General features: G+C 44.9%; 4 protein-coding genes across 4 annotated transcripts in view; 3 read left to right on the top strand and 1 right to left on the bottom strand.

Moving 5' to 3' along the window:
* LOC139386598 (integrin alpha-6-like) overlaps positions 1–5,581 on the top strand; it is a 32,701-nt gene extending 27,120 nt beyond the window's left edge. Inside the window, exons 20-24 of the mRNA XM_071132282.1 lie at positions 166–264; positions 355–465; positions 701–799; positions 889–1,014; positions 2,440–5,581. Coding sequence (XP_070988383.1) covers positions 166–264; positions 355–465; positions 701–799; positions 889–1,014; positions 2,440–2,514 — 510 coding nt within the window. The 3' untranslated portion in view covers positions 2,515–5,581. The remainder of the gene's footprint in view (positions 1–165; positions 265–354; positions 466–700; positions 800–888; positions 1,015–2,439) is intronic.
* Positions 5,582–6,093: 512 nt separating this feature from the next.
* LOC139386597 (neurabin-1-like) lies at positions 6,094–19,900 on the bottom strand. The gene is made up of 18 exons (XM_071132281.1): positions 17,867–19,900; positions 16,996–17,128; positions 16,682–16,802; positions 16,490–16,594; positions 16,294–16,390; positions 11,330–11,452; positions 11,119–11,172; positions 10,614–10,714; positions 8,999–9,127; positions 8,790–8,886; positions 8,635–8,707; positions 8,419–8,555; positions 8,099–8,346; positions 7,919–7,993; positions 7,601–7,787; positions 7,227–7,334; positions 6,760–6,948; positions 6,094–6,494 (listed from the first exon to the last, which is right to left on the bottom strand). Exons 1-18 carry the CDS (start codon positions 19,895–19,897, stop codon positions 6,294–6,296), a joined length of 4,209 nt encoding a protein of 1,402 aa, XP_070988382.1. The 5' UTR covers positions 19,898–19,900; the 3' UTR covers positions 6,094–6,293.
* A 10,707-nt stretch (positions 19,901–30,607) lies between these two features.
* LOC139386835 (rap guanine nucleotide exchange factor 4-like) lies at positions 30,608–65,588 on the top strand. Its single transcript, XM_071132682.1, has 30 exons — positions 30,608–30,675; positions 37,448–37,590; positions 37,772–37,860; positions 38,476–38,622; positions 42,789–42,861; positions 42,962–43,026; positions 43,864–43,970; positions 44,085–44,206; positions 44,540–44,723; positions 44,832–44,916; positions 48,980–49,040; positions 49,119–49,195; positions 49,507–49,653; positions 49,779–49,959; positions 51,226–51,304; positions 56,803–56,953; positions 57,026–57,114; positions 57,233–57,257; positions 57,360–57,435; positions 57,516–57,662; positions 57,749–57,846; positions 60,572–60,697; positions 61,063–61,139; positions 61,248–61,349; positions 61,476–61,566; positions 61,659–61,709; positions 61,796–61,883; positions 62,238–62,302; positions 62,439–62,493; positions 65,253–65,588. Exons 1-30 carry the CDS (start codon positions 30,608–30,610, stop codon positions 65,378–65,380), a joined length of 2,997 nt encoding a protein of 998 aa, XP_070988783.1. The 3' UTR covers positions 65,381–65,588.
* Positions 65,589–67,701: 2,113 nt separating this feature from the next.
* On the top strand, positions 67,702–99,643 carry LOC139386769 (mitogen-activated protein kinase kinase kinase 20-like; the record flags this gene model as incomplete). Its single annotated transcript, XM_071132581.1, has 11 exons — positions 67,702–67,903; positions 70,618–70,705; positions 72,019–72,120; positions 74,544–74,609; positions 74,813–74,841; positions 75,332–75,469; positions 75,924–76,010; positions 85,496–85,570; positions 86,113–86,219; positions 99,168–99,306; positions 99,488–99,643. Coding segments are annotated over exons 1-11 (1,146 nt in total), but the record flags the coding sequence as incomplete, so codon positions are not given.
* Positions 99,644–144,179: the final 44,536 nt, after the last annotated feature.

Below are 144,179 nucleotides of genomic sequence, written 5' to 3'. Positions count from 1 at the left end.
GGGGTCAAACTCTAACACACTAACAGTCCCAAGTGTTCATACACAGTCAAACTCTAACACACTACACTAACAGTCCCAATACAGTTAACTCTGCTGTACGGTGCTTACCAATGGGAGGTTTGTTCCAAATTACCATACATCTAAATTCTGTTACACTATGTTCAGGAGAGTAAGAGTAGCAGGAGGAGGCGAGCTGTAGGGGAGACTGACAAACCTGAGGGAACCATCGCACTGCTGACTGACAAAAGGAAATACACTACTCTGGTAACACAACTCTCCTTCTCTCCCAGTTGATCAATGTTGTTAGTCGTGTACGAGCTACCCTGTAATATGCTGTGTGTGTGTGTGTTATAGTCGTGTGAGGATGGGGCAAAGTGTGTGGAGATTCACTGCTCCCTACAGGGCCTGGACAGTAATGCAGTCATCCTGCTCAGATCTCGCCTCTGGAACAGCACATTCCTGGAGGTAAGACAGGCACACGCACGCACGCACGCACGCACGCACGCACGCACGCACGCACGCACGCACGCACACACACACACACACACACACACACACACACACACACACACACACACACACACACACACACACACACACACACACACACACACACACACCTCTACACACACACCTCTTTGATATTTGACTGCACCTAAATCCCCTGTCCACACTCACGTCCCTCTGTGATTCCCAACAGGAGTACTCTAAGCTGAACTATCTGGACGTGATAGTGAAAGCCTCTCTCAGAGTGGACGGAGCAGCCAAAAACATGGTCCTGAGGAACGCTGAGACACAGGTACTTTATCACTTTCACATTTCAACACAAAATATATTTCTCTTTCTTTTACTTTCAAAATAATGCTTGATTGATGTTGTCTTTCTCAGGTGAGAGTGACGGTGTTCCCGGAGCGTCGTGTGGCTCAGTACGGAGGACTGCCATGGTGGATCATCCTGGTGGCCATCTTGTTAGGACTTTTGCTGCTCGGCCTGCTGGTCTTCCTGCTCTGGAAGGTAAGACAGAAAGGGGAGCACAGAGAAACAGTTTACAGTATACACAGTGCTTCTGGAAAGTATTCAGACCCTTTGACTTTTTCCACATTTTGTTACACTACAACCTTATTCTAAAATGGTTAAATAAAATAAATCCTCAGCAATGTACACACAATACCCCATAATGACAAAGTGAAAACAGGTTTTAAGAAAGTTTTGCAAATGTATAAAAAATAAAAAACAGAAATAACTTATTTACATAAGTATTCAGACCCTTTGTTTTTTAGCCATGGATATCGAATCCCTTAATATTATTGTTGGATCTGATTTTAACAGCTAACATTTCGATGGAAATAATAAATGGATATGCCGATAGCGAACAATCTTGTTTTACTCCTCTTGACAGTTTAAAACTTTCTGAGATGTTGCCAATTATTTAATATTTTACACCTAGGGCTTTTAACCCATTTTATAAGAGATTTTCCAAAATTAAAATATTCTAGGCATTTATATATAAACTCCAGTCGTACTTTATAAAACACCTTTTCAAAATCAGCTATGAAAACCAGGCCTGGTTTCCGTGATATTTCATAGTATTGTATTGTTTCCAGTACTTATCCATGTAAAAAACTGTCTGATTAGGAAGAATAATATCTGACAATACCTTTTTAATTCTATGCGCCAAGCATTTAGCTAGAATTTTTGCATCACAACACTGGAGTGTAAGAGGCCTCCAATTTTTTAAATGGACTGGATCTTTATATATACACACCACCTGGATCCTGTTTCAGTAATAATGAATAATCAGACCTTCTTATTACGTGTCCGATAACCTACCGTTTATATAGGAGTGGTTAAAACATGCTAATAATGGTCCTCTGAGTATATCAAAAAGGTTTGTATACTTCCACTGGTCTGCCATTCAGCCCTGGAGTTTTCCCAGACTTAAAGGCTTTAATTGCATCAAGAAGTTCCTTCTCTGTAATTCAGCCTTCACATTAATTTTACATTATTAATATGGAAAAAATCCATACAATTAACTTAGGTTAGTGGAGATGGAGGAGACTGAAATGAAAACCTATGCTTAAAGTACTTTACTTCTTCTTTCAAAAAATAGTTTGGTGAATCATGAGTGACTCCATCCTTTGTAACAAGTTCCTGTACATTATTTTTGGTAGCATTTCTATGTTGAAGATCGAAAAATAATTATACTAATATTCCATCCAGTTTGCTTTATTTTGATACTATATTACACGGGATCTCTCTTGAATAAGTTCCTCCATTTCTTTGAGTTTTTCCTCTAACTTACTCTGAGCCTCTATGGTACAGTTTTTGTTATCTATCTATACTGTTAATCCTTCCATTTCCTTTGTTAATATGGACTCTTTTGACCTAAATTACTTATATATTTTTTTGTACACACACTAATGCGTTACTTCTCTCTAGTGTGGTTTCTTCGGGAAGAAGAAAGAGGATGCCCCACCCTCTGACAAAGAGAGATTGACGCCGTCTGATGCATAAAGAGAGAAAGAGAGAGAAAGAAGCTGTCAGTCTCTGGGGCAAACACATCTAGACCCATCTTCAGTGTACATGCCTGGTGGGGCACAGAGTGGCATGAAGGATGGACGGGCCCAGTGGAACAGTGCAGACTAACTCTATCGCAGGAGAGGAAAACGCTTTTAATAAAAGACTGGCAGTAAAAGGCTCAGCGCTATGAAATCAAATGCAATGCTATGATGATGGAATGAAATGTCAAGAGCTCAGCTTATAGGTTTCTGTAGAAAGCACTTCATGTTTCTGCTTGGAAATATCCTTATTTCCAACTGTTATGGCTGAGTTATGGACTCTCTACATGCATGGCCATCCCGGATTGATGCTTTGGTTGAAAATCATTATGAAATGCTCATCTATCACTCCAAAGACCCTGCAGCTCTCTCTCCATCTCTGGTTTCTGGTTCTTTGGTTGCTATAGGAACTTCAAGCACTTCCTTTTCCTCTCTCAAGGCTCCTCGACTGCTCTCATTCTGGTTTTATAGCATCTTTCTGTTTGTAGGACTATTGGCGACTCTGTAAAAGCACTTGCAGTGCCATACTTAAAGGGATAGTTCACCCCTAAATCAACCTTTCTCATACGCTTTCATATTTTGAATTCATAGATTCAGTTTGGGGAATGAACTATTCCTGTAATGACGGTGAGAGGTTTAATTAACTCTTCAAATACGACATCATCGTGTTCCCAGCTACAACGCGTTGCAGATAAAAAATAAGGAGAAAGACCAACTGGAAATCCTGGAAATGAAAGCCTGCTGGAATGAGAATGAGTTACTTTTAATGATGGCAGAATGCTGGATCTCCCATTCCCACAGACATTCCCAGAGACACAGAATTCCTACCTAACATTCCACAGTCTTCCTCTAACCATTCCAAGGCTTGTCTCCGCAGTGTGGATATTTGATTGGACATAGAAATACAAAAGGATTGTCAAAAAGCTTTATTTGTGGACTTTAAAGAGGGATGATGATGCTACAATAGCAGTTTAGACAAGGTAAAATAAGACACTTGATCAAATTGTTCCTTTTTGGGGATTTATTAAGTATTATCTTGTCTGATTTTATTTTATCTTGATAGTGACATCCATGTTGATCACTGGACAGAAATAGTTTTTTTTTGTGTTCTTGTACATCAAGAATCCCAGTTGTCTCTCTTTCAGAGCTCTGGACAATGTTTTGTAAATGTACGCCTATGGTATAGGCTGGAGGGTTTTTGTATACATTCTTTAAGATGTTTAATTCTTTAGAGTCTAAGACATGGGGGGGGGGATAAACTGACATGGAATTGCTTTTTAAGATGGTCATACTATGGATAATTTAGCTATTTGATTTAGAGTTTTAAAATATATATATATAAAAAAAAAGTTTGATAAAATATATATTTATAACAAAAATATTTGATAAAATAGATTTTGTCCTTTACTACTAAAGCCCATAGAAACGCATTGAATAACACATTCATAAATGGCAAAAAGTACAGTCAAAATATAATGAGAAACAAGGTTTTGAAGTGTCTGTCCTAAATCTAGGAGGTATTAAAAACAAACTCAGAATGTTTCGTTTTTTTTACACATTTAACCCCTTTTTGGGGGTAGTCACAACACTACCTTAATACATTCATCATTTAAAAAGATATAATCTGGTACTGGTTACATTCAGAAGAGTCCTGTGACGCTTGTGGGGGTCGCAGAGCAAAACAGAGAACACCATCATGTGCGTGAGAGTCTCCCTTTTACACACAGTGGTCATAATGCACTGAACAAAAATATAAACACAACATGCAACAATTTCAACAATTTTACTGTGTTACAGTTCGTATAAGGAAATCAGTCAAGTGAAATAAATAAATTAGGCCCTAATCTATGGATTTCACAACTGGGTAGGAGCGCAGCTATGGGTTGGCCTGGGAGGGCATAGGCCCACCCACTGGGGAGCCAGGCCCCGCCAATCAGAATGAGCTTTTTCCAACAAAAGGGCTTTATTACAGACAGAAATACTCCTCAGTTTCATCAGATGTCCGGGTGGCTGGTCTCAGATGATCCCGCAAGTGAAGAAGCCAGATGTAGAGGTCCTGGGCTGGCATGGTTACACGTGGTCTGCGGTCTGTCAAATTCTCTGAAACAATGCCGGAGGTGAGTTATGGTAGAGAATCTCTGGCAACAGCTCTGCTGGATATTCCTGGAGTCAATATGCCAATTGCACGTTCCCTCAAAACTTGAGACATCTGTGGTATTGTGTTGTGTCCCCAGTACAAGGTGCACCTGTGTAATGATCATGCTGTTTAATCAGCTTCTTGAAATGTCACATTTGTCAGGTGGATGGATTATCTTGGCAAAGGAGAAATGTTCACTAACAGGAATGTAAACAAATTTGTGCACACAATTTGAGAGAAATAAGCTTTTTGTGCGTATTGAAAAATTCTGGTATCTTATTTCAGCTCATTTAACATGGGACCAACACTTTACATGTTGTGTTTTATATTTGTGTTCAGTATAGTTTGGTCAAACCAATCGAACGCTACAGACGTTCTCGTGAGAAGACCGATTTTCGGGATGTGTCATGGTCTGACAAACATCGTTCTAGCTGTACCACCTTTCACTGTAGATGAAGTACGACACTGGCTGATTGAGACGCATCGAATGCAAAACACATATCTAGCTTAAACTGACAGATTGATGGGACTTTCTTCTGTTATGAAACTTAGATTGACAACACTGGTGCATCAATCGACTCTTGGGTCACGACAGGGGGTTAATATTGCGTGTGAGAATGTTGCCTAACCATTACTCCAATGGCCAAATACTTTTAATTTTTTTTTAATCCAGAATGAGTTTCTCTCAACATATGGAAGGACGTATCAAATCACACTGTCAAATCATCTCAAAACAACAAATAGTGTGTTTCAACACATCTGCACTCATGTGTATAAAGACAGTTCTACACATCTCAGGTGTTTAACTGGGGTCCTATTTTATCAAGTTATAGCAGCAGCTAATCAGCAGTTTTCCTGTTCCATCTTTCTGTGTTATGTACTAACTATCATCCAGAACCGTTGAGAAAATGTTCTGTACTTCTGGTGTATTACTATTGTTGAGATGGACCAGTGAGGCAGAGGAGTGGTTACAGACTGTACTTTTCTAACCCGTTACCTCACCGATCCTTTCAAGTAAGTGATGAAGAGGAAATGATGCATTTAAGTATTTAAACAGTACCAAATGTGGAGGATTTGTCCAGTGACAGTTCTTGACATGAATGTAAAATAACGTGGAAAAATGCAAGGATCTCTTAAATACATGTTTACACCCTGTACAGTTACAATCTCTTTTGGGTTTTGTGCACTTTGATACTTCAATGTCATGGAAATTGAATTGACCCTACATGTAAAAACATGTTGATCACAGTCAAATAAAACTTCAATACGTCTAAAACATTATTTATTAATGAATGTAAAATATTACCAGCTTAAAATATTTGACTGCTTCACTGCAATCAATTGTACAACATTTGTATAGAAACATCTGTACATAAATACTGTTACAAAACAGATAAAGTATATTTCACTAGTCACAGTGAAGACTAACAGTGAGACTGACGTTTCTGTGCTGGTAGAGAGTTTATAAGAGAGAGACTATAGCTGATTGTCTAATGGCTGGAATGCATGAGATTAACCTAATAGTAGTAGGACTTAGACAAAAAGTTGTGATTGAAGATCATTTCCGGGTTTAGGGATTAGAGGTCAGGGTCCAGACTTTAGCAGAGGGACTCGTTTCGGACCTTTTTACCACTATGCCTGGCCTCCTTTCTCTCCTTCTCCTCCTTCATCCTCTTCTCATGTTCCCTCTCCTCCTTTCCCTTTGCTCTCTCTTTTTCCTCTCTCTCCAGAGTCTTCCTCATCTCCTTCAGCCTTCTCTTCAGAGCAGCACGGTCACTGTGACTGCACACACCCAGAGCCTGGAGTGAGGGAGGGAGAGAGGAGAGAGCGAGACTTTAATTTCTGTGCCACAGTGGGCTGCTCCATATGGAATGAACTCATTCATCTAAATCTAGGGCTGTGTCGCAATACTCTAGCCCCCTTTCTTCTCCTCAAGGATCTAGCCGGAGGAAGGGCAACCCATTTAGTCATATCAACCATAGACTGTCTATGATTTCAATTATCAGGACAAAAGGTGAGGAGACGAGTCAGTATTGAGACATGGCCCGTGACTCCCGTAACTACCTTGAGTTTGTTGTTGTCCAGACTGAGAAGTTGCAGCCCATCCACACCATTGGCTGTGAACTGGGCCGCGTATTGGTCCATGCTCATGCCAATCAACCACAGACAGACTTGCTGATTAGTCCATTGGTCCAGGGGTCGGCTTTGCCATTGGTAATCGTTACCAACTGGGACAGAGTCATCATCCAGGTTCTATGGAGATGGATGGGACAGACACACACAAACCCAACAGTAAGATGTATAACAAACCTTTTCTAAATTAAAAACTAACTAACATCGTAATGATATTCCATCCCATTCTGGGTCATTCAGGAGGAAGTGAATTACCATCCTATCCAGCTCTATGAGCTACAGAGAACTTAATCAGGGCATAGTAGAAAACTAGAACAAAAATCAGGTCAGAGAGAGAACAGAGATACACAGAGAGAAGGGAGACCACATGAGACAGACGGAGAGAGCAGGAGACTCACCTCTGATGAGAAGGTGGGAGTTTGAGAGTGTGCAGAGAGAGACAGATCTGACAGCATCCCTGATAGGAGAGCAGAGCTGGGACTACCTGTGTCTCCTACATTCACTCTCTAGAATGAGCAAAGACATTTGTGACTGACACACACGGAAGTGCACAGTGGTACACCACACACAGTCAAGAGCATGTAGAGGAGAGTATAACATGAAAGGCCCCAGGTGAAATAAGAATACAATACATAACAGTGAATAAGCCACTAAGTTACTGAGCCAGTGAATAAGCTAAGTTACTGAGCCAGTGAATAAGCTGGACAAGTGCTTTGAGCCCAAATTAGAGTTAAAGTCCAGGGTGGTCTGACATGGAAGACTCCCCTCTCACCTGGCAGTCTCTACTGCCTCCGGTGGTCATGTACGGTAGACTGCTGCTGGAGACAGACCTAAGCTTCCCTCTCTCCTTCTCCCTCCCTCGCTCTCCGAACCAGGAGAAGGGTAGGCAGGAGGGCACGGAGGAGACAGAGGGAAAGACACCACCGCTGGGGGCATCTATCAGGTTAACACATAAACCCCTGGAGACAGGAACACAAATCAAATACAGGGCCGTTAGAAACACTGAAAGAACAAATGTAATGTGTGTGGGTGCATAGTATTGACTGTACCCGTTTCCTCTGCTAGATCAGTAGTGTGTTATTTCTTGTACCTGTGGTCCAGGGGCCTTTCCTTGTTCTTCTTCTCCTCACACTTCCTCCCTCTCCTCAGAGACTTGCGGAGGCCGCTAGAGGGGTTAGGAGGTGGGGCAATTACCATAATGCTTGTCAGATCTACACACAGCGCCTATGGGAAAGGGGGTTAGGGGTTGAAGAGGTCTGGTGTGCCCTACCTGAAGTCAGGGAATCTCCTCTTTGATTTGTGTGTGGTAGATGACTTGTCCTCTTTAGGGGGGGACTGGCCTGGCTGGGGGGTGAGAAGAAAGGGGGGGTGGGGCTTGGAGGTGAGGGCAGACAGAGAGGATGTGCTGGAGTGGACACGGTGACCGCCTGCTGAGACCGATCGTCCCGTCTCTCGTGGTGCGATCGCAGTCAGTGATTGGCTCTTCCCGCCACAGCTCTGAATATGGTCTTCCTCACCCTACAGGGAGTGATAGAACATTCAGTATGTGATTGGAAGGAGAGTGTGTGTGTGTGTGTGTGTGTGTCTGACCTGTTGTCTGAAGGACTCTCTGAGTTTGTCTCGTGAGGGAGGGTGTCTCTTGGCTTTTTGGGCGAGCTGTGCTCTGGCCCTGTGAGCGCTGGTGTCTAACAGATCTGTCACAGGCACCGCAATGCTCCAGTCTGCACCTGAAACACACACAGTTTGAGAGGCACTGCGTGACACACACACACACACACACACTGCCCCTCAGGTAGTGTGTCTTACTTGAGGCAAATGAGGTATCCAGTGATTGGTTGTCACTCTCAGGGACCATCTCCCCTCTCTCCAGTAGACCTATCTGAACACACAGAGAAAGAAATGCTTAGTTCACTGAGGTAGCATCTGTACACTACAGTTGATGGTGTCTCCTCCAGTCTCACCCGTCTCTGGAGTCTCTCCACAGTCTCTCCATGTATCCTCTCGCTCTCCTCCATCTCTCTCTGTAGCTCCTCCTCTCTCCCCTCGCTCTCCTTCTCCCTGCACATGGACAGAGGGACCATCAAACACAGAGAAATAGACATTCTAAACAGGCATTGAATATTACCAATTGGCCTACAGGGGCATGTTAACTATGTTACCCAGAGCTCACCTGTGTTGGAATTCCCTCAGCAGTCTCTTGGCCTTGCTGTATTTCACCTCCAGGCTGTCTAATTGGCTCTGGGTGTCAGCCAATCGCTGGTTCACAATCCTGCACAGAGCCTGGGCCTCCTGCCAGTACCTAGAAGAAGACAACGAATCATGTTCATCATCTGGGTCTGAAAACTTAGATGGAATATTACTGAGGATGACAGCAGACGATTTTGCCACTCCTATTTTCCATCTCTTCAATGTAAGCCTACAGTAAAGTGTGTCCTCAGACCTGGAGAGAAGCAAAAGTCATTCCACTATCCAAGAATAGCAAAGCACCCTTTACTGACTCAAACAGCCTGTTCCCAACCCTTACTAAACTTTTGTTTGACCAGATACAAGGCTATTTCACAGTAAAGAGATTAAAGATTGTTAAGGAAGGGCATTCAACATGTACGACGGCACTGACACAAATTGCTGATTGGCTGAGCAAAATGGATAAAAAGACGGTGGAGCTGTTTTGATCGACTTCAGTGCAGCTTTTGACATTATTGATCATAATCTACTGCTTTACATCCCCTGCTATATTGTGGATGGAAAGTTACCCGTCCAACAGAACACAGAGGGTGTTCTTCAATGGAAGCCTCTCCAACATAATCAAGGTAGAGTCAGGCATTCCCCAGGGCAGCTGTCTAGGCCCCTTTACTGTTTTCAATCTTTACTAATGATCTGCCACTGGCTCTGAGTAAAGCCAGTGTGTCTATGTTTGCTGATGACTCCACACATCAGCTTCCACAGCAAGTGAAATCACTGCAACACTTAACTAAGCTACAGTCAGGTTCAGAATGGGTGTCAAGAACCAAGTTAGTCCCAAATATTAAAAGCATTGTATTTGGGACAAATCATTCACTAAACCTTAATCCTCAACTAAATTAAGCAAGTTGAGGAGACTAAACTGCTTGGAGTAACGCTGGATTGTCAACTGTCATGGTCAAAACGTATTGATACAACAGTGTCTAAGATGGGGAGAAGTCTGTCCATAATAAAGTACTACTCTGCCTCCTTAACAGCACTATCAACAAGGCAGGTCCTACAGGCCCTAGTTTTGTTGCATCTGGACTACTGTTCAGTGGTGTGGTCAGGAGCCACAAAGTTACAATTGTCTCAGAACAGGGCAACACAGCTGGCCCTTAAATGTACACGGAGAGCTAACATCAATAATATACATGTCAACCTTTCCTGGCTCAAAGTAGAGAGATTGACTACTTGTATTTATGAGAGGTATTGACATGTTGAATGCACCGAGCTGTCTGTTTAAACTACTAGCACACAGCTCAGACACCCATGCATACCCCACAAGAGGTTTAGTCACAGTCCCCAGGTCCAGAACAGACTATGGGAGGCGCACAGTACTACATAGAGCCATGACTACATGGAAGTTTTTAAAATTGTATACAACTGCCTTAAAGTTGCTGGACCCCAGGAAGAGTTGATGCTGCCTTGGTAGCAGCTAATGTGGATCCATAATAAATACAAAATAATTTATCATCATCATGTTCATCAACATGTTCATCATCGTCGCCACAATTTGCGTCATCAGAACTTAGTGAGGGTTGATTAGTGTATTTGATTAATACTTCTCTAGTTTGTCAGCCTTCTCCTCTCCATCCTGGACACGCTCCTTCAGCTCAGCCTGATGACTCTCCCACAAGGCCTGCTGCTCCTCACACCCCCTCAGCTGGAGGAGACAGAAAGATGGACACAGGTGGGTGGGTACCCAGTTCCCTAGTCCCATACCATGAGCCCTTCATCTAGGAATCATCCCAGACACTCCCCTTAGACACTTCACTCACCACTCTAAACACCCTAAAAACAGTCATGTTTCAATCACTCATCTAACACAGTTGTATATATGAAAGCAGAGGCCTACATTAAATAAATTGAATCAATGCAGTCAGATCAGTGATAACACAGAGAAGACATACTATGTTTTCAATGTGATTGGAACATGGCCAATGTGTTAATAACTCAGACTGTAGACTGTTAAAGAGGCAATTCTCACACAGAGCTAAATGGGTCAGACTGCTCTGAGGGAAGCAATGAGTGAGCATGTGTTTTGGAAGTCTCGTCAGAGTGACCTACCTTCTCCCGCACTAGGCAGAGCTGGTCTGATTTGGTCCTGACTTTTAACTGGAGCTGAGGAGAGACCAGTACACACATGCACACTTCACACAACATCTACAGACACTGGAAGCTGTTGGAGGAGCATAAGGCCGACTGAGGGACAACAGAGAGTACCCCCCCCCCCCCCTCCCCAAGGCCTTTCATCTCAGACTATAATGGACTTCAACACCTGTTGGCATCTGATGCAGCTGGTGATTTCTTTCTCTTCGTCATCCTCTTCATCATCTGTACGGAGGACTTCTACCGTCTCTTCCACTGAGCTCAGCCCGACAACACCATCATCATTTAACACCTGAGATACACAAACACCAACACAGGTACAACCAATAAGAAATGCAAGGTTGCATATATATATATATATATATATATAGCCTCTTTTCCAGGCACGCAATCCAGCTCCATGTACACAGACACAGTCACGCCCCTGCTTGCCCCCCTACCGCAGGGCCAGTCACGCCCCTGCTTGCCCCCCTACCGCAGGGCCAGTCACGCCCCTGCCTGCCCCACCTACCGCAGGGCCAGTCACGCCCCTGCTTGCCCCCCTACCGCAGGGCCAGTCACGCCACTGCCTGCCTGCCTGCCTCTACCGCAGGGCCAGTCACGCCCCTGCCTGCCTGCCTGCCTGCCTCTACCGCAGGGCCAGTCACGCCCCTGCCTGCCTGCCTGCCTGCCTCTACCGCAGGGCCAGTCACGCCCCTGCCTGCCTGCCTGCCTGCCTCTACCGCAGGGCCAGTCACGCCCCTGCCTGCCTGCCTGCCTGCCTCTACCGCAGGGCCGGTCACGCCCCTGCCTGCCCCACCTACCGCAGGGCCGGTCACGCCCCTGCCTGCCCCACCTACCGCAGGGCAAGTCACGCCCCTGCCTGCCTGCCTGCCTGCCTCTACCGCAGGGCCGGTCACGCCCCTGCCTGCCCCACCTACCGCAGGGCCGGTCACGCCCCTGCCTGCCCCACCTACCGCAGGGCCGGTCACGCCCCTGCCTGCCCCACCTACCGCAGGGCCGGTCACGCCCCTGCCTGCCCCACCTATTGCAGGGCCAGTCACGCCCCTGCCTGCCTGCCTGCCTGCCTCTACCGCAGGGCCAGTCACGCCCCTGCCTGCCTGCCTGCCTCTACCGCAGGGCCAGTCACGCCCCTGCCTGCCTGCCTGCCTCTACCGCAGGGCCAGTCACGGACCTGCCTGCCTGCCTGCCTGCCTCTACCGCAGGGCCAGTCACGCCACTGCCTGCCTGCCTGCCTGCCTCTACCGCAGGGCCAGTCACGCCCCTGCCTGCCTGCCTGCCTCTACCGCAGGGCCAGTCACGCCCCTGCCTCCCTGCCTGCCTGCCTCTACCGCAGGGCCAGTCACGCCCCTGCCTGCCTGCCTGCCTGCCTCTACCGCAGGGCCAGTCACGCCCCTGCCTGCCTGCCTGCCTGCCTCTACCGCAGGGCCAGTCACGCCCCTGCCTGCCTGCCTGCCTGCCTCTACCGCAGGGCCAGTCACGCCCCTGCCTGCCTGCCTCTACCGCAGGGCCAGTCACGCCCCTGCCTGCCTGCCTCTACCGCAGGGCCAGTCACGCCCCTGCCTGCCTGCCTGCCTGCCTCTACCGCAGGGCCAGTCACGCCCCTGCCTGCCTGCCTGCCTCTACCGCAGGGCCAGTCACGCCCCTGCCTGCCTGCCTGCCTGCCTCTACCGCAGGGCCAGTCACGCCCCTGCCTGCCTGCCTGCCTGCCTCTACCGCAGGGCCAGTCACGCCCCTGCCTGCCTGCCTGCCTGCCTCTACGGCAGGGCCAGTCACGCCCCTGCCTGCCTGCCTGCCTGCCTCTACGGCAGGGCCAGTCACGCCCCTGCCTGCCTGCCTGCCTGCCTCTACCGCAGGGCCAGTCACGCCCCTGCCTGCCTGCCTGCCTCCCTCTACCGCAGGGCCAGTCACGCCCCTGCCTGCCTGCCTGCCTACCTCAACCGCAGGGCCAGTCACGCCCCTGCCTGCCTGCCTGCCTGCCTGCCTGCCTCTACCGCAGGGCCAGTCACGCCCCTGCCTGCCTGCCTGCCTGCCTCTACCGCAGGGCCAGTCACGCCCCTGCCTGCCTGCCTGCCTGCCTCTAACGCAGGGCCAGTCACGCCCCTGCCTGCCTGCCTGCCTGCCTCTACCGCAGGGCCAGTCACGCCCCTGCCTGCCTGCCTGCCTGCCTCTACCGCAGGGCCAGTCACGCCCCTGCCTGCCTGCCTCTACCGCAGGGCCAGTCACGCCCCTGCCTGCCTGCCTGCCTGCCTCTACCGCAGGGCCAGTCACGCCCCTGCCTGCCTGCCTGCCTGCCTCTACCGCAGGGCCAGTCACGCCCCTGCCTGCCTGCCTGCCTGCCTCTACCGCAGGGCCAGTCACGCCCCTGCCTGCCTGCCTGCCTGCCTGCCTCTACCGCAGGGCCAGTCACGCCCCTGCCTGCCTGCCTGCCTGCCTGCCTGCCTCTACCGCAGGGCCAGTCACGCCCCTGCCTGCCTGCCTGCCTGCCTGCCTGCCTGCCTCTACCGCAGGGCCAGTCACGCCCCTGCCTGCCTGCCTGCCTCTACCGCAGGGCCAGTCACGCCCCTGCCTGCCTGCCTGCCTCTACCGCAGGGCCAGTCACGCCCCTGCCTGCCTGCCTGCCTCTACCAGTCACGCCCCTGCCTGCCTGCCTGCCTCTACCAGTCACGCCCCTGCCTGCCTGCCTCCTACCAGTCACGCCCCTGCCTGCCTGCCTCTACCAGTCACGCCCCTGCCTGCCTGCCTGCCTCTACCAGTCACGCCCCTGCCTGCCTGCCTCTACCAGTCACGCCCCTGCCTGCCTGCCTGCCTCTACCGCAGGGCCAGTCACGCCCCTGCCTGCCTGCCTCTACCGCAGGGCCAGTCACGCCCCTGCCTGCCTGCCTCTACCGCAGGGCCAGTCACGCCCCTGCCTGCCTGCCTCTACCGCAGGGCCAGTCACGCCCCTGCCTGCCTGCCTCTACCGCAGGGCCAGTCACGCCCCTGCCTGCCTGCCTCTACCGCAGGGCCAGTCACGCCCCTGCCTGCCTGCCTGCCTGCCTCTACCGCAGGGCCAGTCACGCCCCTGCCTGCCTGCCTGCCTGCCTCTACCGCAGGGCCAGTCACGCCCCTGCCTGCCTGCCTGCCTGCCTCTACCGCAGGGCCAGTCACGCCCCTGCCTGCCTGCCTGCCTGCCTCTACCGCAGGGCCAGTCACGCCCCTGCCTGCCTGCCTGCCTGCCTCTACGGCAGGGCCAGTCACGCCCCTGCCTGCCTGCCTGCCTGCCTCTACGGCAGGGCCAGTCACGCCCCTGCCTGCCTGCCTGCCTGCCTCTACGGCAGGGCCAGTCACGCCCCTGCCTGCCTGCCTGCCTGCCTCTACCGCAGGGCCAGTCACGCCCCTGCCTGCCTGCCTGCCTCCCTCTACCGCAGGGCCAGTCACGCCCCTGCCTGCCTGCCTGCCTGCCTGCCTCTACCGCAGGGCCAGTCACGCCCCTGCCTGCCTGCCTGCCTGCCTCTAACGCAGGGCCAGTCACGCCCCTGCCTGCCTGCCTGCCTGCCTCTACCGCAGGGCCAGTCACGCCCCTGCCTGCCTGCCTGCCTGCCTCTACCGCAGGGCCAGTCACGCCCCTGCCTGCCTGCCTCTACCGCAGGGCCAGTCACGCCCCTGCCTGCCTGCCTGCCTGCCTCTACCGCAGGGCAAGTCACGCCCCTGCCTGCCTGCCTGCCTGCCTCTACCGCAGGGCCAGTCACGCCCCTGCCTGCCTGCCTGCCTGCCTCTACCGCAGGGCCAGTCACGCCCCTGCCTGCCTGCCTCTACCGCAGGGCCAGTCACGCCCCTGCCTGCCTGCCTGCCTCTACCGCAGGGCCAGTCACGCCCCTGCCTGCCTGCCTGCCTCTACCGCAGGGCCAGTCACGCCCCTGCCTGCCTGCCTGCCTCTACCGCAGGGCCAGTCACGCCCCTGCCTGCCTGCCTGCCTCTACCGCAGGGCCAGTCACGCCCCTGCCTGCCTGCCTGCCTCTACCGCAGGGCCAGTCACGCCCCTGCCTGCCTGCCTGCCTCTACCAGTCACGCCCCTGCCTGCCTGCCTGCCTCTACCAGTCACGCCCCTGCCTGCCTGCCTGCCTCTACCAGTCACGCCCCTGCCTGCCTGCCTGCCTCTACCAGTCACGCCCCTGCCTGCCTGCCTGCCTCTACCAGTCACGCCCCTGCCTGCCTGCCTGCCTCTACCAGTCACGCCCCTGCCTGCCTGCCTGCCTCTACCAGTCACGCCCCTGCCTGCCTGCCTGCCTCTACCAGTCACGCCCCTGCCTGCCTGCCTCTACCAGTCACGCCCCTCCCTGCCTGCCTGCCTGCCTCTACCGCAGGGCCAGTCACGCCCCTGCCTGCCTGCCTGCCTCTACCGCAGGGCCAGTCACGCCCCTGCCTGCCTGCCTCTACCGCAGGGCCAGTCACGCCCCTGCCTGCCTGCCTCTACCGCAGGGCCAGTCACGCCCCTGCCTGCCTGCCTCTACCGCAGGGCCAGTCACGCCCCTGCCTGCCTGCCTCTACCGCAGGGCCAGTCACGCCCCTGCCTGCCTGCCTCTACCGCAGGGCCAGTCACGCCCCTGCCTGCCTGCCTCTACCGCAGGGCCAGTCACGCCCCTGCCTGCATGCCTCTACCGCAGGGCCAGTCACGCCCCTGCCTGCCTGCCTCTACCGCAGGGCCAGTCACGCCCCTGCCTGCCTGCCTCTACCGCAGGGCCAGTCACGCCCCTGCCTGCCTGCCTCTACCGCAGGGCCAGTCACGCCCCTGCCTGCCTGCCTCTACCGCAGGGCCAGTCACGCCCCTGCCTGCCTCCCTCTACCGCAGGGCCAGTCACGCCCCTGCCTGCCTCCCTCTACCGCAGGGCCAGTCACGCCCCTGCCTGCCTCCCTCTACCGCAGGGCCAGTCACACCCCTGCCTGCCTCTACCGTAGGGCCAGTCACACCCCTGCCTGCCTCTACCGTAGGGCCAGTCACACCCCTGCCTGCCTCTACCGCAGGGCCAGTCACGCCCCTGCCTGCCTGCCTCTACCGCAGGGCCAGTCACGCCCCTGCCTGCCTGCCTCTACCGTAGGGCCAGTCACGCCCCTGCCTGCCTCTACCGTAGGGCCAGTCACACCACTGCCTACCTCTACTGTAGACGGTGTCTTGTCCTGCTCCAGACTCTCATAGATTAGACGGGCCACCTCACTCTCCTCTCCCTGCTTCTCCCGTCCAATAAAAAACCTGCAGTGAGGGACAATGACAAATCATTACCCTGTGTTAAGTGACAACCAATCTGCAAAGAGAAAGTGTGTGAGCGTGAGCCTGTCTGTGCTTGCATACCTGACAGTGCCGATGGTGTTCTTCAGCATAGTGGCAGCAAACAGCTGTGTGACTCCGACCAGACTGACCCCATCCACCTCCACTATCTGGTCATTCACCTGGATACTAACACACACACAATCTAGGATCAGCTTACAGCACCGCACTCACATCCTAACCATTAGAAAGGCATCATTGACCATAGATTCTCACCGTCCGTCCTGTTGTGTAGCTCCGTTCTCAGTGATGGTCTTAACGAAGATCCCCAACTTCTCCAGCCCCTGGTCAGCCCCTACCCCCATCCCTATTATACTGATACCCAGGCCCTCCACTCCTAGACAGACAGACGGGGGAGTTAGACAAAGAGCTGTTAAAACAGAGAATTAGAGAGAGAGACAGAGAGAGGCAGAGAGAGACACAGAGAGAGACACAGAGAGAGAGTAAACGATGAGAATGAGAGAACAGTAGAGAGAAAAGGAGAGAGGAATATAAAGGAAAGGAAGCAGTACAGAGGGAGTGAGCACAACCTTTCTTTATTTGGACGGGGAAGACATCCATCTTGTCCACTCTCTTCTCCAGTTCATACTCAGCAGAGGCAGACACAGGGTCAACATCATCATTACGCCGGTCATAGTCTGCATTTGAGTAGGTCAGGAACACCTGAGTACACACACACACACCATTAGATCTTTCATAGTCATGCCTGTCTTTGGCTGTCTGGATCCTGACTAGCCACTGCTATTCTGGGGTTACTGCTAGCACACCATGACCATCCTGTTTATGCTAGCAGATCCTCCAGTAGGACTGGGGTGTGAGATGGGATTGGAAACAAGCTGTTGCAAATCCATGTGCTCTACTGCAGTTCAATCTCAGAGGCAGAGAACATCTTAGACAAAATGGTCCTTGAACAGTAATTCAATCCTAAACACACACACACCCTGTGAAATGTGTGCCAACTGTGTCGTACCCATTAAGGCTCTCAGTATACCTGGTGGCCACACAAAGCCTGAGAAGTCTGGGAGATTTAAAATCCTTACTGGACTAATAAATTCATTACGAGGCCCTAAAATAAGCTGACTTGCAGTTTGGTAAGACATGGGAGCCAACACTCATCCTGGGGGAGAAAAGCTGTTGATATATCACTTATTCTGAGCTGAATACCTGACAGAGCAGGTGAGATCCTGTCTCTCTCCTCTCAACCTAAAGGAATAGAATAGACTGGCTGTATGTTCATATTGTCCATCTATTCATCTGTTCTAGCCATGGTTTTCATCTTTCCCCAATTATGAGGGCCAGAATTCCTCTCAAATAAAAATCTGGTATCACTTTATCAAACCTAATGGGGTGAGTGAGGAAGGAAGTGTCAATGTGATCGGGGGGGGGGGGGGGGGGTGTTACCTTGATTGGTGCTGCAGAGAACTTAATCTTCCTCCTCTTAGCAGAATCCACATCATCGTCATCCTCATGGGGAAGACTGGGAATCTCCTCATATTCCATAAAGAGCTGCTCCCAGTCCTTTCTGTGCCATTCCAAATCGTCATGACACTCAGAGTTCAGTTCCCCATCCTCCATAAAGGCCTCATTCTCAATTCCAAGGACGGCAGCAAATCCATTCTCCTCATCTCCTCTCTTAGTGCACTCCCTCTCTTCCCTCTCCTGCTCTTCCTTCACTTCCACTCTCCCTCTACACTTTCTTTCCTCTTCTTCCCTGAAGTCAATCCCTCCATCTTCCAATCCAGCCTTCTCTTTCGCTTCCTCCTCTCCCTCGCTCACCTCCTCCCTCGTCTTTTCTTTGCTGTCACTGCACATGGTTTCTCTCTCCTCAAGTTCCTTTTCCTCCTGCTCTCCTGCCTCATCTCCTTTCACCTCTACCTCCACTTTGTCACAGTCTCCAGTTGTCCCCTCTCCTCTGTGCTGCTCTATTTCTTGGCAGATCAGTCTGTTTTCTCCCTCCATTCGATCTTCCCTCTGTTCTGTCTCCTGCTGTTTCATGTCTCTTTCTGATTCACTTTCCTGTTCCGTCACTTCAAGACTGTCAGGGAATCCCTCCACACACTCTACCATTCTGGGTTCTACTGGAGGTTCAACCGTTCTCTTTTCCACCATTCTAGGTTCTACTGTTCTTTGTGCCGATGTAGGGTCAACCATTTTAGGTTCTACTGTTCTTTGTGCTGATGTAGGTTCAACTATTCTAGGTTCCACTCTGGATTCTTCAAACACATCATCCACCAGGTTATTCTCATTGCCCTCCTCCCTCTTTCCTTCCTCCTCTCCTTCGTTACCGTCGCTCTCAGACGACTCGTTCTTCACCTCCACTAGCTCCGCCCTTACAGTTCCAGCCCCTGACCCCTCTTTGGGGGTCAAAGGGACATCAGGGGTCATGTAAAGGTCATTAGGGTGGTTCCCCTCAGACAAACTCCTGTTGTCCAGGGGGTCAGCATTAGGACTACTAGGGCTATAGGGGTCAGTCTGTTCAGAACAATGGGAGACTGGGGTGAGAGGACTGGGGGAGTTGGAAGAAGGGGATGGAGGCTGAGAGTGGGGGGAGGTGGGTGCTGGGCTAGAAAGGTTGGATACATGGGAGAACACAAAGTTCTCACACACACTCCCATCTAACACACTTCGACCGTACACACTCCTGCGGTCTGAGGGGTCAGTTGTAGGACTTCTACCGTCAGGGGAAAATGTCTCACTGTTGTGACCATTAACAGGGTGAAGGGGTGTAGGCAAACTGGTGTCCAGTGAGGAAGTGGCTGTATGGAGTTCTATGTTGGGTAGTGAAATGTGTATGTGCATGAGTTCTTTCCTTCTCTCCCCCTCTCCTTCACTTTCTGACATGGATGTCAGCTGCTCCCTGTCTAACCTGCTCCTTGCACTCCCAATCCCCCTTTCCTCCCCACTCTCCACCAACCTCCTGCTATCTCTGCCAGGGCTGACATTTAAACGTTGACCCCCAATGACCGTCTCAAAGAGCTTCCGGGTCACCGAGAACTTCTGGGCTAGAGCAGCTCTGTCTATCTCTGCTATCTCCTCTGCTTTAGACGGTTTATCTAGCATAGACAATTCTACACTGGACATGCTGGCCACACTGCTCCGGAGAGAGCTGGAGCTGAGAGGGTGTTTGGGCAGGGCCTCAGATAAGGGGTGGAGAAGGTGCTGTTGGCTGTCCATCTGGAAGAAGATGTTGTCTTTGATCTTAGTTCCTCTAGGGCTGAGGGCCCCACCCCTGGTACCCTCACCAGGGTTACCTCCACTGCTAGTCCTGGTGTGAGGGACTGCCATGGAGCCAGGTGAAGGGATTGAGGCGCCCAGGGAAGAAGGTCTAGGCCTGGTCGCTGCATCCAAGGAGCATTTGATGGTGTGGAAGTCAGACTTGTAGGCGTTCCTGTGGGGGGAGGCGCTCCGGCCTTTATTGTCCGTCCGCATCATCTGGGGCTGGAGACAGGTGGAGAGGTATGGAGCTCAATGAAGGAGAGTCAAGTTAGCATGTATCCCTGATTAGACAGGTTCAGGACTCCACTGTCTACAGAGAAACACACTAGGCCAGAATCAGTTAACAAAAAATACAATTAAAGTCATGGAATGGCACTGGTGCTTTTGACATGGTTGCAGAAGCAAAATCTTTATTTCATATTAAATTGTAATTTAATGGTTGTTTAACCTACTTCCAACTACCTAATAACCTTGTTCACCAGACACTTCCGGCCATGCACAATTAGCCTGGCAATGATGTTCCCTAACTACAAATAATTGGGTTCTACCATTTGATTACAATCCCTTTTTGACAGCACCCCTTTTGATTTTAACTCAACTTCCCATACATACACTACATGACCAAAAGTATGTGGACACATGCATGTCTAACATTTCATTCCAAAATCGTGGGCTTTAATATGGAATTGGTCCCTCCTTGCTGCTATAAAATCATCCACTCTTCTGGGAAGGCTTTACACTAGATGTTGGAACATTGCTGTGGGGACTCCATTCAGCCACAAGAGCATTAGTGAGGTCAGGGCACTGATGTTGGGCGATTAGGCCTGGCTCGCAAATCCAATTCATCCCAAAGGTGATCGATGGGGCTGAGGTCAGGGATATGTGCAGGCCAGTCAAGTTCTTCCACACTGGACCTCACTTTGCCATGCTGAAACAGGAAAGGGCCTTCCCCAAACTGTTGCCACAAAGTTGGAAGCACAGAAATGTCTAGAATGAAATTGTATGCAGTAGTGTTAAGATTTCCCTTCACTGGAACTAAATGGCCTAGACTGAACCATGAAAAACAGCCCCAGACCACTATTCCTCCTCCTCTATGCATTGGGGCAGGTAGCGTTCTCCTGGCAGCCACTAAACCCAGATTTGTCCGTGGGACCTGCCAGATGGTGAAGCTTGATTCATCACTCCAGAGAACACATGTCCACTGCACTTTACACCACTCCAGCCGACAATTGGCATTGCGCAAGGCGATCTTAGGCTTGTGTGCGGCTGCTCGGCCATGGAAACCCATTTAATGAAGCTCCCGACTAACAGTTATTGTACCGATGTTGCTTCCAGAGGTAGTTTGGTACTTGGTAGTGAGTGTTGCAACAGAGGACAGACGATTTTTACGCACTTCAGCAGTCCCGTTCTGTGAGCTTGTGTGGCCTACCACTTTGCGGCTGAGCCAGTGTTGCTCCTAGACGTTTCCGCTTCACAATAACAGCACTTACAGGGCAGAAATGTGACGAACTGACTTGGACAGGTGGCATCCTATGACGGTGCCACATTGAAAGTCACTGAGCTCTTCATGTAAGGCCTTTCTACTGCCAATGTTTGTCTATGGAGATGGCATGGCTGTGTGTGCTCAGTTTTACACCTAAGGGTGTGGCTGAAATAGCCAAATTCACTAATTTGAAGGGGTGTCCACATACTTTTGTGTATATATAGTGTATTCGTCCATGGTAGAAGTGATCAGAAGGTGACTTTTTAGATCTGAATCCCAAAACATTCAGGAGATGGAGGTGCCCAAAGTCAACCCGTTATGCATACCCCACCATATCACGAGACATCCATATCTTCATCACTGGAAAATATAAAACACTTGAGTTTGATAATCATTTAAAAGCTTTCAACAAATGATTGTCAAATTGTTCAATTCTTTATTAAAAAACAACATTTGTTGCCTTTAACGTAAATTAATTACTTTTTTTCCGCATAGGTTGTAGCTTAGACCCTATTGGAGGTGTTTGTGTCGTGCCGGCCAGGTTGAGAGATGCTCTTGAATACAGGGTGGGTGTCATGTTATGCCTGATAAATGTACTGAAATGGAAATAAAATGGACATTTTAACTTTCAAATGGTACCACAAAGATAGTTGGAGGTCCACACATCAGATAATGTTGAATTGAATATCAGTTTTAAATTACACCGTCAATTAAACTGTCCATAGGAAACCTATTAAAATCATAGAAATATACATAGAATAGACATTCCCATTTAAACACCCACAAGCGTTTAACACTAATACTTTTCAGTCTTCTTCCTCTTGCGAGTCGCGACTGAGCTGAGCCAAACAGATTTCTGCCGTAGCCTACAATTGGCAGCCTGAACCAAACAGCTTTTTGCCGTAGCCTACACTTGGCCGCCTGAGCCATGGCGCAGCTACTGTAGAAACCACACGTGTCTATCCTATGTATAAGAAAAGAAAAACAACTTTGTGGAATTATCTATGATGCAGCGGTCTAAAGCACTGCATTTCAGTGCTAGAGGCTTCACTACAGACCCTGGTTCAATCCCGGGCTGTATCACAACCGTTCGTGATCGGGAGTCTCATAGGGTGGCGAATAATTGGCCTAATGTCGTCCAGGATAGGGGAGGGTTTGGCTGGGGTAGGCCATTGTTGTAAAATAATAATTTGTTCTTAACTGACTTGCCTAGTTAAATAAAGTTTAAATAAAAGTTGCCCTCTGGTGGAGGGCCTTTAAGCTGACATTCGACAGTGGCCATCTTTGTGGTAGTTATTGGAAGTAAAAATCTGTATTTAATTTAAATTTCAATGGTGTACCAGCTAAATTGCAGTGGTCTGAAGGGATAGGTTAATTCTATGAATTCTATTTCTATGATTGAAATGACAACCACCCAGTAACCAAGAGTATGCGGTGTCTCAAATGATGGTGGACAAACAACACATACACCTCAGGAGGTAGTCAGAATAGATTCTGAACCTAAGCTTTCTTACAGCTGCACTGAGGTCAGACAGACTTAATGTTTAGATACCGGGATATGACTCCCAAAATGTACCTCAATCCAGGGACGAGAAATACTTTATACGCCGATTTGTCCCATGAACCCAATTTACACCGAGAATATTGAACGACTGCTAATTTCATAGCAGTTGTTCAATCTTCTCATTTGACAGTTGGGATAATTGTACTATTCACAGTACAATTCATTGCTCATCCCTGGAATGAGGTACATTCACCAAGCCATATCTCAGACTGGCTACGTGGGCTCTTAATCTAAACAGGAAGCCTGTCTGACCCCGTGCAGCTGTAAACAAGTGTAGGTTCGCAATATATTCTGGCTACCTCAGATAATGTAAATTAGGGTTTAAATTACAACATTTGAAAATACATAATCTGAGTTCATGCATTTTTTGAGAATTCACATTAAGAAAGGTTTTAAAAAAAGGCAATTATTTATAAAAACACATTTCAAGGAATGATTCAATTGTTTGATAACCATGTTTTTAAGCTTTTAAAATTCATATCGAACTCAACCGTTCATCTTCTCCAGTGATGAAGACCTGGATGTCTCATGGTATGGTGGTGTATGCAAAATGCGTCAACTTTGAGCACCTCCATCTCCTAAAGGTTTTGGCATTTAGGTCCCAAAGAAAAACAACTTTCTGACCACTTACTTCTACATTGGGCAAATATGTGTTAAGTTTTGTTCGAATCAAAAGGGGTGCGGTGAAAAAGTAGCTAAAATCAAATGGAATTACCTAATTATAACATAAAACAGCAATATAACGACATGTAGGCCTACTTATCGTACAGTAGGCTACTGTTAAATTCAAGATTATATTCGACGATAACATGTTATAGGCCTATTGGGTCTTGAAAACGTGAAGTTCGTGAGACCGTCACAACTGTTCGCAAAGCTGAAAGACAACTACAACGCATTCAAAATCAGGTCAAGTTGATTCATGTCGCTATTCAAGTTTAACAGTATTTATAATCACCAGTATTGTCCCTTCGTCCGCGGCTTTAGAGACGCTGATTGAATTGTCCTCGGTTCATTGGAGAAAGGACACATTTGTCCACTCGCCACACCTTGCGCCAACAGCGCGCGCTCCCTTCAATCAGCACCTGGCGCGCCACCAGAGACGCGACTACAGTGAAAGTGCGCGTGCACGAAACGCTTTCATATCATATTCAGGTATATTCTCCATCCTATTGAAATGTCTTTGAGGATTTTGGCTGGCATAAACCTGTGTTCTCAGCATGCTAACAGAGTACAGATGGCAGCTAATGTCACTAAATACTGAAATTGGATTATCTCACTGTAATCCTGTGTAAACTACCTTGGTGTAAACACTTACATCACAGTCAGGCTACTCCCCCTCTCCCTATCACAGAGAGGAACGTGATAATAAATGTAACCCTCTCCATTTAACACACAACAGGGACAAGTGAGGGAATCCATTAGGAATAATAATAATGATTATCATATTGTGCTAATAATAAACCATTAATACCCTGAAGAGCTGTTCTGAAGACTGGTGCCAAGGTGGCCGGGCTGCCAATCAGTCCATTTGAGGTCTGTCCTGTTTGGCTATTGATGCTCACACAGAGAAACCTGCTGTCCAGACTCTTAGCCATATTGCTACAAAGCCAGAGGTGACTGAAGAAGACAAGAAGTGTACTACGCTAATGTACACTGTTCTGGACCCGTGGTTGGAAAAGGAGGCACACCCTGTCTGACTGCTTAGCTGCTAGCCAATCAATCAAACTATTAGAAAATCAATCAATTAATAAATTACTTTCAGCCTACATAACAGTTTCCTAAGTATAATTAATTTCCACATTGAAATGTACTGTACAGTACAGCATATTCACCATTCACAAAAGGAACTAAAGTGGAGCAGCTTACCTGCAGCCAGATCTGCCTCTCCTCCTGGTAGGCAGATTAGAGTGGAACAGAGCAGAGTGGAACAGAGTAGAGTGGAACAGAGTAGAGTGGAACAGAGCAGAGTGGAACAGAGCGGAACAGAACAGAGGGAAACAGAACAGCGTTGAACAGACCAGAGCAGAGTGAAACAGAACAGAGTGGAACAGAACAGAGCAGAGTGGAACAGAGCAGAGTGGAACAGAACAGGCAGAGTGGAACAGAGTAGAGTAGAACAGAGCAGAGTGGAACAGAACAGAGCAGAGTGGAATAGAACAGAGCAGAGTGGAACAGAACAGAACAGGCAGAGTGGAACAGAACAGGCAGAGTGGAACAGAACAGGCAGAGTGGAACAGAGTAGAGTAGAACAGAGCAGAGTGGAAGAGAACAGAGCAGAGTGGAACAGAACAGAGCAGAGTGGAACAGAACAGGCAGAGTGGAACAGAACAGAGTAGAGTAGAACAGGGCAGAGTGGAACAGAGTAGAGTGGGCTGTAGAGAGTATTGGGGCTATGGTGAGTTCTGACCTGGATATGGAACCATTCTCCCAGGAGGCACTGGGACCTAGATGATATAAATACCACCCACTGTAGAGGGGAGAGAGAGAGAGGTGGAGAAGGATAATGGAAGAAGGATAGAGGAATGTGGGTGAAGGGAGTGAGAGGAAGGGAGAGAGGTGGGGGGAGAGAGAGTAGGAGGGAGGAGAAAGAAAAGAGAGAGAAAGACTAAAAGTGATGGGTAGAGGAGCATTGTCCTCCATCTTATATCTGCTGAGAGATATAGGATGTTGGTTCATTACCATTAGACGTTCTGCCCTTGATTTGTTTCTTTCAGCCCTAATTGTTTCCAGACCAACTTTGATCTCAGACAAATCACGAGAGAAAGCCAACAACAATAACAGCAGCAGTTATTTGTGTGCTCTCAACTATGTGTGTGTGTGTGTGTGTGTGTGTGTCAGCGTTTGGCAGCCAATCATGACCCAGATGGAGATCTATAGGTAAAAAACATAGTTGGTGCATCCTGATGTCCACCCCAGAGAACATGTATCAACCAGCTCTTATTTAGCTCTTATTTAATGTAAAAAATAAGAAGATTGCACTGCTCTGAAAACTGAAACTGTTCCTGAGATATTTACTTTTAAGAAACAATTATCAATATCAAACTCACCAAAAATATAATTACATTAACATTAGCTAATTGTGATTGCAGCCATTTTGAAGAACCAGAAAGAAAACTATCAAGGTGTAATCATTGAACATCCCAGAGTGTCCTCTCAAAATGTACAACAGGACTAACACAGTGGCATACAGTGCATTCAGAAAGTATTCAGATATCTTGACTTTTTCCATATTTTACTATATTACAGCCTAATTCTAAAATGGAATCAATTATTCCCCCCCCCCCCCCCCTCATCATTCTACACACAATAACCCATAGTAACCAAGCAAAAACATTTTTTTGATTTTTTTTTTTAGCAAATGTATAAAAAAATGTAAAACTCAAATATCACATTTGCATATGTATTCAGACCCTTTATTCAGTACTTTGTTGAATCAACTTTGGCAGCGGTTACAGCCTCGGATCTTCTTGGGTATGACACTACAAGCTTGGCACACCTGTATTTGGGGAGTTTCTCCCATTCTTCTCTGCAGATCCTCTCAAGCTCTGTCAGGTTGGATGGGGAGCGTCGCAGCACAACTATTTTCAGGTCTCTCCAGAGATGTTCGATCAGGTTCAAGTCCAGTCTCTGGCTGGGCTACTCAAAGACATTTAGACACTTGTCCTGAAGCCACTCCTGCATTCTCTTGTCTGTATGCTTACGGTCGTTGTCCTGTTTGAAGGTCAACGTTCATCTTTCCGTTGATGCTGACTAGTCTCCCAGTCCCTGCCGCTGAAAAACATCCCCACGGCATGATGCTGCCACCACCATGCTTCACTGTAGGGGTGGGGCCAGATTTTCTCCAGGCTTGGTATTCAGGCCAAAGAGTTCAATCTTGGTTTCATCAGACCATAGAATCTTGTTCCTCAAGGTCTAAGAGTCCTTTAGATGCCTTTTGGCAACTCCAAATGGGCTGTCGTGCCGATTTACAGAGGAGTGGCTTTCGTCTGGCCACTCTACCGTAAAGGCCTGATTAGTGGAGTGCTGCAGAGATCGTTGTCCTTCTGGAAGGTTCTTCCATCTCGACAGAGGAACTCTGGAGCTATGTCAGAGTGACCAATGGCACTTCTCATCATATTGCTGTTTGGCTGGGCAGCCAGCTCTAGGAAGAGTCTTGGTGATTCCAAACTTTTTCAATTTAAGAACGACAGAAGCCACTGTGTACTTGGTGACCTTCAATGCTGCAGTAATGTTTTTGCACCCATCCCCAGATCTGTGCCTCGACACAATCCGGGCTTGGTTTTTGCTCTGACGTGCATTGTCAACTGTGGGACCTTATGTAATATGCCAGGAAGATATGTATACTGTAGCTAAGAAAGTATGTTGTGTATGTTGTGTAGTAAGCTGTTAATAGCCCACGTGCCTCACCCTAATAATTGTGTCCCTTTTCCACTCATAATTTATTCTACTGTTCTGACTTGGTGGTGCACATGTAACCTATAGCCTGTTTTATAGAAATGTCATAATTTAGTAAGAGCTTTCATTGTCTGCTTAGATGCCCCCTTTATTTATCCTACGGTTCTGACTTGGTGTACAGGGTGAATACTGTAAGAACGACCCATGTTCTGAATTCTGTCGCTGTACATTTCAAAAGTGCTGAACAAATAGTTATATTGATTACATTCGTCCTAGCTCGTTCATTAATGTCTTAATTGAAATTACGGATTGCCTCTTATCTGCTCATCCCCCCCCCCCTTATGCCATAGTTTGTGCATCTCAATTATCTGTTGAAAACCACATTTGTTTAAGAAAGTCAGCCTTATCAGCTATGTTGTTTTTAAAAGGCAGTAAATGAGGCTGAATGAATTGTTTTGCTGCCAGACAAGGCTCCGCTGATAGCCAGGTGTAGCAGTGGTAAGATGTTGGGACTGCTGTTGGGAAAGCTTTATGTAGTTCCTAACAGTTTGTGGGAATCATTTGTCACCATTATAGTGCAATTAATGTATTGTTTAGTGTTGTGTAGTGGCTTGCTGACATGCATCTAAAACATATTTGTTTAGTTTGCCCCACCAAGATTTACATGCTAAAATTGCCCCTGTGGAGGACCATATTTAGAATTTCTCACATCCACCAGGACATTATTTAATCATCAGGACATTCAAAAACACTCTTTATTAACACCCTATAGTTGGAACACAAACACACAATTGTTTATAATTTCTGGGGTCTATGGCTCTGAGACACATACAGCAACACTGCCATCTACTGTTCAGAGGTGCATACTGCTGGTCAGGTGCTGCACTCCCATGAGGACAGCTGAAGAACACTTTTAGGTTCCAGATAGAACATTCTGTTTCCTTGGTGTAGGCACTCCTAGATCTAAAAGGAATGGATAGCTTAAAGTGTTAGGAATAAATCAAACATTTTACTCAGTCTATCAGAAGGCAAGGTGAAACAATGCTTAAATATCTAGTAGTGTCTAAGGGGTTTGGATACACAATTCCTCTCTCTCCTACTTTGTCTGTCACATACATACTTCAGTCATTTAGTGTGTCTCTTATATAGCGCAACTTACAATAGTGAGTGCATACATATTCATACTGGTCCCCCGAGGGAATTGAACCCACAACCCTGGCTTTGCAAGCACCATGCTCTACCAACTAAGTCACGCTAATGTCCTGCAGTGTTGGCTTCCTGTGGTGTTGTAGAGGACACATTCATTACACTGTGTTAAACCTCTACTTCAGACAGCTGGCACACATACACACACACAACAGATAACCTAGGTGGAACTAATAGCTCCCACTAGTATGGGAATCCCAGCTAACTGAATCTGTCAGTAGGAGGCTTTGTGTCTGTCGTCTGTGTTTTTCCATCTCTGAACACAACAGCACATCTCCTGCCTCCCTCCTGTCTTCCTCTTTCATCAGTGGACATCAACAACCCCTTTTTCTCTTCCTCCCTCTACCACTCCCCGAGACCACACTGCAGGCCAGAGGAAAGGGAGTCAATCAATTCAAAGGGCTTTATTGGCATGGGAAACATATGTTTACATTGCCAAAGCAAGTGAAATATAGAACTAAACAAAATTGAAATAAACAATCAGTAATTTAACAGTAAACATTACACTCACAAAAGTTTCAAAGGAATAGAGACATTTCAAATGGCATATTATGGCTATCACTCTCCCCCTCCCTCTCATCTCATTTGATCCCTCTTCCCCACTATTTTCTCTCCATTACCACCCCTTCTATCTCTCTATCTCTCTCTCCACATCTTGTGTAGGAGAGTCTGTCTTCTCTCTCTCTCAACATCGGCCTGAAGGAAGTACTGTATCTTTTGGCACTCACTGAATCTCAAACTCTTCCTGTTTCCTCCCCCCTTGCTGGTGGCGTCTTTCTTTCCCCCCAACGCAGTTAAGCCAAAACCATGCCCCGTTATTCAGAGGGGCGTTCTACAACGCTTTGCGCGCTCTCCAAGTCCGGAAGTGAATATCAGGTAGCGCAAAATTTCAGTCACTGAATAATAACATTTGCCCTTGTATTTCAAGATCGAAAAATAAAATAACATCATGTCGTGGACAGTACTAGCCATTAATGTCCCTTAACGCTCAAAGACAGATTAAATGGCTGTAGCATTATGAATAATAAATTATGAATAATAAGCATATGATTTTACCTGATAATAGACTACTAATGATAATATAACAACTTAAAATACCGAGCTAGTAAAGTTAAGTAGCTTACGTTCATTATCTCACTTTCAATTGGGGGAATTCAGCAGAGTTCTCTGAGACATTTTTGCAACTCATTGATACTCCGAAAAGAAATACATGGGCAAATGTTACCAAACATGTAAATAATAGGCCTGCATTACGGTTAATTGTTAAATTACACTTTCCATCCTTACCTTGGAAGGTCACTGTCTCTGCGCTGATTGCCTGTGAGTGAGACAACGCTAGCTAGCCAATGGGAGCGTAGTAGAACGTTCCTCTGAATAACGGGGCGTGGTTTTAGCAAAACAGCGCTGGGAAAAGTAAGACGCTTCCTGGTGCGGTGACACTGTCGTTGTGGTGACAGACAGCCCGTCACCGCTGGCTGTATCTATCCTGTTTCACCAAACTCAGAAGCTTCACACACCATATAATCACAGTAGAATTCGATTTTAATGTCTATATCTATGCATCTGTGTTCCATGAATTATTTCTCAGAATTCTTGATTTATTAGTGTTCCATGTGCAATATCTTAAATTCAACCTTTAATAAAAATATACTGTTTTGTTTATGAAGATATTGTCTGTCACACATGTCATTCCATTCTATCTGATGCTGATGCTGTTCAGTGATTGATTATTGACCACTGAATAGCTCCCCACATTCAATCAGCTAATTTACTGCATTTCAACACATTTTGCCACAGTGCAGAGAAAAATGTGCAGTTTTATAGTGCTATTCTACAGATTTTGTCATGAAGCTAATAGAGAATGATCTAAAGGTTGATTGATTTTCCTTTCTCTTTTTCCTCCTCTCTTCGTCTCTTTTCAGTTATGGTATGAAAGGACTGAATAGGTGAAGACAATTTCATTAATCTAGTCAGTATCACTATCATCAACACATTACACGTTTCTGAAAAAATATTCTCTAAATCTTTTTATTATCAACTCGAAGAATGGCATCTTTTAAAAAAAAGTATAGCCTATTATTTAGCAAATCAATTTCACTCGTTGGTTGTTAATGTCCTGAGGGGGTAGAGTAGCCTCATAACGTTAAACCTCAGCCCAGGATCAGCCAAGGGGCGGAGTCGCGAGTTCAGCTCATGAACGGACGACTGCACGGATAACCACCACGCTGAAGCCGTCTTCAGCATCTCCCGGTTTCTCAATCACACATTATCTGGAAAGATGGTCGCTATAGAAACATCACCCAACTCGTCTCCTTTGGCTGAATGGGTCGAATGTCTGGATAAAAGGTGGGTAATAAACATTCCCGCCTTTTGGTCACGGCATCCTAAACCGCTGAAAACAACGAATTTGGGTTCCATTCATAAATCAGCATCAACATTACGATTTGTCATCTTAACCGGCAATCTCTGATTGTGTGCATGCCTGAGTGCGAAGGCGGCTTTGTTATTGTGTCATTGACATATTCACATTCGGTCGAGGTACAAATTGAAGACCATTCCCAGGTTAGGTTATTCATAGGGCATTTACCTGCTGTGTTTGTCTATTTGCTAGTCGTTCACAAAGGCGTTGTAGGTTCATGGTTTTCTGTTTCACTCGTTAATCCTCCTCACCACCCGCAGCATTATCACTTTTTATCTCTTGTGAATTTAGACACAACTTTATTGTAGTCTGCGATGGGTAATTTATACCTAACAAAAAACAGTCGTGTGTGTAGGGTTGGTTTATTTTTGGGCGTGGGGCAGGTTTGCGCAAATCCAATCTCTTCATTGCAGGGTAATTTGTCAGCCGGCACTGTAAAAAACATTGTGTTGAATCTACTTTAAAAAAATGAACGCAACAACAAAACACTTACTCTTATTAGTAGATGTAACGTCACATTTTCTTTTAGTAAAACAATATTTCATAAATTGTTTGGGATTTACACAAATAAAGTAAGTCCACGGAATTTATAATAGCCATAAAAACGTGTGGGATTTACTGATAATGTGGTAATATATGAGTTGATGTCACACACATTTAGTACAGCTGACATACTAGTGTTAATAAAACTCTTAATGTTGAACACTGTTTAATCTATTTAATACTTTTCCATTTTAACCAATTTGTCAGGCATTGTTGAGCACAGTGCTAAATCCACCAGCAGCAGTCTACCTGGAGGTAGAACTGCATGCATTGCATGACGCTGAATTTGCCTCTGTCTTTATGGTGGTGGGGGGAATGGGTAGCCTGATCATTGGACGTACATTTGTCTGGTTTTGATATCGTTCGTTATAATACATTACACCTCTTGACACAACAAGCTGCTTAATACTAACATAGAACTAATTGTATTTCTTCGAATATGCTTACAACATTCTGTAAAATAATCAAAGTAAAAAAAAAAATGAATTACCTACAATCCTCTAAAAACGGGCAAGTGGTTGCAATCATTTATTGTTAAGTGGAGAAAGAATATTAAAATGTACTCAATTTATCCTTTTAAAACATTTCTTTGGTTGGTAAAATGAAATGAACAAATCTTTGAAATTACTTTTATTAAGTATATGTTGGTTGTTTTTTTTGAGTCTATTTCAATTCAACCCAGAATCATTTTTTTATAGTGTTTGTGGACTCACACACTCACACACACACACACACACAAGAACCAATGGCAAATATTGAATCTGTATCTGCAGGTTAATGTAGTTTGTATTGAACACAGTTCAAAGATCATGAGAATATTAGCCTTGAGATGCTTGGGAATGGAGTGGAATAGGATTGATTAGCATTGAGCAGAATAGAATAAGGCTAGAAGAGCTCGACGGCCAGCATGAGTAAGACATTTAAGTGTGTTAACCCTTGCAAGGCTGCCGGCCCAGACGGCATCCCAAGCCGAGTCATCAGAGCATGTGCAGAGAGCCCTGGCAGAGTGGTGCTAGGAAAATAACCTCTCCCTCAACAAAATTAAGGAGCTGATTGTGGATCCCCAACAGGGTCACAGTGGAGAGGGTGAAAAGCTTCAAGTTCCAATGCTTGCACATCACTGACAACCTGAAACGGTTCATCCACACGAACAGTGTGGTGAAGAAGGCACAACAACGCCTCTTCAACCTTAGGAACCTGAAGAAATTCTGACATTGCTCATTCTGATATTTCTTTATTTTGGATTGTTGTATTGTTAGGTAATACTGCACGATTGGAGATACAAACATGAACATTTCACTGCACCTGCGATAACATCTGCAAAATATGTACCCGACCAATAAAACTTATTTGATTTGACATCCACAGGTAACCATCGGCAATGGGAGCTCATTTCTCTCTCTCTCTGTTTTTCTATTTCCTTCTTTGTAATGAAGTTAGGAAACAGAGAAATGTTTCTAATGGTAATAGGAATCCCTACCTGCCCAGTCAGTGTAGATGCAGCCCATGACAATGCTGGTCGATAACACAAGGGGGGGGCTATCTCCACCATCAGGGGGATGGACTAAGGTTACGGCGGGCATGATGGACACACACACACACACACACACACCCACCATGTCCAAATCAATAAGCCCAGGCAACAATGATAAATCCGATAACTGTTACACAGCTAATGTCAGTGTATGTGTGTGTGTCTGTGTGTGGACAAGAGGTTGACCGATTTTGATTTTTCAACACCAATACCAATAATTGGAGGACCAAAAAAAGCAGAGACCGATTAACCAGCCGATTTTCTATTTTATTATTTGTATATTGTTTTGTTTGTTATATATATTTGTAATAATGAGAATTAGGCTACACTGCCGCCCCATTTCTCTCTCTACCATTTGTATTTCATATACCTTTGACTATTGGATGTTCTAATAGGTACTTTAGTATTGCCAGCCTAATCTCGGGAGTTGATAGGTTTGAAGTCATAAACAGTGCTGTGATTCAAGCATTGCGAAAAGCTGCTGGTAAATGGAGGAAAGTGCTGTTTGAATGAATGCTTCTGAGCCTGCTGCTGCCTACCACCGCTCAGTCAGACTGCTCTATCATATCATAGACTTAATATAATAACACACAGAAATACGAGCCTTAGGTCATTAATATGGTCAAATCCGCAAACTATCATTTTAAAAACAAAACTTTTATTCTTTCAGGGAAATACTGAACTGTTACGTATTTTATCGAACAGGTGGCATCCCTAAGTCTAAATATTGCTGTTACATTGCACAACCTTCAATGTTATGTCATCATTATGTAAACTTCTGGCAAATTAATTACTGTCTTTGTTAGGAAGAAATGGTCTTCACACAGTTTGCAACGAGCCAGGTGGCCCAAACTGCTGCATTTACCCTGATTCTGCTTACACTGAACGCAAGAGAAGTGACACAATTTCAGGCACCACATTGATTAAATGCAACACAGGACAAGCTAGTTAAACTAGTAATATCATCAACCATGTGTAGTTTAATAGTGATTATGTTAAGGTTGATTTGTTTTTTATAAGATAAGTTTAATGCTAGCTAGCAACTTACCATGGCTCCTTGCACTCACGTAACAGGTGGTCAGCCTGCCATGCAGTCTCCTAATGGATTGCAATATAATCGGCCATAATCGCCATCCAAAAATGCAGATTAGCGATTGTTATGACAACTTGAAATCGGCCCTAATAAATCGGCCATTCCAATTAATCGGCCAACCTCTAGTGTGGACAGTAATACGTGTACGCTTTTACATGATATCTCATCTGACTTCAGTTGGCTGTAAGTGACAGAGATTAGAGCTGATCTGTAGTATAGAAGGTGACAGTGCTTCAGGGCAGACAGCAACACATTACAAATGGAGATGAAAACATAACATTTATCTCAGAATATTTAGGTGCAGGTCCTTCTCATTTGAAAAAACGGCACTAGCTGCATTTGGTTGAAATAATACAAAATGGAAACTATTTGTTTGGAAAGCTATATATTTTGATGAAGTAATGAACAGAGACCTCGTCGAACCGTTGGGTGCTGCAGAGTAAGATTCTGGAGCTATCTGGTCTCTCCTCTCCAGTCCTCTCCTCCTGTCCTGTCCTCTCTCATCTGTACCACCTGCTAGAATATGTCTCACTGTTGTGTATGTGTCATTTTGGTTTAGCTGTAATATGAGGTGGGAAACTATTTTCAGTGTAGACAGAGCGAGGGACAGAGTAGAGAAGGAAAGAGAGCGTGAGAGTAACAGGAGGATGAATCATGTGACCTACAGGTTGAAGGTGGTGTGAGCTGCTCTCAGACCACATCAGCTTCAGAGAGATGCACATTCTACTGGAAATGCTGTGTGATGCAGGGAGAGCGGGGAGGTATGGCGAGAGAGAGAAACAGAGAGATGGAGAAAGAGAGCCAGATGAAGGTGGTCTCTGTGTCACCTGTAATCCCTTATTCTAGACATCTGGGTCAACGCTGAGGAACAGGAACAGGTTGGTCTTGTATTATGTAGGCCTGTGAGTCTTTAACACAACTGTCTGTGTGTGTGGGGGGGGGGGGGGCAGAGATTAGAGACCACCTGTCTAACAGATTAAACCCAAAGAGAGAGAGAGAGCTGTGGTCCTCAGGCAGAATTTTTCCTTCAGCTTGGACTCTTGTGACATGAGAAGGTCTGAGAGGAAAGGAGAAAGATGGATGGAAAGACAAGGCAGATTAGAGAAAAAGGAATTAACCAATGCCTAGGAGAGAGTATCTGAAGAGAATAGCTAGAAAGCCCCTGGTCTGCATGAGCAGGTCAATATGTACTAGCCATTCAGTGGATTTCTCACACTCAGTGAGTCACCAGTGTCAGAGGAGAGCTGGAGGTCATATGGTGTCTCAACATCACCCATGGCCAGGCACAGTGTATGCATACTTGTGTTTATGGGAGTGGGTGAATGAGAGAGAGACAGAGTGAGAGAGGGAGGGGATATCGAGAGAAAAGAGATGTGAACAGACTGCTCTGTGAGTTTCTCTGAATGATTTTGTCTCAGTCAGTGGTGTGTCTTTACGCTTACATCCACACTCTGGAGGGGGCCCTTAGCTACAGAACGCCTACAGCTATCACAGAGAACAGAAAAGAGGAGAGCAAACACACACACACACTTCCGGGTGAGAGTATCTGCTGTCATGCTTGACTGCTGCTTCTCTACTTTTCGACCTGTTGTTTTTATGCACTTTCAGGCCTATTGGAGCTTTGACTTTTACAGCCGTGGCTTATTAGTGCTTGCTAGTTGGCTGTTAGCCTACCTCGGAGTCTGGACTGCACTGCTGTGATTACCTCCACCTGCCTAGATTCTTCCTGGTTATATTGATAATTACTAGCTAGCTAGGTTATGTGCGTTTAATTTGTTTTCTTGCTGAATTTAAATGTCCGGGAGCCAACTATGTCTGTGACAGTGGCGCAAGAAAACGTTCATGGTTACAACAGTATCCAATCGTCACAAGACGAGGGTTAACCTAAGTACATTTCCAAGAAGAAATCCTTAAATGTCATTTTCAAGAATCCCATTTCTTATCTTTTTTTTGAGAAACATTTTATTGAGGAATAGCAACTTTGCTTAACTTGCTTCGTAAGTCTATAATTAAGGAAAAATGTCAGTTAAGGTTTGAATCTGGGCCCAGGTTCCCTGACCAAACCCAATTACCTTACTGTATCTATTTTGGATTTTGCTCTCCATACCTACCCTGGAATACCTATCGGATGACCCTCTTTGACTCCCCCGCGGCCGTTTTTTAATCCTGAAAATTAACTATTGTCTCTCCTCTCTTCCTTGCCAAGACTGGAACGTGCTGCTGCCTTCCAATTACAAACCCACCTGCTAATCAACAACCTGTTCGTGCCCCACCAGTCTGGTTTCTGCCCCCTCCACAGTACTGAAATTGCACTCCTCAAAGTTATCAATGACCTCCTCTCCTCTGCTGCTGCCCTCCACATCCTGATTCGACTTGATCTGAGTGCTGCTTTTGACACAGTGAGTCATCAGAGCTTCCTCACCAGGCTGGAGGGTCTGTGTGATGAGGGCACCGCACTCTCCTGGCTACAAACATACCTCACAAACCGGACCCTCAATGGCCACACCTCAGACTCAGCTGCAGTTATACTGGGTGTCTCCCAGGGTCGCTTACTCCTCATTTACATCCTCCCCCTTGGTCAGAACCTTCCGTCACTTCAACCTTGACTTCCACTGTTATGCCGATGAGACCCAGATCTACCTCAGCAGCAAATCCCTCCTCAACCCACATTGAATCCTGTCTCTCTGCAATAAAAACATGGATGCAAAATAACATTCTCAAGCTCAACAGTGATGAAACAAAACAACTCCTCATAGGCACCAAATCCACCCTCAACAAAGCTTGCAACCTCACCTTCACCATTGACAACACCACTGTCTCTCCCTCCATGCACGCAACCTTGGTGTAATCCTGAACTCCACCCTCGCCTTTGACCTCCATATAGGACAGACTGTCAAATCTTCAATCTTCCACCTCCGCAACATTGCCAAAGTCAGGTCCTCCCACTCCTGTCCTGACGCTGAAACCCTCATACATGCATTCATCTACTCCCGTCTACTCACTACTGTCCATCATCAACTCAAGCTCCCCTGTGATCTCCAAAGTCCTGACAGCACATCACCCCTGTCCTCCAATTTCCATTGGCTCCCTGTGTCCCAACGCTTTGACCCCTCCCTCCCCCTATCACCCAGACCTTCTGCACCCGCACTCAGTTCACCACAGCAGCCCATCTTGTCATCCCCAGGTTGATGCTTTGGCCACAGGGCCTTCTCCAGGGTTGCTCCTAGGCTCTGGAACTTTCTCCCTCCACCCTGTCCTTCAGTCCCTCCTAAAGCGCCACCTCTTTGACATGCCCCCCTACCCCTTACCCTAAACCGTGTTCCTATCCGAATCCCAACCTCCTCATACACTGATACATCCCTCTTTCCCTTCTTTGAGCCCACCCCTCTCTTTATTCATGTTTTTGTTAACTCTGTTTTGTTTTGACTCTTTTTCTTTCTATAATTGTAAAGTGACTTTGGGTCCTTAAAGTGCTATATAACTCCCATGTAGTATTATTATTACTAACATCCCCCATCTCTCTCTGTAGGCCTGCGGAGCGTTCAGCAGAGGATCTGGATATCATTCTGACCAGACTTAAAGGGTTTAAAGCCTTCCAGAGGTTCCACCCCTCCCTGCTGCTGCAGATCTGCTCCTGTGCCTTCTACGAATACCTGGGGAAAGGCATCACCTGGAAGTATACATACACACACTTGGACATCTGCACACACTCTCTCACACTCACTCAGTGGTATGAGCACCTTGAAAAAGGCCTCTCTGATACCTCATTGGCTTTCAGGTTTACTATGACTTGTCACATCAATGTTATGACTATTTCTGAATGCTTATATGCTGTTATGTCTGTTCTGTGTAGTGTTCCGCCAGGGTGACATAGGGACCAGCTGGTATGCTGTTCTGTCTGGCTCTCTGGACGTCAAGGTGTCAGAAACAGCCAACCACCAGGTAAATCAGGTCTGCTTCACACCTTTTACTAAACCTCTGTGTTTGGTTTTCCTCTTTTAGTTACTATGTATTCCCTCTGGAGCTTGTCCTGTGTTTTCTCTCTGGTGCTCAGTGTTCTCTTTTTAGACTTTAGTGTTCTCTGTTTTCTTTCCAGTGTTCGCTCTAGAGTTCTGTGATCTCTCTCTAAAGTTCGATGTTCTCCATCTAGAGTTCTGTGATCTCTCTCTAAAGTTCAATGTTCTCCATCTAGAGTTCTGTGCTGTTCTACTTGTGTTACTACTTGTGTAGTCCTGTACAGCCCCGATGAATGACCATGATCATATTATAATCAGTATGTGGGTCACTTTCTGGCCCTCTTAGACAGAATGCAAGAATAGAATGTTTTTAACAACTAGTCTTACAACATTGATCCTTAGGTAGATAGTGGGTCTGGATTGAAACAGTCTTCTCTGTGTGTTTGTGTGTGTGCGTAACTGTCCCCAGTGCTGTTGTATGTGATGGTTGTTCTACAAATGAATTGCCCTTTTGGGGACAAAGATGTATTGATTTGGAACTGAATTAAATTGAATCAAATAAGTGAAACGAATTGAGTATGTTCTTTCCGTGTGTGTCTAGGATGCTGTCACTATCTGCACGCTGGGAATCGGGACGGCGTTTGGAGAGTCAATTCTGGATAATACTCCTCGCCACGCCACTATCGTCAGCAGAGAGACCAGCGAACTGCTCCGCATCGAACAGAGAGAGTTCAAGAGTCTATGGGAGGTGAGAGAGGGGAGGTGAGGCAGAAGAGGCACACAGTTAACATTTTGAAGTGGTTTTCGCTTATGCCACAAGAGGGTGGTCCACTGTCAACCCTAGGCCTCCACTATGGTCCACTGTCAACCCTAGGCCTCCACTATGGTCCACTGTCAACCCTAGGCCTCCACTATGGTCCACTGTCAACCCTAGGCCTCCACTATGGTCCACTGTCAACCCTAGGCCTCCACTATGGTCCACTGTGTGTGTGTGTCCTTGTTGTGTGGAGGGGGGGGGGGGGGGAGTGCTAGTGGGATAACAAGGTTTATGTATGTGTGCTAAGTGCACTCCCCCATCTCTCTCTCTCTGGTGACTATTTTAGCAGGTTAAATATACAGCAGAAAGGGCCTGAGGCTGTAGTTATCCTCAGTGTTCTGATCTTATGTTGTGTGGGTGATATTAGCCTGGGTGACAGTCGCTTGCTGCTGCTATTGTCTTGAAGTGTCATATCATGCTGGTTAAAGGAGAGGAACCATAAAGTGTTTGAAAGACAGATCAGTCACAGCATTTGACAGGTGATAGCCATTATACAATAGTGTTATTACAGGGGTCCCAGCCAGGTCACTTGTTATACAATTGTTACTACAGGGGTCCCAGCCAGGTCACCCATTATACAATTGTTTTACTACAGGGGTCCCAGCCAGGTCACCCGTTATACAATAGTGTTACTGCAGGGGTCCCAGCCAGGTCACTTGTTATACAATTGTTACTACAGGGGTCCCAGCCAGGTCACCCATTATACAATTGTGTTACTACAGGGGTCCCAGCCAGGTCACCCGTTCGTTATACAATAGTGTTACTAAAGGGGTCCCAGCCAGGTCACCTGTGATAGTGTTACTACAGGGGTCCCAGCCAGGAAACCCTTGATATAATAGTGTTACTACAAGGGGTCCCAGCCAGGTCACCCGTGATACAATAGTGTTACTACAAGGGGTCCCAGCCAGGTCACCCGTTCGTTATACAATAGTGTTACTAAAGGGGTCCCAGCCAGGTCACCCGTGATACAATAGTGTTACTACAGGTGTCCCAGCCAGGTCACCTGTGATAGTGTTACTACAGGGGTCCCAGCCAGGAAACCCTTGATATAATAGTGTTACTACAAGGGGTCCCAGCCAGGTCACCCGTGATACAATAGTGTTACTACAAGGGGTCCCAGCCAGGTCACCCGTGATACAATAGTGTTACTACAGGGGTCCCAGCCAGGTCACCCTTGCTATACAGTAATAGTGTTACTACTGGGGTCCCAGCCAGGTCACCCTTGATATACAGTAATAGTGTTACTACAGAGACCCAAGCCCGTTTACCCGCTATACAAGTCAATATTCAACGGCCATCCATGTCTGAGAACGTTGGGAGATGACATGGAAACCGGCCACTAGGGGCAATAGTGCTACCTTCGGGTAGGTTTCAATTTTGCTAGTGTGTTGTTGACAGGGATGGTGGTTGGGGGTAAGCATCTGCTTCTGATCGCAAATATTGCAACGTCAATTTCAGCGATAAAGCAATAGTCCCCCAAACCTTTCTAAGCCTATCCCAAACCTTAACAGACATACTATTTATCTCAACCCCACACAGTCATCACAAAGTGTGTCATCACCTGTCTTGTGGAATAAGAAGGAGGCAGAGAAAGGGTTATTAATTTTTAAACATTACTTTATGATCAATTTGAACATTCTTTGATGAATTTCTTACGGTACTTTTATAGTCAGCTATTCATCTTGTAGCACGTTTCTTAGACATTACATACTACAATGGTCCTTGTGTAGCCGGTGCTATACTGCACCGCTGTAACTCTGCGTTGTGTGTGGTTGATTGAGACTATAGACGTGGACTTTGGAGATCAGGTAGTTTTAATTAAGCAGAACTCACTCCCTGCACCCTGCATCTGCATCCAAAAGGAAATAAAACATTTGTGGAGAACATATGTTCTGAAAATCGTTGCCTCTTTCTACAACAGATGCACAATAGGAAGGACTGGGTTCATTCGAGGGGCTAGCCATCGTTCACACATACAATAGCTTGCTAATACCTTAGCTAGCTATTAACTAACTACATGTTGAATTCAGAATGTTGATATCATCCTAAAAAGTACAATTACAAGTGCATCTTAACAATACCATCCACTTATGAGTAACCTCTAAATACACATCATTATTCATGAACAAAACACTGTATGACTTTGTACTTAAAATAATCAAACTTTTCTGAAGACAGAAAAAGCGTGCCTACCTCTCTCAGTGCATCAAAATGAAACAAACACGTTGCACAAACGCACCGACATGAAAACAGAGGCAATAACACCTGAGGAAAGAACCAAGGGGAGTGACAGATATAGAGAACATAATCAAGGAGGTGACTGTCATGAGGCGCAGGTGTGTGAGACGATGGTGACAGGTGTGCGGGATAATCAGATGACCAATATGCCAGATCCCCGACGCGCGGCTGCAGCAGCAGGACGCGGAGCGGACGGATCACACCAGCTGAGGCACGGGAGCCTGACAGATCGGCTGAGGCACGGGAGCCTGTAGCAGTTCCCGGACCCAACGTCATTACACTGACACAAAAATAAAATAATAAAACACTTCACCCTAATGCTTCCATTAGGTGAGGTGTTATTCTGTAACAAGTGCGGTAAGAGTCGGGAAGCAAGTTCAGGGAGCGAGTGTTTTAATAAATAAATGAAACAATAAACATGAAAACACAAACAACGCACAGACATGAAAACAGAGTCAATAACACCTGAGGAAAGAACCAAGGGGAGTGACAGATATAGAGAACATAATCAAGGAGGTGATGGAGTCCAGGTGAGTGTCATGAGGCGCTGGCGAGCGAGATGATGGTGACGGGTGTGCGGGATAATCAGCAGCCTGATGACCTAGAGACCGGAGAGACAGTATGTCTGTCTCTGTTCAGTGTAAACAATATTGAGCTCTATTCATTATTGATGAAAATGTTGTCTGGTGCTTGTGCCTTGGGACCTTTTCTCTTTCTCACACACACTCTCACTTTCCATCTTTCTCTGCTCTCTATATACAGTCCTCTCTACGTTCTATCTAGCTCCTCTTGCGCTCTCTTGCTCTCCCGCTAGCTCATTGAAAAGCTCTGATTGCCGTGGCAACCTGTGTGTGAGTACTGGAGTGCTGTTTCAAAGAGGACTGAGTGGGTGCAACAGAGAGAGAGGAGACCTCTGGGGTAGTACTGAGGATGCTGCTGGCTTCCTGATTGTGTGTGTGTGTGGATTACAGGAGCAGAGAGCTCCTCTTAGTGGTCCTTCTCAGACGTAGAGAAGTGTAGAGAAGACCCTGGGTGAGTTTAGTCAGGTGTGTGTGTGTGTGAGAGAGAGAGAGAGAGAGAGAGAGAGAGCGAGAGATGCGATGTGCCAGGGTGGGTTTGGTTCTTAAGTGACTTTTTACTCATTCATGAATTGATAGAAAGTACAAACTCCCGGTAAACTCTGATTTCAGTACTGCCAATGCTTTGTTGTCTGACATCGGATGTGATGACTTCGATTTGCTCAAAGAATCAGCCTATTGTTTGTGTGTGTGTGTGTGTGTGTGCGTGTGCGCGTCAGCAGCTTCCTGAATGTTAAAGGACTTATTTTCCTGTGTGTGTTTTGGCTCCTAAGGGCATGGCTTGCCTGGTAATTACTTTAGACCACACAGATTTTAGAGTAGTGACATAATCCTGGAGAACTCTGTTGATAATTCATCCCTGTGTGTTTAGCATTCAAGCATGGCTAAAGAAGTCAAGCAATCTGCAATATTTGTCTTGAACTATAGATATGAACATAAGAGTGAGTGGCACTGAAACACATGCCGCTGCTCTCAGTTGTCCTTGCTATACTCATTGACCCTGTGTGTGTGTGTGTGTGTGTGTTATGTAATGTGAAATGTTCCATATGTAAATGATCCCTGGGTGACAAAGGGCTTTGTTTTGTTGGAAGGGTGTAGGCTGTGGGTGGGTGTGTGGAGGCAGCGGTAATGGAGCCTCCTCAGGGTCGTATAGGGATGTAATGTCCAGAGTTGTAATGTTGGTGTGAGGTGATGAGTGGGTAAGGCAATAGAGCCTTGTTCAGACTAATGGTGTGTGTGTTTATTGATTATGATGACTAAAGGCTGTGTGTTGTGTTGTAGAAGTACCGTCAGTGTATGGCTGGACTTCTGGCCCCTCCCTATGGCTCCATGGAAACTGGATCCAACAATGACAGTGAGTACAACTACAATCCAGTTGAATGAATAATATTGAATTATTAACATTGCATTTTACACATTACGATGGTCATAACTTTGTCTCCCACCTCCCTAAGGGCTGACAGACAAAGACAGTCTAGGTTCAGATCCTCTCAACTTAATGAACAAGATCCTCAACAAGGTAAGCTGGCCCCTTTCAATGTTATTCATTAAAGTTAATATCACTGATCACTCAACTAACCCCAAAGTACTGTCTTTTTAAATGAGGCTGTGTACAGTGAGACTGTGACCTGAGATGTGTGTGTATTCTACAAGAGGATACTATTAATAAATGTTTAAGGAGGAGGAGGAGGAGGGGGGGTGTATTCACACTAGTGCTGAGCAACTAACTGAAATGTCAGTAATTTTTGTTTTTTTAAACAAGTAACTGACTGACATTGGTTCAATAATTTGAATTCCTTTTCATTCTATTTTTTTCTGTGAGCTCAATGCACACATTGCAAAGTTTCTACTGAGTTAAATAATATCTAGCCTGAACTGTGCAATGTAGTTGTAGTTTCCTCTGTAGTTGTGCTAATGAGAGATAATTCATGCACAAGCAAGAAAGACCCCATCTGCCCAATTATGATGCCCTCTTTTGTAGTTCTAAGACAGCAGCAGTATCTCTGTGTGTGGGTCGGTGGGTGTGATTGTTTTTTTTCTCACCTTTCATTCTCACCTTTCATTCATGATCCCTGACAGCAGTTGTGTGGTTGCTATGACAACTGGGAGTGTTAGGACAGGTTGTGTGTTTGTGATTCACAGCTTAGCGAGTGTATAGTAAATATGAGGAGAATGTAGGGCTTATGTTGTCGGAGACATGAAAAGTCCCCTGGCTCATTCTTTTTTGTGGATTTCTCAGCTCAAAGTTGAAATGATTAACACCTGGAGGCTGAGATGCTCACGGTGATTGTGACTATCTAGCTATGTTAGAGATAAAATAAGTGTTTTATATTGCGTTCCTGGGTTATGTCTGTAGGTTCCATCAGAGAAGCTGCAGCGAGGGGGGAAGGTGATGCGGAACGCCATCCTCTCCAGAGCTCCTCACATGATCAGAGACAGGAAGTACCACCTCAAGACTTACAGGTGTGTGTGTTTTTTACGTTTGCACGTGTTTGTGTGTGTGTGGTGTGCCCATACATATGTATGTTTTGTGTTACTTTATGGTCCATGCAAACTGTCTCACTGTGTGTGATGCAGGCAGTGTTGTGTAGGTACGGAGCTGGTAGACTGGCTGGTGCAGCAGAGTACCTGTGTACATAATCGTTCTCACGCTGTGGGGATGTGGCAGGTTCTGCTGGAGGAGGGAGTCTTGAACCATGGTGAGACTACACTGCCCTCTATTGGACACAACGCTTCAAATGTTCTCCACCAATTTCATCACATGTAAGGAGAATTTCAATTGCATTTCCTTGATTCCTCTCTCCTCACCTCTTTTTCAAAACCCATTGGATGAGAAGGTTAGAAGTCCGTTCCCTGTGACCTTTTCATCCAATGGATTTTGAGAAGGAGGAGGAGAGAGAAATGAAGGAAATCCAATTGAAGTAATAACTGATCTGACACGACTGGCTAATAAAAATGCTGTGAAACCCTTGTGTCCAGCTATCTCACTATGTGAGTTCACTGATTACTGATCCAGTGTGTGTGTCCCCTAGTGGACCAGGAGCTGGGTTTCCAGGACAAGTACCTGTTCTATCGTTTCCTTGACGATAAGGAGGAGCACACCCCATTGCCTAGCGAGGAGGAGAAGAGGGAGAGTGAGGAAGAGCTGCCTGAGACAATCCTCTTCCTCGCCCAAATGGGACCTGATGCCCTGCTGTGCATGATCCTCCGCAAACCGTCAGTACATGCATAGACACACACATGCACACGTGCCTAGTTCATTCTTATATATTGTATACCAGTTAGGAATCATCAACAGAACTCTCTCTCTGTCTCCATCTCTAGTCCTGGTCAGAGGACGGGTGATGATCTAGAGATCATCTATGATGAGCTGCTTCACATCAAGGCCTTATCCCACCTCTCCAACACTGTGAGTCTTATCCCACCTCTCCAACACTGTGAGTCTTATCCCACCTCTCCGACACTGTGAGTCTTATCCCACCTCTCCGACACTGCGAGTCTTATCCCACCTCTCCGACACTGCGAGTCTTATCCCACCTCTCCGACACTGCGAGTCTTATCCCACCTCTCCGACACTGCGAGTCTTATCCCACCTCTCCGACACTGCGAGTCTTATCCCACCTCTCCGACACTGCGAGTCTTATCCCACCTCTCCGACACTGCGAGTCTTATCCCACCTCTCCGACACTGCGAGTCTTATCCCACCTCTCCGACACTGCGAGTATCCCACCTCTCCGACACTGCGAGTCTTATCCCACCTCTCCGACACTGCGAGTCTTATCCCACCTCTCCGACACTGCGAGTCTTATCCCACCTCTCCGACACTGCGAGTCTTATCCCACCTCTCCGACACTGCGAGTCTTATCCCACCTCTCCGACACTGCGAGTCTTATCCCACCTCTCCGACACTGCGAGTCTTATCCCACCTCTCCGACACTGCGAGTCTTATCCCACCTCTCCGACACTGCAAGTCTTATCCCACCTCTCCGACACTGCCAGTCTTATCCCACCTCTCCGACACTGCCAGTCTTATCCCACCTCTCCGACACTGCGAGTTTTATCCCACCTCTCCGACACACATATATTTCCAATCAAAAGTTTGGACACACCTACTCATTCAAGTTTTTAATTTTTTTTGTAGACAGTTTTCTACATTGTAGTGGAGACAAATTATGAAATAAAACATATGGAATCATATAGTAACCAAAAAAGTGTTAAACAAATCAAAATATGAGATTCTTCAAAGTAGCCACCCTTTGCCTTGATGACAGCTTCACACACTTTTGGCACCTGGAATGCATTTCAATTAGCAGGTGTGCTTTGTTAAAAGTTGTTTTGTGGAATTTCTTTCCTTCTTAATGCATTTGAGCAAATCAGTTGTGTCAGAAATTGCAGCCCAAATAAATGCTTCAGAGTTCAAGTAACAGATACATCTCAACATCAACGGTTCAGAAGAGACAACTGTTCAGAGGAGACTACGTTAATCAGGCCTTCATGGTCGAATTGTTGTAAAGAAACCACTACTTAAGGACAATAATAAGAAGAGAGTTGCTTGGGCCAAAAAAACATGGGCAATGGATATTAGACCTGTGGAAATCTGTTCTTTGGGATGATGAGTCAAAATTTGAGATTTTTGGTTCTAACCACCATGTCTTTGTGAGACGCAGAGTAGATGAATGGATGATCTCTGCATGTGTGGTTCCCATCGTGAAGCATGGAGGAGGAGGTGTGATGGTGCTTTTCTGGTGACACTGTCTGTGATTTATTTAGAATTCAAGGCACACTTAACCAGCACGGCTACCACAGCATTCTGCAGTGATACGCCATCACATCTGGTTTGCGCTTAGTGGGATTATTATTAGTTTTTCAACAGGACAATGACCCAACACACCTCCAGGCTGTGTAAGTGCTATTTGACCAAGAAGGAGAGTGATGGAATGCTGCATAAGATGGTTTGGGATGAGTTGGACTGCAGAGTGAAGGAAAAACAGCCAACAAGTGCTCAGGATATGTGGGAACTCCTTCAAGACTTTTAGAAAAGCATTCCAGGTGAAGCTGGTTGAGAGAATGCCAAGAGAGTGCAAAGCTGTCATCAAGGCAAAGGCTGGTTACTTTGAAGAATATATTTTGATTTGTTTAAGATAGTAAAAATAAAGGAAAAGCCTTGAATGAGTAGGTGTCCAAACTTTTGACTGGTACAGTACCTTCGGAAAGTATTCAGAACCCTTGATTTCTTTTCAACATTACAGCCTAATTATAACATTTATAAAATTGCTTTTTTCCCCTCAACATTCTAAACACAATATCCCATAATGACAAATCAAAACAGGTTTGAGATTTTTGCTGATAATATTAAAAATAAAAAACAGATTTCACATTTATGTAAGTGTTCAGACACTTTACTCAGTACTTTGTTGAAGCACCTTTGGCAGCGATTACAGCCTTGAGTCTTCTTGGGTATGACACTACAAGCTTGGCATACCTGTATTTGGGGAGTTTTCCCCATTCTTCTCTCCAGATCCTCTCAATCTCTTCCATGTTGGAGGGGGAGCATTGCTTCACAGCTATTTTCAGGTCTCTCCAGGGATGTTAGATCGGTTTAAAGTCCGGACTCTGGCTGGTCCACTCAACAACATTCAGAGACTTGTCTCGAAGCCACACCTGCGTTGTCTTGGCTGTGTACTTAGGGTCATTGTCCTGTTGGAAGGTGAACCTTCGACCCAGTCTGGGGTCCTGAGTGCTTTGGAGCAGGTTTTCATCAAGGATCTCTCTGTACTTTGCTCCATTTATCTTTGCCTCAATCTTGACTAGTTTCCCAGTCCTTGCCGCTGAAAAACATTCCCACAGCATGATGCTGCCACCACCATGCTTCACCGTAGGGATGGTGCCAGGTTGCCAACAGATGTGACACTTGGTATTCAGGCCAAAGAGTTCAATCTTGGTTTCATCAGACCATATAATCTTGTTTCTCATGGTCTGAGAGTCTTTAGGTGCCTTTTGGCAAACTCCAAGTGGGCTGTCATGTGCCTTTTTACTGAGGGGCTTCCGTCTGGCTACTCTACCATAAAGGCCTTATTGGTGGAGTACTGCAGAGATGGTTGTCCTTCTGGAAGGTTCTCCCATCACCACAGAGGAACTGTAGAGCTCTGTCAGTGACCATTGGGTTCTTGGACTCCTCCCTGACCAAGACCCTTCTCCTCCAATTGCTCAGTTTGGCCTGGCGGCCAGCTCTAGGAAGAGTCTTGGTGGTTCCAAACTTCTTCCATTTTAAGAATGATGGAAGCCACTGTGTTCTTTGGGACCTTCAATGCTGCAGGGATGTTTTTGTAGCCTTCCCCAGACTTGTGCCTCGACACAATCCTGTCTCGGAGCTCTACGGAAAATTCCTTCGACCTTATGGCTTGGGTTTTGCTTTGACATGCACTGTTACCTGTGGGACATTTTATATAGACAGGTGTGTGTCTTTCCCAATCATGTCCAATCAATTAAATTTACCACAGTTGGAATCAAGTTTTAGAAACATCTAAAGGATGATCCATGGAAACAGGATGCCTGAGCTCAATTTCAAGTCTCATAGCAAAGGGTCTGAATAAGGTATTTCTGTTTTCTATTGTTTTTAATAAATGTGCAAAAAATTCAAAAAACACCTTTTTGCTTTGTTATTATGGGATATTTTTAAGTAACATTTGGAAAAAGTAAACAGGTCTGAATACTTTCCAAAGGCACTCATATATATATATATATATATATATATATATATATATATCACACACACAGTACCGTTCAAAGTTTGGGGTCACTTAGAAATGTCCTTGTTTTTTAAAGAAAAAGCACTTTTTTTGTTGTCCATTTTAAAATAACATCAAATTGATCAGAAATACAGTGTAGACATTGTTAATGTTGTAAATGACTGACTATTGTAGCTGGAAACGGCTGATCTAAAAAATAAATGGAATATCTACATATGGGTCATTGAACAAGCATGGGAAACAGTGATTAAACTGATTATGAATTATCTTTGAAAGACAGGGTCATGAAAAAGGGACTTTTTTTTGTTGTTGCTGAGTTTATATACGATCTTGGACAGAAAAGACTGTAGAATCACCAGGAAATGAGCTCAAAGTGATTTTAATTGAGGAAATCTATTCCCAATTATTCCCATGCATAAATAGAGAAGCATACCTGTATGTGATCATATCCCAATGTAATCACAGTTTGAAATTATTCAGTTTTAGTCAAATACTACATATTTTGGGGATTCTTACGGTCAATTTTCAGTGTACAATTTATAACTATGTTCCAGCCCCCCAACCATCCGCTCAAGTAACAATCAGTCCATGACTGAATGGAATTAGGGACCGCTAGTCTAGCAGATCTAGCTGGCTTGTGTGCTTACAGACATTGATGAACTGTTCAGAGGTTTTTCAGGTGTTGTTTTAATGTTTGTTTGGCTGTTACCATCTTGCTTACAGGTGAAGAGGGAGCTGGCGAGTGTTCTCATCTTCGAGTCTCACGCCAAAGCAGGAACCGTGTGTAAGTCCCTATCTCACCATGCTGTACAGTGTGTGTGTTTTAGGAACACACATTAAGGTGTGCTCTCTCTCCTTCCAGTGTTTAACCAGGGAGAAGAGGGAACATCCTGGTACATCATCCAGAAGGGCTCTGTCAATGTGGTCATCTACGGCAAGGTATGACGTGTGTTTATACATGATGTGTATATGGGCCTACAGTGGATTTGAAAGTAGCACAAGATGACGCTAACTAAAATTATTATGACCAAAATAATGCATCTACATACAACAGCTGGCTTGTATTCCCTAGGGGAACTAGTGCTACAGTTTGGGAAACTCTGGCTTCGCTCATCACAGTGAATGACTAGCTCAAGGTTCTCAGAATATACACAACACACTCACACGTGTTTAGTCACAATCTTCATTCATGCTAGCACTTCTCCAGCTGTCTAATCCGTGTGTTTTGACGCGTGTGTGTTCCTCTTCAGGGTGTGGTGTGTACCCTGCACGAGGGGGATGACTTTGGGAAGCTGGCGTTGGTGACTGACTCTCCTCGAGCTGCCTCCATCGTCCTCAGAGAAGACAACTGTCACTTTCTCCGAGTGGACAAAGAAGACTTCAACAGGATACTCAGGGTAGAGTTGTATACTGTACTGTTCTGTTACTACACTGTGCAATACTGTACCATACTGTAATTTACTTTAATGAAATTTACCTTACCTTACTTTAATGTAATGTCCTGGTATTTACTTGACTTTAGGACGTGGAGGCAAATACAGTGCGTTTGAAGGAACATGAGCAGGCTGTTCTGGTCTTGGAGAAGAGTCCCAGAGCCTCCAGTCTGGGAAATATCAGGTACACTGTGTTGTCTGGAACCCCTGAGAAGATCCTTGACCACTTCCTGGAGACTATGAGGATGGATACACACCACTCTGACCCAGGTGCGCGCACACACACACACAACCTGGTAGAGATACACTGTGAGTCCCTAGGGTTGAGGGCCTGGGCCTGGTTGCATAAAACATCCTAAGTCAATTTTCCCCCTATCTTTTCCCTTAGTTTCCTTTACTTTAAGTAAGTTGCACAAAACATTTTGGGGCTAATTTCCCCCTTAAATTAAGTGAAAAAGTTAACGGTGCCTATGAGGTCCCTTAAGTGCTTAATTCAGTATGGATGCCAATGAAAACATCATTTGTGTCTGAATGTTGCTTTCCTCTCCCCTGGTTTCAAAAGGAAAACAGCAAGCAGCTAGCTACTTAGCTAAACAATGAAAGGCGCACAATCAATGTCTACAAAGCCAGCTGGCTAGCAAGCTACCTGCTCTGTAAGCTCCCTACTCGAAGCTACCTGCTCTGTAAGCTACCTACTCTAAGCTACCTGCTCTGTAAGCTACCTGCTCTGTAAGCTACCTGCTCTGTAAGCTACCTGCTCTGTAAGCTACCTGCTCTGTAAGCTACCTACTCTAAGCTACCTGCTCTGTAAGCTACCTGCTCTGTAAGCTACCTGCTCTGTAAGCTACCTACTCTGTAAGCTACCTACTCTAAGCTACCTGCTCTGTAAGCTACCTACTCTAAGCTACCTGCTCTGTAAGCTAGCTACTCTAAGCTACCTGCTCTGTAAGCTACCTGCTCTGTAAGCTACCTGCTCTGTAAGCTACCTACTCTAAGCTACCTGCTCTGTAAGCTACCTGCTCTGTAAGCTACCTACTCTAAGCTACCTACTCTAAGCTACCTGCTCTAAGCTACCTGCTCTGTAAGCTACCTGCTCTGTAAGCTACCTACTCTAAGCTACCTGCTCTGTAAGCTACCTGCTCTGTAAGCTACCTGCTCTGTAAGCTACCTACTCTAAGCTACCTGCTCTGTAAGCTAGCTTGAAGTACTAGAAAGTAATAGAAACGAGGTGAGAAAAAAGTAACTCAAAGAAAAGTGTTTTATATTATGAATCTATTTATTTCTCCAGTCTTGAATGTAGAACTTCTATTTGAGATCTCAAAAGAAATGTGATCTCTTTAAGACATCCATTCTGTGAATCAGGTCTTCTCCATGGTAACCAGAGACTCTTTCTGCCATACATGTTTCATACACCTAACATGTTTTATACAACTGGACCCTGCTACTGTATGGGATCGGATGATGGGTCGGTAGATATGTATGAATATCTGTTTTCTAATATTATTCTCTTTCTTCCACTCATTTTCTCCCTCTCAGATCCTGCGGTAGATGACTTTGTCCTAATGCACTGTGTCTTCATGCCTAACAGCCAGTTCTGCCAGCTACTCATGGCACAATATCCTTTTTCTCTCCCCCCTCCCCTCCTCTCAGATCCTGCGGTAGATGACTTTGTCCTAATGCACTGTGTCTTCATGCCTAACAGCCAGTTCTGCCAGCTACTCATGGCACAATATCCTTTTTCTCTCCCCCCTCCCCTCCTCTCAGATCCTATGGTAGATGACTTTGTCCTAATGCACTGTGTCTTCATGCCTAACAGCCAGTTCTGCCAGCTACTCATGGCACAATATCCTTTTTCTCTCCCCCCTCCCCTCCTCTCAGATCCTGCGGTAGATGACTTTGTCCTAATGCACTGTGTCTTCATGCCTAACAGCCAGTTCTGCCAGCTACTCATGGCACAATATCCTTTTTCTCTCCCCCCTCCCCTCCTCTCAGATCCTATGGTAGATGACTTTGTCCTAATGCACTGTGTCTTCATGCCTAACAGCCAGTTCTGCCAGCTACTCATGGCACAATATCCTTTTTCTCTCCCCCCTCCCCTCCTCTCAGATCCTGCGGTAGATGACTTTGTCCTAATGCACTGTGTCTTCATGCCTAACAGCCAGTTCTGCCAGCTACTCATGGCACAATATCCTTTTTCTCTCCCCCTCCCCTCCTCTCAGATCCTGCGGTAGATGACTTTGTCCTAATGCACTGTGTCTTCATGCCTAACAGCCAGTTCTGCCAGCTACTCATGGCACAATATCCTTTTTCTCTCCCCCCTCCCCTCCTCTCAGATCCTGCGGTAGATGACTTTGTCCTAATGCACTGTGTCTTCATGCCTAACAGCCAGTTCTGCCAGCTACTCATGGCACAATATCCTTTTTCTCTCCCCCCTCCCCTCCTCTCAGATCCTATGGTAGATGACTTTGTCCTAATGCACTGTGTCTTCATGCCTAACAGCCAGTTCTGCCAGCTACTCATGGCACAATATCCTTTTTCTCTCCCCCCTCCCCTCCTCTCAGATCCTGCGGTAGATGACTTTGTCCTAATGCACTGTGTCTTCATGCCTAACAGCCAGTTCTGCCAGCTACTCATGGCACAATATCCTTTTTCTCTCCCCCTCCCCTCCTCTCAGATCCTGCGGTAGATGACTTTGTCCTAATGCACTGCGTCTTCATGCCTAACAGCCAGTTCTGCCAGCTACTCATGGCACAATATCCTTTTTCTCTCCCCCCTCCCCTCCTCTCAGATCCTGCGGTAGATGACTTTGTCCTAATGCACTGTGTCTTCATGCCTAACAGCCAGTTCTGCCAGCTACTCATGGCACAATATCCTTTTTCTCTCCCCCCTCCCCTCCTCTCAGATCCTGCGGTAGATGACTTTGTCCTCATGCACTGTGTCTTCATGCCTAACAGCCAGTTCTGCCAGCTACTCATGGCACAATATCCTTTTTCTCTCCCCCCTCCCCTCCTCTCAGATCCTGCGGTAGATGACTTTGTCCTCATGCACTGTGTCTTCATGCCTAACAGCCAGTTCTGCCAGCTACTCATGGCACAATATCCTTTTTCTCTCCCCCCTCCCCTCCTCTCAGATCCTGCGGTAGATGACTTTGTCCTCATGCACTGTGTCTTCATGCCTAACAGCCAGTTCTGCCAGCTACTCATGGCACAATATCCTTTTTCTCTCCCCCCTCCCCTCCTCTCAGATCCTGTGGTAGATGACTTTGTCCTAATGCACTGTGTCTTCATGCCTAACAGCCAGTTCTGCCAGCTACTCATGGCACAATATCCTTTTTCTCTCCCCCCTCCCCTCCTCTCAGATCCTGCGGTAGATGACTTTGTCCTAATGCACTGTGTCTTCATGCCTAACAGCCAGTTCTGCCAGCTACTCATGGCACAATATCCTTTTTCTCTCCCCCCTCCCCTCCTCTCAGATCCTGCGGTAGATGACTTTGTCCTAATGCACTGTGTCTTCATGCCTAACAGCCAGTTCTGCCAGCTACTCATGGCACAATATCCTTTTTCTCTCCCCCCTCCCCTCCTCTCAGATCCTGCGGTAGATGACTTTGTCCTAATGCACTGTGTCTTCATGCCTAACAGCCAGTTCTGCCAGCTACTCATGGCACAATATCCTTTTTCTCTCCCCCCTCCCCTCCTCTCAGATCCTGCGGTAGATGACTTTGTCCTAATGCACTGTGTCTTCATGCCTAACAGCCAGTTCTGCCAGCTACTCATGGCACAATATCCTTTTTCTCTCCCCCCTCCCCTCCTCTCAGATCCTGCGGTAGATGACTTTGTCCTAATGCACTGTGTCTTCATGCCTAACAGCCAGTTCTGCCAGCTACTCATGGCACAATATCCTTTTTCTCTCCCCCTCCCCTCCTCTCAGATCCTGCGGTAGATGACTTTGTCCTAATGCACTGTGTCTTCATGCCTAACAGCCAGTTCTGCCAGCTACTCATGGCACAATATCCTTTTTCTCTCCCCCCTCCCCTCCTCTCAGATCCTGCGGTAGATGACTTTGTCCTCATGCACTGTGTCTTCATGCCTAACAGCCAGTTCTGCCAGCTACTCATGGCACAATATCCTTTTTCTCTCCCCCTCCCCTCCTCTCAGATCCTGCGGTAGATGACTTTGTCCTCATGCACTGTGTCTTCATGCCTAACAGCCAGTTCTGCCAGCTACTCATGGCACAATATCCTTTTTCTCTCCCCCCTCCCCTCCTCTCAGATCCTGCGGTAGATGACTTTGTCCTCATGCACTGTGTCTTCATGCCTAACAGCCAGTTCTGCCAGCTACTCATGGCACAATATCCTTTTTCTCTCCCCCCTCCCCTCCTCTCAGATCCTGCGGTAGATGACTTTGTCCTAATGCACTGTGTCTTCATGCCTAACAGCCAGTTCTGCCAGCTACTCATGGCACAATATCCTTTTTCTCTCCCCCCTCCCCTCCTCTCAGATCCTGCGGTAGATGACTTTGTCCTAATGCACTGTGTCTTCATGCCTAACAGCCAGTTCTGCCAGCTACTCATGGCACAATATCCTTTTTCTCTCCCCCCTCCCCTCCTCTCAGATCCTGCGGTAGATGACTTTGTCCTAATGCACTGTGTCTTCATGCCTAACAGCCAGTTCTGCCAGCTACTCATGCCACAATATCCTTTTTCTCTCCCCCCTCCCCTCCTCTCAGATCCTGCGGTAGATGACTTTGTCCTCATGCACTGTGTCTTCATGCCTAACAGCCAGTTCTGCCAGCTACTCATGGCACAATATCCTTTTTCTCTCCCCCCTCCCCTCCTCTCAGATCCTGCGGTAGATGACTTTGTCCTCATGCACTGTGTCTTCATGCCTAACAGCCAGTTCTGCCAGCTACTCATGGCACAATATCCTTTTTCTCTCCCCCCTCCCCTCCTCTCAGATCCTGCGGTAGATGACTTTGTCCTAATGCACTGTGTCTTCATGCCTAACAGCCAGTTCTGCCAGCTACTCATGGCACAATATCCTTTTTCTCTCCCCCCTCCCCTCCTCTCAGATCCTGCGGTAGATGACTTTGTCCTAATGCACTGTGTCTTCATGCCTAACAGCCAGTTCTGCCAGCTACTCATGGCACAATATCCTTTTTCTCTCCCCCCTCCCCTCCTCTCAGATCCTGCGGTAGATGACTTTGTCCTAATGCACTGTGTCTTCATGCCTAACAGCCAGTTCTGCCAGCTACTCATGCCACAATATCCTTTTTCTCTCCCCCCTCCCCTCCTCTCAGATCCTGCGGTAGATGACTTTGTCCTAATGCACTGTGTCTTCATGCCTAACAGCCAGTTCTGCCAGCTACTCATGGCACAATATCCTTTTTCTCTCCCCCTCCCCTCCTCTCAGATCCTGCGGTAGATGACTTTGTCCTAATGCACTGTGTCTTCATGCCTAACAGCCAGTTCTGCCAGCTACTCATGGCACAATATCCTTTTTCTCTCCCCCCTCCCCTCCTCTCAGATCCTGCGGTAGATGACTTTGTCCTAATGCACTGTGTCTTCATGCCTAACAGCCAGTTCTGCCAGCTACTCATGGCACAATATCCTTTTTATCTCCCCCCTCCCCTCCTCTCAGATCCTGCGGTAGATGACTTTGTCCTAATGCACTGTGTCTTCATGCCTAACAGCCAGTTCTGCCAGCTACTCATGGCACAATATCCTTTTTCTCTCCCCCCTCCCCTCCTCTCAGATCCTGCGGTAGATGACTTTGTCCTAATGCACTGTGTCTTCATGCCTAACAGCCAGTTCTGCCAGCTACTCATGGCACAATATCCTTTTTCTCTCCCCCCTCCCCTCCTCTCAGATCCTGCGGTAGATGACTTTGTCCTAATGCACTGTGTCTTCATGCCTAACAGCCAGTTCTGCCAGCTACTCATGGCACAATATCCTTTTTCTCTCCCCCCTCCCCTCCTCTCAGATCCTGCGGTAGATGACTTTGTCCTAATGCACTGTGTCTTCATGCCTAACAGCCAGTTCTGCCAGCTACTCATGGCACAATATCCTTTTTCTCTCCCCCCTCCCCTCCTCTCAGATCCTGTGGTAGATGACTTTGTCCTAATGCACTGTGTCTTCATGCCTAACAGCCAGTTCTGCCAGCTACTCATGGCACAATATCCTTTTTCTCTCCCCCCTCCCCTCCTCTCAGATCCTGCGGTAGATGACTTTGTCCTAATGCACTGTGTCTTCATGCCTAACAGCCAGTTCTGCCAGCTACTCATGGCACAATATCCTTTTTCTCTCCCCCCTCCCCTCCTCTCAGATCCTGCGGTAGATGACTTTGTCCTAATGCACTGTGTCTTCATGCCTAACAGCCAGTTCTGCCAGCTACTCATGGCACAATATCCTTTTTCTCTCCCCCCTCCCCTCCTCTCAGATCCTGTGGTAGATGACTTTGTCCTAATGCACTGTGTCTTCATGCCTAACAGCCAGTTCTGCCAGCTACTCATGGCACAATATCCTTTTTCTCTCCCCCCTCCCCTCCTCTCAGATCCTGCGGTAGATGACTTTGTCCTAATGCACTGTGTCTTCATGCCTAACAGCCAGTTCTGCCAGCTACTCATGGCACAATATCCTTTTTCTCTCCCCCCTCCCCTCCTCTCAGATCCTGCGGTAGATGACTTTGTCCTAATGCACTGTGTCTTCATGCCTAACAGCCAGTTCTGCCAGCTACTCATGGCACAATATCCTTTTTCTCTCCCCCCTCCCCTCCTCTCAGATCCTGCGGTAGATGACTTTGTCCTAATGCACTGTGTCTTCATGCCTAACAGCCAGTTCTGCCAGCTACTCATGGCACAATATCCTTTTTCTCTCCCCCCTCCCCTCTCAGATCCTATGGTAGATGACTTTGTCCTCATGCACTGTGTCTTCATGCCTAACAGCCAGTTCTGCCAGCTACTCATGGCACAATATCCTTTTTCTCTTTCCACTCTGCCCTCTTGTTTTCTCCCTATCCTTCTTTCTCTCCCTTCAGTTTCTCTTCTTGAAGTTCAGTATGTTACACATAGGTGACAGTTATGTTATAGTTGTCTGTTATATCTTTAACCCCGTGTGTACCTACCATGCGGTGGCTCCCCCGGGCTCGGAGCAGGAGAGGTTGGAGTACGCTGTGACCTGTAAGAGACGAGTCCTCAATCTGACCCTGCGCTGGGCTGCAGTACACACACATCACTTACAGGAGGAGCCAGCAGCACTCATATTCCTGGAGGTACACACACACACACACACACACTCACACACACCTGAGGAGTTGTCTGAGTCTGTGTGTTTCTCTCTGTAGGAGCTGTATGGGAGTGTGTCCAATGACTCACGGATCCTCAGAGCTCTGAAAGACTTTGTACCTGACTTGGAGAAGGTTGTCAAACTACAGTATGTAAAACTGACCTCTAACCTCCACGGTGACCTTAACCCCATAATCCTGATCCTCAAAGCATTATAAAGACATGCATTATTAACATACACTTGTTCTCTTGTTTCTATTCTTCAGTTCAGAAGAGGCCAAAGTGAAAAAGGTGAGTGTGGCATGGTGAATGTGTGTTGTTGATCACCTCTGATGTTGTGTGGTCTGTCAAGGTGTGTGTTGATCATCTCTGATGTTGTGTGGTCTGTCTCAGCAGAAGGTCCTTACACAGTTCAGCAACGGAGATGAGAAACTAGTGAAGACACAACCCATCAGGAACTGTGACGACAGTCAGTTTGTGACGTTAAATTATTTTATTTTCCTACACTTGTTCTTTAATCACAAGCCTCTTAAAAACGTGTGTGTGTAGTCCTGTTGAAGGTGTACTGCAGTGACCACACCTACACCACCATCCGGGTTGCCGTAGCAGCCACAGGGAGTGAGGTGACCAGCGCTGTGGCCGACAAACTTGCCTCAAACGACGACCTGCTATTGGTCCACCTCAGCTCCGCAGGCGGTGAGGAGCCAATCACATCTCACTTCATTTACATAGTATTTATTGCTGTCATTTTATTTTCCTCTGTGTGTGTTCTCCTGTCACAGAGAAGCAGATGCTGAAGCCCAATGATGTGTCAGTATTCTCCTCTCTGAGCATCAATGGGCGTATGTTCGCCTGTCCCCGGGACCAGCTCAATGCTCTGGTGAGAGAGAATAAGGAATAGAAATGGGTCAATAGAGTGGCCTTTGAGACAGATCAGTGAGTATGTTTACATGCACACTAATAATTCCATATTAAACAGATTATTTCAGTAGGAAGAGTATGGCAATAGTCATGTAAACACTCAGTTTATCTTAATCTTGTAAGGTCTGTTAGATCTACAGTTGAAGTCGAAGTTTACATATACCTTAGCCAAATTCATTTAAACTCAGTTTTTCACAATTCCTGCCTTTTAATCATAGAAATAATTCCCTGTTTTAGGTCAGTTAGGATCACCACATTATTTTAAGAATGTGAAATGTCAGAATAATAGCAGAGAATGATTTATTTCAGCTTTTATTTCTTTAATCACATTCCCAGTGGGTCAGAAGTTTACATACACTCAATTAGTATTTGGTAGTATTGCTTTTTAAATTGTTTAACTTGGGTCAAATGTTTTGGGTAGCCTTCCACAAGCTTCCCACAATAAGTTAGGCAAATTTTGGCCCATTCCTCCTGACAGAGCTTGTGTAACCGAGTCAGGTTTGTAGGCCTCCTTGCTCACACGTGCTTTTTCAGTTCTGCACACACATTATCTATAGATTTAAGGTCAGGGCTTTGTGATGGCCAGTCCAATACCCTGACTTTGTTGTTCTTAAGCCATTTTGACACAACTTTGGAAGTATGCTTGGGGTCAATGTCCATTTGGAAGACCCATTTGTGACCAAGCTTTAACTTCCTGACTGATGTCTTGATGTTGCTTTGATATATACACATAATTTTTCCTCCCTCATGATGCCATCTATTTTGTGAAGTGCACCAGCACCCCCACAACATGATGCTGCCACCCCTGTGCTTCACGGTTGGGATGGTGTTCTTCGGCTTGCAAGCCCCCCCCCCCCCTTTTTCCTCCAAACATAACGATGGTCATTATGGCCAAACAGTTCTATTTTTGTTTCATCAGACTAGAGGACAATTCCCCAAAAGTACGATTTTTATCCCAATGTGCAGTTGCAAACCTTTTTTGGAGCAGTGGCTTCTTCCTTGCTGAGTGGCCTTTCAGGTTATGTCGATATAGGACTCGTTTTACTGTGGATAGAGATACTTTTGTACGTGTTTCCTCCAGCATCTTCACAAGGTCCTTTGCTGTTGTTCTGGGATTGATTTGCACTTTTCGCACCAACGTACGTTCATCTCTAGGAGACAGAACGCGTCTCCTTCCTGAGCGGTATGATGGTTGCGTGGTCCCATGGTGTTTATACTTGCGTACTATTGTTTGTACAGATGAACATGGTACCTTCAGGTGTTTGGAAATTGTTCCCAAGGATGAACCAGACCTGTGGAGGTCAGCAATTTATTTTGATGGCTTGGCTGATTACTTTTGTTTTTCTCATGATGTCAAGCAAAAAGGCACTGAGTTTGAAGGTAGTCATTAAAATACATCCACAAGTACACCTCCAATTGACTCAAATGATGTCAATTAGCCTATCAGAAGCTTCTATAGCCATGACATCATTTTCTGGAATTGTCCAAGCTGTTTAAAGGCACAGGTAAACTTCTGACCCACTGGATTTGTGATACAGTGAAATAATCTGTCTTTAAACAATTGTTGGAAAAATTACTTGTGTCATGCACAAAGTAGATGTCCTAACCGACTTGCCAAAACTATAGTTGTGGAGTGGTTAAAAAACAGGTTTTAATGACTCCACCTAAGTGTAGGTAAACGTCCCACTTCAACACTATTATTCAGAGTAAAAACTGTAAGGACACTATGAAAGGTTAAACCACGTTTATCCTTCCCAGAGGATCGATACAGCTGCATTGGACAAAGACATGTTCACACAAGCACTGATATTTAACCCTTTCTCCTATATACCTTCCTCCTACAGATAACCATTAACTTCTGGTGTAGCCCTTCTAAACCTAAGCACTGATATTTAACCCTTTCTCCTATATACCTTCCTCCTACAGATAACCATGAACTTCTGGTGTAGCCCCTCTAAACCTAAGCACTGATATTTAACCCTTTCTCCTATGCTGAATCTCCTCCTACACTTCTGAACAAACATTGTATCTTTATTGTTATGCAGGAAACTAAGTGTTATGGGCCATACATTTTTCTTTCTCCCTTAGCGTGACCTGACCTCCACCCCCTTCATCACTAATCCATGGATCTCTCCACTTATCAATGCCTGCCACGTGATCTCTTTCCCTACACTCAGTACATTCCAAGCATAACCATTAAGTTATGGTGTAGCCCCTCGGCTATGACACCCCTCAGGCCTCTATTACAACTAATGATTAATAACATTTAAAGTTCACAAACCATACGCTGATTAAAATGCCAGGTTTTCTGACTAATCTTTTTAAATGATTAGGACATGTAAACGAGTGTGTCTGCGCATGTGCCAGCACCGGTAGCACAAGCCTCCCTGATTTTGAGCGGGTCAATTGAGCTCGTATGCATCTTAGAAATTGTTTTCCTATGCAAACTATGTTTCCAAACTTAGAATCAAATAGGCAAAAATAGCGCTGTGGTAGAACAATTATTTTGATTGGTGATTTTCTGCATGTTTTCAGATGTGTCCATGGTAACAGGATTATTAGGGAAATCGTTTTAAACAATCTATTATAGTAATACAATTATTGTGGCTAGTTAGATTGTGTTCATGTAACCGTAATCATAGAGATGTGTAGACATTAACCCGTTGTGAGTGTGTGTTTGTTAGACCCCTGTCCCAGACCAGGAGGGGCCCTCAGCTGGGTCCATGTCCAGTTTTGAGCTGATGAGTTCTAAAGACCTGGCCTATCAGATGACCCTGTACGACTGGGAACTCTTCAGCTGTGTTCACGAGGTATACACACACACACTCACACCCTGGCTAATATGAGATAAACACGCTGTCTATTTCTCTCACTACACCTGAATCCTATAGTACATACATTATGTTCTGTCTTAATTTGACCAGTTTCTCACAGCAGGAAAATAATCCTGCAGCAACAGGAAATGTTAATTATTATGTGTGTGGTAATTAATGGACATTTTTGTAGGGGTTGATCCATTTTTATTTATGATAAATCAGTGGAAATTGCTAACTTTAGAAGCCTTTTTAAACCTTGAATACACAACAATTAGAATGTCCTACTGCACAGGGAAATTCTGACAGTGATCAAATTAAGATCCTACACCTGTAGGTTTTCTTTGTCTTCCCTGTTGTAGCATGAGTTGTTGTACCACACGTTTGGTCGTCAGAGCTTCAGGAGAACCACTGCCAACCTGGACCTGTTTCTACGCAGGTCTGATTATAATCCAACAATCATTCCTAAATAACTTCTATGACGTTGTTCAGGTTGATGGGACATGGTACAGTATGTTATGACCGTGATGTGTGCTGTCGTGGTCAGGTTCAACCAGGTGCAGCTGTGGGTGGTGACGGAGGTGTGTCTGTGTGGTCAGCTTAGCAAACGGGTTCAGCTGCTCAAGAAGTTCATCAAAATCGCTGCTCAGTGAGTCTTGTGCACACAAACAATAAAACACCCACTCGTTCTGTAGATACTCATGCGTATAGATTATTGATGGCACTGAAATGCTTTTTCACAATCTCATTGTATTGGTGGTGTTGCTTTCTCCAGCTGTCGGGAATTTAAAAACCTGAACTCGTTCTTTGCCATCATCATGGGTATGAGCAACCCTGCAGTCAGCCGACTCACCCAAACCTGGGAGGTGACAACTACTATACTGTTAAACTAAACTGCAGTTTTCTATTAATCCATAAAAAAACGGAAGCCCCTGAACCTCTCTCTTTCTGTTGGCAGAAACTCCCTAGCAAGTTCAAGAAGTTCTATGCTGAGTTTGAGAGCATGATGGTGAGTTGCTCTTCAAAGACCCCTAAATTAACAATATGGTTGTTGACCTTTTGAACAGTGGTGTGTGTGTGTGTGTGTATTCCAAGGACCCATCCAGGAACCACCGGGCATACCGGCTGACCGTCACCAAAATAGAGCCGCCAATCATCCCCTTCATGCCCCTCCTCCTCAAAGGTAAGCCCAAGCTCGGTCGCATTCAGTAGGTATGCAACAGGAAACGTTTTCAAATCAAATTGTATTAGTCACATGCGCCAATACAACAACCTTACAGTGAAATGCTGAATACAACAGGTCACAACTGAATGCAAATAGTCTGAATAGCCATTTGATCAGATGTTCAGGAGCCTTATGCCTTGGGGGTAGAAGCTGTTTAGAAGCCTCTTGGACCTAGACCTGGTGCTCCGGTACCACTTGCCATGCAGTAGCAGAGAGAACAGTCTATGACTAGGGTGGCTGTTTTCAAACTAAGATGAGAGAGTTTATAGTGTGTCTTCTGTTTTAAAACTGCTTTTTTGATTCTGTTCCCAGACATGACTTTTAGTCACGAGGGCAACAAGACATTCATAGACAACATGGTCAACTTTGAGAAGATGGTGAGTATACACAGGTGTAAGATGCTCATAAACTGTTCATGTCACTCATATGTATGTTGTAGTATCCACAACCTTCATAGAACATTAATACAACTTCTGTATGATATGTGACACTGCTTGTTGTTGGGTTTTCCAGCGGGTGATCGCAAACACCATCCGGGCGGTGAGACACTGCAGGAGTCAGCCGTTCAGTAAGTCTCAGATTATGTCCAGTGGTCCTTTCAGCTGAATCCATAACACTGCATACAGTCAGGTCCATACATTTTTGGACATTGACAAAGTTAGCATTTTGGCTCTGTAAGCCACTACAATGGATTTGAAAGGAAACCATTTTTCAGCTTTAATTTGAGGGTATTTTCGTCCAAGTTGGGTGAACGGTGTAGGAATTACAGCACTTTTTATATGTGGTCCCCCCCCAATTTTTAGGGGCTCAAAAGTAGTTGGACAAACTAACATAATCATAAGTTAAATTGTGAGTTTTAATACTTGGTTGCAAATCATTTGCAAATTAAATAACATGAGCTGACGAACACCCAGAAATAAATAGTTTGTGTGGAGGTGCTGACTAACGGCGAATAAACTATCAAAATAAAGTGGCGCCCCCCATGTATAAACTCCCAGCAATTTAATGGGTATTTACCAACGTTTCGGCATCCCTGTGCCTTCCTCAGGGCATTGTCATTGATTACACTAATTGCACTGTGTGTCTACATAACCTAGTTCAAGTATTCATGACATTACCCTGAGAAAGACACAGTGATGCCCAAATGTTGATAAATACCCATTAAATTGCTGGGAGTTTATACGTGGAGTGTCCGACTTTATTTTGATAGTGCAAATCCTTTGCAGTCAATGACTGCCTGTAGTCTGGAACCCATAGACATCACCAGATGCTGGGTTTCTTCCCCGGTGATGCTCTGCCAGGCCTTTACTGCAGCTGTCTTCAGGTCCTGTTTGTTCTTGGGGCGTTTTGTCTTCAGTAAGTGAAATGCATGCTCAATTAGATTCAGGTCAGGTGATTGACTTGTCCATTGCAGAATATTCCACTACTTTTCCTTAAAAAGTATTGGGTTGCTTTTGCTGTACGCTTCTGGTCATTGTCCCTCTGCACTATGAAGCGCGTCCAAGGAGTTTTGTAGCATTTGGCTGAATCTGAGCAGATAATATAACCCTAAACACTTCAGAATTCATCCTGCTGCTTGTCAGCAGTCACATCATCAATAAATACAAGGGAACCAGTTCCATTGGCAGCCATACAAGCCCACACCATAACACCACTTCCACCATGCTTCACAGAAGAGGTGGTATGCTTGGAATCATGAGCAGTTCCTTCCCTTTTCCATACTCTTCTCATCATTCTGGTACAAGTTGATCTTTGTCTCATCTGTCCCAGTACTTAAGTAAAAATACCTTAAAGTAATACTTAAGTAGTTTTTTTGGGGTAACTGTACTTTACTATTTATATTTCACTACATTCCTTAAGAAAATATTGTACTTTTTACTCCATACATTTTCCATGGCAGCAAAAAGTACTCCTTATATTTTGAATGTTTAGCAGGACAGGAAAATAGTCAAATGCACACACTAATCAAGAGAACATCCCTGGTCATCCCTACTGCCTCTGATCTGGTGGTCTCACTAAACACATGCTTTGTTTGAAAATGTACTGGGCTATCCATAAATAAGAAACAAAATGGTGCCCTCTGGTTTGCTTAATAATAATGTTTTATTATTTTTACTTTTGATACTTAAGTATATTTTAAACCAAGAACCTTTTAGACTTATACTCAAGTAGAATTTTACTCTGACGTTGACTTGAGTCATTTTCTATTAAGGTGTCTTTACTTTTACTCTAGTATGACAGCTGGGTACCTTTTCCACCACTGATCTGTCCACGGGATGTTGTTCCAGAACAGTATAGACATTTTTAGATGTCTGGAAAACTCTAATCTGGTCTTCCTGTTTTTCAGGCTTACCAATGATTTACACCTTGTGATAAACCCTCTGTATTTACTATTTTCTCTTGATTATTGACTTTGACACAGATACGCCTACCTCCTAGAGGGTGTTCTTCATCTGGCCAACTGTTGTGAAGGGGGTTTTCTTCACCAGGGAAAGAATTCTTCTGTCTTTTCACCGCAGTTGTTTTCCGTGGTCTTCCAGGCCTTTTGGTGTCCCTGAGCTCACCAGTGAGTTTTTTCTCTTTAAGAATGTCCCAAATAGTTGATTTGGCCACCCCTAATGTTTTTGCTATCTCTCTGATTTTTTTTGATTTGTCAGCCTGATAATGGCTTGCTTCACTGGTAGTGACAGCTCTTTGGACTTCATATTGAGGGTTAACAGCAACAGATTCCCAATGCAAATGCCACACTTCAACTCTTGACCTTTTATCTGCTTACTTGTAAATGAACTAATGAGGGAATAACACACACCTGGCCATGGAACAGCTGAGCAGCCAGTTGTCCAATTACTTAAAAAGCGGGGACCACATATAAAAAGTGCTGTAATTCCTACAATGTTCACCCCATTTGGTTGTAAATACCCTCAAATTAAAGCTGAAAGTCTGTTTCCCTTCAAATCCATTGTAGTGGCATACAGAGCCAAAATAATAATAACTGGGTCTGTGTGTGTATCTCTCTCTCTCTCTCTCTCTCTCTCTCTCTCTCTCTCTCTCTCTCTCTCTCTCTCTCTCTCTCTCTCTCTCTCTCTCTCTCTCTCTCTCTCTCTCTCTCTCTCTCTCTCTCTCTCTCTCTCTCTCTCTCTCTCTCTCTCTCTCTCTCTCTCTCTCTCTCTCTCTCTCTCTCTCTCTCTCTCTCTCTCTCTCTCTCTCTCTCTCTCTCTCTCTCTCTCTCTCTCTCTCTCTCTCTCTCTCTCTCTCTCTCTCTCTCTCTCTCTCTCTCTCTCTCTCTCTCTCTCTCTCTCTCTCTCTCTCTCTCTCTCTCTCTCTCAGACCCTGAGGTGTGTCAGCCCAATAAGAACCATGCTGAGGTGAGGGGTTATGTCAGGAAGCTGTGTGTGATTGACAAACAACGGACCCTGACAACACTCTCCTATAGGCTAGAGCCCCGCAGGACCTGAGGTTGCCCACCATGCAGTTGTTACTCTCTATGACATCATACAGAACCCTCAGCCTCTGTAAGATCAAGCAACATTCATTGCCATGACATCAAATGGCTTCATTGGGCCTCTGTGACATAATATGGAACAGTCAATGTCTATGACATCACATGGAATTTTTTGCCCACTAAGACATCTTACTGAACTCTTAGCCCTCTATGACATCACACAGAACCAGCAGCCCTCTGTGAAATCACATAGAAGAGAGATGATTTAGAGATAAGAGACTCTTGATTTCTCTGTTACATGTAAGGTTACTCTAAATGTAGATTGAACAAAGTTACAAGAGATGTTAAGTCTTATTTCGATGATCATGTCCCTTACTTTGAGCAGATGTAAAACAAAGTATAATGTTACAAATACCAAGATCTTTACATAAATGATTATAGAGAAACAAAACCTCTAGCTTTGTTACGCCAGTGTTCTGAAAACTGTCCTCAAGTTCTTGAAAATCAGTCATCTTTCTCAGTTTTCTTCATGTACTTTTTGTAAATGTGGGTACTGTATATTTAACTTGTTTTACCTCATCATGATGTCAGTGGGTTGAGAGCGTATAGTCTGTCTGAACAGTAAATAAAAAAGATCTAATATAATAATCAAAACATCGGATTCTGGTGCTTATTGCTGATTTGGTCACTGTTTTTGTCCCTGATAGTGATGTCACCTGGTCTGTCCCCTGTTGATTATGTCATCACAGTCATTCATGGATTGGTCCATATAGATGGATAGTGCTCAAAAGCCTATGTTAGTATGGGCAGCACAATTGAGGACTTTCACCAGTCAACTGGGTGGAACCTCCTATGGGTTAAGGAAGGATCACATAATTCCATCCAGGTCATCAGGAGGGATCAGCCAATGAATTAAACTAGTGAGGAAACATTCCATAACTCTAGGTGGCAGTAAATCTCCAACCTTGGCTTATTTCCTGTTCAAACAACACACTCTAGGTGGCAGGAAATCTCCAACCTTGGCTTTTTTCCTGTTCAAACAACACACTCTAGGTGGCAGGAAATCTCAAACCTTGGCTTTTTACCTGTTCAAACAACACACTCTAGGTGGCAGTATGCCTCATTTCTGTTTGTTTGCCAACTCATAAAAGTAGTAGAAGAAATTGTACTACTTCAAAATGGAGACGGTCTCAATGGCTCTGCTTGTGCTCTCACAGACACCATGATGGGACAGATACGATGTTGTTTAATCTATCAATGGGTTTGTCATGTCACCATGGTCATTCCAGACTGTTGATGTCACTGCCCCCTTGTTCTTGGTGTGTGTGGTGAGGTTTTAGTTGATGAGTGAATGGGGGACGGGGTTGAGTGTGAAACTAGAGTAGACTCATTGTCTAGCCCTGTCTCTGACCTGTGTGGGTGTGTGTTGGGGGGGTGAAGTGTTTTCTATAGAAGCAACAAACCCAGGAATGAATGCTCTGGATGTCAGCAGCCATATTTGAAGGGACGGGTCACATACAGAACAAACACCACATATACTGACTGGGAAAGGGGATAACAGGTAGGGAGCAGAATGTGATTAACAAACACACACACTTACACACTCCATCGCTCTCTCTCTCGCTCTCTCTCTCTCTGTGTTTCTGCTCTTTGTCTGCTCTCTGCTCTCTCTCTCTCTCTCTCTCTGTCTGTGCTCTCTCTGTCTGTGCGCTCTGTCTGCGCTCTCTCTCTTTGTGTCTGCTCTCTCTCTCTCCCTCTGTCTGCTCACTCTCTCTGTCTGTGCTCTCTGTGTCTTTTCTCTGTCTGTTCTCTGTCTGTTCTCTCTGTCTTTTTGTCTGTTCTCTCTCTGTCTCTGTGTCTGTTCTCTCTCTCTCTGTTCTCTCTCTCTGTCTGTTCTCTTTCTCTGTCTGTCTGTTCTCTTTCTCTCTCTGTCTGCTCTCTCTCTCTGTCTCTCTGTGTCTGTTCTCTCTGTTTGTCTGTTCTCTTTTTCTCTCTCTGTCTACTCTCTTTCTCTTTCTCTGTCTGCTCTCTTTCTCTCTCTGCTCTTTCTCTCTCTGTCTGCTCTCTTTCTCGCTCTGACTGCTCTCTTTCTCTCTCTGTCTGCTCTCTTTCTCTCTCTGTCTGCTCTCTTTCTCTCTCTGCTCTTTCTCTCTCTCTGTCTGCTCTCTTTCTCTCTCTATCTGCTCTCTCTCGTTCTCTGCTCTCTGCTCTCTCGTTCTCTGAGTCCATTCTGCTATTGGGTGTGTGTGATTAAACTTTCTCTCCCTCTCTCAGACCCTTTCCCTCTCTCTCTCTCTGTTTCCTCTCTCTCTCTGTTCCCTCCCCTCTCAGATTGCTCTGTTTACTCAGAGCGGCTGTCTTCGAGTGCGTGTCAGCCATGTCGTCTCTGGGTGCCTCGTTTGTCCAGATAAAACATGAGGACCTGCGGTTCTATGAGAACTGTGGAGGGGGCAGCTTTGGGACTGTGTACCGAGCACACTGGATATCTCGGGATAAAGAGGTCGCTGTGAAGAAACTACTCAAGATTGAGACTGAGGTAGGAGAGACACACTTCCCTCTCCTGTTCCCTGTTCCCTGTCCCCTCTCCTGTTCCCTGTGCCCTCTCCTGTTCCCTGTTCCCTTTCCTGTGCCCTCTCCTGTGCACTCTCCTGTTGCCTGTTCCCTCTCCTGTTCCCTCTCCTGTCCCCTCTCCTTTTCCCTCTCCTATTCCCTGTTCCCTCTCCTTTTCCCTCTCCTATTCCCTGTTCCCTCTCCTCTTCCCTCTCCTCTTCCCTCTCCTCTTCCCTCTCCTCTTCCCTCTCCTCTTCTGTCTCATCTTCCCTCTCCTCTTCCCTCTTCCCTCTCCTCTTCCCTCTTCCCTCTCCTCTTCCCTCTCCTGTTCCCTGTTCCCTCGCCTGTTCCCTGTTCCCTCGCCTGTTCCCTGTTCCCTCGCCTGTTCCCTCTCCTATTCCCTGTTCCCTCTCCTCTTCCCTCTCCTCTTCCCTCTCCTGTTCCCTGTTCCCTCGCCTGTTCCCTGTTCCCTCGCCTGTTCCCTGTTCCTTCTCCTCTTCCCTCTCCTGTTCCCTCTCCTCTTCCCTCTCCTGTTCCCTCTTCCCTCTCCTCTTCCCTCTCCTGTTCCCTCTTCCCTCTCCCCTTCCCTCTCCTGTTCCCTCTACCCTCTCCTCTTCCCTCTTCCCTCTCCTGTTCCCTGTTCCCTCTCCTCTTCCCTCTCCTGTTCCCTGTTCCCTCGCCTGTTCCCTGTTCCCTCCCCTGTTCCCTCCCCTGTTCCCTCCCCTGTTCCCTCTACTGTTCCCTCTCCTGTTCCCTCTCCTGTCCCCTCTCCTGTTCCTTGTCCCCTCTCCTGTTCCCTGTCCCCTCTCCTCTTCCCTCTCCTCTACCCTCTCCTGTTCCCTGTCCCCTCTCCTCTTCCCTCTCCTCTTCCCTATCCTGTTCCCTCTTCTGTTCTCTCTCCTGTTCCCTCTCCTGTTCCCTCTTCTGTTCTCTCTCCTGTCCCCTCTCCACTTTCCTGTTCCCTGTCCCCTCTCCTGTTCCCTGTCCCCTCTCCTGTTCCCTGTCCCCTCTCCTCTTCCCTCTCCTCTACCCTCTCCTGTTCCCTGTCCCCTCTCCTCTTCCCTCTCCTCTTCCCTATCCTGTTCCCTGTCCCCTCTCCTCTTCCCTCTCCTCTACCCTCTCCTGTTCCCTGTCCCCTCTCCTCTTCCCTCTCCTCTTCCCTATCCTGTTCCCTCTCCTGTTCCCTGTTCCCACTCCTGTTCCCTCTCCTGTTCCCTGTTCCCTCTTCTGTTCTCTCTCCTGTCCCCTCTCCACTTCCCTGTTCCCTCTCCTGTTCCCTGTCCCCTCTCCTGTTCCCTCTCCTGTTCCCTGTCCCCTCTCCTGTTCCCTCTCCTGTTCCCTGTCCCCTCTCCTGTTCCCTGTCCCCTCTCCTCTTCCCTCTCCTCTACCCTCTCCTGTTCCCTATCCTCTTCCCTATCCTGTTCCCTGTCCCCTCTCCTCTCCCCTCTCCTCTTCCCTATCCTGTTCCCTCTCCTGTTCCTGGTTCCCTGTTCCCTCTCCTGTCCCCTCTCCTCTTCCCTCTTCTGTTCCCTGTCCCCTCTTCTGTTCCCTGTCCCCTCTTCTGTTCCCTGTTCCCTCTCCTGTTCCCTGTTCCCTCTCCTGTTCCCTGTCCTGTTCCCTCTCCTGTTCCTTGTACCTCTCCTCTTCCTATCATTTTGGAGTACAGAATTTGTTAATAACATAGGCTTCTTCTCTTCCTCCTATTCTGTGAGATATTGTATGGGCTATCTGTTTGTCTGGCATGATCACTGCTGTTCAGTGATTCCCAAACAAATTATGTGGCCGACACAATGAACAAAACACTATTTCCTGCCACAATCCAGTCTGAAATTGTAATTTCCCAACCCAGCAGAAAACCCATGGGTTATGGTGTCCTGGCCTGGCTGTGACACTGTCATTACACTGCCTGACTTTCTCCCTTGATGGGTGAATAACTGTTGAGACATGTACTGGCAAGGGCTGGGGCGCTTCTAAACACACACACACTACACACACTACACACACTACACACACACACACACAAACACACACACACACAAACACATTCCACACAAACACATTCCACACACACATCCACACAGACACATGCATACACATGAATTAGTCTTTGTGGAGCTGTAGCCTTGATGTTTGGTTAGAAAACAGTGGGATTGTATGACAGTAGATTTTTAAATGACTCTATCTAGTAAGAGGTTGATACAAAATGTCTGTGTTCTATAGTAGATATGGCCTGTTCGTGAGTTGATTGATAGCATGTTTACCATGTTGACGTTGTGTTGCTTGGTGCTATGACCCTTGGTGCTCTGACCCTTGGTGCTCTGACCCTAACCTTAGAGTGTGAAAAAGTGAATACGGTACAGACATGCATAGCAAAAACATTGTGTACATCCCTCAGATCACTTATATCAGAGTGATCAATATCCTTTGCATATACAGTACACCTATAGTAAGTATATACTGTGCACACCACAGGGGGCTGGTGGCACCTTATCGGGGAAAACATGCTCATAATAATGGCTGGAACAGAATAAATGGAATGTTATTGAACACATCAAACACGATGGCTCCATGTGTTGGATACCATTCCATTCCTTCTGTTATTATGAGCCATAATCCCCTTCGCAGCCTCCTGTGATGCATACAGTACACACTCATGCTGTCTCCGTCCTACCAACCCCCCCCCCCCCCCCCCTCCTCTAGGCTGAGATTCTGAGTATTCTCAGTCACAAGAACATCATTCAGTTCTATGGAGCCGTACTGGAGTCCCCCAACTATGGAATCATCACAGGTCAGTGTGTGTGTGTGTGTGTTTTCCTCATACACTCGCCAATGGATATGGAACCACAACAGGTTGAGGATCAATGTTTAGGCCACAGACTGTGTGAGTTGTATTTCCTGGCAGGACATAAGCTCTGTGACAGCACTGCCCATTATAATGACTTACAGAACACACTACTAAGTGTGTGTGTGTGAGCCTGAGGTGCTAAGCTATGTTTGATGTTTCTCAAGTCGTTATGAGTTCAGGTTGTGAGTGATAGTAGGAAGACTGTTGGACGATCTCAACCCCTGTTCTCTGTGTGTGTGTGTGTGTGTGTGAATGTATTCGATTGTGTCTGTGTGTTTATTCTACACTGTACTGTACGGTTCTTACAAAGTGTCTTGAGTTGCAGAAATACACTACCGTTCAAACGTTTGGTGTCACTTGGAAATGTCCTTGTTTTTGAAAGAAAAGCAAAATGTTTCCATTAAAATTACATCAAATTGATCAGAAATACAGTGTAGACATTGTTAATGTTCTAGCTGGAAACGGCAGATTTTTAATGGAATATCTACATAGGTGGCACGTTGTGTTAGCTAATCCAAGTTTAACATTTTAAAGGCTAATTGATCATTAGAAAACCATTTTGCAATTATGTTAGCACAGCTGAAAACTGTTGTTCTGATTAAAGAAGCAATAAAACTGGCCTTCTTTAGACTAGTTGAGTATCTGGAGCATCAGCATTTGTGGATTCGATTACAGGCTCAAAATGGACAGAAACAAAGAACTTTCTTCTGAAACTCATCAGTCTATGCTTGTTCTGAGAAATGAAGGCTATTCCATGCGAGAAATTAGAATAGAAAGAGGAGTGGGAGGGCCTGGTGCACAACTGAGCAAAATGACAAGTACAGACTGTCTAGTTTGAGAAACAGATGCCTCACAAGTCCTCAACTGGCAGCTTCATGAAATAGTACCCGCAAAACACCAGTCTCAACTTCAACAGTGAAGAGGCGACTCTGGGATGCTGGCCTCCTTTTAAAATGATAAACTCGGATTACCTAACACAACCTGCCATTGGAACACAGGAGTGATGGTTGCTGATAATGGGCCTCTGTACGCCTATGTAGATGTTCCATTAAAATTCAGCCATTTACAGCTACAATAGTCATTTCCAACATTAACAAGATCTACGCTGTATTTCTGATCAATTTGATGTTATTTTAAATGGACAAAAAATTTGCTTTTCTTTTTTCAAAAACAAGGACATTTCTAAGTGAGCCTAAACTGTTGAACGGAGGTGTACATTATTTTTGTTTAAAAAAAATAAAATAATTCCTCTCCAGAGTATGCAGGCGGAGGTTCTCTGTATGAGTACCTGTCCAGTGAGCAGAGTAAGGAGATGGACATGGAACAGATCATGACCTGGGCCGTGGAGATAGCCAAAGGTGAAGACATACTTTTAAACACGTTTCCCTGCTCCCAGAACAGTGCTTCTATGGATTTGATCTATTCCAGAGTGAGCACACCGGATTAAACTCATCAAGCCCTTGAATAGGTGAATCAGGATAGCTAGTTCAGAGCTACAACAACATTGTGAAATGTCTGCAGAGGTTTGAGAACCACTGTCCCAGAGTTCTGTCTTCCTGAGGGGAAAACTACGAAGCGGGATCCATGAGTTAGCCAGCTAGCTTGCCTGTATTTTCTGAAATAACTTTTCATTTATTAGAAAGATAAGCTTGAAACGTGCATGGTCTAATTGACTCAACAACCAAAAACACATAGCCTATACACTGAGCTTACAACACATTAGGAACTGCTCTTTCCAGTACATAGACTGACCAGGTGAATACAGGTGAAAGCTATGATCCCTTATTTATGTCACTTGTTAAATCCACATCAATCTGTGTAGATGAAGGGGAGGAGACAGACAGGTTAAAAAATGATTTTTAAGCCTTGAAACAATGGATTGTGTATGAGTGCAATTCAGAGTGTGAATGGGCAAGACAAAAGATTTCGATGCCTTTGAACGGGGTATGGTAGTAGGTGCCAGGCGCACTGGTTTAATAGGGATAGCCCCCTTTTTGTCAATTTTCACCTAAATGACATACCCAAATCTAACTGCCTGTAGCTCAGGCCCTGAAGCAATTTGAAAGGAAACACTTTGAAGTTTGTGGAAATGTGAATTGAATGTAGGAGAATATAACACAGTAGATCTGGTAGAAGAAAATACAATGAAAAAACCAGCCTGTGTTTTTTTACCACCATCTTTGAAATGCAAGAGAAAGGTCACTGTTATAGCCATCACTCTGGTTGTAATTCCAATAGTGTCCACAAGATGGCAGCAGTGTATGTGCAAAGTTTCAGATGGATAACTTGGGGTATGACTGATCCTCAAGACTTTTAGTGTAAAGTCCCCAGGTACATTTGGGTAAATCGTAAAGGAGACATTCGCATTCATATTCCATTTTTCTGCAAGAATATCGTCAAATCTGTATACTTGGATTTTGATTTAGCTTTCCAAGTATTAGTAGCCATATTATAATGGCTACTAATACAAAACAAAACAAGAAGTTTTCATAACTTCATAATATCCTTACAATTTTTGTCCAAAATGAAAAGGCATGCTGTCGTACAAGATGAAAAGTGACATTTTATGACATATACATTGTTTCCGGATGCTCCCATAAAGCCCAGCTCATTGGCTATCTAGCTAGCTTTGTTTGACCCCAATTGGTGCTTATTTGACAAAGATAGTCGTTCAAGTGATGGCCGCCCGCATCATCGGCGTGCCATGAAGGCATCGCTCTCTGACCAAATACGGTGTCCTATAGGACATACTACACCCCTAATGAAATAGTGAAGTCTTGTTACCGTCTAGAATCTCTGAGGAATAGATATGAATGTGATTTGACTCGTTGAAACAACGTTTAAGGTGAGATTTCACAGATTCCTTTCTTTGCAAATTGAACAGTGGAAACACAAAATCGATCGTGCGTGCTATATGGACCTTTTTAGGAAATTAAAAAGGATTTTATCTAACAAAATGACACTTCATGTTATCTCTGGGACCGTTTGAGGAGAGCTCCTAACCGCAACCGCAATGGGTTTGATAAATTCACCTCTGAAGGTGAAATGTGTACTTACATTCTAAAATCTTGCTCTGATTTATCATCCAAACAATAGCATGGGATTTTTTCCCGCAGTAATAGCTACTGTAAATTGGATAGTGGAGTTACGTAAGCTTTCAGCCGATGTATGACACTTCTATGTCCAGACAGCAGATTTTAGAGTAACAACAACTATCTTGACATAACGCGCTGAATGATTTACAACTGTCCCATTGACGGGACGCCGATCCATTAATGTTTTTTTAAGTCAAGAACTGCAACGCTGCTGGGTTTTTCACACTCACCGGTTTCCTTGTGTATCAAGAATGATCCACCACCCAAAGAACATCCAGCCCACTTCACACAACTGTGGGAATCATTGGAGTCAACATTGGCCAGCAATGTTGGCCGGCCAATGCATCCCTGTGGAATGCTTTCGACACCTTGCAGAGTCCCTGCCCTGACGAATTGAGGCTGTTCTGAGTGCAAAAGGGGGTGCAACATAATATTTGGAAGGTGTTCCTAATGTTTTGTACACTCAGTGTATATGTTTAGCTTTCTTAATGAATCAGAAAGTCAACAGTTATTTCTGGTTATTTATCAAAGTTAGCTGGCTGAGTGCAACAGGAGCACATTCTTCTCTGGTGTGAGGATCAGTGACTTGTTTGGAGACTGGTAGCCATTGTCGAGCAGAGTTGTTTACATTTTGATGGTCTGTCATTGGTCCGTGGCTCAGGATGTTTAATGTTTCTGTCCAATAGGAATGCACTATCTTCATTCGGAAGCCCCAGTCAAAGTCATTCACAGAGACCTCAAGTCGCGAAACGGTAACCAACTGCACACACAATCTGCAACCAAACTTATCTACCCACCAGGAAATCCAACATTTCTCTCACTGCTACTGCTACATAATAACTTTCCATTGTAAACCAATCAGGATGAATGGATTATAGTTTGATAGTGAGGAATGGCATAATGATGAGAAGTGGATCCTCTTGTGGACTGACCTTTATCTCTGTTCCTACTACAGTGGTACTGACAGCAGACAAGGTGCTCAAGGTACATACAGTAGGGTGTCTGACAATTATTGTGTTTTCACTTATACATCCTTTATTACTTTACCTGTACAGAGCCAATCTGTAAATATCCCATCCAACTACTTCATCACCATATTGTTATTTATTTGATTTATTTTGCACCCCAGTACCACTACTTGCACACACATCTTCTGCGCATCTATCACCCCAGTGTTTAATTTGCCATACTGGAATAATTTTGCCACTATGGCCTATTTATTGCCTCACACCCCTTATCCTACATCATTTGCACACGCTGTATATAGACTTTCTCTATTGTGTTATTGACTGTATGTTTGTTTATTCCATGTGTAACTCATGTCCATTTGTCGAACTGCTTTGCTTTATCTTGGTCAGGTCGCAGTTGTAAATGAGTACTTGTTTTCAACTAGCCTACCTGGTTAAATAAAAGTAAAATAAAAAATAATGTTGTAGTTAAGTGTCCCAATGCTCTCTCTCTGGTCTGTTGTCAGATCTGTGATTTTGGAGCGTCTAAGTTCCAGTCCCACACCACCCACATGACAGTGGTGGGCACCTTCCCCTGGATGGCCCCAGAAGTCATACAGAGCCTACCTGTATCAGAGACCTGTGATACATTCTCCTACGGAGTGGTGAGTGTGTCTGTGTGGGAGGGGAGGAGTCTGATACTGTATGTTCTACCTCAAGTGGTCTTTCAGCAAAATCTTCACTGCAAAAACATCTGGCATATCATCTTGTGTCTGTGTGCGCTCGTGTGTGTGTGTATGTGCACTCGTGTGTGTGTGTGTGTGTGTGTGCGCTCATGTGTGTGTGCGCTCATGTGTGTGTGCGCTCATGTGTGTGTGCGTTCGTGTGTGTGTGTGTGTGTGTGTGCGCTGATGTGTGTGTGTGTGTGCGCTCGTGTCTGTGTGTGCGCTCGTGTGTGTGCGCTCGTGTGTGTGTGTGTGCGCTCGTGTGTGTGTGTGTGCGCTCGTGTGTGTGTGTGTGCGCTCTTGTGTGTGTGTGCGCTCGTGTGTGTGTGTGTGTGTGTGTGCACTCTTGTGTGTGTGTGTGTGTGTACGCGGTCGTGTGTGTGTGTGTTACCAGGTGCTATGGGAAATGCTGACACGGGAGGTTCCCTTCAAAGGCTTTGAGGGGCTGCAGGTGGCTTGGCTGGTGGTGGAGAAACAAGAGGTACACCAAGACACATTGTTCTGATTTACGATTAGTTAAGAGCTTCAAGGGGCTCAGATTCACTTGCAAATACAAGACAGTCATACATAGAATCAAACATAAAACCAGTGGTGGAAAAAGTACCCAATTGTCATACTTGAGTAGAAGTAAAGATACCTTAATAGAAAATGACTCAAGTAAAAGTGAAAGTCACTCAGTAAATGTAATTGCTTAAATATGAATGAGTATTGAAAGAAAAAGTATAAATAATTTCAAATTCCCTATATTAAACAAACCAGACGGCGCCATTTTTTTTTTCATTTACGGATAGCCAGGGGTACACTCCAACACTCAGACATCATTTACAGATAGCCAGGGGTACACTCCAACACTCAGACATCATTTACAGATAGCCAGGGGTACACTCCAACACTCAGACATCATTTACAGATAGCCAGGGGTACACTCCAACACTCAGACATCATTTACAGATAGCCAGGGGTACACTCCAACACTCAGACATCATTTACAGATAGCCAGGGGTACACTCCAACACTCAGACATCATTTACAGATAGCCAGGGGTACACTCCAACACTCAGACATCATTTACAGATAGCCAGGGGTACACTCCAACACTCAGACATCATTTACAGATAGCCAGGGGTACACTCCAACACTCAGACATCATTTACAGATAGCCAGGGGCACACCCCAACACTCAGACATCATTTACAGATAGCCAGGGGTACACTCCAACACTCAGACATCATTTATAGATAGCCAGGGGCACACTCCAACACTCAGACATCATTTATGTTTTACTTATGTAATTTAACCACTGCATAAAACACATGCACACACTAAACAAGTTACACACACAGAGCAGGAGTAACAATGTGATGCTCTCATGCTTTCTGCTGTGAGGAGGGTAAGGAGTATTTCTAGAGCTGACCTCAGCTCTCTGCTCTTGTAAGGCATGTATACTGTGCTGTAGGGGGCTTTATACTGTGTGTAGGGGGGTTTATACTGTGTGTAGGGGGGTTTATACTGTGTGTGTGTGTGTGTGTGTAGGGGGGTTTATACTGTGTGTGTGTGTGTAGGGGGCTTCTGCTGTGTGTGTATTGGACCCCATCCAAGAGCATACTGGGATACTCAGGAATTGTGTTCTCAGATCTCTATAGAGTGCAGCACACTACTACTGGAACATACACTTGTTTCAAATCAAATCACATTTTATTTGTCACATACACATGGTTAGCAGATGTTAATGCGAGTGTAGCAAAATGCTTGTGCTTCTAGTTCCGACAGTGCAGTAATATCTAACAAGTAATCTAACAAATTCACAACAACTACCTAAACACACAAGTGTAAAGGGATGAATAAGAATATGTACATATAAATATATGGAGGAGCGATGGCCGTGCGGCATGGGCAAGATGCAGTAGATGGTATAGAATACAGTAAATACATATGAGAAGAGTAATGTAGGATATGTAGACATTATTAAAGTGCTGTTATTTGTTATGTTACGAATCCCTTTTGGCCCGACAGTCTAGGGGGGATGGTAGTGAGACCCGTAACATAACTCATGTAAATTATAATTGTGACAAAGTACGTGTGAACGAAATAACCACGACAACCGAAATAATACCGTCAAACTCAGGGTTTATTTATAAACACACGGTAATGGGGGGAGAAGGAAAAGGGGCTGAGCTGGACCCAAGGAAAGAAACAAATATGCAAAAACACCCCTAAGCTAGGCTAGCCTATTTCAACAACAGCTAACTAACTAACCAAAAATACAGTGGGTGGTCCGCCCAGTTCTAACTAGTGTGTTTTAACAAAGTTTACCTACGGGTAGTGTATGCCCATGGGCGACTTGTCTTGGTTTCCCCTTTTTCCCACCAGCAAACACCATAAACAAAAACAATGCTCACAGGAGATGACAAAGTGATTTGGAGGTGCTCAAACAAAAGAAGAGGTTAATTATTACACAAAGAGCGAGATCTACATACATGGCATTTACAAAGAGATTGTGCTACTGAAATCTATCAAGAGCCGAGATCTACCAACATGTCATTACAAAGATTGAGCTCTCCTGAAATCTACAAAGAACAGCTATCTACCAACATGGCATTACAAAGATTGAGCTCTCCTGAAATCTACAAAGAACAGCTATCTACCAACATGGCATTACAAAGATTGAGCTCCTGAACAAACAAATGATGGGTTTTTTTAAACCATGGGGAAGGAACTGTGATAGGGTAGGAAACAGGAGGAGGTGTGTCTTCTGATTGATGGGTTGATTGTTGACTGATTGGGGAGTGATGATTTTCACCTGTGAGGGGAGAAGGAGAGAAAAGAAACACACACACACAGGATACACACACAGGATAACTGTATCCGTAACACTCCCACCCTTAAAAGAGCAACCCTAGGGGGGATTGCGATTACAGTATAAAAGGAATACTCACAACAACAAAGCAACAACCTTGCAAAACATACAACAATCATTAGACACGAGACAAAAACTCATAATTGCTTACTCACTACTGGGGCTGTAATCCTTCTCAGAGGAATAGCCTCGGGGTATCTTGTAGCCATACACATTATCGTTAACAAAAACTGGTTACCCGATTTTGTCTTCGGTAACGGTCCGACACAATCAACCACCACATGCTCAAATGGTTCACCTATGACAGGTATAGGACAAAGAGGAGCAGGAGGAATAACCTGATTTGGTTTTCCTGTTATCTGACAGGTGTGGCATGTCCGACAGAACTGAGCCACATCTTGTTTTAAACCTGGCCAAAAGAAATGTCGAAGGATCCGATCATACGTCTTTGTAATTCCTAAATGACCAGACCACTGGTGATCATGAGCAAGGGATAACACATTTTGTCGAAAGGCTGTAGGAATCACTATTTGGTAAACAGCATTCCAATCTCCACCCGCGTCAACATGGGATTTCCATTTACGCATGAGGAGATTACCATCAATGAAGTAAGCCACATTCTTCTTCTTCACCTCTTCTAACGAGACAACACTAGAAAAACATTTAGCAAGCTTGTTGTCAACCTTTTGGTTAGCAATCAGCTGCTCACGAGTGACTGGTAATTGTATTGCATCAGCAATAACTTCAACGTACTTTGATTCTTTCCTGGGCTGTTTGTCAGAGGTGATCAGCTTCTCAGAGGTATCACACAATCCATCCTCTTGATCATCCTCTTTGAACAGAACAGTGTTCGACAAATCTATCACGTCACCCTCTTGTAGTGCCTGAGCACGAGTGACAGCACAAGCGGGGAACACATGTGGATAACTCTGTGCCAACTCATTCGAGAGAGAGTGGTCACTTTTATCCAATACTTCCAATACGGGTACTACCTTTCCTCCGGCAATATCGTTACCCATTATAAAGGTCACACCTTTCACTGGCAACTTAGGACGTACCCCCACTCTGAATATTCCACTGATTAACTCAGAGTGTACTTTCACAAAGTGCAATGGCACTGGGACAAAACACATTTCAATACCCTGCACTAACACACTGGAACCACAGTATGTATCGTCAGATAAGGGCAACACATCAGACAATATAAACGACTGCGCCGCACCAGTATCTCTAAGGATTTTAACCGGACGCTGAGACGCTTCGTCATTCTCTAGGGACACAAACCCCTCGAAAATGAATGGTTCATAACTGCGGTCGGGGACTGGGTCTTTCAAACTACAGTTACCCTGAGGCACCTGTTTTGTTGCAGACCTCACAACCGTACGAATTAGACCAACACCTGTTGGCGGCTTGGCACGAAGAGGCATCCCTTGTTTGCGTTTAAGCAGGAAGCAATCATTAATCATATGTCCCACTTTATGACAATAGAAACAGGAACGCTCATTCTTCTGGCGTGCTTGATATACTACTGCGGGCCGACTAGGGCTAAAGGTAGGAAACTCAGTGGTTCTACTCTCAGTTTGAGCCGAAAACACACTCTTGTGCGTCAACACAAACTCGTCTGCCAACACAGACGCTTCTGCCAGGGAGGATACTTTCTGTTCGTTTAGGTAAACTACAATGCGTTCGGGTAAGCAATTTTTAAACTCTTCCAACAAGATTAACTCCCGGAGAGAGTTGAAATCAGTTACCTTACTAGCAGCATGCCATTTATCAAACAGATTTCCCTTGTCTCTAGCAAATTCCACATAAGTCTTACTAGAAGACTTTCTATGAGACCTAAATCTCTGTCGGTATGCCTCAGGCACAAGCTCATAGGCACGAAGAACAGTAGCTTTGACCACTTCATAATTCAAACTGTCCTCCAGAGGTAGCGCTGACAAAACCTCTTGGGCTTTACCAGTTAATTTACACTGAAGTAATAGGCACCATACCTCTTCAGGCCACTTCAATGCTACGGCTATACGCTCAAATACACAAAAATAGGAGTCAACCTCCGACTCTCTGAACAAAGGTACTAAGGCTATCTGCCTACTAATGTCAAACGTGTTTGAGGACACAGCAGGTGGGGACGGCTCACAAACAGGCACAGTAGGAACGAAGGCTAGCCTCGCTGTCTCTGCCTCCAGTTCCATCTGGCGCATTTTAAACGTCATCTGCCGCTGTTCTCTTTCTGCCTCAATTTTACACATCTCCAACTGGAGAGTCTCTCGCCTAATTTGGGCTCTCTCTTCCACCTCTAGTTGGAACTGTGCTAAACGGACATCCCTTCTGGCATCACCGTTTGACAGTGGGGAGAGTGGTTCAAAATGGGACAATGTGGCTGGTGTTTTAGCCTCACCCTCATTATCAGATACCAATGGGCTTATAGGAGCAGTTACATCCCCTACAGGGTTAGTAGACTCAGGCAGCGGTAACACAAGCACCTGCTCTTCCAACAATACATTTAACACTAGCTGTTTAACCTCCGCCTTAACTAAACTCTGCGAAATCGATACCGAATAATGGTCAGCCAAGGTCACTAAATCAACTCTACGACATTTATCAAAAACCTCCCACGAAGGATTATCCAAAAAGGACTTCAAATCAAAAGTAGCCATCTTACACTACTTCACAAGAGCCAACGAAAATAGCAAACACTAATGCTACTTCAGCTATGACGCTCAACACTGAACTATACCACTACAACAATCTACATGAGCGGCATGGGTGTCAGTAAAGACAAATCCCGGATGAGCCCCCACTTATGTTACGAATCCCTTTTGGCCCGACAGTCTAGGGGGGATGGTAGTGAGACCCGTAACATAACTCATGTAAATTATAATTGTGACAAAGTACGTGTGAACGAAATAACCACGACAACCGAAATAATACCGTCAAACTCAGGGTTTATTTATAAACACACGGTAATGGGGGGAGCAGGAAAAGGGGCTGAGCTGGACCCAAGGAAAGAAACAAATATGCAAAAACACCCCTAAGCTAGGCTAGCCTATTTCAACAACAGCTAACTAACTAACCAAAAATACAGTGGGTGGTCCGCCCAGTTCTAACTAGTGTGTTTTAACAAAGTTTACCTACGGGTAGTGTATGCCCATGGGCGACTTGTCTTGGTTTCCCCTTTTTCCCACCAGCAAACACCATAAACAAAAACAATGCTCACAGGAGATGACAAAGTGATTTGGAGGTGCTCAAACAAAAGAAGAGGTTAATTATTACACAAAGAGCGAGATCTACATACATGGCATTTACAAAGAGATTGTGCTACTGAAATCTATCAAGAGCCGAGATCTACCAACATGTCATTACAAAGAACAGCTATCTACCAACATGGCATTACAAAGATTGAGCTCTCCTGAAATCTACAAAGAACAGCTATCTACCAACATGGCATTACAAAGATTGAGCTCCTGAACAAACAAATGATGGGTTTTTTTAAACCATGGGGAAGGAACTGTGATAGGGTAGGAAACAGGAGGAGGTGTGTCTTCTGATTGATGGGTTGATTGTTGACTGATTGGGGAGTGATGATTTTCACCTGTGAGGGGAGAAGGAGAGAAAAGAAACACACACACACAGGATACACACACAGGATAACTGTATCCGTAACAACGTGACTAGTGATACATTTAATAAATGGATTTAATGAAGGTATTAAACTGGCAAGAGATTATGTATGTTGGCAGCAGCCACTCAATGTTAGTGGTGGTTGTTTAACAGTCTGATGGCCTTGAGATAGAAGCTGTTTTTCAGTCTCTCGGTTCCTGCTTTGATGCACCTGTACTGACCTCTCCTTCTGGATGATAGCGGGGTGAAAAGGCAGTGGCTCGGGTGGTTGTTGTCCTTGATGATCTTTATGGCCTTCCTGTGACATCGGGTGGTGTAGGTGTTCTGGAGGGCAGGTAATTTGCCCCCGGTGATGCGTAGTGCAGACCGAACCACCCTCTGGAGAGCCTTGCAGTTCTGGGCTGAGCAGTTGCTGTACCAGGCGGTGATATAGCTCGACAGGATGCTCTCGATTGTGCATCTGTAAAAGTTTGAGTGTTTTTTCAGCCTCCTGGGGTTGAAGAGGCGCTGTTACGCCTTCTTTACCACACTGTCTGTGTGCGTGGACCATTTCAGTTTGTCTGTGATATGTACAAAAAGGAACTTAAAACTTTCCACCTCCACTACTGTCCCGTCAATGTGGATAGGGGGGCTGCTCCCTTTGCTCTTTCCTGAAGTCCACGATCATCTAATTTGTTTTGCTGACATTGAGTGAGAGGTTATTTTCCTGACACAACACTCCGAGGGCCCTCACCTCCTCCTTGTAGGCTGTCTTGTTGTTGTTGGTAATCAAGCCTACCACTGTAGTGTCGTCTGCAAACTTGATGATTGAGTTGGAGGAGTGGATGGCCATGTAGTCATGGGTGACTAGGGAGTACAGGAGAGGGCTGAGAATGCACCCTTGTGGGGCACCAGTGTTGAGAATCTGTTAAGGTGGAGATGTTGTTTCCTACCCTAACCACCTGGGGGTGGCCGTCAGAAAGTCCAGGACTCAGTTGCACAGGACGGGGTTGAGACCCAGGGCCTCCAGCTTAATGACGAGTTTGGAGGGTACTTTGGTGTTAAATGTTGAGCTGTAGTCAATGAACACCATTCTTACATAGATATTCCTCTTGTCCAGATGGAATAGGGCAGTGGGCAGTGTGATGGTGATTGCGTCGTCTGTGGACCTATTGGGGCGGTAAGCAAATTGGAGTGGGTCTAGGGTGACAAGTAGGGTGGAGGTGATATAATCATTGACTGGTCCCTTAAAGCACTTCATTATGACAGAAGTGAGTGCTACGGGGCGATATTCATTTAGTTCAGTTACCTTAGCTTTCTTGGGAACAGGAACAATGATGGCCATCTTGAAGCATGTGGGTACACCAGACTGGGATAGGGATTGATTGAATATGTCCGTAAACACACCAGCCAGCTGGTCTGCACATGCTCTGCCGTCTGGGCTGACAGCTTTGCGAGGGTTAACACGTTTAAATGTTTTACTCACGTTAGCCACGGTGAAGGAGAGCCCACAGGCTTTGGTAGCGTGCCGTGTCAGTGGCACTGTACCGGCCTCAGTTTAAACCCCCTTCCACACACACACACACGCATATAACCCCTACACCAGAGTTTCCCGAACTCGGTCCTCGGGACCCCAGCTGATACAAATAATCAACTAATCATCAAGCTTTGATAAATTGAATCAGCTGTGTAGTGTTAGGGCAAAAACCAAAACGTGCACCCCTTGGGTTCCCGAGAACCGAGTTTGGGAAACTGGTGTAGGGGGTTATATATATATGTGTGTGTGTGTGTGTGTGTGTGTGTGTGTGTGTGTGTGTGTGTGTGTGTGTGTGTGTGTGTGTGTGTGTGTGTGTGTGTGTGTGTGTGTGTGAAAGGGGGTTTAAACTGTGTCTATATTCCAGTAATACTGTGCTGCACTGTACATAATTGCTGAGTATCCCAGTATGCTCTTAGATGGGGTCCAATAGTGGTGAGAGAAAGAGATGTATTTATTTCATTTTAAATCCCTCCAGAGAAAACTGTTTCCATATTATCCCCTTGCCCCTTACAGTGGATGTATCCTATTGCCTGTTGTTGCTTTGTACTGGAGCCTGAGCATTGGGTTTTCTTTAATTGTAACACTTCCTTGGTTTCCTACTTCATAATGTAGATGTGTTCATATGAGTGTACAGTGCCTTGCAAAGTTTTCATTCCCCTTGGCGTTTTTCCTATTTTGTTGCATTACAACCTGTAATTTAAATGGATTTTTATTTGTATTTCATGTAATGGACATACACAAAATAGTCCAAATTGGTGAAGTGAAATTCAAAAAAAGGGAAAAGTGGTGCGTGCATAAGTATTCACCCCCTATGAAGCCCCTCAATAAGGTCTGGTGGAACCAATTACCTTCAGAAGTTACATAATTAGTTCAATCAAGTCCACCTTTGTGCAATCTAAGTGTCACATGATCTCAGTATATACAGTATACACCTGTTCTGAAAGGCCCCAGAGTCTGCAACACCATTAAGCAATGGGCACCATCAAGCAAGCGGCACCATGAAGACCAAGGAGCTCTCCAAACAGGTCAGGGACAAAGTTGTGGAGAAGTACAGATCATGATTGAGTTATAAAAAAATATCAGAAACTTTTAACATCTCATGGTGCACCATTAAAAAATAAACAAACACATTTGATGTTCGCCAGAAGGCATGTGGGAGACTCCCCAAACATATGGAAGAAGATACTCTGGTCAGATGAGACAAAATGTAGCTTTTTGGCCATCAAGGAAAATGCTATGTCTGGTGCAAACCCAACACCCAACATAAAAAACATCCCCACAGTGAAGCATGGTGGTGGCAGCATCATGCTGTGGGGATGTTTTTTATCGGCACTGGTACTGGATAATTGGTCAGAATTGATGGAAGGATGGATGGCGCTAAATACAGGGAAATTCTTGAGGGAAACCTGTTTCGGTCATCCAGAGTTTTGAGACTGAGACGGAGGTTCACCTTCCAGCAGGACAATGGCCCTAAGCATACTGCTATAGCAACACTTGAGTGGTTTAACGGGAAACATTTAAATGTCTTGGAATGGCTTTGTCAAAGCCCAGACCTCAATCCAATTGAGAATCTGTGGTATGACTTAAAATTGCTGTACATCAGAGGAACCCATTCAACTTGAAGGAGCTGGAGCAGTTTTGCCTTGAAGAATTGGCAAGAATCCCCGTGGCTCGACCTGCTAAGCTTATAGAGACATACCCTAAGACACTTGCAGCTGTATTTGCTGCAAAAGGTGGCTGTACAATGTATTGACTTTGGAGGGTGAATAGTTATGCACGTTCAAGTTTTCTGTTTTTTTTGTCTTATTTCTGGTTATTTTTTTTTTCATCTTGAAAGTGGTAGGCATGTTGTGTAAATCAAATGATACAAACCCCCCTAAAGTCTATTTTCATTCCAGGTTGTGAGGCAAACAAATGGGAAAAATGCCAAGGGGGGTGACTGTATATGGTTCCTGTGTGTCTGTTACAGAGGCTGACCATCCCCACCAGTTGTCCACCTAGCTTTGCTGACCTGATGAAGAGATGCTGGCAGGCTGAACCAAAGGTGAGAGGGCAAAGGTCAGGGCTACCACTCTGATTGCCTGATTGGACAATGCAGCAGCTGGTACTGAACTTAGTAACCTGGGCTCTGAAGTCTGGCATACTATGAACTGTTACAGAAGCGTGAACTATTGATACAGTCCTAATGTGCGTAAATACTACAGTAATGTCCCGCAAAACACTACAGTAAACACTACAGTAAAGTCTGCAAAAACACTACAGTAAATATTGCAGTAAACACTACAGTAAATACTACAGTAAAGTCTGCAAAAACACTACAGTAAATATTACAGTAAACCTAACAATTTATATTGCAGTAAACACTACAGTACATTTTACAGTAAATGCTACAGTAAATATTACAGGAAAAGTCTGCAAAAACATGACAGTGAATACTATAGTATTCCTACCACAGTAATCTATAGTATTTTCTTCATGTGCACACTAGATTTTTTTAGGCTTAGCTGAAAAATCAAAAAAGCTGCAGTTGCAGTGTTGACTTAATATTGTGTGTGTGTGTGTGTGTGTGTGTGTGGGGGGTTCTAGGAGCGTCCAGTGTTTAAGCAGGTGTTGGGGATTCTGGAGACCATGTCTAATGACAGCAGACTACAAGACCAGTGTAACTCATTCCTACACAACAAGGACCAGTGGAGGTACGCAGTGTGCATGCATGTGTGTGTGTGGTACAGTAAGCAGAGACTGGATTGTTTAAACTCTACTAGTTGCCCGAGCCTCCCCAGCTTCTCCTTCACCCAAATCCAGATGGACCCGTACAAATCAGCTGGGCTAGACAATCTGGACCCTCTCTTTCTAAAATTATCCGCCGCCATTGTTGCAACCCCTATTACCAGTCTGTTCAACCTCTTTCGTATCGTCTGAGATCCCTAAAGATTGGAAAGCTGCCGCGGTCATCCCCGCTCTTCAAAGGGGGTGATACTCTAGACCCAAACTGTTATAGACCTTTATCCATCCTGCTCTGCCTTTCTAAAGTCTTCGAAAGCCAAGTTAATAAACAGATCACCGACCATTTAGAATCCCACCATACATTCTCCGCTGTGCAATCCAGTTTCCGAGCTTGTCATGAGTGCACCTCAGCCACCCTCAAGGTCCTAAACGATATCATAACCGCCATCGATAAAAGACAGTACTGTGCAGCCGTCTTTATCGACCTGGCCAAGGCTTTCGACTCTGTCAATCACCGTATTCTTATCGGCAGACTCAATAGCCTTGGTTTCTCAAATGACTGCCTCGCCTGGTTCACCAACTACTTCTCTGAGTAGTGGGTCACTGAGTTCAGTGGGTCAAATCGGAGGGCCTGTTGTCCGGACCTCTGGCAGTCTCTATGGGGGTATCACAGAGTTCAATTCTCGGGCCGACTCTTTTCTCTGTATATATCAATGATGTCGCTCTTGCTGCTGGTGATTCTCTGATCCACCTCTACAAAGACGACACCATTCTGTATACTTCTGCCCCTTCATTGGACACTGTGTTAACGAACATCCAAACAAGCTTCAATGCCATACAACACTCCTTCCGTGGCCTCCAACTGCTCTTAAATGCTAGTTTAACCAAATGCATGCTTTTCAACCATTCGCTGCCCGCACCCGCCCGCCTGACCAGCATCACTACTCTGGACGGTTCTGACCTAGAATACGTGGACAACTACAAATACCTAGGTGTCTGGCTAGACTGTAAACTCTTCTTCCAGACTCATATCCTGTTTGGCGCAGGCATGCTGCTAGCGACCCACCTCGACAACATACTGTGAAATTGCAGAGCGCCAAATTCAAATGACAGAAATAGTAATAATAAACATTCATGAAAATACAAGTGTTATACATCAGTTAAAAGATTAATTTCTTGTTAATCCAGCCGCTTTGTCAGATTTCAAAAGGCTTTACGGCGAAAGCATAACATGCGTTTATGTAAGGACATTTCTCTCAGCAGACAAAACAGTAAAAATAGCTAGCTATCCGAGGACAGTGCCCTGCACACAAAAGCATACAAACATTTTCCAACCAAGCAGAGGAGTCACGAAAGTCAGAAATAGCAATAAAACAAATCACTTACCTTGGAAGATCTTCATCTGGTTGCAATCACAAGGGTCCCAGGAACACAATAAATGGTTGTTTTATTCGATAAAGTCCTTCTTTATATCCCAAAAACTCTGTTTTGTTGGTGCGTTTTGTTCAGTAATCCACTGGCTGAAAGGCGGTCAAAACATGCAGACGAACACATCCTAATAGTACCGGTAAAGTACGTTGAAACATGTCAAACAATGTTTATCACTAATCCTCAGGGTGTCAGTTATAAAAAAAATCGATAAAATTTCAACCGGACAATAGCGTATTCAATAGAAAGGAAAAAGAACAAAGGGCGCACCCACAGTCAGTCACGCGCGCAAACCAGTACTGCATGCTTCCCCAGTCCCCTAACCAAAAGGTATTTTTCTTTGTAATTTTTCAGAAAACAAGCCTGAAACCATGTCTAAAGACTATTGACATCTATTGGAAGCCTTAGGAACTGCAATCAGGTCCCTAACCAATTACATAGTCAACAGGCATTCAATGGAAAACCACTCACATAAAAAAAATCCCACTTCCTGGATGGATTTTCCTCTGGTTTTTGCCTGCCATATCAGTTCTGTTATACTCAGACATAATTTTAACAGCTTTAGGAGCTTCAGAGTGCTTTCTATCCAATGCTATATGCATATCCTAGCTTCTGGGCCTGAGTAACATGCAGTTTATTTTGAGCACGTCATTCATACGAATTTACGAATGCTGCCCCCTGTCACTAAAAAGATATCAAACGTCTCCAATCCAAAATCAAATCTAGATTTGGCTTTCTATTTCACAACAAAGCCTCTTTCACTTATGCCGCCAAACTTACCCTAGTAAAACTGACTATCCTACCGATCCTCGACTTCGGCGATGTCATCTACAAAATAGCTTCCAATACTCTACTCAGCAAACTGGATGCAGTCTATCACAGTGCCATCTGTTTTGTTACCAAAGCCCCTTATACCACCCACCACTGCGAACTGTATGCTCTAGTCGGCTGGCCCTCGCTACATATTCATCGCCAGACCCACTGGCTCCAGGTCATCTATAAGTCTGTTAGGTAAAGCTCTGCCTTATCTCAGCTCACTGGTCATAATAACTCCCCCCACCCGTAGCACGCGCTCCAGCAGGTATATCTCACTGGTCATCCCCAAAGCCAACACCTACTTTGGCCCGCCTTTCCTTCCAGTTCTCTGTTGCCATTGACTGGAACGAATTGCAAAAATCGCTGAAGCTGGAGATTTCCCTCACTAACTTTAAACATCAGATATCTGAGCAGCTAACCGATCGCTGCAGCTGTTCATAGTTCATCTGTAAATAGCCCACCCAATCAACCTACCTCATCCCATATTGTTTTTATTTACTTTTCTGCTCTTAAGCACACCAGTTTCACTCCTTGCACATCATCATCTGCTCATACACTCCAGTGTTAATCTGCTAAATTGTTATTACTTTGCTACTATGACCTATTTATTGCCTTACCTCCTCACGCCATTTGCACACACTGTATATAGACTGTCTTTTTTCTATTGTGTTATTGACTGTACGCTTGTTTATTCCATGTAACTCTGTGCTGTTGTTTGTTTCGCCCTGTTTTGTATTATCTTGACCAGGTCGCAGTTGTAAATGAGAACGTGTTCTTAATTAACTGGCCTACCTGGTTAAATAAAGGTGAAAAAATAAATAATAATAAACATCTTTTGAAGCCAGACACAGGACAGAGAGCAGGGCTCACTGTATATACTTACAACCTAACAAGAGGCCCCAGTGTGTGTGTGTGTGTCTCAGGGGAGAAGCTGTATGCATAACCCTGCTGGCTCGTTGGTTTTAGTCTATAATAAGACTCTCTGGAAACTATCCATGTAGGAGATTCCTCTACTCAGCCTGTTTCCACCAGAGACCGGGGGGGGGGGGTTCACATAAGAAGCATATAGGGGGCAGCTAGAAGTCAATTATGGGAAAAAGAGGGAAGGGGGACACTATTTAGAGAGGAAACAAAATGTAGAGGGTGAAAAATAAAACACTGATGAAGAGAGACAAGAGGGAGGAGGAGGGTGACAGATTCTGTTCGTGTTTGACATGAGTGTGGCAAGATCATCAATTATGAGAGAAGAATAGAGAATGAGTGGAAAGATCTGATGGAGAGGGTGGAGGAGGGAGAGAGTTGGGGAGAGAGAAGTGGAGGGAGAAGTGAGGGAGAGATTAAGGGGGAGAGAGGAGGAGAGAGAGGGAGAGAGTTGGGGGAGAAGGGATATAGTGGGGGAGGGAAAGGGGGAGGGAGAGTTGGGGGGAGAGAGTTGAGAGGAGAGAGGGGGAGAGAGAGAGAGGGAGAGCGAGAGAGAGGGGGAGGTAGAGGGTGGGGGAGAGTAATCGTGGGGGAGAGCGAGGGAGAGAGAGGGGGAGGTAGAGAGCAGGGGAAGGGAGAGAGTGGAGGAGACAAATGGGAAGGGAGGTATTTTATCAAATTTTAAAAACATTACAATACATTCACAGATTTCGCAACACACTTTGTGCACTTAGGCCCCTACTCCACCACTACCACATATCTGCAGTACTAACTCTATGTGTGTGTATAGTGTGTATGTTATCGTGTGCGTATGCATGTGTCTGTGCCTATGTTTGTGTTGCTTCAAAGTCCCAGCTGTTCTATAAGGTGTATTTTTATCTTTTTAAAACAAATTTAAAATCTACTTTTACTGCTTACTTAGCATGTAGTAATGGCTCTATGTAGTACTGTGCGTCTGTTCTGGACTTGGGGACTGTGAAGAGACCTTTTGTGGCATTTGGTATTTTGGAATTTTATTAGGATCCCCATTAGCTGTTGCAAAAGCAGCAGCTACTCTTCCTGGGGTCCACACAAAACATAAAACATAATACAGAACATCATTAGACAAGAACAGCTCAAGGACATAACTACACACATTTATTTATGGCATGTCTTGTGGGGTATGCATGGGTGTCTGAGCTGTGTGCCAATAGTTTAGACAGACAGCTCGGTGGGGAAGAGAAAGGGGGAAGAGAGAGTGAGATGGGGCGGTAGGGAGTGGGGGTAGAGGGGAGAGAGAGAGTGGGGGAGACAAATGGGAAGGGAGAGAGTGGAGTTGAGAGGGAGAGTTGAGAGGGAGAGTGGGGGGAGAGAAGAGGGAGAGAGTGGGAGGGAGAGCTGGTGGGAGAGATGAGAGAGAGGGGGTGAGAGAGGGGTTGGAGAGAGTGGGGGGAGAGGGAGGTGAGACATGGGAAGGGAAGGAGAGAGTGGGGAAGAGAGAGAGGAGAAAAGAGTGGGGGGGAGAGGAGAAAATAATGGGGGGGAGAGTGGTAGGAGGAAAGTGGGGGAGAGAGGGAGAGAGTTGGGGGGAGGGAGGGAGAGGAAGAGGGGGAGAAGAGTTGGAGACAGTGGGAGGGAGAGCTAGTGGGGGTTGTCATTGGAGGAAGGTTTACAGAGGGGAAACGTTGTGAGGAGGGCTTTAAGTGGCGGAGAGAAGTCGGATTAGGAGGCGAGCACTGCGATTGGGGTTTGGAGAGAGGGAGAAGTTTGAATTGAGGGAGAAGTTTGGAGAGAGGGAGAAGTTTGAATTGAGGGAGAAGTTTGAATTGAGGGAGAAGTTTGAAGAGAGGGAGAAGTTTGAATTGAGGGAGAAGTTTGAATTGAGGGAGAAGTTTGAATTGAGGGAGAAGTTTGAATTGAGGGAGAAGTTTGAATTGAGGGAGAAGTTTGAATTGAGGGAGAAGTTTGAATTGAGGGAGAAGTTTGAATTGAGGGAGAAGTTTAAATTGAGGGAGAAGTTTGAATTGAGGGAGAGTTGGAAGAGTTTAGGGAGAGAGTTGGGGGGAGGGAGGGAGAGGAAGAGGGGGAGAAGAGTTGGAGACAGTGGGAGGGAGAGCTAGTGGGGGTTGTCATTGGAGGAAGGTTTACAGAGGGGAAACGTTGTGAGGAGGGCTTTAAGTGGCGGAGAGAAGTCGGATTAGGAGGCGAGCACTGCGATTGGGGTTTGGAGAGAGGGAGAAGTTTGAATTGAGGGAGAAGTTTGGAGAGAGGGAGAAGTTTGAATTGAGGGAGAAGTTTGAATTGAGGGAGAAGTTTGAAGAGAGGGAGAAGTTTGAATTGAGGGAGAAGTTTGAATTGAGGGAGAAGTTTGAATTGAGGGAGAAGTTTGAATTGAGGGAGAAGTTTGAATTGAGGGAGAAGTTTGAATTGAGGGAGAAGTTTGAATTGAGGGAGAAGTTTGAATTGAGGGAGAAGTTTGAATTGAGGGAGAAGTTTGAATTGAGGGAGAAGTTTAAATTGAGGGAGAAGTTTGAATTGAGGGAGAGTTGGAAGAGTTTAGGGAGAGAGTTGGGGGGAGGGAGGGAGAGGAAGAGGGGGAGAAGAGTTGGAGACAGTGGGAGGGAGAGCTAGTGGGGGTTGTCATTGGAGGAAGGTTTACAGAGGGGAAACGTTGTGAGGAGGGCTTTAAGTGGCGGAGAGAAGTCGGATTAGGAGGCGAGCACTGCGATTGGGGTTTGGAGAGAGGGAGAAGTTTGAATTGAGGGAGAAGTTTGGAGAGAGGGAGAAGTTTGAATTGAGGGAGAAGTTTGAATTGAGGGAGAAGTTTGAATTGAGGGAGAAGTTTGAATTGAGGGAGAAGTTTGAATTGAGGGAGAAGTTTGAATTGAGGGAGAAGTTTGAATTGAGGGAGAAGTTTGAATTGAGGGAGAAGTTTAAATTGAGGGAGAAGTTTGAATTGAGGGAGAGTTGGAAGAGTTTAGGGAGAGAGTTGGGGGGAGGGAGGGAGAGGAAGAGGGGGAGAAGAGTTGGAGACAGTGGGAGGGAGAGCTAGTGGGGGTTGTCATTGGAGGAAGGTTTACAGAGGGGAAACGTTGTGAGGAGGGCTTTAAGTGGCGGAGAGAAGTCGGATTAGGAGGCGAGCACTGCGATTGGGGTTTGGAGAGAGGGAGAAGTTTGAATTGAGGGAGAAGTTTGGAGAGAGGGAGAAGTTTGAATTGAGGGAGAAGTTTGAATTGAGGGAGAAGTTTGAAGAGAGGGAGAAGTTTGAATTGAGGGAGAAGTTTGAATTGAGGGAGAAGTTTGAATTGAGGGAGAAGTTTAAATTGAGGGAGAAGTTTGAATTGAGGGAGAGTTGGAAGAGTTTAGGGAGAGGGGCAGGGAGATATATCCGTGCATCAGATGTCTGTATATTTAGGTGTGTGTGTTCCATTATATCATCTCATATCACAGACTAAACATTGCCCCATAGTGGAATAAATCGCTAGCACTAGACAGATATCGACCTAATGCCAGAACCGGACGAGAACCTGACACCCTCAGCACACAGGGGGACAAATACCTGCCTGGAGGTGACAGCATTTTCTCTCCCACATGCCCCCCTAGGCACAACTATGACAACATAACCAACAAAAACGGGTCACAACTCCTGTAGCTCTGTCACACGCTGGGTATGTACATACAGTGCCTTGCGAAAGTATTTGGCCCCCTTGAACTTTGCGAACTTTTGCCACATTTCAGGCTTCAAACATAAAGATATAAAACTGTATTTTTTTTATGAAGAATCAACAACAAGTGGGACACAATCATGAAGTGGAACGACATTTATTGGATATTTCAAACTTTAACAAATCAAAAACTGAAAATTATTCAGCCCCTTTACTTTCAGTGCAGCAAACTCTCTCCAGAAGTTCAGTGAGGATCTCTGAATGATCCAATGTTGACCTAAATGACTGATGATGATAAATACAATTCACCTGTGTGTAATCAAGTCTCCGTATAAATGCACCTGCACTGTGATAGTCTCAGAGGTCCGTTAAAAGCGCAGAGAGCATCATGAAGAACAAGGAACACACCAGGCAGGTCCGAGATACTGTTGTGAAGAAGTTTAAAGCCGGATTTGGATACAAAAAGATTTCCCAAGCTTTAAACATCCCAAGGAGCACTGTGCAAGCGATAATGTTGAAATGGAAGGAGTATCAGACCACTGCAAATCTACCAAGACCTGGCCGTCCCTCTAAACTTTCAGCTCATACAAGGAGAAGACTGATCAGAGATGCAGCCAAGAGGCCCGTGATCACTCTGGATGAACTGCAGAGATCTACAGCTGAGGTGGGAGACTCTGTCCATAGGACAACAATCAGTCATATATTGCACAAATCTGGCCTTTATGGAAGAGTGGCAAGAAGAAAGCCCTTTCTTAAAGATATCCATAAAAAGTGTCGTTTAAAGTTTGCCACAAGCCACCTGGGAGACACACCAAACATGTGGAAGAAGGTGCTCTGGTCAGATGAAACCAAAATTGAACTTTTTGGCAACAATGCAAAACGTTATGTTTGGCGTAAAAGCAACACAGCTCATCACCCTGAACACACCATCCCCACTGTCAAACATGGTGGTGGCAGCATCATGGTTTGGGCCTGCTTTTCTTCAGCAGGGACAGGGAAGATGGTTAAAATTGATGGGAAGATGGATGGAGCCAAATACAGGACCATTCTGGAAGAAAACCTGATGGAGTCTGCAAAAGACCTGAGACTGGGACGGAGATTTGTCTTCCAACAAGACAATGATCCAAAACATAAAGCAAAATCTACAATAGAATGGTTCAAAAATAAACATATCCAGGTGTTAGAATGGCCAAGTCAAAGTCCAGACCTGAATCCAATCGAGAATCTGTGGAAAGAACTGAAAACTGCTGTTCACAAATGCTCTCCATCCAACCTCACTGAGCTCGAGCTGTTTTGCAAGGAGAAATGGGAAAAAATGTCAGTCTCTCGATGTGCAAAACTGATAGAGACATACCCCAAGCGACTTACAGCTGTAATCGCAGCAAAAGGTGGCGCTACAAAGTATTAACTTAAGGGGGCTGAATAATTTTGCACGCCCAATTTTTCAGTTTTTGATTTGTTAAAAAAGTTTGAAATATCCAATAAACGTCATTCTACTTCATGATTGTGTCCCACTTGTTGTTGATTCTTCACAATCTTTATGTTTGAAGCCTAAAATGTGGCAAAAGGTCGCAAAGTTCAAGGGGGCCAAATACTTTCGCAAGGCACTGTAGTTAAAGACAGGCTGAAAGGGGACTCCTATGGTAGGTACACCTATAGCTCATCTCTTGGCAGTAGTACTGTAGACTACTTTATCACTGACTTCAACACAGAGTCTCTGAGCGCTCAGTCAGCCCACTGACACCCCTATCAGATCACAGCAAAATCACAGTCTACTTGAACAGAGCAATACTCAATCATGAGGCAACAAAGCCAAAGGAACTGAGTAATACAAACAAATGCTATAGATGGAAAGAATGCAGTGTGGAAACCTACTGAAAAACAATTAGGCAACAACAAATTCAATCACCTTTAGACAACTTCCTGGACAAAACATACTACTGTAATAGTGAAGGTACAAACTTGGAAGTAGAACATCTGAAAAGTATATATCTGACATCTCAGCTTCCCTATCAATTCAAAAAAATTCAAACAGAAAACCAAAGAAAATTAACAACAATGACAAATGGTTTGATGAAAATTGCAAAAACCTGAGAAAGAAATTGAGAAACCTGTCCAACCAAAAACATAGAGACCCAGACAACCTGAGTCTATGCCTTCACTATGGTGAATCACCAAAGCAATAGAGAAATACAATACGGGGAAAAGAAGGAACAGCATGTCAGAAATCAGCTCAATGTAATTTAAGAATCCATAGACTCTAACCACTTCTGGGAAAATTGGAAAACACTAAACAAACAACAACACAAAGAATTATCTATCCAAAATGGAGATGTATGGGTAAACCACTTCTCCTATCTTTTTGTCTCTATAACAAAGAATAAAGAGCAAAAACATATACATGATCAAATACAAATCTTAGAATCAACTAGTAAAGACTAACATAACACACTCCAATTACCTTGAATGAGTTACAGGACAAAATAAAAACACTCCAACCCAAAAAGGCCTGTGGTGTTGATGGTATCCTAAATGAAATGATCAAATATACAGACCACAAATTCCAATTATCTATATTTAAACTCTTTAACATCATCCTTAGCTCTGGCATCTTCCCCAATATTTTGAACCAAGAACTGATCACCCCAATCCACAAAAGTTGAGACAAATTTGACCCCAATTATTACTGTGGGATATGCGTCAACAGCAACCTTGGGAAAATCCTCTGCATTATCATTAACAGCAGACTTGTACATTTCCTCAGTGAAAACAATGTACTGCTGCTAATTCCAAATGGGCTTTTTACCAAATTATTGTACGACAGACCACATTTTCACCCTGCACACCTTAATTGACAAACAAACAAACCGAAACAAAGGCAAAGTCTTCTCATTCAATTTGGCATGAGGGTCTGCTATACAAATTGATGGAAAGTGGTGTTGGAGGAAAAACATACAACATTATAAAATCCATGTACACAAACAACAAGTCTGAGGTTAAAATTGGCAAAAAACACACACATTTCTTTCCACAGGGTCGTGGGGGGAAAAAGGGATAAAGTCCCACCCTCTTCAACATCTACATATATCAACAAATTGGCGAGGGCACTAGAACAGTCTGCAGAACCCGGCCTCACCCTACTAGAATCTGAAGTCAAATGTCTACTGTTTTCTGATGATCTCATGCTACTGTCACCAACCAAGGAGGGCCTACAGCAGCACCTAGATCTTCTGCACAGATTCTGTCAGACCTGGGCCCTGACAGTAAATCTCAGTAAGACAAAAATAGTGGTGTTCCAAAAAAGGTCCAGGACCACAAATACAAATTCCATCTAGATACCGTTGCCCTAGAGCACACAAACAATTATATATACCTCGGCCTAAACATCAGCGCCACAGATAACTTCCACAAAGCTGTGAACGATCTTAGAGACAAGGCAAGAAGGACATTCTATGCCATCAAAAGGAACATCAAATTCGACATACTGATTAGGTACTTGAATCAGTTATAGAACCCATTGCCCTCTATGGTTGTGAGGTCTGTGGTCCGTTCACCAACCATGAATTTACAAAATGTGACAAACACCAAATTGAGACACTGCATGCAGAATTCTTCAAAAAATATGCTCTGTGTACAACCTAGAACACAAAATAATGCATGCAGAGCAGAATTAGGCCAATAGCCACGAAAAGCTAAAAGGAAGCGAATCCCAAATCTTCCATAACAAAGCCATCACCTACAGAGAGATGAACCTGGAGAAGGGTCCCCTAAGCAATCTGTTCCTGGAGCTCTGTTCACAAACAGAATCCACAGAGCTCCAGGACATCATCACAATTAGACCCAACCAAATCATGAGAAAACAAAAAGATAATTACTTGACGCGTTGGAAAGAATTCACAAAAAAACAGAGCAAACTAGAATGCTAATTGGCCCCAAACAGAGAGTACACATTGGCAGCATACCTGATCACTGTGACTGACCCAAACTTAAGGAAAGCTTTGACTATGTACAGACTCAGTGAGCATAGCCTTGCTATTGAGAAAGGCCGCCGTAGGCAGACCTGGCTCTCAAGAGAAGACAAGCTATGTGCACACTGCCCACAAAATGAGGTGGAAACTGAGCTGCACTTCCTAACCTTCTGCACAATGTATGACCATATTAGAGGTACATATTTCCCTCAGAATACACAGACCCTCAAAGAATTGAAAAACAATCCCAATTTTGATCAACTCCCATATCTATTGAGTGAAATACTACAGTGTGCCATCACAGCAGCAATATTTCTGACCTGTAGTCACAAGAAAAGGGCAAGCAGTGAAGAACAAACACCATTGTAAATACAACCCATATTTATGTTTATTTATTTTTCCTTTTGTACCCTAACTATTTGCATGTCGTTACAACACTGTAAATATACAGTTGAAGTCGGAAGTTTACATACACCTTAGCAAAATACATTTAAACTCAGTTTATCACAATTCATGACATTTAATCCTAGTAAAATGTTCCTGTTTTAGGTCACTTAGGATCACCACTTTATTTTAAGAATGTGAAATGTCAGAATAATAGCAGAGAGAGTGATTTATTTCAGCTTTTATTTCTTTCATCACATTCCCAGTGGGTCAGAAGTTTACATACACTCAATTAGTATTTGGTAGCATTGCCTTTAAAACGTTTAACTTGGGTCAAATGTTTTGGGTAGCCTTCCACAATCTTCCCACAATAAGTTGGGTGAATTTTGGCCATTCCTCCTGACAGAGCTGGTGTAACTGAGTCAGGTTTGTAGGCCTCCTTGATCACACACGCTTTTTCAGTTCTGCCCTCAAATTCAGCCCTGATTGAGGTCAGGGCTTTGTGATGGCCAGTCCAATACCCTGACTTTGCTGTCCTTAAGCCATTTTGCTACAACTATGGGAGTATGCTTGGGGTCATTGTCCATTTGGAAGACCCATTTGCGACCAAGCTTTAACTTCCTTACTGATGTCTTGAGATGTTGCTTTAATATATCCACATAATTTTCCTCCCTCATGATTATATCTATTTTGTGAATTGCAAAAGTCACTTCTGCAGCAAATCACCCCGTCAACATGATGCTGTCACCTCCGTGCTTCATTGTTGGGATGGTGTTCTTTGGCTTGCAAGCCTCCCCCTTTTTCATAACGATGGTCATTATGGCCGAACAGTTCTATTTTTGTTTCATCAGACCAGAGGACATTTCTTAAAAAGTACCATCTTTGTCCCCATGTGCAGTTGCAAACAGTAGTCTGGGTTTTTTATGATGGTTTTGGAGCAGTGGCATCTTCCTTGCTGAGCGGTTGATATAAGACTTGTTTTACTGTGTATATAGACACTTTTATACCTGTTTCCTCCAGCATCTTCACAAGGTAATTTGCTGTTGTTCTGGGATTCATTCTCACTTTCGCACCAAAGTACGTTCATCTCTAGGAGACAGAACGTGTCTCCTTCCTGAGCGGTATGACGGCTGCGTGGTCCCATGGTGTTTATACTTGCGTACTATTGTTTGTACAGATGAACGTGGTACGTTCAGGCTTTTGGAAATTGCTCCCAAGGAGGAACCAGACTTGTGGAGGTCTACAATTATTTTCCTGGCGTCTTGTCAAGCAAAGAAGCACTGAGTTTGAAGGTAGGCCTTGAAATACATCCACAGTTACACCTCCAATTGACTCAAAGGAAGTCAATTAGCCTATCAGAAGCTTCTAAAGCCATGACATTATTTTCTGCAATGTTACAAGCTGTTAAAGGCATAGTCAACTTAGTGTATGTAAACTTCTGACCCACTGGAATTGTGATACAGTGAATTTTATGTGAAATAATCTGTCTGTAAACAATTGTTGGAAAAATTACTTGTCATGCACAAAGTAGATGTCCTAACCGACTTGCCAAAACTATAGTTTGTTAACAAGAAATGTGTGGAGTGGTTGAAAAACAAGTTTTAATGACTCCAACCTAAGTGTATGTAAACTTCCGACTTCAACTGTATGTTTCCCATGACAATAAAGCCCTTTGAATTGACTTGAATTGAGAGCTCTAGACAATGTAAGGGAATGGACAATGGGCATAGTATAACAGTAGCTCTCCTCTCTGTAGGTGTGAGATAGATGCTACGTTGGAGAGGTTGCGGAGGCTGGAGAGAGACCTGGCCACTAAAGAGAAGGAGCTGGAGGAGAGAGAGCAAAGACTGAAACTGTGGGAGGAGAGACTGATGGAGAGGTCCAATGTGACACCTGTGAGTAGCCTACATGTTTGGCCGGGTTTCAAAGACCACAATGCTTCATTCATGTACGTGTTCTATTTGTTTTACAACCTTATTTGAGATGAAATATTAGAAAGAGTCATGTTGTAGAGTATCAAGCCCATCAACCCCCGTCTCCGTCCCCCCCGTCCCCATATTTCTTTCTCTCTTTCAGTTCTTCTCCCCTATAGCATCAGGCATCGGTTCGGAGTCGTTCTTCCACTCTCAGTCTCAGGAGTCCAACAGCGCCAAGATATCCTGCCTCATCCGAACCCTCAGCAATGGAGAGAAGGACAGGGGAATGGAGGGAGGGATGGACAGGGGAATGGAGGGAGGGATGGACAGGGGAATGGAGGGAGGGATGGACAGGGGAATGGAGGGAGGGATGGACAGGGGAATGGAGGGAGGGATGGACAGGGGAATGGAGGGGGGGGTGGACAGGGGAATGGAGGGAGGGATGGACAGGGGAATGGAGGGAGGGATGGACAGGGGAATGGAGGGAGGGATGGACAGGGGAATGGAGGGGGGGGTGGACAGGGGGATAGGGTGGTTCCAGTCCATGCTTAGAGGCTTATCAAGCAGTCTTGGGGAGGCAGCTGTGGATGGAGGGTTAGAGGTAACCTGGGGAGAGAGAGAGAAGGAGAGGGGAACTGAGGGAGGTATAGTTGGGGGGTGTCTGGCGCTAGGGGACGGGGGGCGTTTACAGATCATGCTAAAGGGGTTCCAGGGTGGGATTGGAAAGGTAGAGGGGGAGAATGAGATGGAGGAGAGGGGTTGGGGGGAGAGTGGGAGACAATATGGATGGAGGGAGCGAATGAAGGAGGAGCGGATTGTGAATGGAGGGAGTATGGAGGGAGAGAGGCTACAGTCCATATTTAGGGAGCTGGGTGGGGGGTGTTTGTTTGGGGACATGCTCTCTTTAGCTGATATTGATGGGGTAGAGGGGGTAGGTGACATGGACATGAACATGGGGGAGATAGGTGACCTGGGGGTGGTAGTGGTCAGGGGTGATACGGCTGGGGTCATAAGTCATAAGGTCAGGAGTGAGTTAGGGGTCAGAGGTCAGGGGGTGAGGTCGGGAGTACAGATGAGCATGTGGACAACGTCCAATCAGAACTTTTCTAAGATTTGCAGCGTGCGACAGGGAACCAACATCAATATGGCCGCCACCGTTGCGGCGTTAGACATGAACGTGATGGAGCTGAGCTGGTCTGACCACGACAGTGACTAGGAGAACACACAAACACACAGGGATACTGGGAAGGTACACACACACACAATTTTGTTTTTGTTACGTCAATATATTTATTTTTCATTGAAGCCAAATTTATCCACCCCCTGTTGTGAGGAGTTTAGGGGATAATAGTGAAGAATTGTCAGCAGTGTGGATTTCCTCCTGAAAACTGTCATGTTGTTCTGGTGTATTGAAGCCTTTAAAGTGGTATATATGTGCCATATTAACACGTGTTACATAGATCAGAGAGCAGTTTGTGGAGGCTAGGACAAGTCAGGGTACCATCCAATGTTCTATGCTTTTAGACCATTGATACAGTTCATTCGTTCAAAAACGAAACTTTGAATTCAATTAATGGATCTTTACTGTGATCAAATGGATCCTTACTGTGATCAAATGGATCCTTACTGTGATCAAATGGATCCTTACTGTGATCAAATGGATCCTTACTGTGATCAAATGGATCCTTACTGTGATCAAATGGATCCTTACTGTGATCAAATGGATCCTTACTGTGATCAAATGGATCCTTACTGTGATCAAATGGATCCTTACTGTGATCAAATGGATTCTTACTGTGATCAAATGGATCCTTACTGTGATCAAATGGATCCTTACTGTGATCAAATGGATTCTTACTGTGATCAAATGGATTCTTACTGTGATCAAATGGATTCTTACTGTGATCAAATGGATTCTTACTGTGATCAAATGGATTCTTACTGTGATCAAATGGATCCTTACTGTGATCAAATGGATCCTTACTGTGATCAAATGGATCCTTACTGTGATCAAATGGATCCTTACTGTGATCAAATGGATCCTTACTGTGATCAAATGTGTAAAACTATTTTGCAGCTCCCTTCTCTTTATAAATTGTATTGTTTTTCAATAAATTCAGATAAATACTGATATTTTCATTTAAGTCATATGAAAAACATTTTTTTTTTATTATAGCTTTCAGGTGCTAAAACAATACCATACAAATGTCTTTATACTGTACTTCAAAAGCAGCATCAAACCTGGTTTGAGAGATTATGTAGTAACACTTTTTACCTAAAGTAACTTCTCTCACACTGAGCAACATAATGAGGAAAAGACACAGCCCACGAACTACTAACGAAATAACTACCTCACTCCGTTCCAACCCCTCCAAAAATCCCTTGCACCAACAGAGGAGCAGGTCCCTCATCCTTCTTCACCTAATTTCTCCTGCCTACCCTGACAGCTGACTCACACAGTGAGCAGCATTGCTACCCCAGCTAGTACCAACTTGGCTTGTCTCTCTGCTGATCTCCCTCCCTCCTCACCCCCTAACCCCTAACCCCTACCTCTACACACTGACCAGCAGTGCCACCCCGGCCAGTACCAATTTAGCTGGTCTCTCTCTGGTCTTGAGGCGGAAGGTCCAGCCATAAGTGGTTCCTCTCAGCTTGGTCTTGTACAGAGGAAACTCATAGATATTATGCATTGTCTGTTTTTTGGTACAGCTTGTACTGAGATTACTGGCATAGAGGGGGTTAACTCCTTCAGACGGGCCTCAGTGATCACCCCACCCTGAGTGTGCAATCTCTCACCTGGGTGAGAAAGAGGGGAGGGAAAGGAGGGTGAAGTTAATTAAGATAAATGAACTAGGAAGTATGTGTTCATGAGAAGGGGAGAGAATGGAGTGTATACTGTACCTTCCATGTATGGTCTGTATTTATGCTCCCTCTCTGGCTGGATGGTTGAACTCCTTAAACTTCTTAGTCACATTCACAGTCAAGTTCATCTTATCCAATTCTTTTGAGCCAGAGACTGCATTACTGCTGGAGGGAGAGGGGGTAGCTGAGGAGATCATTCCACTGAACAGAGAACACCAAGAGACAGTTACAACATAAGTTGGTGATGTAATTAGAAGTGGATTGTCATGTTGTTTATAAGTGTGTGTGTGTGTGTGTTACCTGTGAGGACAGCCAGACCACACTGAGCAGAGCCAGGTCCTGAGTCTCGCTGTCCAGCTCTCTACCGCCTAGCAACACAGAATTACACACACAGCGCATAGCAACACCGATAAACTGTTAGACATGTCTCACAGACAGCACAACAGCGCATCACTATACCTGGTAAACACACACACACAGAGCATAGCAACAGAGCCTCAAACATTTTAAGGCCCAGTGCAGTCAAAAACCTGATTTTAATGGGTTTTATATACACTGAACAGAAATATAAATACAACATGTAAAGGTGTGGGCCCATGTTTCATGAGAGGAAATCCCACAAATGTTTCATATATACAAACAGCTTATTCCTCTTAAATGTTGTGCACAAATTTGTTTACATCCTTGTTAGTGAGCATTTCTACTTTGCCAAGGTAATCCATCCCCTTGACAGATGTGGAATATCAAGAAGATGATTAATTAAACATCATGATCATTACACAGGTGAACCTTATGATGGGGAAGGTAAAAGTCCACTCTAAAATGTGTCACACAACAAAATGGTTTCCTTATGTCAACGTTGTGAATTGCCCCATGGTGGGGCAATTATTTATGTAACCTTTATTTAACCAGGCAAGTCAGGTAAGAACAAATTCTTATTTACAATGACGGCCTAGTGGGTTAACTGTCTTAATCAGGGGCAGAACAACAGATTTTCACCTTGTCAGCTCAGTGATTCGATCTAGCAACCTTTCAATTACTGGCCCAAAGCTCTAACCACTAGGCTACCTGCCGCCCCAGGGTTATGATATGGGCAGGCATAAGCTTCGAACACAATTGCATTTTATTAATGTCAATTTGAATGCACAGAGATACCGTCACGTGATCCTGAGGTCGATTGTCGTGCCATTCATCCGACGTAATGCATATCTGTGTTCCCAGTCATGTGAAATCCATAGATTAGGGCCTTATGAATTTCTTTCAACTGACTGATTTCCTTATATGAACTGTACCTCAGCAAAATCTTTAAAATTGTCGCATGTTGCGTTTATATTTTTGTTCACTATAGATTTCCACACTGAGGTTTGAGTAATACTGTGAAATTTGATAATGATGATGCCGTTTTAGAGGTGTAAGAGCTGTTGCCTTCTCTGGCCTGCCTGGTGACATCACCAGTATGGTAAATGAGTTAATAGACCATTAAGAAGGAAAGTTCCAAACCTCTCTGCCAATCACAGCTGTCCCACTCAGACAACTCCCGACAGTACTAGACAAATGATTGATTGAGAAATTGCTATGAAGGTATTTTTGTTTTAAAAAAATCGACCAATTCAATTGTAAACTATCACAGTAAGGTACTTGATTGTTACCTTCAAGACAAGACCTGTGACACAAGACAAAACCTAGCTGAGTTCCACCATTTGGGAAACACAGCTATAGAGATGCACAATAGGAACCTCTCAAAGCTAAATAACTGCTCAAAAAAAAAAAAAAAGGGAACACTTAAACAACACATTGTAACTCCAAGTCAATCACACCTCTGTGAAATCAAACTGTCCACTTAGGAAGCAACACTGATTGACAATAAATTTCACATGCTGTTGTGCAAATGGAATAGACAACAGGTGGAAATTATAGGCAATTAGCAAGACACCCCCAATAAATGAGTGGTTCAGCAGGTGGTGATCACAGACCACTTCTCAGTTCCTATGCTTCCTGGCTGATGTTTTGGTCACTTTTGAATGCTGGCGGTGCTTTCACTCTAGTGGTAGCATGAGACTGAGCCTACAACCCACACAAGTGGCTCAGTAGTGCAGCTCATCCAGGATGGGACGTCAATGCGAGCTGTGGCAAGAAGGTTTGCTGTGTCTGTCAGCGTAGTGTCCAGAGCATGGAGGCGCTACCAGGAGATCAGGAGATGTGGAGGAGGCCGTAGGAGGGCAACAACCCAGCAGCAGGACCGCTACCTCCGCCTGTGCAAGGAGGAGCAGGAGGAGCACTGCCAGAGCTCTTCAAAATGACCTCCAGCAGGCCACAAATGTGCATGTGTCTGCTCAAACGGTCAGAAACAGACTCCGTGAGGGTGGTATGAGACCTCCACAGGTGGGGGTTGTGCATACAGCCCAACACCGTGCAGGACGTTTGGCATTTGCCAGAGATCACCAAGATTGGCAAATTCGCCACTGGCGCCTTGTGCTCTTCACAGATGAAAGCAGGTTCACACTGAGCACGTGACAGACGTGACAGAGTCTGGAGACGCCGTGGAGAATGTTCTGCTGCCTGCAACATCCTCCAGCATGGCCGGTTTGGCGGTGGGTCAGTTATGGTGTGGGGTGGCATTTATTTGGGGGGCCGCACAGCCCTCCATGTGCTCGCCAGAGGTAGCCTGACAGCCATTAGGTACCGAGATGAGATCCTCAGACCCCTTGTGAGACCATATGCTGGTGCGGTTGGCCCTGGGTTCCTCCTAATGCAAGACAATGCTAGACCTCATGTGGCTGGAGTGTGTCAGCAGTTCCTGCAAGAGGAAGGCATTGATGCTATGGACTGGCCCGCCCGTTTCCCAGACCTGAATCCAACTGAGCACATCTGGGACATCATGTCTCGCTCCATCCACCAACGCCACGTTGCACCACAGACTGTCCAGGAGTTGGCGGATGCTTTAGTCCAGGTCTGGGAGGAGATCCCTCAGGAGACCATCCGCCACCTCATCAGGAGCATGCCCAGGCGTTGTAGGGAGGTCATACAGGCACGTGGAGGCCACACACACTACTGAGCCTCATTTTGACTTGTTTTAAGGACATTACATCAAAGTTGGATCAGCCTGTAGTGTGGTTTTCCACTTTAATTTTGAGTGTGACTCCAAATCCAGACCTTCATGGGTTGATGCATTTGATTTCCATTGATACTTTTTGATTTTGTTGTCAGCACATTCAACTATGTAAGGAAAAAAAGTATTTAATAAGAATATTTCATTCATTCAGATCTAGGATGTGTTATTTTAGTGTTCCCTTTATTTTTTTGAGCAGTGTATATACTGTTTTTGTCTATGTAGACCTAGAATGCTGTAGCCGATATAAGGACAGGTGAGGAGGACAGGTGAGGAGGAGAGCTGACACCACACCTAGAGACAGTTACCTGACACCATGGCAACAGAAGGGGACAGATCTCAAAACATTGTCCACCTGTCACAGCCAGGTCATGTGAAAGATGAGCCTTCAGGTCCTGATAGTGACACCTACAACCACTAACAGATCCCCTCTCTCACCACATGAGGGCAGTGTGTGATAGCATTTGGTAGAATGGACTTCAGCTCTAATCCAAAGTGATCCGAACCATGACATCCTGTTAGACATGATACAGCATTTATGTATAAACATGGACAAATTTGACATTTTTATAACTGTGTTTCTTAAAATACCACATTTCTGATTAACCTTTTAAAGAATCCCCATTTTGCCTCTAACTGTAATGCATAGTTGTAATAATGCCATATGAGATGGGAGGACTGGGGATGATGATGCTTTCAGTGATCATTGGCATTTTAGTCAAAATTGACCCTCTTCTTCTTATACACTGGAGATAAATGTAGCTCATTGGTCCCACAGTAATGCTACACCAAATGACCAAAAGTCTGCTCGTCAAACATCTCATTCCAAAATCATGGGCATTAATATGTAGTTGGTCCCCCTCTTGTTGCTATAACTCCACTCTTCTGGGAAGGCTTTCCACTAGATGTTGGAACATTGCTGCGGGGACTTGCTTTCATTCAGCCACAGGAGTATTAGTGAGGTCGGGCACTGATGTTGGGCGATTAGGCCTGGCTCACAGTCGGCGGTCCAATTCATCCCAAAGGTGTTCGATGGGGTTGAGGTCAGGGCTCTGTGCAGGCCAGTCAAGTTCTTCCACACTCTACTCTACAAACTATATTTGTATGGACCTGGCTTTGCATGGGGCAATGACATGCTGAAACAGGAAAGGGCCTTGCCCAAACTGTTGTCACAAAGTTTGAAACACATAATTGTCTGTAGCGTTAAGATTTCCCTTCACTGGAACTAAGGGGCATAACCCAAAGTATGATAAGCAGTCCAAGACCATTATTCCTCCACCTAATTTTACGGTTGGCCCTATGCATTGGGGCAGGTACCCTTCTCCTGGCATCTGCCAAACCCAGATTTGTCTGTCAGACTGCAGGATATGAAGCGTGATTCATCACCCCAAAGAACGAGTTTCCACTGCTCCAGAGTCCAATGGTGGCAAGCTTTACACCACTCCAGCCGACGCTTGGCATTGTGCATGGTGATCTTAGGCTTGTGTGCGGCTGCTCGGCCATGGAAACCCATTTCATGACTCTCCCGACTAACAGTTATTGTGCTGATGTTGCTTCCAGAGGCAGTTTGGAACTCTGTAGTGAGTGTTACAACCGATGCGCTACGCGTTTCAACTCTCACCGGTCCCGTTTTGTGAGCTTGTGTGGCCTACCACTTTGTGGCTGTGCTGTTTTTGCTCCTAGACGTTTCCAATTAACAGCACTTACAGTTGACCGGGGCAGCTCTATCAGGGCAGAAATTTGATGAACTGACTTGTTGGAAAGGTGGCATCCTATGACGGCGCCACGTTGAAAGTGAGCTCTTCAGTGAGGTCGTTCTACTGCCAATGTTTGTCGATGGAGATTGGATGGCTGTGTGCTGGATTTTATACACCTGTCAGCAACAGGTGTGGCTGAAATAGTGTCCAGATAGTATATACTAAGTATGATGGAGCCTCTTCCAGTTCACCTCAAACACACCTCAGAAATAACAGTGGGAAATCATTTATTTGGTGTACCTTGTTTGAACTCCCCTTCTAATGTGGAATGACCATGTTCTACTGGACCAGCTTAGTCTCTCAGTAATTCAGGTTCGGACAAACAAACAGCATTTTGTGGTCGCCATATTTGATAAACCGTTTGAAATGTCCATTCATTGATGCTTTCGACACCAGAACCATGCACTTTTCTCTGGTAGCTGTGTTAAGTGCATTAACTTCATCCATTGTTGGTGTGCTAACCCAGAATCCTGGACTGAAAGACTTTGTGTGTTAAATTAAAATGATCTGCGTCTCTCTCTGTCTGCCAGTGTCTGTCCCCTGAGCTGTACTGTAGCTAAAGCCATTTCACAGTGCTGAGAGAAAGACCACTGCTGCCCATCTCTCTGACCTCACACCCAATGTCACAGCCTGTCCGCCGGGACTACTGGAGAGAGGGAGGGGGGGGGGGGGGGGTAGCTAGCTAGCTATCTCTCAGCATACAGATGAGACAGGGTCCAGAGAAAGAGAGAGCAGGGAGATGGAGTGAGAGAGCAGAGAGAGATAAGGAGAGAGGGGGAGCAGAGATGTTGACAGAGGGAGGAGAGAGATGGAGAGAGAGCAGAGAGATTTAAAGAGAGGGAGCAGGGGGAGAGAGAGGGAGCAGAATAATCGAGAGAGAGGGAGCAGAGAGAGAGTGAGAAATGGAGAGAGAGGGAGCCGAGAAACTACAGAGGAGGGAAATGAAGGAACATAGGACTAGACAACTTTTTCTCTCAACAATTGTGACCATTGGTGTCAATATAGGAACTGCTAGCCCCATACATCACAAGTCCCTCAATGAATCATCATCATCATCATTAGCACCTCAAACACTCACACTATAGCACCACAATAGCCCTACTAACTCTTACTAAACCAGGCCAGTGAGGCTGATGTTGACTGAGACCAAAATCAGTAGTTAGCTACTAGTCTGAGTACGGCAGACTAGTGGAGCCAAGCAGGACATCATTTATATGCAGATGTTAGTGTTAGCCTGTAACCTCGTTCTCTCCTCTTCTCTCCTCTTCTCTCTAACCCTCCAAGCTTTCTCTCCTCTTCTCTCCACCCCTCTCCAAGCTTTCTCTCTTCTCTCATTCCTCTCCAAGCTTCCTCTCTTCTCTTTTCTTCCCTCTACCACTCTCCAAGATTTATCTCCTCTCTCTTCTTCTTTCCACCCCTCTCCAAGCTTTCACTCTTCTTCTCTCTACCCCTCTCCAATCTTTCTCTCCTCTTCTCTCCACCCCTCTCCAAGCTTTCTCTCCTCTCTCTTCTTCTCTCCATCCCTCTCCAATCTTCCTCTCTTCTCTCTTCTTCCCTCTACCACTCTCCAAGCTTCCTCTCTTCTCTCTTCTTCCCTCTACCACTCTCCAAGCTTTCTCTCCTCTCTCTTCTTCTCTCCACCCCTCTCCAAGCTTTCTCTCTTCTTCTCTCTACTCCTCTCCAAGCTTTCTCTCCTCTTCTTTCTACCCCTCTCCAAGCTTTCTCTCCTCTTCTCTCCAAGCTTTCTCGCCTCTTCTCTCCACCCCTCTCCAAGCGTTCTCTCTTCTTCTCTCTACCCCTCTCCAAGCTTTCTCTCCTCTTCTCTCCACCCCTCTCCAAGTTCTCTCTTCTTCTCTCTACCCCTCTCCAAGCTTTCTCTCCTCTTCTCTCCACCCCTCTCCAAGCTTTCTCTCTTCTCTCCATCCCTCTCCAAGCTTTCTCTCTTCTCTCTTCTTCTCTCTAGCCCTCTCCAATCTTTCTCTCCTCTTCTCTCCACCCCTCTCCAAGCTTTCTCTCCTCTCTCCTCTTCTCTCTACCCCTCTCCAAGCTTTCTCTCTTCTCTCCATCCCTCTCCAAGCTTCCTCTCTTCTCTCTTCTTCCCTCTACCACTCTCCAAGCTTTCTCTCCTCTCTCTTCTTCTCTCCAAGCTTTCTCTCCTCTCTCTTCTTCTCTCCATCCCTCTCCAAGCTTTCTCTTCTTCTCTCTACCCCTCTCCAAGCTTTCTCTCTTCTCTCTACCCCTCTCCAAGCGTTCTCTCTTCTCTCTACCCCTCTCCAAGCTTTCTCTCTTCTCTCCACCCCTCTTCAAGATTTTTCTTGGTAGTCGTGAGCGAACTGCTCCTTTTTAGCCCTGGTCCCCCTCACACTCCCTGGCCTCACTCACACTCACTGGCCTCCCTCACTCTCCTCTCCTTCCCTCCTCTCCTCTTCAATCCTTCTCTCCTCCTCAAGGAGGAAATTATATGGAGATTGAGTTTTGGAGTTCTCACCCTGTCCCTTCACTCTGTCCCCTCACCCTGTCCCCTCACCCTGTCCCCTCACCCTGTCCCTTTACTCTGTCCCTTTACTCTGTCCCTTTACTCTGTCCCTTTACTCTGTCCCTTCACTCTGTCCCTTCACTCTGTCCCTTTATCCTGTTCCTTCACTCTGTCCTTCACTCTGTCCTTCACTACAAGGCCATATTTATCGTGGCTCCTTCGCACTCCAGGGAAAACTGTTACATTGGAGACGGAATAGGGAGAAAGTGCAAAATCAAAATAATTACAAGAATGGCTTATGATTAAAGTCTATGTTGAGACCGAAGTGAACAAGGGTCTTAAAATATTTTAAAGACTTCGTCCGTACGTTGTATCGGCATCGAACACCTCACCCTCGCTAGAAGAGGGGGTGAAATCGTCAATTAATTGTTAAAACGAGAGGCTGCCTGGATCTTTAATTTAAACAGGTTTAAACAGGTGTTCTACTCTGCTAGCCAGCACCTCTCCTAAACAGGTGTTCTACTCTGCTAGCCAGCACCACTCCTTAACAGGTGTTCTACTCCGCTAGCCAGCACCTCTCCTAAACAGGTGTTCTACTCCGCTAGCCAGCACCTTTCCTAAACAGGTGTTCTACTCTGCTAGCCAGCACCTTTCCTAAACAGGTGTTCTACTCTGCTAGCCAGCACCTCTCCTAAACAGGTGTTCTACTCCGCTAGCCAGCACCTCTCCTAAACAGGTGTTCTACTCTGCTAGCCAGCACCTCTCCTAAACAGGTGTTCTACTCTGCTAGCCAGCACCACTCCTTAACAGGTGTTATACTCTGCTAGCCAGCACCTCTCCTTAACAGGTGTTCTACTCCGCTAGCCAGCACCTCTGCTAAACAGGTGTTATACTCTGCTAGCCAGCACCTCTCCTAAACAGGTGTTATACTCTGCTAGCCAGCACCTCTCCTAAACAGGTGTTATACTCTGCTAGCCAGCACCTCTCCTAAACAGGTGTTCTACTCCGCTAGCCAGCACCGCTCCTAAACAGGTGTTCTACTCTGTTAGCCAGCACCTCTGCTAAACAGGTGTTATACTCTGCTAGCCAGCACCTCTCCTAAACAGGTGTTCTACTCTGCTAGCCAGCACCTCTCCTAAACAGGTGTTCTACTCCGCTAGCCAGCACCTCTCCTAAACAGGTGTTATACTCTGCTAGCCAGCACCTCTCCTAAACAGGTGTTCTACTCCGCTAGCCAGCACCTCTCCTAAACAGGTGTTATACTCTGCTAGCCAGCACCTCTCCTAAACAGGTGTTCTACTCCGCTAGCCAGCACCTCTCCTAAACAGGTGTTATACTCTGCTAGCCAGCACCTCTCCTAAACAGGTGTTATACTCTGCTAGCCAGCACCTCTCCTAAACAGGTGTTCTACTCTGCTAGCCAGCACCTCTCCTAAACAGGTGTTATACTCTGCTAGCCAGCACCTCTCCTTAACAGGTGTTCTACTCCGCTAGCCAGCACCTCTCCTAAACAGGTGTTCTACTCTGCTAGCCAGCACCTCTCCTAAACAGGTGTGCTTTCCTCTTGAGTTGCCATGGTTTGGCTGGCCAGTTGGCTATCCGCAGATGGCTGGTTTGGAAAGTGTGTGTGAGAGTGTGTACATGTGTTTTACTGTTTGTGCGTGTGTGTGTGAGAGAGCGAGAGTTTGTTTGTTTGTGTGTTTATCAAGATGGCGTTGACCAGCCCTCTCTCACTGAGTGAACAGAGTAACCGGCGCCATTACAGTTATAACCGACACACACATCTGTCCCCATGCCACCTCATCATGCTTTTATGCATTCACACCACAGTGCAATGTCCTCAGCTTCGCTACAGCCAACCCCTCCATACGGGCATCGACAGGCCGGAGCTGTTTCCAGCCTTTTCAACTACTGTCACGGCTACTGGCACTCCATTGTCCTTACACCACAGGGATGGTGGGGAGTGTAAATGTCCATCCACATCGTCTATGCATGTTTACATTTATCACCTATAGTGCTGAATTAATGTTGTTAATGTGTATTCTGTCATCTTGATACGATCCTTCCTATGAGTCACTTCCAGTGATAGACTTCCAGTTTAGTCATTGCAGGTTCAATAAGTTTAGGAAGCTGTCGGCAGCATTCTCTGTCTCTGTCTCTGTGTGGCTGTCTGTCTCTCCACTTTGCTGTCTCATCCACTTTCTCTTTCTTCCCTTCCACCTCCTTATCAAACCAGTGCTTTGTGCCTGAAAAGATCTCCATCCTGTATGGAGCCTAACTACAGGCAGATGTTAGAGAGCAGGGGCGATTGAACGTGAGTGCGTGAGTGAGAGACTCGCCAGGATTGTGTCGAGATTCGCTCACCCGAGTTGCTGAGTTCCCGCTGACAACTTCCTGGATGTAGTTCTGTAAAGCAACAGGATCACGCTGCATCTTTTCCACTGACAAAGGTGCCATTAAACCATATACTGCATGTACAGGGGTTTCCTCTTAAATAAAACGTGACAGCATTGTTTTTTGCTGTGAATGCATAGGAGGTTTTCCCTTCCCACCTCCCCCTAGGCTTGTTCATTCAGGGATTGTGAAGCCTGTGACAGCAGGCTTGTAATAGAAATGGTACTGAGTGTATTGTTGAGTGTATTTCAGAGGGCCTTTGTTATACGGAGCAGAGCTGCAGTTACACTCTTTACCAGACGGTGGAGCTCATTCTCTATCCGACTGTCATCACCCTACCCCAATCCCAAACTGACCCCCAGCCCCATGGGAACACGTCTAGATGTGAAAGGATGGTAACAGCTCCAGCTTGCCCTCTGGAATGCGTACACCTTTCAAACCCTTTCATATGTACGCAGCTGCCTATGGGCTGCCGGCTAGAGGTGGACTTGGAATTGGACTCGACACCACTTTGTCTGCTGGTGCTGGGAATACAATTCCACCACATTTTAGACATTGATTATAACCATGACTCCTGCACAATGGTCTACCCATTAGACAAAGAGTTTTTCTGTGTCAGTGGTGTAATGTAAACGCTAGATTCATCTGTATCAGTGGTGTAATGTAAACACTAGAGTCATCTGTATCAGTGGTGTAATGTAAACACTAGAGTCATCTGTTTCAGTGGTGTAATGTAAACACTAGAGTCATCTGTATCAGTGGTGTAATGTAAACACTAGAGTCATCTGTTTCAGTGGTGTAATGTAAACACTAGAGTCATCTGTATCAGTGGTGTAATGTAAACACTAGAGTAATCTGTTTCAGTGGTGTAATGTAAACACTAGAGTCATCTGTTTCAGTGGTGTATTTGAGGAACCTGCAGTGATATTAAAGCAATAAAGCACCGTAGGCTGTGCCAGGGGAATAGAGCGTTGTGAGGAGTTTAATAAAGACACAGCTAGGGGCGAGGTGCCTGTGCTGGAAGTGACAGGTTGTGCTGACTCTATCACACTCTCACTTTTCTCTCCTGCAATGCTCATCCTAGGAGTCTTCAGCAGACTCAAGACAACACAGTCAAACAAAAGGTTGACATTTCATTTGGTACATATTTTAGTTGTAACCCTGGACAAACACACCTGATTCAACTCATTGAGGGCTTGATGATTAGCTGATAAGTTGAATCAGGTGTGTTTGTCAACTAAAATGTGTACTGTTGGTGGTACTGGAGGACTAGAGTTGAGAAACTATATTACGTGATAAGTAACTACTCTGAACCCTGTAGTCTCTATGTTTCCTCATAAAAGTCTCTAAAGGTAACCTCTCATAGCTGTGGGAAGTAGAGGTGCTGAGGGTGATAAATCACAATAAAAATTATAATACAAAATATGGAAAAGGCCTGGACTAAAAGGCCTTTATTACCCCTGTATGAGTGGAGAGAAATACACCTCAGCGGAGGCATGTGACTTAACAAATGGAACACTAGTCACTTTAATAATGTTGACATATTTTACATGACTCATCTCATAACTGTATACTGTATTCTATTCTACTGTATCTTATTCTTTGCCGCTGTGACATTGCTCGTCCATATGTTTATATATTCTTAATTCCATTCCTTTACTTACGTTTGTGTGTATTGTGTGTATTTTTGTGAAATTGTTAGATATTACTTGTTAGATATCACTGCACTGTTGAAGCTAGAGAAACAAGCATTTTGCAACACCCACAATAACATCTGCTTAGCACGTGTATGTCACCAACAGAATTTGATTTGATTTGATTAGGTGTTTCCCAGCCACAGGGGTCAGGCCTAATGACAAGCACACAACCACCCAAACAACAAACCTAGATGAAATATAGATTTTTCTCATGCCTTTGTCTCTAGTCTACCCTATACTGATTGGTGTGTGTGTGTGTGGGTGGGGTGGGGGGGGGGGGGGGGGGGGGGACAGAGGTAGTAATATTGTTCTGTGTGATTGGTTGGTAAACAGTATGAATGGGGGAATGAAACAGGGAGATTGGATGGCTGGTTACTCTGCTTACTGTTAGACACATTCTCCCTGGAGGAATGTGTGTGTGTGAAGGTTGTAAATGCAGAGAGGACATCTAATCACTTCTCTATTCAGCTCCATAATGGGCTGTTTTGTCCCATCCCCTCTACAATGTCTCAATTTCTCCCTTGTGTGTGTGTTTCTGTGTGTCTGTGTGTGTTTGTGTTTGAGCGTCTGGAGGTAAGTGGCTGTCTGGTTTTGGCATCGCTGATTGCCTTTTTTTTTTGGGGGGGGGGGGGTCCTCTTCGCAAGCACATACACATATATAATTTTTCTGTGCTAATGAAAGGCATCAGCTTTCCTAACAGGCTATTAAAGGTGGATGATGGATGGATGGATGGATGGATGGAGAGAGGGAGGATAAAGGGAGGTGTCAATAAGCACATAAGCCTGAACACTTTCAGACTGCAGGGTGAGCTTCTGATAATTCAAACACACACACAAACACATGAATCTTCAGTTGGAGCACAAAGCAACCCTCAGGAGACAGTACTCGGGGAGACAGGTTGTAGGAGATGTCTCCACCTTGACCATTGCTTTGATGAAGTGTTTTTGTGTGTGGACTTGCACAGGTGCATTTTGTGTGGGAGAGTATATGTGTGTGTTTGTGTGTGTGTCAGTGGAGGCTGCTGAGGGGTGGACGGCTCATAATAATGGCCGGAATTTGATACCATTCCACTGATTGCACTCCAGTCATTACCATGAGCCCGTCCTCCCCAATTAAGGTGCCACCAACCTCCTGTGGTGTGTGTGTGTGTGTGTGTGTGTGAGACTGTATCATGAAAAGGTATGTCAAAATATTTTTATTTGCCATTTTGGTTGGCCAGGTCACCCATGGTGCGAGTCAGTATTCGACGTCCATCCATGTCTGGCCAGTAAGGGTAACAGTGAACGTGTTTACGTTCAAGTCGGTTTCAGCTTCATTAGGGCATTGTGGATGGTGGATGGGTGTAAGCATCTGCCTTCGGTATAAAAAGTTACATGTCGCAAATCCAGTGACAAAGTTGTTTTTGCGACTTTTGTTTTGAAGCCTCTCCCAAATCTTAACCCTTACCTTAACCATTCAGAGTTAATGCCTAATCTTAAACACTTGGAGATAATGTCTAAGCTTAACCTTAAAATCCCGTTAACGGGATCGATTTGACAACATCCGGTGAAATGGCAGAGCGCCAAATTCAAATTAAATTACTGTAAATATTAAACTTTCATAAAATCACACATGCAATACACCAAATTAAAGCTACACTTGTTGTTAATCCAGCCAACGTGTCAGATTTCAAAAAGTATGCATATCCTAGCTTCTGAGCCTGAGTAGCAGGCAGTTTACTTTGGGCACGCTTTTCATCCGGACGTGAAAATACCACCCCCTAGCCTATAGAGGTTAAACTCTTAGAAATTTGACATTTGAGAAACATGGATGATCGTTTAACACTGTGAGTTCTAGTTGAATTTTGTAAATGCCAGAAAGAGTTGTACTGTATATAGTTTTCCGTTTTAAGTTCAAAGGTATGACAGGTATGTCAACCCTCTATACTTAGGATTGAGGCTCAATGGTCTACACTACATTCTCTCTCTCTCTCTCTCTCTGTCTCTCTCTCCCTCTCCTTACCTCTCTCCTTACCTCTCTCTCCCTCTCTTTCTATATCTTTCTCTCCCTCTCCTTACCTCTCTCTGCCCCTCTATCTGTCTTCTATGTCAGTCAGTCTGAAACTCTTCTAGTTCCCAGGGCTCAAACTCTGCAGAGTCATTAGAAGATAATAATTTGTTTCCCATTTACATTTCTGTAATTAGTGAGGAAGGTAAACCATTAGAATATTATCAATAATTCATTGTTGACTCTCGTTCATTAGTTAGAGATGCTGCTTGATGAATGTTTCATAAGTTTCCACTGGGGCGTGTGTGTGTGTGTGTGTGTGTGTGTGTGTGTGTGTGATTGATTGGGGCCGGACAGAAGGCAGGCAGGCGAGTGGTCCGGCCCAGGGGAGACGGGATAGTGTTGAGAGAGCAATACTTCAGTGTGTGTGTGTTTTATCTGTAACTTGGAGGGGAGTCAGGCTCCGATGGTTCGTTTGGGAATAATGAAACTCCCCAGCAGGATGTTTGTGGGGGAATTAGTAATGCAACTAGTCAACCTGAAAAGTTTCTCTGTGTGTATGTGTGTGTGTGTATGTGTGTCAAATTGGTTTACCACAACATGATTGGTTTATATTATTTAATCAGTGTGTACGTGTTTGCTTCTGCATGAATGCCCCCTTATGTATGTGTGAATGTGTGTGCCAGTCCGTGTGTGTCCAAGTGTGTACATGGGACTGTGTTTGTGAGTGTGTATATGTGAATGTGTGTGTCTGAGTGTGTATATGGGACTGTGTGTGTATTTGTGAATGTGTGTGTCTGAGTGTGTATATGGGACTGTGTGTGTGAGTGTGTATATGGGACTGTGTGTGCGAGTGTGTATATGGGACTATGTGTGTGAGTGTGTATATGTGAATGTGTTAGTGTGTATCTGTTCTTAGTTCTTAGTTTTTTGAAAGGGGAATGCTTGTTTAAGATGGTGTGGAAAGCACTTTTAAAGAATAACCAGGCATCCTCTACTGACGGGATGAGGTCAATATCCTTCCAGGATACACGGAACAGGTCGATTAGAAAGGCCTGCTCGCAGAAGTGTTTTAGGGAGCGTTTGACAGTGATGAGGGGTGATTGTTGACCGCGGACCCATAACGAACGCAGGCAATGAGGCAGTGATTGCTGAGATGCTGGTTGAAAACAACAGAGGTATATTTAGAGGGCAAGTTGGTCAGGATGATATCTATGATGGTGTCCATTTGGATTTGGGGTTGTACCTGGTAGGTTCTTTGATAATTTGTGTGAGATTGAGGGCATCTAGCTTAGATTGTAGGATGTCCGGGGTGTTAAGCATATCCCAATTTAGGTCACCTAGCAGTACAAACTCTGACGATAGATGGGGGGGCAATCAATTCACATATGGTGTCCAGGGCACAGCTGGGAACTGAGGAGGGTCTATAACAAGCGGCAACAGTGAGGGACTTATTTCTGGAGAGATGGATCTTGAATTAAAAGTAGAAGCTTGAACTGTTTGGGCATAGACCTGGATAGTGTAACAGAACTCTGCAGGCTATCTCTACAGTAGATTGCAATTCCGCTCCGTTTAGCAGTTCTGTCTTGAAGGAAAATGTTGTAATTGGGGATGGAAATTTCAGATATTTTGGTGGCCTTCCTAAACCAGCATTCAGACAATGCAAGGACATCAGGGTTGGAGGAGTGTGCTAAAACAGTGAATAAAGCAAACTTAGGGAGGAGGCTTCTGATGTTAACATGAATGAACCCAAGGCTTTTACTGTTGCAGAAGTCAACAAATGAGAGTGCCTGGGGACACACAGGGCCTGGATTAACCTCTACATCACCCGAGGAACAGAGGGCTAGTAGGATGAGGGTACGGCTAAAGGCTAAAATAACTGGTCGTCTAGTGCTTTGGGAACAGAGAATAAAAGGAGCAGATTTCTGGGCGCGGTAGGATAGATTCAGGGCATAGTGTACAGACAAGGGTATGGTAGGGTGCGAGTACAGTGGGGGTAAACCTAGGCATTGAGTGACAATGAGAGAGGTTGCATCTCTGGAGGCACCAGTTAAGCTTGCTGCATCTCCGCGTAGCCTAGTGGTTGGAGCGTTGGACTAGTAACCGAAAGGTTGCAAGTTCAAATCCCCGAGCTAACAAGGTACAAATCTGTCGTTCTGCCCATGGACAAGGCAGTTAACCCACTGTTCGTAGGCCGTCATTGAAAATAAGAATTTGAGGGCTTCCCGGGTGGCACAGTGGTTAAGGGTGCTGTACTGCAGTGCCAGCTGTGCCACCAGAGACTCTGGGTTCGCGCCCAGGCTCTGTCGTAACTGGCCGCGACCGGGAGGTCCTTGGGGTGACGCACAATTGGCCTGGCGTCTTCCGGGTTAGGGAGGGTTTGGCCGGTAGAGATGTCCTTGTCTCATCACGCACCAGCGACTCCAGTGGTGGGCCGGGCGCAGTGCACGCTAACCAAGGTTGCCAAGTGCATGGTGTTTCCTCCGACACATTGGTGTGGCTGGCTTCCGGGTTGGATGGCGCTGTGTTAAGAAGCAGTGCGGCTTGGTTGGGTTGTGTATCGGAGGAGGAATTTCAACCTTTGTCTCTCCCGAGACCGTACCTGAGTTGTAGCGATGAGACAAGATAAACAATTGGATAACATAAAATTGGGGAGAAAAGGGGTAAAATAAAAAATAAGAATTTGTTCTTAACTGATGTGTGTGGGGTGGGACAAGGGGGGTTACCTGAGGCATGTTAAGCAGGACTAGGGGCTCTGGAGTAAAATAAAGCAATGAGAGCCTAAACAACAGTATACAGGGCATATTGACATTAAAGAGAGGCATAAAGCAATCACAGGTGTTGATTGGGAGAGCTAAGACAACGGGCGAGACAACAACTGGTAAATGCCGATAAATGGGCAGAGAGGGGGCCTACACACAGGGCCTCAGTTCAAGGCTGAGGCCGACAGATAAACAAAATGAAGTACAGTGTTAATGAACAGTCCAGCAGGCATCAGCTGTGTAGATGGGTGTTAGATGTTAGTCGATTACTACACTAGGTGAGCGGGAGAAACAGAGTCCAGGAAGCTGGCGGGCCGGGGCTAGCAGATGGATCTTCACCACATCCACGATGCAGAGGCTGGTTGAGAGCACATTGGCCGAATTACGTCAGCAGATCAGCAGACCAGTCGTGATGGATCGGCGGGGCTCCGTGTTGACAAAGGGTGCAGACAAAATTGGCAAGAGAGGTATTGTAGTTGGTATACTTCGCTTTCTAGCCGAGAGATGGGCCGAGCTCGAGGCTAACTGGTGCATGCTTCTGGGAGCGTGTATGTATATGTGTATATGTGTCTGAGTGTGTATATGGGACTGTGCATATATGGGAGTGTGTGTGTGTCACTACAAGTAAAGTGTGTGTTTATGCTCTCCTCTCCTCCAGTGAGTGAATAAGACAGCTGTTATCAGTTCCTCACAGAGTCCTCCCATCAATACACCCAATCACTCTGCATTGTGTCCTAAACCTCATTTAAATGTCAAATTCTCGTGTGTGTGTGTGTGTGTGTGTGTGTGTTTGTGTGTGTGTGTGTGTGTGTGTGTTTTTGAGAGGGAAGTACACCTGGATGCATCCTACCCCCCAGAGTATTGCGGAGACTTGGGGCTGGGTGAAGAATCAATCAATACAATTTATTTATAAAGCCCTTTTAACATCAGCAGATGTCACAAAGTGCTTATACAGAAACCCAGCCTAAAACCCCAAAGAGCAAGCAATGCAGATGTAGAAGCACAGTGGCTACTGTACGATGATTACCTCCTCTCCTCTCCTGGCCTCCAATTTAATAGAAAACCCAATTCCCCCACTTTTTTCAATAAAAGACTGCACTGCTTGCTACCAGGGTTGGGGAGTAATCTGTTTAAAAGTTACCAGCTAAAATATTGTAATCAGATTACAGATGCTTTTGAAAAAGTGGATGATTACTACTAAGATTATAAATTCAAATAAGATATTTGCGGAAAAAGTTACTTTGAAAAAACGCCCAAGTTTCAGTTGTTCCACCTCCGTCTGACCACAAGTCAGAGACCACTAAGACGACACACCAAATGTGCTTGATGGATCCTTTTTGTCTTCTTCTAATGCTTCATAAGGGGGAAGTAGCTGAAAGTAATCCGATTACGTTACTGTGTTTGGGTAATCCAAAAGCTACGTTACTGATTACAATTTTGGACAGGTAACTAGAAACTGTAACGGATTACATTTACAAAGTAACCTACCCAACCCTGCTTGCTTCTACTAAGCAACAAATAACAATATAAGGACTCCTGAAACACCTTAATAAAGAGGTCCCTCCCAGAAAATGGTTATATGATTCAGCAGGAAGCTTGTCAATTCCTGGCACATGGGCTGGAGAGTGAATAAGCCCCAGAGTATTGTCTAGCCCTGTAAGTTACACTACCAGGCTGTGTGTGAAGAAACAATAGCTATGAATAACATCCTAATGAGGAGCCAGTGTTTCCTCCATTAGTGCTTTATTAGACACTGTGGAGTAGAGGGGCTGTAGCTCAGTGTGTGGGGTCACTGAGACACCCAGTAAAACACAATGAGACTAATTTGGCGCACACAGCAAGTAAGTGGATGATAGAAAGAGAGGGAGAGAGAGAGTGATAGAGAGAAAGAGAGAAACAGAGAGAGAAAGAGAGAGCGAAAGAGAAAGAAAGAGGAAGATAGTCTAGAAGTCTGGACTCGCTTGCTGCAATGATGTTATCCCTACCAAGGATGTCTTAAACAGATACATCCCTTTTAACAATAGCCATTTCAACATACGACCTGATACCCATTTAATCACTTTCACCAGCAGGCTTTTATATGCAAACCACACGCTGGCCAGCATATACATGACTGCAGTAAGTGAGTGGCCACCTCTGCCTCTCTTCTCTTCTCTTTAGAGAGGAATAATAAAGTTGTGGAGCAAGACAGACAGCTCTTATATCACACTAGGCAGGGAAAGGGACTCAGCATGCCTGAAGAGGGAGAGGAGAGGAGAGGAGAGGAGAGGAGAGGAGAGGAGAGGAGAGGAGAGGAGAGGAGAGGAGAGGAGAGGAGAGGAGAGGAGAGGGGGATGGATGGATGGATGGAAGACATGATGAATGGGGAGTGTTGCAGGCTTATAGGTAAGAGAAGGGGATTTGTGATAGCCTTCAGAACCACCAATCCTTTTTGTCTTCTGCTCACACACACACACACACACACACACACACACACACACACTGGCGTAAGGATAGTTGTTCAGACATAGGGTGTGTTTGTAAATTCACTTTGGAGTGCCAGAGTGCGCTCTGGGCGTTCATAAATTCAGAGCATTGTCAGAATGTTTTGCTTTTGGAGCGTTTGGAGTGCACACTGGACTCTCTGGCCGAGAGTAGAGTTGATCCGAGCGTTCTGACCACACAACGGCAGTCAAGCACCCAAGCTAACTGGCTAGCTACTTCCAGACACAAATGAGAGAACACCTCACTCTTACCATTTTACGGCACTAGCAGAGCTGGTTAGGCTGTTTTCATATTATCCAGAGCGGTGGTGACTGTAACTGCTACTGGCAACAATTTAATTATGTTTTTTGCCAATGATTACTGACACCGGCCATATTTAGCGGGTGTTGAGCATTTGTAAATTCATTAGTTATTCTGCCCTCTGGCACACTCAGAAGAGAATGCTCTGAAATCAGAGTAGATAGCCAGAGCGAAATTATGAACACATCCATAATTTACGCTGTTGTTGCTCTTTCTCTCCAGAACTGTGTTTGTGTTGTGGATTTAACAACATTTGTGTATTATTTCCACAAAGTCATCCCTTCTCTCTATCTCTTTCTCTCTCCCTATCTTTCTCTATCTCTTTCTCTCATGCCAAAAGGCATGACCAGATATTCGTTGTGGCCGCTGGCCATGATGAAGGCGGTCTTCCACTCGTTCCCCTCTCGTATCCACACCAGGTGGTAGGCGTTCCGTAGATCCAGCTTGGAAAACACAGTGGCCCCCTGGAGTGGCTCGAACGCAGAGGAAATGAGAGGTAGTGGGTAACGGTTCTTAACGGTAATGTCATTGAGTCTCCTGTAGTCAATGCACGGGCGCAGGGTCTTGTCCTTTTTCTCCACTAAGAAGAACACTGCGCCGGCGGGAGAGAAAGAGGGATGGATAAATCCTGTTGTTAGGGAGTCCCCAATGTAGGTCTCCATAGCCTTGGTCTCTGGTCTCGACAGAGAGTACAGACATCCCTGAGGGCGGCGTGGTGATCGGGAGAAGGTCAATCCCGCAGTCATAGAGTTGGTGCAGCGGAAACAAAGTGGCCCGGGCATCGCTGAACACCTCCCAGAGGTCCTGGTACACCCCCGGGGATTGCATAGAGGTCCGGAGCACCTTCCGAACCCCCAGGAAGACGTCCCGGGGCAGGTTGCGCTGACTTCAGACAATGGTCGTGGCAGAACGGACTCCAGCCCATGATGGCACCCATAGACCAGTTGATGATGGCATTGTGTCGATAGAGCCAGGAGAATCCCAAAACAAAGGGAATCTGAGGAGACTTGATGAGCAGAAATAGTCTCTCTGTAGGTTGATGGCAGTGGTATTATGAGTGACCCGGCCTATAGAGCGACTGTCCAGCGCTCTAACATGAGTGGGGATGTTCAGTTTAGAAGCCAGGGTAGCGTCCAAAAAGCTCTCATCGAACCCAGAGTCAATGAGGACCTGGAGAGGTCTAGACTGGTTTACCCACAGCAGAATGAAATGAAAAGGGATGCGAGCAAGGGAAGCAGAAAAGTTATCCATATGGCCCACGAGATTACTCGCTCCTACTGGAAAGGACAAGAGGACACCAAATGACCAAGAGTCCCGCAATACAGACATTTCTTTGTGTTGAGCCTGTATTGCCGTTCCTCTTGCGAGCGCCCAGCTCTGCCTGGTTGCATAGGCTCGGGAACGGTGACTCGGCCATCTTCCGCGACTCGCAGGGGAGGACAGGAAGCCTCGGGTTCTCTTGGCAATGGGACCGTCGGGGACTTCCTGGATGACTCGGAGGCCAGGTGGAATCCCTGGATGTGCGACCGAAATAGAATTTCCTCTCCATCCGTCGTTCCCGTAATTGCCATTCGATGCGGATGGTCAACGCGATCAGGGAATCGACATCTGTATGTAACTCCTGAATAGCAAGCTCGTCCTTAACCTCCTCCAAGACGCCATGCAGGAACATATCGAACAGCGCTTCCTGGTTCCAAGCACTCTTCGCTGCCAATGTGCGGAAATCCACCCCCATAGTCTGCCACACTGCGCGACTCCTACCGAAGCTGGATTAGCTTCCGGGCAGCTTCTCTCCCGGAGAATGGGGCATCAAAAACCTTCTTCACCTCTCCCACGAACCCTTCCAAACTAACGCATATGGCCGGCTGTTTCCATACAGCAGTAGCCCAGGTGAGAGCCCTCCCGGACATCAGCGTGATGAGGTAGGCTATCTTGGAGCAATCTGAGGGGAAGGAGGATGGCTGAAGCTCAAAGATGAGGGCACACTGAGCTAGAAATGCCCAACAGGTACTCAGCTCTCCATTGAAGCGTTCCGGGTGAGGTAAGCGAGGCTCCCGAGAAAGTAGAGTGACCGATGAGACGGCGCTGCTAGCAGCTGAGTTACTGAGGGGCTGTGGGGTTACCACTGTGGTAGGCTGCCTCCCAGACAACCCGTTGAATTGTTCCTTCCAAATGTTCAACACCCGGTCATGGCTTTCAGCCAATGTTTGGACCCCCTCCATAAGGCCACGAAGCAATTCCTCGTGCCTAATGATGGTGGCTCCTTGGGAGGAGATTGCGTTGGGCAGCTAGCCCGGGTCTGCTTGGTCAGTCATGGCCAGTTCGTACTATCACGTTTCAAGGTAAGATCCAGATGCAGACAATGTTGAATTAACAACAGTTCAACTTCTTGAGGGCCGGTGGCAGTATTTGGTATTTCGGATGACTGACGTGCCCAAAGTAAACTGCCTGTTACTCAGGCCCAGAAGCTAGGATATGCATATAATTGATAGTATTTGATAGAAAAACACTAGTTTCCAAAACTGTAAAAATTCTGTCTGTGAGTATAACAGAATGGATATAGCCCGAGGAGAATCTGAGGAGAATAATAAACCCGAGGAGACTCCATCCAGAAATGTTTGTTTTGGAGGTGACACCATTTTAAATGCCTGTCTATGGGTAAATCAATGGAATACCTTTCCAGATTAAAGTTCATAGGGCTTCCAGTAGATGTCAAAAGTCTTTAGAAAGACTTTCAGGCTTGTTTTTTGAAAAATTAGCTAGAATTTGTCATTTTTCTAGGTGGCTCCCATTTTGGCTGTAGTATTGTGGCGCGCTTCAGTGAGGGCGCACACTTCGTTATTTATCTCCGGTAATGAACATGCTATTCTCCGTCTTAAATTGTATCGCTTATTTACATATTAGGGTACCTGAGGATTAATTAGAAATGTTGTTAGACTTGTTTGGACAAAGTTTATTGGTAACTTTCGGGATTCATTTGTATGCATTTTGAACGAGGGAAACCGGTGGATTACTGAGTCAAGCGCACCAACTAAACTGACTTTTTTTGGATAAAAAGAAGGACTTAATTTAACAAAAGGACCATTTGTTATGTAGCTGGGACCTTGTGATTGCAAACAGAGGAAGATCTTCAAAGGTAAGTGATTTATTTTATCGCTATTTCTGTCTTTCGTGACGCCTCTGCTTGTTTGGAAAATGTTTGTAATGCTTTTGTGTGTGGGGTGCTGTCCTCAGATAATCGCATGGTTTCTCCGTAAAGCCTTTTTGAAATTTGACAAGCGGCTGGATTAACAAGAAGTTAAGCTATTAAATGATGTAGGACACTTGTATTTTCATGAATGTTTAAAATCACGATTTTGTATTTTGAATTTGGCGTGTTCCGATTTCACCGGATGTTGTCGAATTTGATCCCGCTAGAGTGATTTACGCACTAAGAGGTTAATAATCCAACAAGGTCAGGCAAAATACAGGTCAAGGATCAATACTCCACAAAGGTGGAACAAAGTTACAGGACGGCAGGCAGGCTCGGGGTCAAGGCAGGCAGAAAAGGTCAAATCGGGAAAACTAGAGAACAGGAACAATCCAGAGACAGGACCAGAGGGGAAAACGCTGGTAGGCTTGACTAAACAGAGCAAACTGGCAACAGACAAGACAGATACATATAAATACACAGGGGATAATGGGGAAGATGGGCGACACCTGGAGGGGTGGAGGCAATCACAAAGACAGGTGAAACAGATCAGGGTGTGACACTCCCTTATATACATAAACACACACATGCTCAAGCACAATGTTGAGAGCGTAGAGATCCTATTAAATTACTGACAGGGCCATGTCATAAACCCTAAAAGTTCCAACTAAAATGGGAGCCATATTGGTAAAATAATCCAAATTAGTTTAATTGAAATTAATGGCTGTAGAGGCATAATCTTGATTTTACTTCTGCATGAAAATAAAAGTAAGGCATGTGATATCAGAAAAAGTGTAACTGAATTATTAATAACGCAAAATATTGTCATGTAAGATGGCGCCGGAGAAGAAGGCGTGCCTCCAACCGATTGTGTTTTTGTTTATTTATTTGCTTTGTTTGTAACTTGTATTTTTACTTATGTTGTACATAATGTTGCTGCTACCGTCTCTTATGACCCAAAAGAACTTCTGGACATAAGGACTGTGATTACTCAGCACAGACTGGCAGAATATTTTTTTTCCTTTAACGAGTCTGACGGGCAAACGCAAATGATATACTGCTTTCTCGGAAACAGGCCCAGATCCCTGTGATTTGCATGAAGAGGAGGCGGAGAAAAATGGTCCGGAGGGCGGGCTGCCTTCTGAGAATTCGTAGGTGATCGACTAAACCCCCAATTTCTTCCATTCTGCTAGCAAACGTGCAATCTTTGGACAAAAAAATGGATTACCTACACGGAAGATAAAACAATCAACGAGACATTAAAAACTGTAATATCTTATGCTTCCCGGAGACGTGGCTGAATGACGACACTATCAACATACAGCTGGCTGGTTATACACTTCACCGGCAGGATAGAACAGCGGAGTCTGGTAAGACAAGGGGTAAATAACAGCTGGTGCACGATATCTAAGGAAGTATCAAGGTTTTGCTTGTAGCTTTTTACATGCCACCACAGTCAGAGGCTGGCAATAAGACAGCATTGAATGAGCTGTATTCCGCCATAAGCAAACAAGAAAATGCTCACCCAGAGGCGGCGCTCCTAGTAGGGACTTTAATGCAGGGAAACATAAATCCATTTGACCAAATTTCTATATGCATGTTAAATGTGCAACCAGAGGATTTAAAAACTCTGGACCACCTTTACTTCATACACAGAGAGCATACAAAGCTCCCCCTCGCCCTCCATTTGGCAAATCTGACCATAATTATATTCTCCCGATTCCTGCTTACAAGCTAAAATTAAAGCAGGAAGCACCAATAAAAAGTGGTCAGATGAAGCAGATGCTAAGCTACAGGACTGTTTTGCTAGCACAGAATGGAATATGTTCCGGGATTCCTCCAATGGCTTTGAGGAGTACACCACATCAGTAATTGGTTTCATCAATCAGTTCATCAATGACGTCATCCCCACAGTGACAGTACATACATACCCCAACCAGAAGAAGAACATAAAGGCTAGAGCTGCCGCTTTCAAGGAGCGGGACTATGTCCCGGAAGCTTATAAGAAATCCCGCTATGCCCTCCAAAGAAACATTAAACAGGCAAAGCATCAATACAGGACTAAGATCGAATTGTACTACATGAGCTCTGATGCACGTCAGATGTGGCAGGGCTTGCAAACCATTATAGACTAGACTACAAAAGGGGAGCACAGCCGAGAGCTGCCCAGTGACACGAGCCTACTAGACGAGCTAAACTACTTCTATGTTCGCTTCGAGGCAAATAACAGTTTTTGAAGACTGTGTGATCACGCTCTCCGCAGCCAATGTGAGTAAGACCTTTAACTTCTCTAGGGTAGGGGGCAGCGTTTTGAATTTTGGATGAAAAGCATGCCCAAGTTAAACTGCCTTCTACTCAGGTCCAGAATATAGGATATGCATATAAATAGTAGAGTTGGATAGAAAACACTCTAAAGTTTCCAAAACTGTTAAAATAGTGTATGTGAGTATAACAGAACTGATTTGGCAGGCGAAAACCTGAGAAAAATCCACTCATTAAGTAGGATTTTTTGTTTGTTTGTAGTTTTCTATTCAATGTCATTACAGTATCCATTGACTTAGGACTCAAATTGCAGTTCCTATGCCTTCCACTAGATGTCACCAGTCTTTAGAAATTGTTTCAGGCTTGTATTCTGAAAAATGAGGGAGTAAGAGCAGTCTGATTGAGTGGAACCTGCCGTATCACAAAGCTTTTTCATGCGCGCGACCGAGAGAGTGCCTTTCTTGTTGACCTTTTATATTGATGATGTTATTGTCCGGTTGAAATATTATCGATTATTTAGGGTAAAAACAACCTGAGGATTGAATATAAACATCGTTTGACATGTTTCTATGAACTTTATGGATACAATTTTGATTTTTTGTCTGCCTGTTGTGACTGCGTTTGAGCCTGTGGATTACTGAAGAAAACGTGCAAACAAAACTGAGGTTTTCAGATATAAAGAGAGACTTTATCGAACAAAAGGAACATTTATTGAATAAATGAATGTCTTCTGAGTGATAACATATGAAGATCATCAAAGGTAAGTGATTAATTTTATCTCTAATTCTGACTTGTGTAACTCTTCTACTTGGCAGGATACTGTTTGTAAGGATTTGTCTGCTTGGCTATGTTCTCAAATAATTGTAAGGTATTCTTTCGCCGTAAAGCATTTTTGGTTGGATTCACAAGATGCTCATCTTTAAACCTATGTAAAATAGTTGTATCTTTTCTGAATTTTTATATTGAGTATTTCTGTATTTGAATTTGGCGCTCTGCAATCTCACTGGATGTTGGCCAGGTGGGACGCTAGCATCCCACATACCCTAGACAGGTTAAACAGGTCAACATTCACAAGGAGTACCAGGATGTGTACTGCGAGCATGCGCTGACCAACTGGCAAGTGTCTTCACTGACATTTTCAACCTCTGTCTGAGTCTGTAATACCAACATGTTTTAAGCAGACAATCATAGTGCCTGTGCCCAAGAATACTAAGGAAACCTGCCTAAAGAACTACCGACTCGTAGCACTCACATCTGTAGCCATGAAGTGCTTCGAAAGGCTGGTCATGGCTCACATAAACACCATTATCCCAGAAACCTTAGACCCACTCCAATTTGCCTACCGCCCCAACAGATCCACAGATGATGCAATCTCTATTGCACTCCACACTGCCCTTTCCCCCCTGGACAAACAGAACAATTATGTGAGAATGCTATTCATTGACTACAGCTCAGCGTTCAACCCCATAGTGCCCTCAAATCTCATAAATAAGCTAAGGACCCTGGGACTAAACACCTCCCTCTGCAACTGGATCCTGGACTTCCTGACGAGCCACCCCCAGGTGGTAAGGGTAGGTAACAACACATCTGCCACGCTGATCCTCAACACAGGGGCGCTCAGTCTCCTCCTGTACTCCATGTTCACTCATGACTGCACGGCCAGGCACGACTCCAACACCATCATTAAGTGTGCCGATGACACAACAGTGGTAGGCCTGATCACCGACAATGACGTGACAGCCTATAGGGAGGAGGTTAGAGACCTGGCCGTGTGGTGCAAGGACAACAACCTCTCCCTCAACGTGATCAAGATAACAGGAAAAAGAGGGCGGAGCATGCCCCCAGTCTCATCGACGGGGCTGCAGTGGAGCAGTTTGAGAGCCTGGTGTCCACATCACAAACAAACTAACATGGTCCAAGCACACCAAGACCGTCGTAAAGAGGGCACGACAAAACCTATTCCCACCCAGGAGACTGAAAAGATTTGGCATGGGTCCTCAGATCCTCAAAAGTTTCTACAGCTGCACCATCGAGAGCTTCCTGACTAGTTGCATCACTGCCTGGTATGGCAACTGCTCAGCTCCATCCACAAGACTCTACAGAGGGCAGTGTGAACAGCCCAGTACATTACTGGTGCCAAGCTTCCTGCCATCCAGGACCTATATACCAGGTGGTGTCAGAGGAAGGCCCTAAAAATAGTCAAGGACTCCAGCCACCCTAGTCATAGACTGTTCTCTCTGCTACCACACGGCAAGCGTTACCAGAGCGCCAAGTCTAGGTCCAAGAGGCTCTAAACAGCTTCTACCCCCAAGCCATAACTCCTGAACACCTGATCAAATGGCTACCCAGACTATTTGCATCCTCCCCCCCTTTTACACCGCTTTTGCTCTCTGTTGTTATCATCTATGCATAGTCACTTAAATTACTCTACCTTCATGTACATATTACCTCAACTAACCAGTGCCCCTGCACATTGACTTTGTTCCGGTTTTTACAGTTTATGGAAAAATGATTTGGTTGTGCAAACCCACAGTTGCATCAGCTGTCCGGTTGGCTGATCTCAGAAGATCCTGCAGGTGAAGAAGCCGGATGTGGAGGTCCTGGGCTGGCGTGGTTACATGTGGTCTGCGGTTGTGAGGCTGGTTGGACATTTTGCCAAATTCACTAAAACGACGTTGGAGGCGGCTCTGGAGGACATTCTTGCAGTCAGCATGCCAATTGAACACTCCCTCAGAAGTTGAGACATCTGTGTTACTGCACATCTTAGAGTGCCGTTTTATTGTCCCCAGCACAAGGTGCACCTGTTTAATGATTATGCTGTTTAATCAGCTTCTTTATATGCTACACCTATCAGGTGGATGGAATATCTTGGCAAAGGAGAAATACTCACTGACAGGGATGTAACCAAATTTGTGCACAACATATGAGAGAAATAAGCTTTTTGTGCGTATGGAACATTTATGGGATCTTTTATTTCAGCTCTTGAAACATGGGACTTTACATGTTGCGTTTATATATATATATATATATATTTTTTTTTTCTTCTAAATAAATAGCCTCATATATATATGTAAACAGACCATAAATGTTTGTTTTTTTTCTTGGAAAACTGTAATTATTGCTATTACATGATACAATATCAGTACTTGTTGCATTTAACTTGTCTAAGTCGTATCATCAACTGATTTCAGCGAGTGTGGATTGACTGCATTGTTTGAATGGAAAGGTGGCATGTACTCCTGAGTCTGTATTCATGTCATAAGAAGGAATTTCCCTCAAACACGATTATCTTTTCATTTACCCCCATTGTAAAAGAGCCAACATCATTATCATTTTTTTTGTTATTAAACATAAATAACAAAACATGTCGAAAGGCTGCTGTTATTCAATGTATATGTAATCAGGTCAAAAATCCCAAACTACAGTTTGCAATGCTCCCAAATAGGGAAATAGAGCCTGCGAGAAAAGTCCTGTTGCTTCAGACTATTTGGTGTGAAATTGACCCAGTAGGCAACAGATTGTACAAAACATTCGTAACACCTTTCTAATATTGACTTGTATCCCCTTTTGCCCTCAGAACAACCTCAATTCGTGACGAATTGATAGATTTAACAGGTGACATCAATAAGGGATCATAGCTTCACCTGGTCAGTCTATGTCATGGAAAGAGCAGGTGTTCCTAAAGTTTTGTACACTCAGTGAGAAGTGTGTTCGGAAAGTATTCAGACCCCTTGACTTTTTCTACGTTTTTCTTTTCCAGCCTTATTCTAAAATGTATTAGATTTGTTTTTTTCCCTCATCAATCTACACACAATACCACATAATGACAAAGAATATACCGTTTTTTAAAAATATTTTTGTAAATGTATTAAAAATAAAAACTGAAATATTATATTGACATAGGTATTCAGACCCTTTAATTAGTAATTTGTTGAAGCACCTTTGTTAGCGATTATAGTTTCAAGTCTTCTTGGGTATGACACTACAAGCTTAGCACACCTATATTTGGGATGATTCTCCCATTCTTCTCTGCAGATCCTCTCAAGTTCTGTAAGGTTAGATGGGGAGTGTCACTGCACAGCTATTTTCAAGTCTATCAAGAGATGTTAGATCAGGCCCAGGCTCTGGCTGGGCCACTCAAGAACGTTCAGAGACTTGTCCTGAAGCCACTCCTACTTTGTCTTGGCTGTGTGCTTAAGGTTGTTGTCCTGTTGGAAGGTGAACCTTCGCCCCAGTCTGAGGTCCTGAATGCTCTAGTCTCCCATTCCATGTCGCTGAAAAACATCCTCACAGCATGATGCTACCACCACCATGCTTCACCATAGGGACAGTGCCAGGTTTCCTCCAGACGTGATGCTTGGCAATCAGGCCACAGAGTTCAATCTTGGTTTCATCAGACCAGAGAATCTTGTTTCTCATGGTCTAAGTGCCTTTTTGCAAACTCCAAGCTGGCTGTCATACCTATGTAAATAAGGTATTTGTGTTTTTAATAGTTTTTGTAAATAAGGTATTTTGTGTTAATACATTTGCAAAAATGTCAACCTGTTTTTTTGCTTTGTCATTATGGGGTATTGGATGTAGATTGATGAGGAATCATTTTTCTGTAATAAGGCTGTAACATAGCAAAACTTGGAAAAGGAAGGGGTCTGAATACTTTCCCAATGCACTGTATATGAATCTATATTTAGTTTCCTGACTCTGACATTGCTCATTCTGGTGTTTCTTAATTTCTTTGTTTTTATTTTTGGGATTTGTGTGTATTGTTTTGTATGCTTAGGTACACATGACTATTGGAGAAACATAAGCATTACCTGCAATAACATCTGCAAAGTAAGTATATGCAATCAATACAATTGGATTTGATTTGACCAACTCCCTGACCAAACTTGCTGACCTTTATCCCATCATAAGGTTCATTGGCCCAGCGTCGTCTGGGTTTTGCCGGAGTAGGCTGTCATTGTGAAGAATACTTTGTTCTTAACTGACTTGCCTCGTTAAAATAAGGTTAAATAAAATAAATGCACCAGTTTACATTGTGTTTGCGCTGTTGGTACATACCCTCCAAAATGCACACACTGTATGCTGTTTCTATGCGATGCTTAGAGAAGCAGTCCAGACACACCACAGCTAGTTTATGGAAAATATCTGGTTGCTACTGGAACTCTTATTTTCTCAACGGACTTGTAAAGACACTATAGCGTTACACATACTGGTAAAGTAATAATGGGAGGCTTACAGAGATCTCAACATGCTTCCGTCCTCATCTCCAAGTGACAGATTCACAATGCCTATCTTGACCGCTGTCACACACACAGTTTATGATACCTCTGTAAGTGACAGATAGACTCATTTTCACAGTTGCTCTGATGACCATTCCTGTCAATGGTCAAACTATCAGTTGGATTTAGAGGAGAACTGCTGAAAAAAAAGGAGAGAAAGAGAGAGAGAGAGGGAGAGGGGGACAGAGAGAGAGAGGGAGAGAGGGGGACACAGAGAGAGAGGGAGAGAGGGGGACACAGAGAGAGAGGGAGAGAGGGGGACACAGAGAGAGAGGGAGAGAGGGGGACACAGAGAGAGAGGGGGGGGGGACAGAGAGAGAGGGGGGGGGGACAGAGAGAGAGGGGGGGGGGACAGAGAGAGAGGGGGGGGACAGAGAGAGAGGGGGGGGGGGGACAGAGAGAGAGGGGGGGGGGGGGGGGGGACAGAGAGAGAGGGGGGGGGGACAGAGAGAGAGGGGGGGGGGCAGAGAGAGAGGGGGGGGACAGAGAGAGAGGGAGAGGGGGGACAGAGAGAGAGGGAGAGGGGGGACAGAGAGAGAGGGGGGGGGCAGAGAGAGAGAGAGAGAGAGGGGGGGCAGAGACGGAGAGGGTCACAGGAGGTTGGTGGCACCTTAATTGGGGAGGGCGGGCTCATGGAAATGGCTGGAGTGGAAAGGGTGGAATGGTATCAAGTACATCAAACACATGGTGCCATTCCATTTGCTTCCTTCCAGCCATTATTATGAGCTGTCTTCCAATCAGCAGCCTACACTGGAGAAGGGAGAGGGAAAGAGATGGAGAGACAGGGAGAGGGAGAGACTGGGAGAGGGAGTGACAGGGAGAAAGAGAGAGAGAGGGGGAGAGGGAGAGACGGAAAGAGAGAGTCCTTCCACTACTTTCCAGTGTACCATTCCCTTGATATTAAATGGCTCTGTCTATCCAATATGATACTGTGACCTAGTGAGTGTGTTGGGTGTGTGTGACACTATCTAAGCAGATGAAAGTGTGTTTGAAAGGGTTAATTTGCAGTTCAATGCTGTCTACACATGGTGCATTACTATTATTATCCATTTCCTTGGTTGGATCAGGAAGCAGACATCCTTATTTTAGCTGTCTAGACAAGAGAAAGCAGAACAGCTCAGAAATAAAGATATTCTAGATATTTGTCTGAACCGAGCCAGATCCAGGGAGACACATTGACATTATTAAAGCAGGGTTGCGATAGAGCCATCTATACCACAGATCTATTAAACCCAGTTAAACTAGTGGGTGTGTGTGTGTGTGTTACGAATCCCTTTTGGCCCGACAGTCTAGGGGGGATGGTAGTGAGACCCGTAACATAACTCATGTAAATTATAATAGTGACAAAGTAAAAGTGTGAACGTAATAACCACGACAACCGAAATAATACCGTCAAACTCAGGGTTTATTTATAAACACACGGTAATGGGGGGAGCAGGAAAAGGGGCTGAGCTGGACCCAAGGAAAGAAACAAATATGCAAAAACACCCCTAAGCTAGATTAGCCTACTTTAACAACAGCTAACTAACTAACCAAAATACAGTGGGTGGTCCGCCCAGTTCTAACTAGTGTATTTAACAAAGTTCACCTACGGGTAGTGTATGCCCATGGGCGACTTGTCTTGGTTTCCCCCTTTTCCCACCAGCAACAAACAAACACCATAACCAAAACAACACTCACAGGAGATGACAAAGTGATTTGGAGGTGCTCAAACAAAAGAAGAGGTTAAGACGCAAAGAGAGAGATCTACATACATGGCATTTACAAAGAGATTGAGCTACAGAAATCTATAAAGAACAGAGATCTACAAACATGGCATTACAAAGAGATTGAGCTCTAGAGCAAACAAATGATGGGGTTTTTAAACCATGGGGAAGGAACTGTGATAGGGTAGGAAACAGGAGGAGGTGTTTTTTCTGATTGATGGGTTGATTGTTGACTGATTGGGGAGTGATGATTTTCACCTGTGAGGGGAGAAGGAGAGAAAAGAAACACACACAGGATACACACACAGGATACTTGTATTCGTAACAGTGTGTGTGTGTCTCAGATACCTAGCCCTACTCCTCGCTGCAGAAGAAACACCACAATATGACTCCTGTGTCCTTGGGAATCTTATATTGTCTTCAGGCAGAGAATAGTTTTAGTGACCAACCCATTATAGAGAGAATGAAGGAGACAGAGCAGCTACTTGCATTCGTTATAAACTGCATATGCTAAACCATGATATTGACACATGCAGGCTTTTATGGTTGTTCAGGGTGAAAAGTGTAATGTTGTTTCTGGTGATCTCATATTGATCAAGAGCTCTCTGCACTTTGGTGGGAAGGAGGGAAGACTGAGGAGAGGAGGAGGAGGGTGAGGATTGGTGCTTACATCCATCCTTTCAGGGAAAAGAGTGGTTAAACGGCAGTGAAAGTGATGAGTGTTTATGCCTTGAGTTGAGTTTATCACTGACAGACAGGCTTTCAGCATCTTCCCATCTTTCTCCTCCCTCCATCTCATTGCGCTCTCCTGCCTCTTCTCTGTCATCATCTTGTTTAGTTGGAAGTCCAGAGACAGCCTCTGCCCCTAGATACTCCTCCTAGGCCCTACCCCTAAGGACTTCCCCTATCCTCTTCCCTTACTCCTAGCCCTGCTTCAAAACTGGCCTGCCTACCTGCACTCCATTGAATTAGCACTAACATGCTTTCTTTGAAGGGAAAAGGAGACATTGATCGGAACACCAGGGAGTGAGATAGAAAAAGAGAGAGAAAGACAAATGATAGAGACAGAGCGAGATAAAGTACTCCTGAAGGAAAGCATTGACTTTCTGACACCCACCAAAGCTCCGCTCATGAAACTAACTGAAACTTCCGTCCCACCCTCCCTCTCTCCCGCAGGTTAGCGTTTTTCATGATGAATCTTGTTCCGAAGGTAGCTCTACAGAGTGGTCACTACAGTGGTTCCTCCTTTAAAAGTTGCATCATACTGCAGCACACCTTGCGGGCTGCTGCAGCATTCTATGGCACGTTATTTCATTGTCAGCCATTTTTCTGTTAATGCGGGTTAGGTCTAGTTTGACCACCAGAGGGCAACTTTGAGAAGCATTTGATAGTCTCCCATATTTGGTATTTTATTAGGATTCCATTAGCTGTTGCAAAAGCAGCATCTACTATTCATGGGGTCCACACAAAACACAATACAGAACATCATTAGACAAGAACAGCTCAAAGACAGAACTACGTACATATTTAAAAAAGGTACACGTAGCCTACATATCAGTGCAAACACACAAACTATCTAGGTCAAATAGGGGAGAGACATTGTGCCGTGAGGTGTTGGTTTATCTGTTTTTTGAAACTAGGATTTCTGTCTATTTGAGCAATATGTGATGGAAGAAAGTTTCAATAATACTGTGCGTTTTCTTGAATTTGTTCTGGATTTGGAGACTATGAAAAGACCCCTGGTGGCATGTCTGCTGGGATAAGTGTGTGTGTCAGAGCTGTGTGTAAGTTGACTACGCAAACCATTTGGGATTTTCAACACATGAACGTTTCTTATAAAATAATAAGTGGTGCAGTCAGTCTCTCCTCAACCCTGTAGCCAAGCAGAACCGGCATGCATAGTATTTACAGGGTTTCGCCTGCAATATCAGTTCTGCTATACTCAGAGACAATATTTATATCCAATGCTACTAATAATATGCATATATTAGCAACTGAGAATGAGGAGCTGGCCATTTACAATGGACACCTTTTCATCCAAGCTACTTACAGTGGGGCAAAAAAGTATTTAGTCAGCCACCAATTGTGCAAGGTCTCCCACTTAAAAATATGAGAGAGGCCTGTAATTTTCATCATAGGTACACTTCAACGATGACAGACAACATGAGAAACATTTCCAGAAAATCACATTGTAGGATTTTTAATGAATTTATTTGCAAGTTATGGTGGAAAATAAGTATTTGGTCAATAACAAAAGTTTCTCAATACTTTGTTATATACCCTTTGTTGGCAATGACAGAGGTCAAACGTTTTCTGTAAGTCTTCACAAGGTTTTCACACACTGTTGCTGGTATTTTGGCCCATTCCTCCATGCAGATCTCCTCTAGAGCAGTGATGTTTTGGGGCTGTTGCTGGGCAACACGGACTTTCAACTCCCTCCAAAGATTTTCTATGGGGTTGAGATCTGGACTGGCTAGGCCACTCCAGGACCTTGAAATGCATCTTACGAAGCCACTCCTTCGTTGCCCGGGCGGTGTGTTTGGGATCATTGTCATGCTGAAAGACCAAGCCACGTTTAATCTTCAATGCCCTTGCTGATGGAAGGAGGTTTTCACTCAAAATCTCACGATACATGGCCCCATTCATTCTTTCCTTTACACGGATCAGTCGTCCTGGTCCCTTTGCAGAAAAACAGCCCCAAAGCATGATGTTTCCACCCCCATGCTTCACAGTAGGTATGGTGTTCTTTGGATGCAACTCAGCATTCTTTGTCCTCCAAACACGACGAGTTGAGTTTTTACCAAAAAGTTATATTTTGGTGTCCTCTGACCATATGACATTCTTCCAATCGTCTTCTGGATCATCCAAATGTTCTCTAGCAAACTTCAGATGGGCTTGGACATGTACTGGCTTAAGCAGGGGGACACGTCTGGCACTGCAGGATTTGAGTCCCTGGCGGCGTAGTATGTAACTGATGGTTGGCTTTGTTACTTTGGTCCCAGCTCTCTGCAGGTCATTCACTAGGTCCCCCCCGTGTGGTTCTGGGATTTTTGCTCACCGTTCTTGTGATCATTTTGACCCCACGGGGTGAGATCTTGCGTGGAGCCCCAGATCGAGGGAGATTATCAGTGGTCTTGTATTTCTTCCATTTCCTAATAATTGCTCCCACAGTTCATTTCTTCAAACCAAGCTGCTTACCTATTGCAGATTCAGTCTTCCCAGCCTGGTGCAGGTCTACAATTTTGTTTCTGGTGTCCTTTGACAGCTCTTTGGTCTTGGCCATAGTGGAGTTTGGAGTGTGACTATTTGAGGTTGTGGACAGGTGTCTTTTATACTGATAACAAGTTCAAACAGGTGCCATGAATACAGGTAACGAGTGGAGGACAGAGGAGCCTCTTAAAGAAGAAGTTACAGGTCTGTGAGAGCCAGAAATCTTGCTTGTTTGTAGGTGACCAAATACTTATTTTCCACCATAATTTGCAAATAAATTCATTAAAAATCCTACAATGTGATTTTCTGGATTTTTTTTCCCTCATTTTGTCTGGTCATAGTTGAAGTGTACGTATGATGACAATTACAGGCCTCTCTCATCTTTTTAAGTGGGAGAACTTGCACAATTGGTGGCTGACTAAATACTTTTTTGCCCCACTGTAATACTGCCCCTGCAGCCATATGAAGTTAAAGTCACAGTCAACTTAGTGTATGTAAACTTCTGACCCACTGGAGTTGTGATATATTGAATTGTAAGTGAAATAATCTGTCTGTAAACAATTTTTTGGAAATAGTACTGGTGTCAAGCACAAAGTAGATGTCCTAACCAACTTGCCACAAATATAGTTTGTTAACAATACATTTGTGGAGTGGTTGAAAAATATGTTTTAATGACTGTTTATCAGCCCTCTGATTACAATTAAGAGCAAAATGTGCCGCTCTGTTCTGGGCCAGCCGCAGCTTAAAGAAAACCCTTTGATTTCTATAAGATAGATAGCTCTGAATCCACGATATGTCAGAGGTTGAAAAGCCATAGCGCTTATGTTTTTTCAACAACAGGTAATGGTCAATAATGTCAAAGGCTGCACTGAAATCTAACAGTACAGCTCCCACAACCTTCTTATTATCCATTTCTTTCAACCAATCTTCAGTCATTTGTGTCAATGCAGGACATGTTGAGTGCCCTTCTCTATAAGCACGCTGAAAGTCTGTTGTTAATTTGTTTACAGAGAAATAGCTTTGTATTTGGTCAAACATATATTTTTCAGTTTGCTAAGAGCTGGCAGCAAGCTTGTAGGACTACTGTTAGAACCAGTAAAGGCCACTTTACCACTCTTGGGTAGCATAATTATTTTGGCTTCCCTCCTAGCCTGAGGACAAATACTTTCCTCTAGGGTCATATTAAAAATATGACAGATAGGAGTGGCTATTGAGTCAGCTACCATCTTCAGTAGCTTTCCATCTAAGTTGTCAATGCCGGGAGGTTTGTCATTATTGATCCACCTCTTCCACACTAAATTTACAAAATTCAAACTTGCACTGCTTTCCTTTAATTATTTGTTTTTTTACGCATGAATATAATTGCTCACTGTTTGTCGTGGGCATTTCCTGCCTAAGTTTGCCCACTTTGCCAACGAAATATTCATTAAAATAATTGCCAACATCAAATGGTTTTGTGATGAATGAGCCATCTGATTCAATGAAATATGGAGGTGAATGTGCCTTTCTGCCCATAATTTCATTTAACTTCTTGGTGACAGGGGGGAAGTATTGAGTAGCTTGGATGAATAAGGTGCCCAGAGTAAACTGCCTGCTACTCTGTTCCACATGCTAATATATGCATACTATTAGTAGTATTGGATAGAAAACACTCTGAAGTTTCTAAAACTGTTTGAATGATGTCTATGAGTATAACAGAACTCATATGGCAGGCGAAAATCTGAGACAAATCCAACCAGGAAGTGGGAAATCTGAGTTTTGTAGTTTCATTTAAGTGATTGCCTATCCAGTATGCTGTGTCTATGGCCAGATTGCACTTCCCAAGGATTCCAGCAGATGTCAACAGTCTTTAGAAAGTTGTTTGAGGCTTCTATTGTGGAAGGGTGTCGAATAAGAGCTGTTTCAACAAGTGGACTAGGCTGAGGCCAATCAGTTGTTTACTGCGCGGTCACGCCGTTCCTTCTTTTTCCTCTGTAATGAATACGCTATTGTCCGGTTGGAATATTATTGAAGATTTATTATAAAAAGACCCTAAGGATTGATTGAAAACATCGTTTGAAATGTTTCTACAAACTGTAATGGAACTCTGTTGACTTTTCATCTGGATTTTGTGCTCGCTCATTGTGCCTTTGGAATAGTGAACTAAACGCGCAAACAAAACGGTATTTGGACTTAAATATGGACGTAATCGAACAAAACAAACATTTCTTGTGGAAGTGGGAGTCCTGGGAGTGCATTCCGACGAAGATCGGCAAGGTAAGTGAAGATGTATAATGCTATTTATGACTTTTGTTGACTCCACAATTTGGCAGGTAACTGTATGGTTTGCTTTTGTGGCTGAAGGCTGTTCTCAGATGATTGAATATTGTGCTTTTGCCATAAAGCTGCATAAAGCTGCAATTTCTCCGGATGTTTTGGAGGCATTTCTGAACATGGCGCCAATGGAAACTGAGGTTTTCGGATATAAATATGAACTTGATCGAACAAAACATACATGTATTGTGTAACATTGAGTCCTGGGAGTGTCATCAGATGAAGATCGTCAAAGGTTAGTGATTCATTTTATCTATATTTCTGCTTTTTGTGACACCTCTCTTTGGTTGGAAAATGGCTGAATGCTTTCTGTGACTAGTGTTCTATATGTTCTGCTTTCGCTGCAAAGCCTTTTTGAAATCGGACACTGTGGTTGGATTAACGAGAAGTGTATCTTTAAAATAGTGTAAAATACTTGTATGGTTGAGGAATTTTAATGATGAGATTTGTTGTTTTGAATTTGGTGCCCTGCAATTTCACTGGCTGTTGGCGAGGTGGGACGCTAGCGTCCCGAACGATCCCAGAGAGGTTAAGAAACTGACTGTTGGAACTGTTAAGGCTCCATGGATTGATCAGGAATTGAAAAACTGTACTGTTGAAAGAGATGGGGCAAAAGGAGTGGCTAATAAGTCTGGCTGCACATCTGGCTTACTTACTGCACATTAATTAAGAAATGATGTGACTAAACTCAACAAAAAGAAGAAGAAACTGTATTATGAAGCTAAAGTTTAAAAAAGTACTTTAATTAACTTGTTATGGCTGCAATCCCGATATCAGGATAATCAACAACCGCTGAATAGCATAGCGCTACATACAATAAATATTACAATAAATATTTATATTCATGAAATCACAAGTGCAATATAGGAAAACACAGCTTAGCCTTTTGTTAATCCACCTGTCGTGTCAGATTTTGAAATTATGCTTTACAGCGAAAGCAATCCAAGCATTTGTGTAAGTTTATCGATCGCACGATAAAACATTAAGTACACTTAGCATCAGGTAGCTCAGTCACGAAAATCAGAAAAGCAATCAAATTAATTGTTTACCTTTGATGATCTTCGAATGTTTTCACTCACGAGACTCCCAGTTACACAACAAATGTTTATTTTGTTCCATAAAGATTATCTTTAGATCCAAAATACCTCCGTTTGTTTGTTGCGTTGTGTTCAGAAATCCACAGGAAAGTGCAGTCATGACAACGCAGACAAATTCCAAATAGTTTCCATAATGTCCACAAAAACATGTCAAACCTTTTTTATAATCAATCCTCAGGTTGTTTTTAAAATATATAATCAATAAAATATCAACCACAAATGTCTTTCACAGTAGGAGAGGGAAAAGCAATGCCTATCCAAACTCTGTTGCGCGAGCAAAACTCATGTGACCACTTGACGCGATGTTATCGTGCTGGCTTATTTTTCAAAATAAAAGCCTGAAACTATGTCCGAAGACTGTTGACACCTTGTGGAAGCGATAGGAAAAGGACTCTGGTTCATATCTCTTTAAATCCAGCAAAGGGAGGCTATGGAACATGGAGTTTTCAAAATAGAAGCCACTTCCTGTTTGGATTTTCCTCGCCTGCAATATCAGTTCTGTTATACTCGCAGACAATATTTTGACAGTTTTGGAAACTTTAGAGTGTTTTCTATCCAATACTAATAATAATATGCATATATTAGCAACTGAGACTGATGAGCTGGCCGTTTACAATGGGCACCTTTTCTTCCAAGCTACTCAATTCTGCCCCTGCAGCCATAAAAAGTTAAGGGATGGGTAGCATCAAGAAGTTAACAGGTGCATGTTTATCAATAATTAGAAGAACCAATTTCATAAATTCATCAAGTGCAGCGTCTGGATGCTCCTCATTAATCATATCAGACCAACAATTTTTTTTTTACATCATCCACATAAGAGTCACAGCAAAATCTTTTGTATGATCTCTTATACACTATTTTAGGCCCCGTTGTTGTAACTTTGGCTTTCCTGAATATAGTCACTATATTGTGATCACTGCATCCAATGGGTATGGATACAGCTTTAGAACAAAGTTCTACAGTATTAGTAAAAATGTGATCGGTACATGTGGGTGATCTTGTTCCTGTAGTGTTTGTAACTTGCCGAGTTAAATATAGGTTACACTAAAAGCATACAATTTCTACACCCTCATTTTCTAATTCTAGTCTAATCAATACCCAAACGGTGATTCAGTGAATTATAAAAATCTCATTAATTTATCAAGACCAGTCCCCATGCTTGTCTCAGAGCAGCGCGAAATGGTGCTAAAATAGTTGTAGGCTATTGCTTCTATCTTCAATATGCTCTTTAACCTCGCTAGCGTCCCACCTGGCCAACATCCAGTGAGATTGCAGAGCGCCAAATTCAAATACAGAAATACTCATTAAAAAATTCAGAAAACCAAACATATTTGACATAGGTTTAAAGATGAATTTCTTGTGAATCTAACCACGGTGTCAGATTTTTAAAATGCTTTACGTCGAAAGCATACCTTACGATTATTTGAGAACATCGCCCATCAGACAAACCATTACAAACAGTAACCAGCCAGGTAGAAGAGTTACACAAGTCAGAAATAGAGATAAAATGAATGACTTACCTTTGATGATCTTCATATGGTTGCTCTCAGAAGACATTCATTTATTCAATAAATGTTCATTTTCTTCAATAAAGTCTCTCTTTACATCCAAAAACCTCTGTTTTGATTGCACGTTTTCTTCAGTAATCCACAGGCTCAAACACAGTCAGAACAGTCAGACAAAAAAATTCTAATTGTATCCGTAAAGTTCATAGAAACGTGTCAAACAATGTTTATATTCAATCCCCAGGTTGTTTTTAGCCTACATAGTCGTTAATATTTCAACCGGACAATAACGTCGTCAATATAAAAGGTAAACAAGAAAGGCACTCTCGGTCACGCGCATGTAAAAGCTCTGTGACACGGCAGGGTCCATTCATTCAGACTGCTCTTACTCCTTAATTTTTCAGAATACAATCCTGAAATAATTTCTAAAGACTGTTGACATCTAGTGGAAGGCATAGGAGCTGCAATTTGTGTCCTAAGTCAATGGATACTGTAATGACATTGAATAGAAAACTACAAAAAAAAAAAAAAAAAAAAAAAAACTTTCTGAATGTATTTTTCTCAGGTTTTCGCCTGCCAAATCAGTTCTGTTACTCACAGACACTATTTTAATAGTTTTGGAACCTTTAGAGTGTTTTCTATCCAAATCTATCAGTCATATGCATATCATATCTTCTGGGCCCGAGTAGCAGGCAGTTTAATTTGGGCATGCTTTTCATCCAAAATTCCGAATGCTGCCCCCTACCCTAGAGAAGTTAAATAAATAAGACCTACACCACTTTTAACAGCACATTACTCAACACCAGTGAGACTCATGTCGCCTATGGTAGGTCAACAGTATATCGAAAAATATGACGTGACTCTCTGCCAAAATAGTTGTAGGCTATTGCTTTTAACTTCAATATGCTCTTTAAATCAATAAGACCTACACCACTTTTAACAGCACATTACTCAACACTAGTGAGACTCATGTCGGCTCCTGTAGGCCTACAGTATATCGAAAAACATAACATGACTCTCTGCCAATAAGTACATATGGAGGATATTTCTGTAATTAAGTGATATTTATTCCCATAGTAATTTGTTATGGATCCATAACTAAATAAACATCGGCATTTTGAAAAAGTGTTTTTATCATTATTTTATTATTGAAATCAGAAAGATGCCATTATTAGTTATATTGTTTTAGTTTGAACGTGCAGACTGGCACAAAGAACAGAATAGCGGGAACGTTTCCCTAGTCAGCGCCATTATTAGTGCAATGCCCCTTAAATATTTTGTAGATTATTTTGTTTTCAAATAACGTAAAATGAGCGAGAAAAAGGCCATTCTTGAACATTGGGTGAGACATTGTTACTAATTTGTAAATAAAGCCAGTTTGTTATTTAGAATTATTTTGTTTATGTTTTTAGAGGGAGAAAAAACAAAAACCTTACATCATCTCATTGTTCTCCCAGCCGAGGCCTGCACAGGTATTGAACCAGCATCTGTAGCAACACAGCTTGCACTGCTATGCAGTGTCTTAGACCGTTGCACCACTCAGGGGCTGTACAACATGACTGGTCGGGAGTGGCATACAGTACTACAGTAAGAGCATAATCCTAACAAAATAAAATATTAAAAACCTTAGTGTAACAACAGTTTTAGTAAATAATACTGAAGCCCTCCACAATTATCAGTTTCTATTTAGGTTTATGTTGCCCATTCATTGTCAGTTAGAGACACAGTAGGACCCAAAAGCATATTCAGTGCTCTAACTCCCCCTTGCGCTGGTCTGGAGCAATGAAGTAGTGACGCAGGGTACCATTGGTGGAGTGTTGCAGAGATGGTTGTTCTTCTGGAAGGTTCTCCCATCTCCACAGAGCAAATCTGGAGCTCTGTCAGAGTGACCATTGGGTTCTTGGTCACCTCCCTGACCAAGGCTCTTCTCCCCCGATTGCTCAATTTGGCCGGGCGGCCAGCTCTAGGAAGAGTCTTTGTGATTCCAAACTTCTTCCATTTAAGAATGATGGAGGCCACTGTGTTCTTGGGGACGTTCAACACTGCAGAAATGTTTTGGTACTCTTCCCCCAGATCTGTGCCTCGACACAATCCTGTCTCAGAGCTTTACAGACAATTCCTTCAACCTCATTGCTTGGTTTTTGCTCTGACATGTACTGTCAACTGTTTGACTTATATAGACAGTTTTGTGCCTTTCCAAATCATGTCCAATCAATTGGATTTACCTCAGGTGGACTCCAATCAAGTTGTAGAAACATCTCAATGATTATCAATGGAAACAGGTTGCACCTGAGCTCAATTTCGAATCTCATTGCAAAGGGTCTGAATACTTATGTAAATAAGGTGTTTCAGTTTTTTCGCTTTGTCATTATGGGGTATTTTGTGAAGATTGATGAGGAAAAAAAAGTTTTAAGAATGAGTCTGTAACGTAACAATATGTAGAAAATGTCAAAGGTTCTGAAT

Source organism: Oncorhynchus clarkii, chromosome 28 (genome assembly GCF_045791955.1).
Source record: "Oncorhynchus clarkii lewisi isolate Uvic-CL-2024 chromosome 28, UVic_Ocla_1.0, whole genome shotgun sequence".
Lineage (NCBI taxonomy): Eukaryota > Metazoa > Chordata > Actinopteri > Salmoniformes > Salmonidae > Oncorhynchus > Oncorhynchus clarkii.
Note: the sequence above shows the minus strand (reverse complement) of the source record. Positions and strands in the feature narration are given on the sequence as shown.

What these genes read in the sequence shown, in the direction of transcription:
- LOC139386835 (XM_071132682.1), top strand. Translation starts at nt 30,608, where the DNA reads ATGGTCGCTATAGAAACATCACCCAACTCGTCTCCTTTGGCTGAATGG. An exon ending in CGCCAAAGCAGGAACCGTGT is followed by an intron (nt 49,041 to 49,118) that starts GTAAGTCCCTAT and finishes CTCTCCTTCCAG; the next exon opens with TGTTTAACCAGGGAGAAGAG. An exon ending in GGGACCAGCTCAATGCTCTG is followed by an intron (nt 57,847 to 60,571) that starts GTGAGAGAGAAT and finishes TGTGTTTGTTAG; the next exon opens with ACCCCTGTCCCAGACCAGGA.
- LOC139386597 (XM_071132281.1), bottom strand. Translation starts at nt 19,897, where the DNA reads ATGATGCGGACGGACAATAAAGGCCGGAGCGCCTCCCCCCACAGGAAC. An exon ending in AACACCATCGGCACTGTCAG is followed by an intron (nt 16,391 to 16,489) that starts GTATGCAAGCAC and finishes CCCTCACTGCAG; the next exon opens with GTTTTTTATTGGACGGGAGA. An exon ending in AGACACCGTCTACAGTAGAG is followed by an intron (nt 11,453 to 16,293) that starts GTAGGCAGTGGT and finishes TGTGTATCTCAG; the next exon opens with GTGTTAAATGATGATGGTGT.